The 144,179-nt window shown below is 38.1% G+C and overlaps 2 protein-coding genes across 5 annotated transcripts; one reads left to right on the forward strand and one right to left on the reverse strand.

Moving 5' to 3' along the window:
• Nucleotides 1-2,830: 2,830 nt before the first annotated feature.
• ZDHHC17 (zDHHC palmitoyltransferase 17) lies at nt 2,831-107,816 on the forward strand. Of its 4 annotated transcripts, none has more exons than XM_020993449.2 (18): nt 2,842-3,002; nt 39,287-39,307; nt 39,838-39,941; nt 43,253-43,375; nt 47,861-47,938; nt 48,512-48,656; nt 54,332-54,396; nt 55,082-55,244; nt 62,784-62,909; nt 69,822-69,964; nt 72,898-72,998; nt 79,930-80,054; nt 93,835-93,897; nt 96,744-96,837; nt 97,774-97,857; nt 99,430-99,587; nt 102,403-102,497; nt 104,791-107,816. In XM_020993449.2, the coding sequence occupies exons 1-18, from the start codon at nt 2,910-2,912 to the stop codon at nt 104,927-104,929; spliced, it is 1,920 nt and encodes a 639-aa protein (XP_020849108.1). In that variant the 5' UTR covers nt 2,842-2,909; the 3' UTR covers nt 104,930-107,816. The 4 variants fall into 4 exon arrangements, with proteins under 4 accessions (XP_020849110.1, XP_020849108.1, XP_020849109.1 ...); XM_078146371.1 differs by lacking the exon at nt 39,287-39,307 and adding an exon at nt 14,615-14,728 and having other exon boundaries at nt 2,944-3,002; XM_020993450.2 differs by lacking the exon at nt 39,287-39,307 and having other exon boundaries at nt 2,843-3,002.
• Nucleotides 107,817-111,114: 3,298 nt separating this feature from the next.
• Nucleotides 111,115-139,548, reverse strand: CSRP2 (cysteine and glycine rich protein 2). Its single transcript, XM_020993471.1, has 6 exons — nt 139,440-139,548; nt 127,860-127,976; nt 119,613-119,781; nt 114,136-114,265; nt 112,309-112,402; nt 111,115-111,481 (listed from the first exon to the last, which is right to left on the reverse strand). The coding sequence occupies exons 2-6, from the start codon at nt 127,969-127,971 to the stop codon at nt 111,405-111,407; spliced, it is 582 nt and encodes a 193-aa protein (XP_020849130.1). The 5' UTR covers nt 127,972-127,976; nt 139,440-139,548; the 3' UTR covers nt 111,115-111,404.
• Nucleotides 139,549-144,179: the final 4,631 nt, after the last annotated feature.

A 144,179-nucleotide genomic window follows, 5' to 3' on the forward strand; every position in this document is an offset into this window, starting at 1 on the left:
GAGTAGGAATGCAAAGACATTACTGAAATTCTGACATTATTAGGATCATTTAAGAGAAAGCGGCAGTTTCAACAATTTTCTGTCATTATATTAACAATTTTCTGTCAAACAGAAGGGAGTGAACCCCAAATGTCACCATCCTGGGGTAAAGGCTCACTTTACCTGGGCCTAAACTTGTTTCTCCCACTTCCTCCAAATATGTCACTTTCTTTCATTTGTTCTCTCTCTCACCTATTGCTATTTTCACCTATCTCCTCTTGTGTAAAAGCTAGAACTTCCAAGTTGGAAGGGATCACCTAGTTCATGGTATCATTGATCAAAGCCTAAGGGGACTTTAAGGGTTAAATAGTCCAGTGGTATCAAACTCAAATAGAAAGTGCGGGAAAGAATTAAACTGCACAAAAAGATCCCTGTGAGCAGCATTTGGGCTTAATTTTAAATTATAATATTATCTATGTTTTATTGCTTTTTAAAAAAATCTTGTTAAAGATTTTCTAATTATATTTTAATCTGGTTCCTGGCAGGGAACCACATGTGGCCCTTCATCTATGTGCTTGACAGCTCTGCCCTGGTCTAATGCCTTCCTTCCATATATGAGGAAACAGTAAACTCGACTCTCTATTTCCCCTCAAATCCAAGAAAAGTGTGTCCAGCAATATGGCTAGCTAGTAATAGAAATAAGTCTAGAACTCAAAATCTCTTGGGTTCTACTCCAGTGGGGACCCTAGATACTCAGTGCCTTCTTTCTCTCCAGCTTTCATTCCTGATCTATCCTACTTGGGTTTTTATTTCTTCCCTCTCAACTCCTCTACCCACAAAATCAATAAAGGAATGAATAATAGTAAGTAAAAAGCTGTTAAAATAAAAATGGACTATGAAAATCATATCTTACCACGTTTACATTTGCCTAAGAGTAGAAGTTCACAAAGTTTAATTCTGTCTGGTTTGACTGATCATTCAATAAATGTTTATTAAGCACCTACTATGTGCCAGGCACTGTGGTAAGCACAGGGGATACAAAAAAAGGGCAAAAGTCTCTGCCTTCAAAGAGCTTACAATCTAATGGATTAGTAACATAAATTATAAAAAGCATCAAAGTTGAAACAAGGTTGAGGCAAAGGAAGTATTAGCTTCAGGAATATAAAGCTAAGGGCACAGAAAATAAATGAAACATCTACTATCCCCGTAAGCACATTATCTCATTAGGATGTGGGGGAAGCCACAAGTTTATATTCTTTACTTGGCAAAATTAGCTATGTACAGGGTTGTTTCCTATTAGTTAGGCACTAATTAGGTGGTAGATTGAATAGAGTGCTGGGCCTGGAGACAGGAAGACCTGAGTTCAAATTCTGCCTCAGATATTTATTAACTGTGTGACCTGGGCAAGTCATTTAACCCTGTTTGCCTCAGTTTCCTTGTCTATAAAATGAGCTGGAAAAGGAAATGGCAGACCACTCCTGTATTTTCGCCCAGAAAACCCCAAACGGGGTCATGAAGAGTCCAACACAACTGAAAAGACAGAACAATAACAAAGAATTATTAATAGGCTAAAGATGTGCAGGATTAATTTGAGAAGTATGGAAGCATAGGGGCTAGACAGCCTGCCATGAAGTTAGGAAGTTTTTAGCCCAACTCTAATAAATCCTAGCTGGATAAGTCACTCTTGAACTTAGGAAAACTTGGTTTTAAGTTCTATTCTGATAAATCCTATCTGTGTAAGTGGCTCGGTGCCCCCAGAGAGCAGATATTTATGGATGGAGGGAATTTCCATATTGTGAATTCCCTACACCCATGAAATCACTGTTACAAGTTTTTTTTTATTTTTTTAAGCAAGTTGATATGCTTTTAATAGGAGTATTAACAAAAATGTCCCATTAGTACCCGGTCAACAACCACTTTTGAAATCCTTAAATCCCTTTTTCGGTGCCCTGGGAGATTTTATCTTAAGTCCACTGCAGCTCTAATTCCATTTAAGGCTTATGGTTTCAGTTTTGCGATCACTTCCTCGGTTCTATTACAATGTAGCAGATGCAAAGTGCTGTTTTAGCTCAGGAAAGAAAGCTTTCTGGAATTAAATGTATTTCATGCACATGGTAACTGCAACACCAGTGGGGCAGGTGACCACCATTTCCTAGGCTTTTTCTAAACTTTTTTTCCTTTTCTTTTTTTGGCAGAACCGTCCTAGGCGGTGGTTCTTGGTCAGCTGCTAGGAAAGGCCTGAAGGTTTTGCTCCCCAGAGGAGGTTCCGACAATGTCACCTGCAGCCGGAAAACAGTCCCCATCCCAAGGCGCCTGAGCCGGCAGCAGCGTTAGCTGGCTGCAGAGCGCTGGGGGGTCGCCCGGGGCACCCAACCAGCTGGAGGGTGACCTCTACATCCCCCGGCTTCCGATGCCCTCAGGGCGGGACGGTCAAGGTCGGCGCTGCTAGTTTTCTAGGTCAAAGTCATTCTCTCTGGCTGCATCCCCGCCCCTGCGGGGCTACGGGCGGGGCAATTTGGCGTAGCCTGCGGGCGCCCAAATCCTACAGGGCACACCTAGATAGAGAGACAGACCGACCCACACGAGCGCACACACACGCACAAATGCAAACACACCCTCCGGCGCAGTGCAGCACCAGCCCGCACGCCCGAACTCCTAGCCCCGGGAACTGAGCAAGAAGAGAAGGCGGGGGGAAGGGGGTGAAAACTACCGCTCCGCACCGCGACGCATGCGTAGAGCGCGGGAAGCCCTCCGCGCCAGGCAAGGCTAAGGGGCACGTCACGCAGGGGGGCGGGAGAGGGGGGAGGACGGGGGAAGGGAGCGAAGGGGGCGCAAGGCAGGCGCGCGGCGTCCTCGGAGGCTCGCGCGCGCTCTACCCCCGGCCCGGCGCGCCTCGCGCGCCCCGCGAGGGTGAAACGCTTTCTCCCGGCATGCAGCGGGGGGAGGGATTTAACACCAAGATGGCGGACAGCCCGGATGAGTACGAGAAAGAAGCGGGCTGTGTCCCCATTCTCCATCCCGAGGTGAGGAGCCGCACCGAAGCGGGGGGTTGGGGAAGGGGGGGGCCCGGGCCCATCTCCCCCGTAGCCTCTCCCTTCCTCGGGCCTGTCTCTTCCCGGGCACTGTGTGAGCGGATGTGTGCGGCGGGGCGCTGGTCCTGGAGGAGGAGGAGGAGGCGGAGGAAGGAGGGGGAGGCCCGGGCGGGGGTGGGGAGGGAGGAGAAGGAGGCGGGAGGGGGCGGCTCGGACTGACGGGGGGGGGCCAGCTGGGGAGGGGACCCCTGGGGAGAGGCGGGGAAGGGGAGGGGGAGAAATAGGGGAGGGGGGCGGGCCTGCTGTTGACAGCGGTGGCAGCTGAAGCCCCTTGGGGAGGGAGGGGGAGGAAGAGGAGGAAGAAGAAGAAGAGGCAGAAGCTGCGCCTCCGGCGCTGGCTTTTTCTCTCCAGGCAGAATGACAGCCAGACTCTCGGGGAGCGGGGGGGAGGGGGAGGGAGCATCATCAGCTTCGCAGGATCCTTCCTTCCCCCCTTTGGACCGATTATTCTCCATCCATTAGGTAGGGAGGCGTAAATGAGTCAAGTCAACAAGCACTTATTGAGCGCCTGGCGCTGGAGGTACAAAGAAAGGCAGCAACACCGTCTCAGGGGCAGCAAGCATTTGTTAAGCGCCTACTATGTGCAAAATGTTGGGGGCACAAAGACAAAAATAGCTTCCCTGCCCTCAAGGTCAACATACATTTATTAGGAGCCTGGGCACTGCTGTATGCTAAGGGCTAAGTGTACAAACAAGGGCTGAAAAAGCACCCTTCTAGCCCTCAGGCCTAACAGGCATTTATTAAGGGTCTGTTGTCTGTCTGGAACTGTACTAAGAGGGAGTGAGGTCTAAAGAGGCAAGGAAAACTACAACAGTTCCTGCCTTGGAGGAGCTTTTGAAAACTTGGGGGATTGGCTTCCTGAGCTTGAGAAAGCACCCTTTTTAGGAGACCTGCCACATGTTCTCAGATCTTCTTCGTCCTGGGAGTGAGCTAGTCCCACACTTTCCCCTTAAGCCAACACTCTGTACTTGTTTACTTCTGAGTTTTGTAGCTGAGCTGATCTTTAGTTATCAGTAACAACAGTGATAAGTGGCATTCGTATAGCCTTGAAGGTTTACAGAGCATTTGCCATAGATTGTCTAATTTTTGGTCCTCATACCAAACCAGTGAGGTGTAACGACATTGGTAACAATTATAGCTTTCATCTACATTGAATTTTGGGGCAGCTAGGTGGTACAGTAGATAGAGTGCCAGTCCTGAAGTGAGGAAGACTATCTTCTTAAGTTCAAATCTGGTCTCAGACACTTACTAGCTGTGTGACCGTGGGCTTAACCCTCTTTGCTTCAGTTTCCTTATCTGTGAGAGGACATGGCACACTCCAGAATCTCTGCCAAGAAAGCCCCAAATGGGGTCACAGAGAGTTGGACGCCACTAAAAATCACTCCACGTCCTATGTAGAACTTTTAAGATTTGCAAAACACTTTAATATTTATTTCATTTGATCCCCGCAGCTACCCTATGATAAAATAATAATAGCTGGCATTTATATGAGGCTTTTAGGTTTGTAAAACTTTTGACATATCTTGGTAGAGACTTATTAGTAAGCTGGACTGTTTTGGGGGGAAAGGGAGCAACTGCAGGTAAAGTGTCTGTGTTTTATTGTCTGAAAAAACTTTAAAATCTGAGGATTTTTATATTACAATAATTTCATTGGTCTTTAGATTTTGGTCTGTGGAATCTTCCATTCTAGTCTAGTTCTGCAAATATTAAAAGCCTACTGTGTGTGGAATGCCCATGCTAGGTAGGTTCTGAGGATGCTGCTCTCATGCCCAAAGAGCTTCTGTTCTAGTCAATTAAATTAAACAAGCATTTATATATGCTAAGCACTGGGAAAGAAGGATAAACCTTAAGTTGAGTTAAATGTTTGTTTAGGGCTATTATCTATATGGTATTATCTCCTGGTGTAGAAACCTGCTCCTGTACAGATTGACAACTTATTTGCAATTGACAGTCTTTAAGAGATGCCTAAAGCTCTGAGCAGTTAAGTAATTTGCTTTGTCACATATGCCTCAGTGGTGAGACTTGTATGCAGGCCTTCCTGGCTCAAAGGCTAGCCCAAGCTGCCATATTCACACACATTCAAGTTGTATTCTAGTAGAATGCACACTCTTGGGCTGCTTCATCCCCCCCCCCCCCCCGCCCCATTAAATCATTAGAGATTATTACTGTGCTTTGCATGTAGTAGGTGCTTTAACAAGTGTTTGGAGTTTGATGTCAGACAAGGATGGCTTGTTCTTTGTGAACAAATGGAAAATGATAGTAGAAATTTATATCATGCTTTAAGCTTTGCAAAATATTTTAAATAATCGTATTTGATTCTGGCCACACCCTGGTGAGACAGGTACTACAAATAGTATTCTCATTTTACAAATAAAGAAACTGAGTCTCAGGTTAAATGACTTACGTTGTTAGTGGGATTTGAACTCATCACTTATGACTCCAAGTGCAGCATTCTTTTCAATTAATGTTATAATTTAATGTTTAAAGTTTTCAAATAGTGACTATAGTTCTTTATTAGAAGATGGTCTTTCAACATTTCCTTGTGTTCTTTAAAAAAAAAAGCTTGCTAATAAATCATGGAAAAGCCAGTAGATTCTGTGTATCTGAATTTAGGTAGGCATTTGACAGTCTTTTGTAATATTGTTGTAGACAAGAATCAGAAATGGGCACCAGAAGATAGTATTATTGGGTGGATTCATAGCTGGTAAAATAGCTTTCGTCAAAATAGTGATCAATAGATGTCAAGGCAGAGGGAAAGCTCTGTTGCTGTAAATGGGACTTTTTCTTGGGTCCTGCCTTGGTGAGCATTTTGTCAGTGACTTGGAAGACATAGGAGACATGCTGATCAAACTTTCAGTTCCCGTAGCTGGTAGGGATAGCTAATATGTTGGATGACAGAATCTGTATTCAAAAAACTATCAGGAAGATGAAACAAGGCTATACTGAACCAGACTGATTCATGCAACAAGGATTTATTGCCTACCACGTGCCAGGGCATACAAAGTCAAAAAACGTTCCTTGCCTTCAGGGAGCTTCCATTTTATGGAAGGGAAACATTTGTAGAAAATTAAATTAAAAATAAATGCGAAGTATTGTCTGGCGAGAGGACACTGGCAAAAGTGGGCATCAGGATTAACTTGTAGCATTGGGTAATGTTTGATTTGAGCTTTGAAAGAAGCTAGGAGTTCTGAGGTAGAAGTGGAGAGGGAGCTTGTCATTGTCATTAGTCCTTCATTTTCATAGAGGACCAGTGACATCACTGGTGATATCAGTCTTCACTTGCACAGAATTGGATTTAGGAGTCTGACATGGCTGAATAAAACAACGGAAGGGAGCCCATTACACTCATCAGGTTCCCCTCAAATACACTTGTGACCCTGAGCGAGTCATTTAACCTCTCTATACTTGAGGTTTTTTCCCTGTAAAATGAGGTGATTGGACTTGAGGCCTCTAAGGTTCCTCCCAGCTCTAAGATTCTTATTCTTATCCTATGTGAGTTTGTATTTGAATCCTGAAAGCAAGAGGGATGCTTGAAGCGGGGCTGACTTGTGTTATAAGAATATAAATTTGGCAAATATGTGGAGAATGAATTGAAGAAGGGCTGCTTGTGGAAACAGGCAGCCTAATTAGGAGGATTTTGCAGTAGTCCAGGTAAGAGGTCATTGGGGCCCAAACCAGGCTTCGTGAGTGGAGAGAAGGAGATGGATGTGAGATACAATGTGAAATTAGAATCGATAAGACTTGTCAACTGTTTGGTTGTGATTGGAGAGAGGAAGGGAAAGGTGAAAGATGACATTGACATCTTCCATGGAGATGAGGACATAAGGATGAGGGGGACAATTTAGGGCATGTAATGTGTTCTGGTTTTGGACATGTTTATTTTGAGATCCAGTTGGAGATGCCTAAATGACAGCTGGTTATATAAGACTGAAATGCAGGAGAGAGATGGTTTGGATATATAAATATGAGAGTGTTTTGCATAGAGATGATAGTTGAACCCAATGGATCTGATAAGATCACCAGTAGAGAATGTAGAGAGAGAAAAGAGATAAATGTAAGGGACTGCATTTAGGTTTCCCAAGGCTGTAGTGCAAGTACAAGATGGGGGAGGACTGGTTAGACAATAACAGTTTGTGTGTAGGGAAAAAACCTGAAAGATTTTAGTTGATGGCAGGATGAGGCGAAATCAGTATGAGTCAGGTTGGATTAGAAGAACTATAGTGTTCAGAGCAAGGGAGATAACAATTGACTTCTGAACTGATCACACCATACCAGGAAACATATAGCATTTAACTTCAAAGTGCCTCCCTAGCAAACAGGGCTATGTCTACAGATATTCAGTCATTATATTGTTCTGTGGGAATCATTAAAACAAAACAAACAAACCTCTGGATTTATCCAGGTTTAGCCTGGATAATTATCATTTGTACCGAGGGGCAGTCTCTAGTGGAGCTGATAGAGAGTTGGCCTTCGAATGAAGACTTAATCCAGGTTTAAGTCTTGCCTCTGACATGTACTGGTTGTGTGACCTTGGGGAAGCCCCTTTACTTCTTTGTTAGAGGGATTTTCCTCACTTGAAATCATAAGTTTGGTCCCAAAAAATAGATCATGGATAGAGAACTGCATGGGTCCTTAGAGGCCATATAGTTCAACCCCCTCATTTTACAGAGGAGGAAACAGAGGCCCAGAGAGATTAAGGCATTTGGCCAAGGATACACAGGTAGTGACGGGCAAGATTTGAATCCGGGCCCTATGACTTCAATGCTAGTGCTCTTTTCCTCTGTGATAATTACATAATTTTAATTGCTTCTTTAATTGTAGGTAGCATTGTTCTCTCAACTTTACAAGTTAGGAAACTGAGGCTCAGAGCAGTTGTCACTTACCCACACAAGAAATAAGCAGGTGTCAAAGTTGTGACTCAGAAGTAGAATCTGACTACAGAGTCATCACAGCTGTCTTACTAAAGCACAGAGGCCCAAAGGATAAGCTTAATAGGATAGAATTGTCTTAAACTATTTGAGGGGCTGTCATGTGGAAGAGGAATGAGACCTGTTCTAGACTATGAACTCAGTGTCCGGACTGCATTTTATCTAAACTTTCTAGCTCTTCCTAGCACACAATTCTCTGCTTACATTAAGTACTTAAGAAGTTGGTTGAATTCTCTGTGCTTTAATAGATGAGCTTGGCACATTCAGTGAGGAGAACACTTGGATTTGAGTCCCTGCTTTGTCATTTACTAGCTGTGTGATCCTGATAGACCTCCTTCAATTCCACAGTGATAATAATATGACTTCTTTGGGCCTCAGTTTCTTCATCTATAAAAATGGATTTGGAGCTAGGAATTGGGTTCAGATCCTAGCTCTGCCATTTACTACCTCAGTGATGACCTTGGTCAAGTAACTTCCTGCCAGTCTCAGTTCTTAACTATAAAATGAGAGGAGTGAACTAGATATCCTCTAAAGATCCTTCCAGCTCTAAATCTGTAACTACTGTAGTTTGAGCTCAAGATAATCAATTAGCCCTTTAATTGTCTAAGAGTTACTAAAGAAAATGAGAGCCTGGACATGAAGTACGAAGAGATGATAGTTGAACCCATCCAATCTGATAAAATCAGCAGTAGAGAATAATATAGAGAGACTAGAGATAAATGTAAGATGGAGCATTAGTTAAAGCTTGGCATGTGTCTTGTGTTCCTGTTTGGCTTACACAGGTTTGTTGATGAGTTAAAAAGGTCAAGGATAGCTAACTATAAAGTACTTTACTCCATAAAATCTAATCACTGTTATAGAGATGACATTTCCTCATGGCCCTTCTAACATATTCCGTCAGGAGGAGGCATGGGTGGATGCTTTCCTCCTTGTTGCCATTCAGCAATCTCTCTTCCTTCAAAGTTCATTTCATCAGTTTAAGCCACCCCATCCAGATCTTTGTTGCACTTGTCCTGTGATCCTCAGATCATTCTCGTTTTTTTCTGAAGGAGTTTAGTAACAAACTTAGTCTTTCTTTCCACCTTATCTCTTTCCCTCATACTTGAGAACCTGAAGGTGCACATTTTTATGGTACTCAGTATCTTAGTAGTTGTCTTAATTTTCAGGGAAGAAAAACACTATAATATACATGCCTGTTTGAGAAAAAATTTAATAATTTTCATGATACTATGAAAAAGTAGCTTTAAATATTTGTCTTAAAATGTAAGAGAATAATAATATTATAATAGCATCTAACATTTATATAGTGCTTACTATGTAAATGGATAAATATACAGACCAGCTAGATCAGTACTAGACCAGTACTCAAAAGTTACCAATAAAAGTTGTTCTTAAAACTTATGCATTTTAAGAAATAGTTTTCCTTCTTTTCTCCCTCCCTCCTACCAGCTTACATCCTAAGTAGCTGAGAGTTGTGGAGTTGTGATAGTTGTACTAGACTGTGAAGGACTGTCTGAAACAGCTAAGTTAGTCTCTAATATAATTTTGTTTGAGAAACAAATCTAGACCGACCAGGGAGATGTCGTATCTTTTTATGAACATTTACTTTTCTCTGAATCTGTATAGATTTACTTTTTTTTCCTTTGTATTCACTTATCTGTGAACATATTGTGTCCCCAGTAGTTAATATAAGTTCCTTGAAGTTAGGAACTGTGGCACTTTTATAATTGTATCCTTAGTGCCCAGAATGGTATGTGTAGTAGGAGCTTAAATTGTAGTAGACTTGTTGATTGATAGACTGATTGAGTTCTTGGAGGTTGTGCCAATGGAGTTAGAATCTCTGGCAGCTCCTACTAAGCTGGAACAGTTTCAGTTACAAAACCAATGATGGATTATAAGTCTGTTGTCCAAGGAACAGTATACGTACCTCTAGAGAGGCTTGTTACCAGATTAAATGTGAGTGGCATTTTCTCTTTACTAATTTATAGAGAAAATATATTGGAAAATATTACAGACCCTTGAAATATTGAAATATGGGTTTAGTTACCATCTCTACACAGACAACTTCTGTGTTTGTATATCCAGTTCTGGTATCTCTCTTGAGTTTCAGCTTCACATCCCTAACTGCTTATAGGACATTTGAAATGGATATGCCACTCAACAGGTTACAACAGAACTCAATTTCTTTTCCCTAACCCTGGCCTCTTCCAAACTTCCTACCCAGCTTTGCTGCCTTGGAGTCATTTTCATCTCACTCTCCCTCATCCCACACACCAAGTTAGTTACAATGTCTTGTAAGTTTATATATCTTGCGTCCCTCCCCTTCTCTCTGCACACATGATTGACATCCTCATAAACACTCTCCTGGCCTATCACATTAGCCTTCCAAATGGTATCTCTACTCAAATCTCTCTGCTTCTCTAATCTATCTTTCACACAGATGCCAAAGTGATTTTTTCTGAAGCATACATCTGACTATCAACTCATACCCTGTGGCTCCCTATTACCTCTTACTATTAACTCTGATTTACATTTAAAGCTCTTTACAGATTGACTCCAGTTTTCTTTTCCAGCTTTGTTACATATTACTTGTCTGAGTTAGAGCCGATCAGGATTTCTCTATGTTACCCACAAACAACATTCCAACTTTTGTCTCCCTTCTTACAGGCAGTCCCCTCTTCTTGGAATGTTCTTCCTCTTCACCTCTGCCTCTTAGAATCCTTACTTTCCTTTAAGGCTCATTTCAAAAGCAGCTTCATACATGAGGCCTTTCCTGATAGTCCCAACTTCTGATGCATAAAAGTTCATGAGTCGAAGAAGGGCCTTCAGAGGGCATCTAAACCAGTCTCCTTATTTCATAAAAGAGGGGGAATCTGAAGCTCAAAGGAACTAATTGACTTGCTTAGGTCACTTAGGTGGTAAGCATCAATAATGGGATTTAAATTTTAGTCCTCTAATACCATAGCCAACTCTTTGCCCTGTACTGTTGTATATTAAAAATGTATTTATTTTGTATAGAAACAATGTGGTATATTGGCCAAAAAGTCGCCTTCAGGTGGGAAGACCTGGGTTCAATACCCACTTCTAACAAATAATAGTGGTATGATGCTGGGCAAATCACTTAATCTTTTAGTGCTCCACACAGCTCTGACAAATGTAAGCTGTAGATTGGGGCAGATCTGTATTGGGAGAGAGTTTCCTTAATGGAAGTTCTCTATACCAGTGAAATGACAGGTCATTTCCTTTTTTTTTTCTTATATATATATATATATATAATTTATTTATTTTTAGTTTTCAACATTTACTTCCACAAGATTTTGAGTTCCATATTTCCACCCCAACTTGCCCCTCCCCCCACCCCAAGATGGCATGCATTCTGAATACCCCTTCGCCTAGTCTATCTTCCCTTCTGTCTCTCCCCACCCTTTTGTTATCCCCTTCCCCTTCTATTTTCCTGTAGGACAGGATAGATTTCTGTACCTCATTTCCTGTATTTCTTATTTCCCAGTTGGATGTGGAAACATTTTTTTTTAAAACATGTGTTTTTAAAACTTTGGGTTCCAAATTTTCTCCCTTCCTCCCACCCCACCCATCCTCATTGAAAGGCAAGCAAGTCAATGCAAGCCATACAAGTGCAGTTATGCAAAACACTTCCATAGTAGACATGTTGTGAAAAACTAACTCTATTTCCCTTAATCCTATCCTGCCCCCCTGTTTCCCCTCCACTGTAAGAACCTTTTCTTGTCTTTTTTTGTGCAAGATAATGTACCCCATTCTACCTCTCCTTTTCTCCTTCTCCTGGTATAATCCTCTCTCACCCTTTAATTTTATTCTCCAGATATCACCCCTTCATCTTCAACTCACCCTGTGCCCTCTATGTCTGTCTGTCTGTCTGTCTATCTATCTATCTATCTATCTATCTATCTATCTATCTATCTACCTGCCTTTTTCCCCTCCCACTACCCTAATACTGACAAAGGTCTCATGAGTTATAAATACCATCTTTCCGTGCAGGAATGTAAACAGTTCAGCCTGAATAAGTCTCTTATGATTTCTCTTTACTGTTTACCTCTTCATGTTCCTCTTGAGTCTTGTATTTGAAAGTCAAATTTTCTATTCAGCTCTGGTCTTTTCATCAAGAATGCTTAAAAGTCCTCTATTTCACTGAATGACCATTTTTTCCCCTGGAGGTTTACGCTCAGTTTTGCTGGGTAGGTGATTCTTGGTTGTAATCCTATCTCCTTTGCCCTCCGGAATATTATATTCCATGCCCTCTGGTCCCTTACTGTAGAAGCTGCTAAATCTTGTGTTATCATGATTGTGTTTCCACCATACTTGAATTGTTTCTTTCTGGCTGTTTGCAATATTTTCTCCTTGACCCAGGTCATTTTCTATACACATATTCACACATGGGCTACTATGGTAGAAAGTAAGCTCCTTGAGGGCTTTGACCAGGGATGGGGAATCTGTGGGCCTCAAGGCCATATTTGGCCTTCTAGGTCCTTGAGTTTAGCCTTTTGACTGAGTCTAAGTTCTACAGAATAAATCCTTTTATTAAGGGGATTTATTCTGTGAAGTTTGGATTCAATAGTCAAAGGCCTGAATGTGAGGACTTAGACGGCTACATGTGCATATAAGATATGTTCAAAGTAGACAGAGAGTAATTTCAGCAGGAAGGCATTAGTAATGTAGGAAGCTAGATAAAGTCTGGTAGAAAGTAGGATTTGAGTTAAATCTTGAGGGAAGCTTTGAAGTCAGAAGGGTGGGACAGCCAGGCATGGAGTCAGGAAATGAAGTGTGGAATAGTAAGTAGGCTTGTTTAGCTTGATAATACAGTTCTTCATGGAGGAGAGTAAAGTTCAAGAGCGCTGGAAAGATAGGAAGGCACTGTGTTGTGAAGAACTTTAAATGGCCAATCAGAGAAATTCATATTTGGTCCTGGAGGTAGCAGAAAGCCCCTGGAATTTATTTATTGAGTAGAGAAGTGGCATGCTCAGATATGTACTTTGGCAGCTAAATGGAATATGGATTGGATTAAGGACATGACACTAACCAGAAGACTTGAAGTAGTCCAGGAAGAGGTGATGAGAACCTACCCCATGGCTGTGTGAGCCAAGAGAAGGGGATGAACAGTAGAGATGTTTTGAGAATAGAAATGATAAGATTTGACAACAGATTGGTTATGTGGGATGACAGAGTCAGGGGTGACACTGAGGCAGTAAACTTGGGTGACCTCCAGGAAGATGATGGTGCCCTAAACACCAGTAAGAAATTTGGGAAAGGGAGAGGATTTGAGGGAAAAGATAGTGTGCTCTGTTTAGGACATGTGGGGTTTGAGATGCCAGTGGGACCTTCTATTTGAGATGTCCAAAAGGCATAAGATGATGTGGGAATGTAGTTCAGGAGAGATATTATGGCTGAGTGTCTTACTATGTATCATTCTGAAAGTGAAAGTTGCTGTTGACATCACCAACAAAGGGGTTCTTACTCTTTTTTGCCTTGTAGATTACTTAGGCAGTCTAGTGAAACCTATGGACTCCATTTCAGACTAATATTTTTAAACGCATAAAATAAATGAGATTACAAAGGAAGGAAGCCATTTATATTGAAGTAAACACAAGTTCACTGACAGTAGGTTTGGAACCCCTAGTATAGGGGGAGGAGAGGTGATGGCCCAGGACAAAGCCTTGAGGGACACTGACATTTTGTGAGCATGACTTGAATCCAGCAAAGAAGATAAAGAAGGTGTAGTCAGACAGATAGATAGAGAACCAGAAGAGAGCGATATCTTAAACCTAGGGAGAAGAAAATATCCAGGAAGAAAGGGTGATCAGAAGTTGCAGAAAGGTCAGGAAGGGTGAGAATCAAGAAGAGGTCATTAGATTTGACAGTTAAGACATTATTGGTGACTTTGGAGAATGCTGAGGAGGTCTTGGAGAGGATGTAAAATACAGGAAGTGGAGGCACCTAGTGTAGATGATCTCAAGGAGTTTAGCTGAGGAGACAATTAAAGAATGATAACTAGTTGGCATAGTAGAATCAAACAAGGGTGCTCTCTTTCTCTCTCCCTCTCCCTCTCTCTTTCTTTCTCTCTTTCTCTCTTATTAATAGGGGAGAGTAGGCATCAGGAAAGGAGCCAGTGTAGATTAGGGGAAGCCTGAAGATTAGAGGGAGAGAGGCGGGGATGGTAGTGGAGGTAAAATGCTGACTAAGATAGGAGGGGATGGGGTCGAGGGTTTATGTAGAGGAATTGGTAAGGAGAAGGGATACTGTTTTATCAGAGATAGGAATGAAGGAGGAAAGAGTGTCAAGATGACGGAATGAAGTGGGATGAAAATGAGAGAAGAGGGAGCTCTGATCAGATGACTCCCGTTTTCAGTGAAGTGTGAGGGGAAGTTCCCAGATAAGAGAATGGGGATGGCGGGAGATGTGGAGAAGAGGTTTGAGAAGGGAATAAAATGCTTGACTAGTCCCTGTGGTGAGTGCACTGTCTCCTTGGTTAGTGAGATGTGAAAGGATTGCCATGCAACAGTGAAGACCTAGTTCACACACAAGTCATAAACTTGTAGTTGACCTGTTTAGCACAGTCTCATGATTTTTTCCTGCTCCTTTCAGCACATGAACAACAGCAAATGAGGCAAATGGTGGAAGAAATGATCCTGGGTTGGGATTCAGCAAGGAGTGATCATCATGGTGAAGAACTTAGGGGTGGAGGAAAAGGAGGTCTTGGTGAGCATAAAAAGCAGTATTAGGGGTCTGATTATAAGGCATATGGAGAAATGGAATGTTACAGTAGTATGATCAGATACAAGAATTTTTGAGTTTATGAACATGGAAGTAGACCAGTTGTGATGGTAAGATCAAGGGTGTCATCATCCCTGTGTGTAGCTACCTATAGGTGGAGTGGAAGGCACTTGATCTGAGCTTTGAAGCAAGCCAGGCATTCTTTGAGGGGGAAGTGAGGAGGAGGAGGAGGAGGAAGAGGAAAAGGAAGAGGCATAGAAGGTATGGGATGTCACGGGAGGAGAACTGTAGTAAACAGGTCAGTTTAATGTGGCTGGAGTTGTAGGGTACATGAAAAATGTGAAACGAGTCTGGAAAGGAAGGTTGGTGCCAGTTGGTCTCTGACTTTAGAAGCCAAGAGTTTCCTTCTTACCCTCAAAGAAAAGAAGAGCCACTGGAACTGCTAGAGAAAAGAAGCAACATGGTCAGACCTCTTCAGGAAAAGAAATTTGGCAGTTTTCTGGTGGATGGATTGTAAAAGGGAGAGAATAGAGGCAACAGGGAGAGATTTGGAGTAGACCAGTTAAGAGATGATAAGGGCATGATTTGAGGTAGGTGGTAGTTTTCTGAGTAGAATGAATGAAATAGATGTGAGAATACATTACGGAGGTAAAATCAGTACATTTTGGCAAGTGTTTGGATGTGGGGGATAAGAGTCAGGGATGATTCCACAGTTGTGAAGCTGAGTAACTGGAAAGATGGTGCTCTTGAGAGAGAAGTGGGGGGAAGGTTTGGGGAAAAGATAAAGAGTTATCAGTTACAATTATCTCCCCCACTTCTGTCCTTCCCCTAGGGCAGCTAGGTGGTCTAGAGTGCTGGGCCTGGAGTCAGGAAGACTTTTCTTCCTGAGTTGAAATCTAGGCTCACGACACTAATTGTATGACCCTGGGCACGTCACTCAACCCTGTTTGCCTCAGTTTCCTGATCTGTAAAATGAGCTGAAGAAGGAAATTACAAACCACTGCATTATCTTTGCCAAGAGAACCCCAAATGGAGTCACAAAAAGTTAGACAGCAAAATTATCTCCTACTGACAAGATTGTACTAAGGAAGATGCAGAAAGAGAGCAGAGCAGAACAGGTTTCTTTGTTTTGTTATTTATAATCACAGTAAATTTGGCTCTGTAGTTTTAGGAAATAATTCTTAGTGTTAATAATCATCTCAATAAATAATTTCCTTTTAAGTCAGAGTACATGCCCTACAGCAGTACTGTGGTAAAATGATAGAAAACCAAGGGCTGTGGTTACTGGGGACTTTAATGTTATGAGCATAGTAAAATGATAAATACCTTGTATTATTATTTAAATGTTTTACTTCTGTAAATCTTGCTTTTCCCCCAGCTAGATAATAAGATTCTTGAAGCTTCTCTGTATTCATAAGCCACCACCTTAGTTGTGGCCCAGGTCTTTTCTTGCCTGGAATATTGCAATAGTCTTCTTGTTGGTCTTCATGTCTCAAGTCTCTCTCTACTCTAATCCATCCTTCTATGGGATCTAGCTGTGGGAGTGATTTTCCTAAGGGGCAACTCTGACCCGTGTTCAATAATATAATAGCTTGCAGATGTCCATGGTTGCTGTTTTGATCGAAGAAGCTCTCTTGCTGAACTGGCATCATTTAATTGCAAAGAGGATGTTGGAGAAAGAGACCTGATTCTAGTCTCAATAAATTTGGTTCATCTTGGTTGTGTGACCTTGGCTTTACTGCCTGGTTTTGACTCTGCCATTATCATTCTCATCCTCCCCAGGATTAGTTCCTTACTGGGAAACTTAGCATCATAGATAACTTCAGCTTTGGTACTCACATGTCATCATTCAACTGGAAGGCAGAACAGAAAACTCTAACCAGAGCCTCCCTTTAAAGAGAACCCAGAACTTCAGCCAACTCTTCATTTCCCATCCGTTGCACTGCTTTGGTTTTGACTCTTATCCTTTCCCTGAGCTGGGTACCCTCTGCATCTCCCCTCCTCACCCTTTCCAGCTTCCTTTTGTGTGTTTTCTTTCTCCTATAGATGCAGCATTATCTGGTGGGCCACCAAGCTGCTTATAGTAAATTCCAGTGGCTCCCAGTTAACCTCCAAGATCAAATATAAAGTTACCTGGCATTTAAAGATCTTAACAACCTGACCCCTTTCTTATTTTCAGTTTTCTTACATTTTAATGCCCTCTCCACACTCTAAAATCTAGCCACATTGGCCTTGCATGTATCTTTTATATACCTAGGGTCAAAGAAAACATTAATGCAGTGCTCTGTGTTTTAGACAAATAATTGTCAATAATTTAACATTATGCTAAATCCAAGCCATTTCTAAGAGAGAGAAATGTCCAAACTGGCATAATCTTTCCTCCCTTTCCCCCATGCCGGTGGACATATCCTTCTACCCCAAGACAATTTGAAGTAACAATTTTTAGTAATTTTGAACAAGGAAAATGTCATAATCAGTTGAAATACAGTTTGAGCCCAATATTCCCTTCTTAATTCCTTCTTGGACCATTCCTCTCAAGATCTAGTTAGGTCTCCTCTCTCTGATCAATAGGACAGTCCTTTCTTTTATGAATATAAGAAAAGGTCACTTCCCTTGGGTGAGTCACTGGTTAATAGCGTCATGGGATAAGGAAGGCTGGGTAGACTCTGAACTAGACAGCTGTGTTTGTTGTTTCCCTTAATTAATCTATTTAAAAGGCTGGCCTTAGCTTTTGTTCTACCCACTTTCCTAAAGAGTGAGAAGTCAAAGAATTTCAGGCTGGAGAAAATATTCTTAATATTAAAATTTGAACTAAAAAAGCTTTGAATATGCTTCCACACTAGTTTTTTTATGTTTGTCTCCTTCAATTAAAGTATGAGCTTCTTGAGGACAGGTGCTCTTTTTGTCTCTTTGTATATTCAGTGCTTAGCGTAGTGCCAGGCACATGGCAAGTGCTTGTTGCCTATGTAATTTGACAGTACTACCTTGGCATAAAGTACTAGGGCACTAGGTATGCAGTAGGATGGTTAGTAGATACTTAATGAAGTGATGATGCCATGAAAGCTTAGGCCAGTTGACTTTCAGCAAATCACCATCTGTGAGAAGTTTTGTTCTTATTTCAGACTTGGCAGTAATTACTACCAACTAATTTAGTATCACAAATGCTCTCTTCTGTTTTTTTTTTTAATTTTAATTTATTTTTTAATTTTATTTATTTTTTGTTTTTTTTTCTTCTGTTAATACAGGTTAAATTTCACTACCGCAGACATGATGACAGTGAAGGATCTTATTAAAGATATTTCATTCTGTGTATGCGTAGAGACTGCCTTAGACACAATGCTCAAAGTTACAAATTCTGCTTTTGGAATTTAAAATTTGGAACCACTCATTCTTCTAATCACAGTATTCTACATTAGGAAGAAAAAAAAAGACCTGAGAGCGAGTTGTTTGCATTACAAAACAAGGCAAGCACAGATGAGCTATGTATGAGTTTACTCTTCTTTTGGCCTGCTGTCCTTTTAGCTCATGACCCTAATTAATCTCACTTCCTTCTCCCTTCCAAGATTCTAACAGTCAAAATCAAACTCAGACTTCCAAACCATTCACCAAGGGAAAATAATTCAGTTGGGAGAAAAGTGTATGCAGAGTAATATTCCCTTCTGTCCAAGGGCTCAGAGTATTTTTCATTTGCTGATTAACTAGAGAGTCTGAGAATAAATTCCTGGCAGATGGAGACATTTCTAGTGCTGTACTCCTTTGAACAAAATTCCATTACTGAAAGCAAGGGCAGTTTCTGTGTAAATTTACTGTATGCCAAATATGAACGTAATATTAAAATACAGGGAAAAGGTGCGAAGTAGCTAAGAATGCTGAAGACCAAAGTGGGTGTCTCAATTGTCATTTGACATCTTGGAGCTTTAGTTTCCTTATTTATAAAATAATGATAATTTTTCATTATAAGGATAAAATAAGAAAATTACATGGAAATACACTTACTTAAACTTCTGCAACCTTTCAGAAAATATTCAGACTACTCCACAGTACTAATTTTAATTCAACAATATGCAGATTTTTCTCATGAAATTTGTTAAATTGAGTATAGTTGATATAAACGTGAGTTATTAATATTGCCACCCATCTGGCCCCTATCAAAAGTGTGTCTTCTGCTGTCCTACCCATCAGAAGATTAGCTCCCTGGAGCAGAGACTACCTACACTTTTTGTATCGCTGTACTTAGCTTTATGCCTCGTGCTTTGTAAGCATTTAAATGCTTATTGATTGATTAATTTTGGAGCTAGAAGAGATATCAGAAAGCATCTTATAAGCACCCCTGACTATTCTTTCAAATGGAGGCACTAAAAAGGACTTTTAGTTAAATAAATCCGGAAAACATATTGGAAGCCCCTGGCAGTGAAGCAGAATATCCATGTATTGGTGTTAACGAGACTTGATTAAATTAGACTTTCCTTCTTTTATTCTCTTTATGGTGAAAGGAATTCTTAAGCAAATAGCCAAATGAGATGACTTGTTTAGCTACTTTTCAAGTTATATCCATTTACATGCAGAAAAATGAAGCAATCTATCTGGATGTGATCATTTTTAGAGGTAGCTATGTGTTTGTAGCAGTAGATAGAGCAGCAGGCCTGGAGTCAGGAAGATCTGAGTTAAAAAACAACCTCAGACACTTCTGTGTGACCCTGTTTGCCTCAGTTTATAACACTTACTTTCTAGGATTGTTGTCAGGGTCAAATGAGATAATTGTAAAGCACTCAGCACAGTGCCTGGCACTTAATATGCTCTATGTAAATATTAGATACTATTATTATTATTCCACTAGTCCTTTCTTATTTCCATGGCTAAATCTTCCACCTGTATCCTTAATTTTATCCAGTTCTCTGTCTCACAGGATTATAAAATAATAGAGTTGGAATGGACCTTAGAAGTTATCTAGGCCATTCCCTTCTCATTGTATAGATGAGCAAACTGAGGCCCAGAGAAGTGAAATGACTAACCTAAAATCATCAAATAGCAAGTGGCAGAACCGGGATTTGAACCTAGCTCCTGTCTCCAAATCTGTCATTCCATGATTCCACTGAATTATGTTTCCTTGTTCATTAAGCTATCTACCCTTTCTTGCATCAATCTTTCCCTTTCATATTTATAAAACTTTTTCTGCTTTTAAATTTGTTCTCCTGGGTCATTTTCCTGTGTTAAGGAAGTTGCTTAGTTCTTCATTATACTGACCCCATTCCCTCATTCTTCTTCCTGAAGCATTTCAATCAGAATCCTAAGAGTTGGAAGGGTCACCTAGCCCAATACCCACCCCATTCATGAATTCCTTTTATGTTTTCCACAGTGGTCATCTAGACTGCTAGAACATTGCCATAATCTAGAAACTAGAATCTAGAATCAGGAAACTCATTGCTTCATGAGGCAGTCCACTTCCTTTGAGGATAGTTCTAATTATTAGAAGTTGTTTTTGTTTTTACCAAAATCTGTTTTGTTGTACCTTCTACTCCATGGTCTTAATTTTGTTTTATGGAGCTAGATGCAACCCAGAATCGTAGCCTTTTGATTTAGAGGAATTCTGTTTCTTTTATCTGACATATTATCTGTCTCACCTGGCCTTTTCTCTTCTACTCATTTGATAATTGTGTGTTCTGAGTCTTTGAGTTATTGATAACAAATTTGGAGTTATTTGTAGCATGCACAGTGACCACACCATGGTAAACCATCTTGGCAGAAGGGCTAAATCAGGTTGAGGGTAACTGATGGCCCACAGAGCTGTTGGTGACTTTAAGTATGGAAAGACTTCCCCTGGCAGAATGGGCTGATGAGAACAATTTGTTCCAATAGCCATAAAGGGGGCTGAAGCAAGTGCTGTGGAGTGCTAGAACTTGGTCACATACCTAAGACACCAAGGTCATCCACTGCATCCTGGGCCCTTGCCAGTCATCTTGACTTTTGTCTTGCCCCTGGACTTTGATGACTCTGGGAAAGAGTGAGGCTGATGACTTTGTGCACCTTTGCCTCACTTAAATCCAATTCATGCACAAGTTAAGACATCACCCTGTGATGTCATTGGTCCTCTTTGAAAATAAAGGGTAAACAACGGCAAATTTGGAACAAGGCTTTCTTTGATTTGAAAGGGATGTGTTAACCTCCTGGGTCTGTGGTCATTCAGTCCATTTGAAATTCCCCTGAGTTATCCAGCTTATTTCTCTATCTTATTTCTTATTTATTTGTTTGTTTGTTTTTTGGTTAGGCAATGGGGTTAAGTGACTTGCCCAGGGTCACACAGCTAGTAAGCGTTATGTGTCTGAGGTCTGATTTGGATTCAGGTCCTCCTGAATCCAGGACTGGTGCTCTATCCACTGTGCCAGCTAGCTGCCCCCTCCCTCTTATTTCTAAGGGTGACAAAATGCCTTGCTGAAATTTAGGTATATGGTATCTCAGCATTGCCCTGACTTTACCAGTTGCCTTCAATTTACATATTCCCTAAGGTTCTTGCCTTAGCAAGAGTCTTAGTCTTTTCTCTGAGCTTTCTTTCTGATAGTCTCATCCATTCCCATAACATAAATACACCTTTGTGGATGAGTCCCAAATTTGCATCCATTTCATCCTTTCCTTTGAGCCCCTCGATCATTCATAGCTGTTTACTAGCTGTCTCTACCTGAATACCCACTGGTACCTCAAAATCAAACATTGAAGTTATCATCTCTGCTAAACCATCTCCTGTTGCTGTGTTCATTTCCTGTATTTCCACCCTGGCCATCGCACTATATCTGCTCCTGCATACTATCCAGACCACCAGACTACCAGAGACCATACCCTAGGGACTTAATCCATTCACCTTTGGAACTCCCACCCTGGCCACAGCTCTGTTCTGGATTGATGAGTGCAAGAACATAAACTCACATGGATGGCCTTGTATATCTCTTAGACCCCAACCATGATTTACATTCCTTCTTGGCTGTCTTTCTTGCTCCTTTCTTGCCATATGCCCTACTATTTCCCCTTCTTTCTCTCTATTATCATAAGCAAATCTGTACTGCCTTTGCTACTGGAAAGGGTGTGTTGGTTAATTGCTGTTTTTCCACTGTTCATCCCTTTGACTCCCTCTCTTCTGATGTATTGTCTCCCATATTAGAATACAGGCTTTTTGAAGGCTACAGTTTACTTCCTTATGACCTTTGGTTTAGACTATTATACTGGCTTCCTACTATTGCCTGCTGATCTAAACTTCTTATTTAGCCTGGCATTCAAAGCCTTCTTCATTGTGCCCCCAAACTTCCTTTTTTGCCTTATGCCATACTGCTTCCTTTCAAATACCTTACTCTTAGCCAAACACTACTATTTTCTTCTCCTAGAAGAGGAGGCACAGCATTCGATGCTATTCCTTTTGGCAAATTCATCCTAGCCTGTGTTCTTATATTATGATCATAGGTTTAGAAATAAAGGCCAACTTGTATGACCCCCTCATTTTGTTGGAGAGGAAACAGGCCCAGAGAGGTTAAGTGATTTGTCTATGTTCATATAGCTAGTAACTTTTTGTGGCAGAAGTTGAGGTTGAGCCTATGCCTTCCTAACTAATCAGTTCAGTGTCCTGCCTACTATACCACAGTGGCTCTCTTTGTCTACTGATGGTAACTTAGATTTATATAATGCTTTTTATAAAGGTCTGCAAAGTGCTTTCCTCATAGCCCTTTTAGGCTTGGCCTGTGATTTTATTTGCGTAGAATTTACCAAAGTACATGAGGTCTTCTTTTAGGGCTTGTGACATTTTGTGAGTATCAAAGCAAAACTCAGACCATGCATCCATTGTCTCTCTTTCTTGCTGTGTTACTATCTCCTATATTTATCATACATTTCCTGGATCTCTTCTGCATAGATCATCATTGGTATTATTCTGCTTACATAAGCATATATGTCTTGAATATGTCTCCCTTTTGAGTTATGCACAATTGCAATATTCTGTGTTTTGTAGCCTTATGGATAAACTCACGTGTTTTTTAGTATATGATAGTGAATAGTTTTAAGATTATTGAAAAGCCCATATCCCAAATATAGTCCAACTTCTATGATTTTCAGTTTTGAGGTTAGCTTGTTTGTGTATCTTGCCTTGTCAGTATATGTATCTGCACTGCTGGGCTGACTCAATGGACTGCTCATGTAAACTATATTTCCTAATCTGGGCCATTGGCATTCTTATTAGTTCAGTTTTTCCTGTGTTGATTGTTAGATATGACTCTTGAGTGGTTTGGGGATCTCATTCAAAAGGCTCTTAAAGTACTTGGGGAGCCTCAACATCTGTTGGGAAAAACTTCATTCTTTTGGGTTGTGCAATCTATGAAACAAAGAAATTATGAAATAGGAAATGAAAGGTGCAAAAAAAGGTACTATGTGAAGTCTGATAGGGTAAAAAAGATGGTGATTGCTAACTTGTATGATCAGAAAGGGTGTAAAAGAAGAACAGTTGTATTAAGCTTTAAAATATGAGTTATAATGAATGGGTTATTAGCAGATTGGAAATGAAGAGTAGGTTTACATGAAGTCATAAAAGATACTTGACCTTTGGTTTAGATTTGATGTGGAGGCTAGTGAAACAGGGAAGGGAGAGATATACACTGGAGGAAAAAAGTAGAGTCAAAGAAGAAAGAGATTTCTCTTTTTAATGGACTTTACCTATGGTTTGTGGTTTGTGTTTAATTACTGCCCGTTAGGCTCACTAAAGCCCCTGTAGGATATATTTACATTTCAGTGGGAACTAGAGAAATAATGTTTTCCTTTTTTTCTTAGGATAAGTAATTTTGAGGCATTTGTTGATAGCCTGGAAAAAAATCCTTTTTCAATCATACTGCAATAAATTCTCCTCTACATAACCAGTAGAACAAATACTTTTTTTAACCACTTGGCCATATAACAAGTCACTCTGATGGAAAAACCAATGAAAGTCCAGAAGGAAAAGATAACGAAACATACCTCCTCCCTCGTGATATAGAGATGAGGATTACTAGGACAGAATATTATATGCATTTTCACAGGTAGTTTCTGGATTTCTGTTTTGTTTTGTTTTTCTTTTATTACTCAAGAGGACAGAATATTATATGCCTTTTCACAGATAGTCTGAATTTCTGTTTTGTTTTGTTTTTCTTTTATTACTCAAGAGGACAGAATATTATATGCCTTTTCACAGGTAGTTTCTGGATTTCTGTTTTGTTTTGTTTTGTTTTTCTTTTATTATTCAAGAGGCAGCATTTCTGCTGTCTTAGTGGCTGGAAAAGACCAGACTTCAAGTCATGGCGCTCACTGGCTGTGTGACTGAGCAAGTCACTTAACCTCTCTGGGCCTTAGGCACTCTTTTAAGACTGTGTTGCTGAGATGGTGATGACCTGCTTTCGTAGATGAAATTTTCTCTTCCAGGAATTCCCTATACCAACAGAATCAAAGGTCCTTCTCTCCTTTTGTCACAAGAGAGGAATCAAACTGAAGGGATAGCATGGATGAGAAGTGACTGTGATAATAGACAAAAAGCATCAATAAAATGTGTTTTAAAATACAGTAGTTTTTCTACTTGTTTCTTCTCTAGTTTTCAAATTACCTACTAAAAAAAGCCATACTCCTCATCCTAGATCATTCAGTAATTATATTATTACTTATTATATAACTATGATATGTATAATAATAATAATAGATAATTTTAAAACGTGAATGAGAGTTTGAATGAAGGGAAGAAGCTCTAGACTCGGAGCCTGATAGCCTGGGCTGCCTCTGAGCTCTCATACTTACTACTAGCTGGGTTAGTCACAGCTTCTGTGAGCCTCTATTACTACATCTGTAAACTCTGAGGAGTTGGACTATCACTAAGATTCTGATTAATTTTTCCACTTGCTAAGTAATTACATCCTCATACGTCATGAATTTTGGTAGTTTGGGGTTTGACTTGTAATTTAAAATAGTAATTTCTGCTTTCTTTCAAGGGCCAGTAAATGGGAGGGCTGGGGATCTGTTACTAGAAGTGTACACTTGTCTCCTGATAGCTAGCATTTGGGTATCTTTAGAAAACGACATTCCTGGGATATGTAGGAGTTACCAGGCCACTTAATGCCCAATTATGGGCTAATGCTATACTTGAGTAAATAATATAGATATTTGAAGTGTCTTTGTGACATATGATATTTTTATTCTCCAGAAAAAAATTAATTTACAAGTGAGCATCTTGCTTTTCTGACTTAAGAAGCATTCTAGCTTCTCAACCCTGTTCTCTTCCCCATACTATACGCTTTTTCCCATCTACAATTTCCATATTATTCATTTTGCTCTGTCCTTCCTTACCCTTCTCCTAGAGCATTTATTAAATAGGGTACCACCTTTGCTTCTTGCATTTTATTTATAAAACACTAGGAAGGCAATTATACTTATTTCTTTTGTATCATTCCCCAGTAGTTAATTCAACGAACATTTATTTAGTGCTTGCTGGTATTAAATTCTAGGGATACAAAGGAAAAAAAAACCTACAGTCCCGTCCATCAAGGAATTTACATTCTACTAAGAGGATAAAATGTGGATGCAGATAAGTAAATAAAATATAATTTGGAGAGGAAGAGAATACTAAATAAGGAGATGTAAATTTTTTGTAGGAGATCAAACAACTGAGCTGAGAAAAGAGGAGATGAGGAGGTATTGAAGTCCAGGCATAGATGGCTTAATATAGCACCCAGCATTGTTGGGTATAGTAGCACTTGGTATAATTAAGCATTTAATGAATATTTTATCATAATAGTTGAGCTATAGAAATTGTAGAAATGTTTGCATTCCTTTGCTTTTTATTTTTAAGGTTAGGGATAGAAACTGGACCTGTGATTCTTTCCTTTTTTTTAACAGACTTTAAAACTACAGTAAAACATTTAATTTCAAAATAAATGATTTCTCAGACTGTTCATGAATATACTAGTACATAATTAAAAAAAATTTTTTTCTTCAATTTTCTTCATTTTTTTTTTGCCAAGGTAAAATCCTAAGTGTGCATAAAATTAAATTGACAGCCTAATTAAATTAGAACCCATTTTTGAAGAGCCGCTGAAAAACATTAAGGAAGTAGTACTTCCCTTTTCCCACTTCTGGCCAGTATTGCTGTCTGAGCTATATAAGAAGTGGGTAAGGATGTTGAAGCTTTGGTAATTGTCAACCCTCTTCCTTACTTTCTTCATCCTTTTTCTCTGCCATTTTCCTCACATATCTGAGCTACAGTAAGGATAATGGCAGCAATAAGAATCCCTGCCTGGTTCCTGGTGATAGATGGATGCTACAACGTTTCTTTTGATTTTATCATAACAGTAACACAGACATACAAAAGGGAAGAACAAAGTATTAGACAAGCATACACTTCTAGTAACAGATCCCCAACCCTCCCGTCTTCCCTACTTTAAAAATGCTTGAATACCATACATTCTATAATTCAATTCAAATTAATTTTATTTTGAAAATTTTATTAAAACTCTGAAAACTACTATACATGCCACAGAACAAGTTTGGAAACCCCTTTCCTTTTACTGGTTACTATCTTTGTTTCTGTACTGCTATCATCTAGCAGTTAGAACTGTCATTCTAGGAGATAACATCTTCTATTGAGGTACCATTGCCACAAATATTCTAATCAGAACTTTGCTGCTGATTTAATCCATAACATTCTGTCTATTTAGGATTATAAATTTAGAGATAGAAAGGACCCTAAAGGTCATCTCTACCTCCCTCATTTTACAAATATTCAACTGTGGCCCAAAGGAGTGAGACATTTTAAGAACCAGGGTTCAGTATCAGAATGAGATGAAGAAAAGAAGAGGGACGCTAGTGAAATTTGACCATTTCAGTTATAAGAATTATGAAGAAAGTTAGTGCCAAAACAAATTGTAATGCACAAATGTAAGGGAACATAGCTATAATTTTTTTTATGCTTATACCTTTTTTTAAATTAATATTTAATTTTATTCTGAACACCAAATATCAGATGAAATAGTATTTATAGAAAGCACTTAGCACAGTGCCTGGCACATGGTAGGTGCTACAGAAATGTTTATTTACTTCCTTTCTCCTTACAATGGCATATTTCTGTCCTATAAAAATGCAACAAATATGAAGAATTCAGAGAAGCATGGGGAAATTCATGAACTGATATATAGAGTGAAGTAAGAAGAAACAATAATGGTAGTATGTACAATGACTAAACAATGTTAATGGAAAGAACAAAAAAAACCCTGTGCTATGTAATTATAATGACTAAGCTTGCCCCTGAAAATGAGTTGAAAATTAATGTACATCCTTTCCTTTTTCGTAGAATGAGGGACTGTTGGTATAGAATAGTATTGTATGTACTGTTTGCTATGGCTGATGTGTTGGTTTTGCTGAATTACTTTTATTTTTCTCTTTGTTACATTACTGGGTAGTAGAGGGGAGAACTGTATGCTCAGAGATGAACATGGTATAAAAAACGAAAAGTGTCAAAAATAAGAAGAGGGGACAGCTGGGTGGTGCAGTGGATAGAGCACCGGCCCTGAAGTCAGGAGGACCTGAGTTCAAATCCGACCTCAGACCAAACACCTTACACACTAGCTGTGTGACCCTGGGCAAGTCACTTAACCCCAATTGTCTAAAAACAGACAAACAAAAATAAGAAGAAAAAAGATGAGGTCAGACTGGCTGGTGAGATTATTTCAGAAGGCTGCCTGAGAGAGCTCTGAGAAATTCAGAGATTCATAGCCCTGGACTTTGTACTCACTCTAGAATTGGGAGGGGGTTGAAGCATTTCTTATGGAGTTGGAGTGTAGGAAGAAGGTGGTTTATCAGATTAAATAAGGAGGTGGGGTGCTTTTATTTTGTAGCATTAGTAAGTAGAGGTGCTCTTAGGGCTCTAGTTACCTCTATTCCCTTTCTCTGGGATCCTCTTCTGGTGGAACTGCTATAGAAGAGAGTTAGTGAGCCAGGCACCTTTCTCCAGTGGAAAAGCCAAAGCAGCAACTGAATGCGTTTTTATGATTACTCAGGACTTATCTTACATCTATTTGTGATGATATAGGAAGGCAATTTAGGTTTTTGCTTGGTGGTTTGAGAGAGATAGGAATGGATAGATGACCAGAAGCTTGTAGAATGTCCTCAACTATAAATTGAGGAGATTGGGAACAATAGCTGCTTTCTTCATTTTTCCTGGGGAAGTTGGTCAAGACTAGGGGAGAAATAAAAAAAAAAATCAAAAACAAAGCTGGCTTGTCCATTTTTCCTGGTGACTGTGTGGTAGTTAGCGGTAGTCTGAGGTTGGCTGCTTTGGAAGGTCCCCTTCACTAAACGGAGTCTGGATGACAGCTTGTCAGTGTGTTGTACTGGGGATCCTTTTTCCGATATAGGTTGAAGTAGATGGCCACCAAAGTCTCTTCTAATTCTTAAGTTCTGTGACTAACGTTGTATTTATTGCTGATAACTATGTTCTTTTCTCCATGACATAGAGTAACTTGAATGCCTTAACGATGTATGCATTTGGTGCAATTTTTATTCTCCGAGTAGCCTCACTAAAGGAGCAATTGCTTATACTTCCACCATAACTCAGACCTAGTAATCCTTACAGGCCAAATGTTACATGAACACCATGCAGAGGCACAAGCTGCTTCATCTTGATGTAATCAGTGAATTGTCATTGGAAAAAGGAAGTGTCTGGAGTCCCTCACCTGGGAATCCCTCTTCCATTTGTAATTTTCCCTGGGTTTCCCCCATGACAGTGGCAGACATCTTTGGCAGACAGATATCTCCTTGTTTTATGGCTTGTTTGATATTAATAATCAAAGGGTCAGTGAACAAAGCTGTCTCTGTTTGGCCTTTCAACAAGTCTTTAACATTGGCAGCACCTTAGTGGAGAACTTTTAAGGCTCTATTTTGTTCTATCAAATCAAAATTTTTTTTAAGTAGCCAGTAAACATGAAATCTTGTGTTCGCTACACCTTTCAGTCAGTTACTTGGGGGAAAAAAGCCCTCATGTAATTTTTTAAGAAACTGAAGTTATGATTTCCATGTAAACTAGGGAACTTCTAGTGATGAAAATCCCTTGACCAATGCATATTGACTGTTGTTCTGTGTCTTATCTTACAGACCAGATAACTTGCCAAGGTCAAAAGGCCAATATATGTGAGAGGCTGGACTTGAACGAACCAGGTCTTACCCTGACTAAGGTGGTTTTTGTAACCATCATACAACTCGAGCTCTGAGGTTTTGCCTCATACTTGCAAATTGGCAAAAATTAAAATAGCTAATGGGCAATGTTATTTGGAAAAAAGTTTTCTTGTTCCTTTTTAATATTTTCAAGGATACCCTATTGTATAAATTCTCATAAAGTTTAAAAAATATTAAGATATGACTGACATTCCCAGATATAACCTCTCATGGAACAAAAGGCAGTTGAGCAAAAAGTATGTCCCATATTTTGCTCCTTACCCACCTTTGGGTAAGAGAAGATATTTTTTATTATCTCTTCTCCAGGTTTAAGGTCATTGCAGTTATTCAGTTAGACTTCCTTTTATTGTTATTGTCATTTATGTTGTAATCAGTGTATATATTGTTTTGGTTCCTCTTACTTCATTGAGCATTAGTCACATTACCATGTTAATCTGAATTCCTCACATTTGTCAGCACATAATAATACCCCATTGCTTTCACGTGCCACAGTTTGCCCATTTCCTAGTTGATCGACATTTTTCCAGTTCTTTTGGTACCGTAAGACAAAGTGCTGCTGTTAAAAATATTTTGGTGCAGGCCTTCACCTCTGGTGAAGGTAAGACCTGGTTCGTTCAAGTCCAGCCTCTCACACATTGGCTTTGTGACCTTGCCAAGTTTTCTGGTCTGTAAGATAAGTCGCAGAACAGTAGTCAGTATTCACTTGGTCTACTGGTTGGTCTCACTGACATAATTCTTTTCCTGCTGCAGTCCATCCTTCACTCTGCTGTCAAAGTGATTACTTTTGGTTTATTCAGTTCAACTAAATCAACATTTAAGGCACAGGCACTGTGCTAGGTGCTGGGGATATAATTAAGAAAAAGAAAGACTGTTCCTGCCCTCAAGGAGCTTACAATCTAATGGGAGTGGACAACATACAAAAGGAAGCTGGAGTCCCAGACTCCAGGGGGTACTTGACTGTTGTTCAGTGGAGTTGAAACCAAGCAGAGCTTCAGGTGGAAAGTGAAATGAGCTGTAAAGTCCAATCCTGCTCTCTATAAAGGAATGCTTTGGGAGGAATTTACTGCTCCACCCTCCATGTCTGACTGTGTCACTTCTATCCAGTAAACTCCAGGGGCTTCTGGATCACAGATAAAATACTTAATTTGACATTCAAAGCCCTCTATGACCGGCCCCCCACCCACTTCAATCTTATATATACGCAGTCTTCTTATACCATATACATATACCACCCCATATACATCATCTGTGATTTAGTGACAGTGGGTTCCTTGCCACTTGAACAAGTCACTCCATCTCCCAACTCTGGGAGACTCCTGACTCCCAGTTTTCACTGGCTGTCCTCCATGCCTGAAATACTCTCCTTCCTTTTCTCCACCTCTCCTGGCTTCCTTCCAGTTTTAGCTAAAATCCCATCATCTACAGGAAGCCTTTCTTAGTCTCCCATAACATAATTCTGGTGCCTTCCCTTTGTTTTTTATTTACAATTTATCCTGTATATATCTTGTTTGTACTTGTGTTTGCATATTGTCTTACATTAGACTTTCGGCTCTTTGAGAGTAGGGACTATTTTTTGCCTTTCTTTGTATCCCCAGTTGTTAGCATAATGCCTGGCCTATAGTAGGCACTTAATAAGTCTTTCTTAACTGACACACTGCTGATATATGGGAGCTTTCTGTCCTTCATCTCTTTTGGGGGAATGTATGCAGTGATATACTGGCAGATGTTTAACAATGGGCAAAATATATACTCTCTGGAAAAATATATACAGAACATACTTTTAAGTTTAATTTGCATTATCAGTGTTTTCTATGTCACTTTTTTCAATAGTGTTTTTTTTCCAATTACATGTAAAGATAGTTTTTCAACATTCATTTTTTTATAAGATTTTGAGTTCCATATTTTTTCTCCCATCGCTCTTCTCTAAGATGGCAAGCAATCTTACCTGCTATGTCATTTTCTTAATACTAGATAGTCTACAAGCAATAAATCAAGTCCTGATTTGTAGTTTGTGATTTCTGAGGTGCAAATGCTCACACTGAAAATTTAACAAGCCAGTGTGTGCTCCAGCACACCCTAGGCATATGTGCAGTGAGATTGCTGGATCAGAGTGGGAACAGAACAGTTCAAGATCAGTTGTCTTGAATTACATTTTTTTTTTCAAGAATTGTTGGACCGGTTCACAGGTCCTCCAGTCATGTGTTAGTGTTGTCTGTAGTTGCCCACATCTTTGCTACAAGTTTCCTCTTTTTTTAGTGGTAAGGAGCATTCTCATAAAGATTTTATATGTGAGAGTAGGCATACATATAAATTGGTAGTTATTGTTACCCTCTTGATCTTTTTCAGTAGTAAAAATATATGAGCTCTTCCTGTCTTTCATATATTGAGAACTGATACCTCAGCTTCCTCCAAATTTTCACCTCCAGTATAAACTTCCTTTATGGAGTTTATGCCATTCTAGGCATAATCTAACTGCTCTTTCCATCTTTGTTTTCTTTGGTGCCATTTCTACTTTTCCATGCTTCATATCAGTGATTATAATGTTGAGAGACCAAATGCAGTGGCGTCACTCTAATAGCTAGAGGAAATGGTATGTTGTAGAGATGTTGATGTAGCTTTTCCCATTTGGGGTCTTTTTGTTATTCCTGCAATTTTGTTTTGTTTTTCCTTTAATGCTTTAGGAATAATCTCTTTTAATTAGGTTGCATACCAAGGTTTCTATAACTGCTTTCCCAGTATTTCACAATAAGATTTTGTACATGAGTTTATGTTCTAAACTGGTATTGCCATTTGGCCTTGATTTTTATTTTTATTGTCACAAGTCAGCGGTGTACCTGCACTGAGAGTTGATTCAAGAATAATTCCAAATCAGTTACCATTTAATTCCTATCAGTTAAGATACAGTTACTTTCATTTTTTATGCTGTTACTCAATGTTCACCTTCTACTGCGCCTTCTGGATTCTTGCTTAAAAGATACTTTACGTATAAGTGTGTAGTCTTTTAGCTTATTTCAGTTCTTGATGCTGAGCCATATATTTTAATGTTTTATTAATGATTTTATTCACTTGCTTCTTGATAGCACTCCCATACATATTCCTGTAACAAAGAAGTGTGGTCAAGCACAGTGACTGTGTTCTATTTGAGAGTATGTGCCTCATTTCGTACCTGTAGTCTGCTACCTCTCTGTTCAGGGGGAAAAAAAAAAACATTTTATCATTAGTCCTCTGGAGTTAAGATTTGATTCTGTACATTCCTTATATTTGTGGTTTCCAATATATAATACTATATTCATTTGACAGCTTCTGTCATTTCCCCAATCAGTAGGCACCCACTGTATACAGTTTTTTCCCCACAACAAAAGGTACAGCCTGAATATTTTGGTGTGTTTGAGAGCTTTCCCTTTCCTTGTGACCTCCTGGTAACATATGCCCAGAGGTGGGATTCAGTAGGCTTTTATTATATAAAGATAAAACAGAATAGTTCCTGCTTAAGCACCTTACAGTCTACTAAGGGGAAACAACTTATTCCCAGATAAGTACATTATAGTAATTTTGATAGGAGTGGGGCTGACTAGGAAAGGAAGCTACCAACTGGGGGTAGCGTCGAGGAAAACCTCTTAAAAGAAGTAGCTTTACAGCTGAACCTTGAAGGGAGCTAGGCATCCCAAGATGAAGGGGAGGAGGGAGAGTCTTTCAGGCAACTTGTGCAAAGGCATAAAGGTAGGAGATCAAATGTTAAGGACAAGAACTAGCTACTAGACCAGCTTGGCTGAATCATAGAATGAATGAGAGAGAGTAACATGAAGTCCAATTACAGAGGCAAGAGCCAGATTCAGAAGTGCTTTGAATGCCACGGTAATTTCTATCTTATCTTAAAGCAGTGGTTCTTAACCTTTTTGTGTGTCATGGATCCCGGTGGAAGTTTGGTAAAGCATAGGATAAATTGTTTTTTTAGTACAGTGTGTAGTATTTATCATATAGGCTTTCTTTTTTTCCACTAATCCAGAATTGACAGACAAATCGTCCTCTTCCCCCAACAAATAATTTTGAACATTTGATTTGTGTAGTAGAACTCCATATTTCTTTCTTTCAGTGGTCATCATTCAACAATTAACGAAGGGTCCATTTCAAAGTAAATAGACAAAATTATCTCTCTAGTTCTTCATTATGGACCAAAACTCATATGTAGCTTCTATATATTCCATTTCTAGGCCCTTACCTCTTTCTGATGGCATTCAGTTAAGACTGTGCAAGTATCATGGCTTTCAAATGCTACATTTGGATAATATTTTAAATGCATAAAATGAAATTAATAGGATTATAAAATGAACCAATTATATTGAAATACAATTGTCAAAATATTAAACAAGTGCGCGGATTCCAGGTTAAGAATCACTGTCTTATGTGGTGTTTTTTTTTGTCTTTGTATTCCCATTGCCTAGCAGAGTGCCTGTTGTGTAGTAAGTGCTTACTCATTGCTTCTTGTTAAATGATTGATTGATCATTTGGCACGAGTACAACAATAGAGACTGAGCAGTAGCCTCCAGACTCCAAGAGAGTCAAAAAACCCCACCAGTTTCAGGGGGAAAAAACCAGTTTGAAGAGAATGTCTAGGAAAAGGGGAGGGTCAGCAGTGTCTAATGGCAACTGAGAAAAAGATGTCAGTTTGGCAATTAAGAGATTATTGGTAGCTTTAGTGTCTAGAAGGGAGAGGTCAAAGGCAAGGAGACCTGTTAGGAAGCTGTTGCTTCCAGACCAGGTTCAACTATTCTGTTAGAGAGGGCCTACTAGAGTAGTAGTCAACTGAGAGGAGGGAAGAAATCTTTTGGAAGAGATGTGGAGGTAGAATTGGCAACTGATTGGATATGGGATGGGAGAAGCGAAAGAATCCAGGATGATTTAAGATGTTAAACCTGGATGACTGGAAGGAGGGTGGAGGGGTGAGAGGAGGCAATGAGTTTGTTTTGGACATAATGAATTTCAGGTGCCTACAGAGCGTCCAGCCGAAGGTGTTCAAGAAGTTGGTGGAACAAGGCATAGAGATGGTAGTTGGAACCATGAAATCCAGTAAGATCACTGTGAGAATGTTGAGAAAAAAGAGCCCAAGACTCAATCCTGGGATATACTTATTTGTACTATAATGTTCTGTTACATGTCTGAGGTCATATTTTAACTCAGGTCCTCCTGACTGCAGGGCCAGTGCTGTATCCACTGCGCCACCTAGCTGCACCGATAGTCTCTTTCTAGGTTTTTGTGACACTGCTGTCTCCTGTTTCTCTTGCTACCTGTCTAATTGCTCCTTTGCTGGACTTTCATCCAGGCTATACTTGCCAAGGGGGGTGTCCCTCTAGGTCCTCTCCTGGGACCTCTCCTCTGTATTATTTCAGCTCTCTTCTCTTTTTCTTTCTGTTATTTTCCTTGGTGAATTCATCAGCTCCACCAGATTCAGTTGATGTCTCAATGCATTCTCAGATCTTTGTCCACATCTGATTTCTCTCCTGACCTCCATTCTTGAAACTTCACTTGCCTATTGGACATCTCAGACTGGACGTCCTGTAGACATTTTATACCTAGCACATCCACTGCTGAACTTATTATATTTCCCCCCCAATCCTTTTCCTGATGTTCTTGTTATTGTCTAGGGTACCACCATTCTCCTAGTCACTCAAACTCAAAACCTAGAGAATTGTGCTTAACTCCTCACTCACCCTCCCTCCCCCATCCAGTCAGTGTCTAGACTATTGCAGTATCCTCCTGTTTATTTCCCTGCCTCAAGTCTCTCAGCGTTGCTTTCTGTCTTTCACTCGGTTGTCAGATTGGCATTCCTTAAGCCTGGGTCTGACCTTGTCACCTCCCCTCCTTCACATTCATTAAACTTCAGTGGCTCCCTATTACTTCCAGAATCAAATATAAAATTCTCTCTTGGGCATTCAGAGTCTTCTACTTTACCCTGACAACACACCTCACTCCTCAGTCCAGTGATTGACCTCCTGGCTGTTCCTGACACAAGACACTCCATTGCCTTACTCAGAAGCATTTTTCTCTGGCTGTCTTCCATGCCTGGTATCTGTTCCTCCTTACCTCTGCCTCCTGGTTTTCTTCAAGTGTCAGCTAGAGACTAGCCTCCTACAAGAAGGCTTTTCCAGCCCCTGTTAATGCTAGGGCCTATCCTCTGAGATTATCTCAAATTTATCCTGTTATACAGCCTGTTTGTACACAGTGGCTTGATTGTTGTCTCTCCCTCTGGCCTGTGAGCTCCTTGAGGACAGGAATCTTTTTTGTTTTTGTGTGAGAGTGCTTTTTTCTGCATTCGCAGTGCTTACTCAGTGCCTGACACATTAGGTACTTTAAAGAGGATGGTGATTGACTTTCCAGCCTTATTATGCAAACCTCCCCTCCACAGACTCTGTAGTCCAGCCTAACAGACCTTCTTACTGGCCTGGCACGGGGTGTTCCTTCTCTCTTTTCTGGGCCTCCTCTACTTGTTAGTGGCTCAAGTTTCCTTCATGTATTGGCTTAGATGCTACTCTTAATTGAAGCCTTTCCTAATCCCCTCCAGCCATTAATGTCTCCCCTACAAAATTACTTTGTCTATATTTTGTATATGTATGTTATCTACTTAGAAAATTAGGTTATCCTTCCCACCCCTTCTACTTTGAGGGCATTTAGGAATGCGTGGGTGTGTCTATTTTTTCTTGGGACCAGTGTTGAATTTTGCTGTTTTTGTTTATTTTTATTAATTTGGTGGTTCTGAGGTAGCACCTCATGGTTATTTTAGCTTGCAGTTTTTTATTAGGAAGTGGAGCGTATTTTGTATATATACTTATAATTAATTTCCCCTTTTGTGAATTATTTTCCTTTTCAATTTTGAACTGGTCAGATTGGATATTCTTATATATTGTGAATTCTGGATACCAAACTTATCAGTCTATTCACTATAAAGATTTTTCCCCCCTACCTTTTATTTTTTTCTTGCTTACATTGTATTTTTGACATACAATTAAATTTTTTTATGTACAATAAAAAATCCATTTTTAGTAATTTCACTTTCCTCAATAGGTAAAAATTTCATAACATAGAACCATCAATCTAGAATGGGAAAAATTGTAGAAATCTTCTAGTCTAGTCATCCTTATTTTACGGATGAGGAAACAAGCCTACCTCAAGTGCAGTGATTTGCCCAACATCACACAGGTAACTAGTAAGTGGCAGAGTCAGGATTTTGGTGATACCAAATTTACATTGCACCACAAACCATGCTGCCTTTGTATTTTTAAAATTTTTTTTTTATTTTAAACTGAACTTAATAAAACAAGCATTTTCATAAAATAGTAGAATGGAAAAAAAGATGATTGTATATGAAACTGCAAATCTATTATGTACAACTTGCTATTTTTAAAATATGTAATAGTTATCAGGTAAATTTCTTTTTTTCTTTTTCCTTTTTTTCTCCTCCCAAACCCCACCTCTTGTCCTAGAGATGGGCTACCATTAGATACTAATATGTATGTGTGTGTGTGTGTGTGTGTGTGTGTATGTATGTAAAACTATTCTATACATACTCCTGTTTATCAGTTCTTTCTCTAAATGCAGATAGCATCTTCCTTCATGTATCCTTTGTAATTAATTTGGGTGTTTATAATAGTCAAAATGACTTGCTCATCGTTGTTCTCTTATTTCTCTCAACTGTCTGCTCTTCATGATTTGTGCACGTCTGTCCATGTTTTTCTAAGATCGTTGGGCTCATCATTTCTTATAGCACATGTTGGAAATAACCTCTGATGCCCAAATAGGCACACAGACTCAGGATGAGTGAAGCAGTGAAATGCCTTTCCTATGGGTGTGAAACCTACAGAAGCAAGAGCAATCCTTATATCCTATTCCAGGCCACAAGTCTCTCCTAGCTGACTTTCATTGGTAGCAGGCAGCCCAGGTCACAGACTTCCCGAATGCCCGCCACATGTCCCCTTGGAACAGTATCCCCTTGGTGTATTTCCCCTTCCTTCTTCATACATAGAATGGCGTCTTAACCCCACCACACAGTGGAGAAGCTAGTATCCATGACACTCTAAGTAAAGCTTAACCTTTGTCCTACTTCCAGCCTCTTTAATCAGACAACCAGTTTCACCCAATTTTAGCTGGTTCTTCAAGCTCCTGACCCAGAGTTAACTTTTCTTTCAGTTTCCTTATATGGAAGTACTTCGCACAACATAGTGCTACAGTCATACATCACATTCTCCAATTGATGGGTATCCCCACAATTTTGCCACTACAAAGAGGGTTGTATATAAATATTTTAGAACATATAGGTTCTTTTCCTTTTTCTGTGATCACCTTGGAAAGCAGACCTAGTAGTGGTATTGCTGGGACAAAGGGTATATAATAACTCTTTGGGCATAATTCCATAATGCTCTGCAAAATGGTTGGGTCAGTTTGCAGTTCCCACCGATAGTGAATGTGTCCCAATTTTTCCACATCCACTCCAACATTTGTTGCTTTCCTCTTCAATCATTTTAGCCAGTCTGATAGGTATAAAATGATATCTCAAGATTGTTTTAATTTGCATTTCTTTAATCAGTAATGGTTTAGAGCATTTTTTCATGACTATAAACTTTTGTATTTTAATTTTTGTATTTTAATTCAATTGAATAATCCATCGATAAAAAATCTCTATTAAGTGTTTATTATGTGCCAAGCTATACCAAGTACTGGGGATATGTATGTCCTTTGAAATTTTGAGTATAAGAAGCTGCTTGTGCTGAGGGCATGAATGGGAAATGTACTTGGGTGAGAAGCATTTGTTAGAACAAAGAGCCAGGCATAAAAACAGGGCTGTGGCAAAAATAAATGATAATGTAAGGCCATGGTTATCAATAAGGTTTATTTATTGGAAACTTTCCATGGTAGGGCCTTGACTATCGCATATCCCCTTTGTCAAGGCTATTTATGATTTTTTTTTAAATGAAAGACTTGCTTGCATTGTATAATAATTTGACAAGTAGCCTTTAGAATTTGCAAAGGTCTTTACATAAATTACTGTCTGTGTGGTACTATTATCTCTTTACAGCTGGTGGGAACTGAGGTATGGATAGTTTAAATGGCTTCTCATAGTGACACAGCTGGAGGTAGAATATGAACCTAAATCTTCCAGATTCAGAAGTTCTGAAAATCCCTTCCAGCTTTAGACTGTGATTCTCCAACTTCTCTGGTGAGAAGGTTTAAGTTCAAATTCAAACTTTGCCATGTCACCTTTGTGATTATAGACAATTCCTTTCATTTCTCTTGCAGTGTACATATTTGTAAGAGGAAGGGGCAGGAGTAGTTGACATCGAGGTTCCTTCTGTGTCTAAAATCCTGTGATTTTAATTGAAGTAGATCTAATTGGATGTTTGTGTGTGGTGCCATCTGCTGGTAAAATGAGTTAATTATCTTTGGAAAAGAGTAAATATGGTAGATAAGTTTTTCCTTTTATGGGTTATTTTCAAAGGCTTATGCTTGTCTCCTCAGGTCTTGTTTGTGTGTCTAGTACTTCTCTCTCTCCTATAATCTTTTCTATATCCCCTTTTTCCTTATCATTAACAGCTATTTCCTTTTCTGAGAAATCCAAATATAATCAGATGTAATTATTTTGAGAAATACCCTAGCCTAACACGACTTAAGCTTCTTTTAAAATTATCGAGCTTGTTTTTAAATATGGACTGCTTGCTTGATTGATATATAGTATATTAGAAGAAAATTTGGAATTACTGTGTGTCATAAGGAACAAGTCAGCTTTGTATGTAGGGCAGTCTAAATTTGTCTAACCTCCCTTAAATATTTTGACTTATCCATATACTATAGATTAATCTCATATTATTTCTTTCATTATACTCCATATTCTTTCCCTTCTTTCTCATATTCTTCCTACTCGCCTTTGCCTTTTGAAACTGCATCTAAGAGGTATTTTTATTTCCTCACCCATTAACCTGTTAAGCAGCTTGTCAACTTCAGGAAAATCCTTTTATATTAGTTTTAGTTTACATACTACAGCATAGAAAATCTTAGAATATAGGGTTGGCAGTTCTTAGATATTATGTAATCTGGGCCCCACATTTTTACAGAAATTATGGCCTACATAGTAGATTAAAATGACTTCTCCAGCACTTCACAAGCTTTTAGCATGTGTGGGTCTAGGACCCAAATAGTGGGTGGAGTTGTTAGATACCAGTCTTGGCTTAACAGGGAGTTTAGTTTCTAGTGATTCAGTTTACACGTATCATATGTAGGTGCTTATATTCCATACTGCAGAGTTTCAAGAATTTGATTTCATTAATATTCTCTGTTTTACAGCTGGGGGAAACTGAGGTACAGGTAAGTTTAAATAGCTTCCTCATGGTGACACAGCTAGAGCCATATATGTACCCAAGCTTTCCAGTTGCAAAAGTTCTGAAAATCCCCTCTAGCTCTAACTCTATGACTTACTAATCTCTCTAGTGAAAAGATTTAGTTTTAAATCCAAGCTCTGCCACTAACCTTCGTCATCACAATGTAGACTGCAGCCCTCTTATGCTGAATAGATTGGCTCCCTGAGTTGCTGTGGCTAAAAAAAAGTGTACTTGTTGCTATTCGGCATTGTAGTGAAGAGCCTATCTCTACTTAACTAGGTTTTCTTTAGATGACAGACATCACTAGTATTGACTCTATTCCTATTTTAGTTTGCAGGAAGTAGGCCTGTTGCTATATGCCTTTCCTCAAAGAACTCCAAATGGTGGTAGAACAAATAGCTACTATTTCACAGGCATTTTTCATATATTTAAAAAGCATCCTTAGTAAGTTAATTCCATTTGAATAAGTAACTTTTCCATTTTAAACTTCAGATACTATATGATTCTTTTTCACAGGAAATCAAGCCTCAGAGCCATTATAACCATGGATATGGTGAACCTCTTGGACGCAAAAGCCACATTGATGATTATAGCACGTGGGACATAGTCAAAGCTACACAGTAAGTGTTTATTTACTGTTTTGATTTGTAGGATTATAAGTCCTTGAGCTTGTAAATAGCTTAAAACTTATAATTTGGCAAATTAATGAATACATATTCCCTTTTATAGGTATACAGAATTTAAGCATAGTTTCTTCTTAAGTCCTAGTCTTTCTACTTTAACAAAACAAAGAACTGATAGGACTTAATTGAACAAATTATTTGGGATTCCAAAAGAATAGTTTGGTATTTCTTTCTGTTTCCCTCTTTATCTTTTAGTGGGATCTAGGAAACCCTTTGTATGATGTATTAAGTGTTGTGACTTTCAGATATGTGAAATTTTAGGTAAAGAACGATGTCATCATCTCATTAAGCATTTTTAAGTGCAAGAAAAATTCGCCTTGACAGAAAGCATCCAGAGGAAGGCAGCCATAATGCTAAAGGCCTTGAGATCTTGTTATACGAGGATTGATTGAAGGAACTTGATGGTGATGTTTAAGGGCACATGATAGTTGTCTTCAAGAAAAAGCTCACATCCTATATTGGTTGTTATAATTCAGCAAAGCTTTTGACAAAGTCTCTTGATGCTATGCTTGTGAGTAAGATGGAGACATATTGGTTGGATGATATGAGTTGGGCAGACATAGAATTTAATGATGTAATGGGGTCATTATCTTGGAGAAAGGTGTCTAGTGGAGTAACCTATGGCTTTGTTCTGTTTAACATCATTATTAATGAAGGCATAGATGGCATGCCTGCCAAATTTACAAATGACAACAAGCTTGGAAGGTATAGCTAATCTGAATGATAGTTTTGATCTAATTAGATGACATATGAGAATAATAAATAATATGACATGGAAGCCAAAAAAGCTCTCAGCTACATTCATAAAGGCATAATATTCTGAATGAAAGAGAGAATGATTTTGCTATATTGTGCCCTGGTCAGGCCTCTTCTAGAATACCATGTTCAGTTGTGGGTACTGTATTTTAGGAAAACATAGACAAGCTGGAGCATTTCCAGAAGAAGGTAGCCAGGATGTTGAGAAGACTGGAAAACATGCCATACAAGGAATGATGTGTTTATATTGTAAGTAATAGAGAACCATTAATTTTTGAGTAGTGAACTCACAGTCAGAATTCTGCTCTAGGTAGCTTACTTAGCTGTGTGAAGGATGAATTAAACAAATAACAAAAGAGACTGAAGACAAAGAGATGGATTAAGAGGGCTATTAAAAATATATTCATACAGGCCTGAACTAGATTTGTGATAGTAAACATAAAGAAATAGGTAAGAGATAGAAGAAAGATTGTTGAGATAAAAGTGAGAGGACTTGGCAATTGATTGGTTGTGGGTAGGCAGAGTGAGGGTTAAAGTTTAAAAAAATGACTGGGGTTTTGATTTTAGGTGACTGGATGTCATCACCCATAGAAATTGGGAAGTTGAAAAGCTTGGAGGAGGAGCAGAGATGATGAATTCAGTTCTGGACATAGTGATTTTGAGATGCTAGCAGGATGTCCACAGCCTGTGTGTCTGTCAGGCAATTGTAAAGGTCGGACTGGATGTCAGGGGAGAAATTAAGACTGGAGATACAAATTTGAGAGCCACCTGTATAGACTTGGTATCAGCTCCTAAAGGAAGTCTATAGAGAGAAGAAAAGATGGTTTTACAGCCTTGGTGGACACTCTTAAGGAGCCAGTAGAGAAACTAGACAAGAAGCCTAGAGAGGGTACTAAGGAACAATCAGATGGTAGGAGGAAGCCTAGAGAGGAGAAAATATTAAGAGAAAAGAATAGTCATCAGTGTCATGTTCTACACAAAAGTAAAAGAGATTAAATAGGAACTGAGAAAGAGTCTTGTATATTGTCATACACACCAATCTTAAATGGTGGTGAGGAGTGATAGTAAGCCAGCAAGTAGGGAACACTGATAAAGTGGAAAGGAGTAGATAGTGTGAGACTTAATTTTTGATCATGCATTTTGTTTTTGATTTTACTCTGTAAGTGATTTTATTCTGTAATCATATTCTGCATTCCAAGTAGCAAAGCTAAATGTCTTCTCTATCCTGTGTGAGGAAGCTTATGCGTCCAAAAGTTCAGTCACTTTCTGAAGTTAGATACCAAAGATTTATGCTTTCCCACAGTTACTGTTAGTTAAAGAAAAACTCTGTTCTCAATACTCTCATAAAACATTATTTCAGCATTTCCTACAAGGTTTGTGTGTTTTCCTTGAGAAGCTGAACTAATTGACCTTGTCCCATGTTTCAGAAAGGTGGTCTTATGTCATCCTCTAGTCACCAGTAAGTCCACGTACCTGAGTCTCTGTTGGTGATCGAGATCCATAAAATTCACAAAAGCATTCTTTAGAGACAGAAGTGGGCTTCATCCAAGTGGGCTATGCCTACTTTCTTTGATGTAACCAATTATGATTCCCCAACCCCATAACCAATGATGTAATTTTTATTCTGTTCTGTGTTTATAAAAATAAGTTTCATCTTCAGTTCTGGGTCTTAGGCAGAAATGAAGCAAGCTATTGACCTTTTATTATCAGGTTGCATTCCCCTGGTAAGGAATGATATGTTGCCCAGAGAAACTTGCCTCAGTTTACCTTTTTGTTAGATTTCACGTACTATAATAGGCGTTTCCTTAAGGAAGTGAGTGCCTAATTTTTGACTCTGAAACAACATAAGGTTAAGATTTTTGAGTATTGTCTTGATTTATCTTTGTCTGAGAAAACATTCTATACTATATTATGCACAATTTACTTACACGTAGTTTTGTCTAATTTCTGTTTAAATACAATACTTATTTTTAGTGTAGGATAACATCAGTGTTTCCCGTTGTCTGTTAAATTTTAGAGTATGATTTTGATAGAACAGTAGTATGGACTAATAACTTTTTAGCTTACTTATTGATATTTTTACATATCATTACTATAAATTTGCCTACTTTTTATGGAAGTAGTAAATGTTATGAATATATTTGCGGAGTTGCTGGTTAGTAAAGCAGAAAAGTTTTACTGTGCCAACCTTTTCCTTATGACTCTTTGTGATTAGTAATTAGCAGCTAAGAGTTTATGATTTCATTATAGTCTAATTATTTTTACCCTAGGAAATGAGTTATTATATGTGAAGCATTTCATGTTGTATTATGCATATGAATTTCTAAAAGTAAAAAATTTTTCTAAGAGGTCCAGCATAATGGCTAATAGCAATTTCTTTATCTTTTTTTAAATGCCTACATTATTTTCTTCTTTTTAGCTTTAAATTTCTCCTGAGATATTAATAACATATCTCCATTGTCATTGTCACCATTGTCATCTTTTTCTTTAAGATATGGAATATATGAACGCTGCAGAGAGTTGGTGGAAGCAGGTTATGATGTGAGGCAACCAGACAAAGAAAATGTCACACTTCTCCATTGGGCTGCCATAAATAACAGGATAGACCTAGTAAAGTATGTGTTTTTGATATTTATGAATATTGTTTGGTTTTATTTTATTTTATTGTTTTGGTTGGTTTTATTTTAGCTGTGACTTTCTTAGTATATTTCATTTTCCTCTGGCCTTATCTTCGTGAAGAGTTCAAATCAAATCATGTAAGCAGTTGTGATTTTAAAATTCTTATTTAGTATTTTCTTTTTCATGAGGAACTTACTAATTAACAAACACAAACATTGAAAAAACAAAGAAGAAAAGATTATATAAGAACAATTTTAATTTTACCTCAGATTTTAAAAATTGTTTTTAATATGAAATGAGTCTAATCATCAGACAAAGGTAAGTATATTGTATACATATACAAAAATAGTGCTATCCTCTCATTAGACTGCTTATAAAGCTGGTTTAATCATTGCTTGTTGTTAACTCTAGTGCTTTTTGATTATTTGGCCCTCTAATTGGTTTAATCTATTTTATGCTCATAGGGCATGAAAATACTGATTATATAACTTACTGATAAAAATAATAATAATTTGGCAACCTGAGTGCTGCTGAATCCCTTTTTTGTTGTTGGAGGAGAGAGGGTTTCTAGTACCCTGTTTAGGGCTAATGTAGCTAGCATGCAAAGCTGTTATACTTACAATGTGGAAATTTCTGAAGGAGTCATCTGCTGCTGGCGTCTCTTGCTTCCCATGTAGAGAGGGTTTGTTCTGGGATAAGCAAGACTGCATTTTAAGGGGACTGGACATGGAAGAAGAGAGAGAGAGAAAGAGAGAGAGAGAGAGAGAGAGAGAGAGAGAGAGAGAGAGAGAGAGAGAGAGAATGAGAATGAGTGTGTGACTGACTTCATTCTAAAGCCACGTGGAAATCTTATTTGAAGTATCCACCACTGAGTACATTTTCTGGCGCTTTCTGTCTTCAGTAGTAAGGGTAATACAGTTGGTTGACTTGTGGTTGCTTATTGGTGCTTGCCAGATATTGCTTAGGAAAAAAAAGCTACTTCTTTCAAGGTAGGATTTAGGCTTGGAAAGGGAAGTTAGCTATTATCTAATCCTACCTTCTCATTTTTCAGATAAGGAAACTAAGAACCCCATGTGGGAAGGGACTTGCCTAAGTTTACATTTAGTAATAAGTAGGTGAATCAGGGATTTGTACTCAGGTCCTCCAACTCCAAATGTAGTGCTTTTTCTACTGTTCACCATTGACTTTGCCAGCCAGACTTCAGCATAATTATTGCTTGGCTTATAGTTCTGTGTTAAAACTTTATCATCCAGAAAATGTATAATTGGAAAAGGAGGCAAACTGGTCACAGAACAAGAATGAGGGATAATAGTGGAACAGCTTCAGTGCTGCATGGTATCCACAGTGTTGAGTGTAGGCCTTCATTGTGTTGATCCTGTGGTGGATTTATTGAAGAATGGATAAATGAAAAAGTACTTATTAAGCACTTATTATGTGCCATACACTGAACTAATACCTGGAGATACTAGTAGAAAAAGCAAGGAGTTCCAGCTCTCTAGGAGAGAAGACTGTTAGATTTGGCAATTCAGAGATCATTATTGACTTATTAGAAAGCGTTTTGTTGAAGGATGAAGTCAGAAGCCAGACTTTAGAGATTTTAGAAGAGTGGGAAAAAGCACTGATCATAGAGAGCTTCCCCAAGTTGTTGAGCTGTGAACGAGAGGCGAGAAATAGAATAATAGCTATAGGGATAGTTGGATCAAGTAAAGATTGTTAAGGATTGTGGAGGTATGGGCATGTTGTAGTACCAAAGAAGGAGTCAGTAGATAAAGAGACTGAAGATTAATGAAAGTAGAAGTGACAGAAGAACAGTCTTCTTGAGAAGATGAGATGGAACAGGGTCAAGAGTATATGTCAGGAGTTTGCCTTGATAAAAAGAATTTCATGTGAAACAGATAAAGGAGATGGTGGGGGAAGGCTTCTGAACAATATGAGTTGAAGAGGAGGGTTGATGAGGAAGCTCTTGGCAAATAGTCTCTATTTTTTCAGCTTATTGGGGCCCAAGTTCTCATTTGAGAGAGTCATGAGAGGGAGAGCCAAGGGACTTTTGGAGAGGGAAAAAGCTTGGAAAAAACCACTGCAGAAAGTGGGATAGACAGTTGATCAGGGAGGTGTAAAAGGATTGCCTTGCCTTAGAGAGAACCAGTTGAGGTTAAGTAACATAAATTTGTGGTAGACCCAGCCATCATGGTTTTGTGATTTTCTCCAACTTTATGAATAAACAAGACATGAATAAGACAAAAGGCAGTCTAGGGTGGGAGTAATCTAAGTCTTGACAGGAAAAGAATGTCAGTAGAGTAAGGGGCAGGGGCTACTATAGAGTTAAACATCAAATAGTCAAGATGGAAAAGGGAGTAGAGATAGCCAGTGCAGGGCTGGTATCCTGGGAACCAACTGAGACAATGAGAATGAAGAACAGGATTAGGGTAAAGCAAAGGGAAAAGGGAAATGAGAAAAGATTGTAATCAGATAAAAGAATTTCAGAGCTCATGACCTGAGAGTAGAAAACACATGGCTAATGTCAAGAACTAGCGTGTGACAGTCTCTATGCTGGCCAACATGGGGTGGAGTGGTAGGTCATGGAAAATGAGTAAATTAAGGCAGTGGGAAGTTAGGATGTTTGAGATTATCAGATATGTACATTTGAAGTCCCTTTGTATGAAGGCCAGAGTTGGGGAGGAAAGACTGTGAAATAGTCTCTGAACTCATTGAGGAAGGGAGAGTTTCCAGGAAGTAGGTAATTGACATCTACCAGTATCTTGATTGGGTGATATAAATCAGCTGCATGATGTTTAACAAGTAAACACACAGGTAATACCGTTTGTTGGGCAGGAGAACACAGGAAGACTCTTAACACTAACAGGTGTTCTAGCACAGGTTCACTTTTGATCTGGTCAGACAGGAAGACAGCTTCAGAGTAAATAAGCTTACTTTATTCTAGTCTAATCTTTTCAAAAGGGTTGCTGATAATGGGAGCTCCAACTCCTATAGCATTCCCTAATCACACTTCTCACAGGGGCAGGCGAGAACGGGTAGGAGCTACTAGTCCTGTTGGTCCCCTAAAGCCTCAATGGGGTCTGTTTGAGGCAAACATAGTTTCCCCCCAAGCCTTGATGGGGGCCAATCAAGGCAGGTACATGAACTATGCATTACCCAAATCCCAAAATGGGTTCCCCACTCACTGACCAGTGTCTGTTTGATTTATAGGGCAACAGACAAAGAAGGCATATTACCAACAATTATCTCACAGGTTAACTTTAGCAGTAAGGTCATGACCTAGCACAGCGCACATGTACATTTTGTTACCCCTATATCTCTACTGTGACTGCTCGGTAGAGGTTGTTTTCAACCATAATTCGTGGAAAATATTATCTAGGATCCTGGAATTGTTATCTAAAAAGGAATAACAAAGTCCTCCTTACACACAGTATTCCCCTTACTTACAAATGACCATCAGAGTAAGAGAGGTTACTAATGGTGGTAAAGGGGAGAAAGAGTCAGGAAGTGTCAAGGAGGGGGCAGCCAGCACCCACTGCCATCACCATTGAGGCTGGGAAGGATGGTTGTGAGAGAAAGTACAACCAGTGCTGATAAGGATGGTCGGGGAGGCTGTTGCATGGAGGGAGCCAGGTCACAGTGAGGGAATGAAAAAGAAAAAGATTTAAGGTGAAAGCAAGTTTGTTAACTCAGTTATTCCTGAGGGCATGGTAGAAGGGTGGGGGATGGTGAGTAGAAAGTTATGAGGGCCAGGTTGAGAGGAACAGGAACAAGAGAGCAGGCAGTGGGAGGGTGGGGCTTGAGGTTTGTACAATAACAACTGTGGGCTTGAGGATCACTGGCATGGGAAAGTTATGACAGGTGGTTTGCTAATCATTGAGGAATGAGTTCAAACAGACTGTCATCATCCCCAGGGGTCTAGACACCTGGTATGGAGGTAGGCTAGGCTAGAGTAAGCTTTGAGTTTAAAAGAAGCTGACTTCACCAAATAGAGGTTCTTGTCAAAGACTCTGCAGTAATTGGCCCAGGATAGAGTCACCCTAGGCCCCAGGCAGTCATGTGTAGGTGGAAAGCTGGAGGAATTGTAGTTTAACCATATTAGGGGTTTAACGGTAGTGGAGGTGGCGGGGGAGAGAATGATCTGGGAGGGCATAAAATGGCTGATCCAAGCAAGGATCTTAATTAATACTTTGTTGCTTTTCTCTTCCTTTTTTTGACTTTTTTGTAATACTGAGTTCTTTCATGAACTTCTTCTAGTGATCAAAATGATCTGTTATATCTAGTACAGATTGTAGTGATAAGTTATTGGTTTAAATTTGTTAGGTAACTATCAAAAAAATCCCTTATATATCATAAAAACTTCAAGCATAGAAACATAGTGTCTGGAATAAAACTTTCTTTGCTTTATCTTCCATATAATTTCAAAATTTTTATGTGGTTATAATTGTAATAAAGTTGCTAAATTCTTTTTTTTTTCTTCATAGATATTACATATCGAAAGGTGCTATTGTGGATCAACTAGGAGGAGACCTAAATTCAACTCCACTCCATTGGGCCACAAGGTTTAAAATTAGTTTTGGATTTTTTATTTGTTTATTTCTTGGTTTATAACTGAGCAGTTGTGTTCAGAGGTGTTAGACCAAATTATTAGGAAAATTCGTATACTAGTACATACAGATTTTATATATGAATGAATTTCTGTCTTTTATTGTCTGCTTTGAAAGCCCATCTCTCTTTTTTTTCCCCTTAATTGCCCCATGGAGAATTGCACATTCTACTTATACAGCTGGCTTATTTTTTTCCATTTTTAAAAAATGGGAAATTCACTGTTCAGTTTTCCGTTCTTGTATGCAAGGTGAGCATTTAATTAATAATAATTAGTCCACCCTAAGTGTCAACTGTTAATCTCGATTTAGAAATACTTCACTTTATTTAAGAAAATTATCATTATCCTGAATGAAGTAATTAGCTGAGTTTTACAAATTTACAAATTCATGAATGTGTGCTGATCAATATTTAAATAAAAAAAATCTAGTTTTGTATTCAGTATTTTCAATGATTATAGTGATTGACAGTTCTGCTGTCTAGTTCAGAAGAGCTTGTTATTCCTTGGTGTTCATTCTTTTTTGTTTTAGACAGGGACATTTGTCAATGGTTGTACAGCTTATGAAATATGGTGCAGATCCTTCATTAATTGATGGAGAAGGATGTAGCTGTATTCACCTGGCTGCCCAGTTTGGACACACTTCTATTGTTGCTTATCTGATCGCAAAAGGACAGGTAAAAATACTTTGTTGTTGTTGTTCAGTCATTTCAGTCGTGTCCAACTCTTCACGACCCCATTTGGGGTTTTCTTGGCAAAGATACTGGAGTGCATTGCCATTTCCTTCTGCAGCTTATTTTATAGATGAGGAAGTGAGGTAAACAGACTTGCCCAGCATCACACAGCTAGATGGATTTCAGGCTGGATTTGAACTCAGTTCTTCCTGATGCCAGGCCTGGTACTCTATCCACTATGCCACCTACCTGCTCACTTACATTATATTTTTATTAAATATTTTAAAATAATTCAATTTTTATGCCTGACACCATTATGGAGATCTGTGGTGAGTACCATCTGGGCTAGTAATTGATGTTTACCTGAGAATATTAAAAAAAACCCTAAAACTTTATTGGATCAAAGATTCAGCCTTTGAAAAAAGTACCAAATATATGTGTTTTTGGATGTAGACATACGTGTACCTACCTGTAAAGTATTCCATTCTTTCATCTTACAAGCTTTTCCAGTGCCTTATTGTAGAAGTGACACTGTTCTCAAAGTCTTTGCCAGCAAAACTCTCACTAGTTGTTAATGGTCTCTCCTCCCTAAATTATCTTGCATTTACTTATATATGTACATCTTTTATTCTACCAGTTGTATGGTACCTACTTGAGGGCAACGATGATATCATTTTTGCCCTTTTTAATCCCTAATTCATAATTGTGCCTTGTAAGTGCTTAGTAATTGTTTGTTGAATTGAATTGAGTAGTTTTGAGATCAAAACTATCTTATTACCAAAAGAAGTAATTTAATTAATGGTACACTATTAATTGGTAAGCATTATTGCTTAGCTTAAAGATTTATTCCAGGGATGGGGAACTTGTGGTCTCGAGGTCACATGTGGCCTTCTAGGTCCTTGGGTGCAGCCTTTTGACTGAGTCCAGGTTTTACAGAACAAGTCTTTTTTTTTTTTTGTTAAGGGGATTTGTTGTGGAAAGTTTGGATTAGTCAAAGGGCTGCCCTTAAGGACCTAGAGGGCCACATGTGTCCTTTAATTTAGTCTGATATAATAATATTATATTGCTACATGTCATGATATTGCTGTTTTGTATTGCAATATAATATAATGCTGTATTTTTCAGAATTTTAAAAGACATTGACAATATCAAGAAAAAAATGTTGAATATTTTATGTGAAAAGGTTACAAATTAAACAGATTGCTCAAGGAAGTAATGATTTAGCTATTCCTACTCTATCTTTGACTCCCAGGTTGTCATAATTTTAGTAAACATTAATTTTGTTTGCAAGTAGTTTTTAACACTAGTTTCTAATGTTATGGGTCAGGCTATTCCTTTAACTAGGAGTGATAACACTATCAAATATAACCCTTTAAATACTAAAAAATAATAACTGACCTTTGGGGCAGGGCTTTTCTTCTTATGTAAAAGAGACTGTCAAGAATAAATTGATAACACCTTTATTGTTGAATTCATTTCAACTAACATTAAATGTCTGCTGAGTTCTGAGCTTCCTGCTAGATGTTGGGATAAAGCATTCTCAGTTGTGTTTCTAGACAGATTTCTTTAAAAAGTAGGTTATCTTTTTATGCAAATGTAAAATCTTAATGATTTCATGGGAAAACAAACCATTATTTCAAAAACAAAATTTGAATCTTGAAAAGAAAAGCCAACAAGGTATTTGCTAGTACCAAGAGAACTGTTAAAGGAGCCCTTCGAATTCAAAGAGTGGTGATTGGTAATAACTTTTTGTGATTCATACAGTGCAGTGGAAATGCAGGGGAATGAAAGAGCACAGCTATGATTAAAGCTCTTGTAGAAACCCTTGGTTTTCTCATCTCTCTTACTTACCTAGGTTCTGAGCTCTCCCTCAAAGTCTTCTGTTTCATTCTTCTTTTCTTTCTCTCCCTCTGCCTTTAAAACAAATACAGACAGAGTGGATTGTCTTGCAGCAGTACACACCCTGAAAGTTAACAAGTGAAAGGGCCTGTCTGCTAAGTGCTGGCTAAGGAGGTTGCTGCAGTCTAATGTAAAGAACACTGTCTGAAGGGGTTAGACTTGTGGGTTCTGGTGCAGGTTCTGCCAGTTACTGGTTGCATGACATGAGCAAATTGTTTAACCTCTCCTAGCTCATTTTTCTTATTTGTAAAGTGAAGATAGTAATCCTTAACCTTCCTGCTTCACATGGTTGTTGTGAGGAGCCTCAGAGGTAATAATTCTAAAAGCACCTTGGACACTTCACAATGATCTTTTAGTTATTAGGTTGCAAAGGATAACAGAAAATGAGTCATGAGCAATAAAAGGAAAAAAAAGCTCATCTGAGTAGGGAGAAAGTAAGAGATTTATAGCTTCCTTTGGTAAGGCTGTTTTGCCAGGCTGAAAGGAATTGAATCCTCAGCTACTGAAATAAGTGGGAGAGGTGACTGCTGAGCTGCTGCCAGTGATCTGTGAAAAATTCTGGAGAACTAGGGTGGTAGCATAAAAGTGGAGAGGGGCAAATGTATTCATTTTCAAAATGAACAGAACAGTTTAAACTAGAAACCAGTGGGCTTGATTTCAGTTACTGGCAAAATTCTAGTATGTATTGTAAAAGTTTCTAGAGGTTAGTGAACTTCTATTGAAGAAACTGATGATTACAAAGAGCCACCTTGATTTCATTAGAGACAGGTTATGCCAGATTAACTTGCTATCCTTTTTTGACAGGGTAAGTCAGTTGGCTAACCAGAGAAGTAGTATACATATGCTTTACCTAGGTTTTAGCTGATGATCTGAAGAAGTCTTTAATGTTCTTCTTAGTGGCAAGGTATAGATGAATGCTAGATGATAGGGTAAATGACAGAGGAGTCAGAGCTGGTTGGATGGCCTGATTCGAAAGTAAACATTAATGGTCTATATCAACTTGGAAGGAGGTCTCCAATGGAGTGTCTGTCCCAGGGATCTTTGCTTGGCTCTGTGCTATTTAATGTATTATAAATGACTTTCTTGAAGTCATAGATGACATTTGTCAAATTTGTGGATGACATAAAGCTAGAAGAGCTAGCTAGCTAGTACATTGGATAACTGAGTCAGGATCCAAAAAGGTATTATATATTCGAGGTATTATATATTTGTTGTCTTCCCCCATTAGTTCATAGTATTTTTGAGGGCAGGGACTGTCTTTTGCCTCTTTTTGTATCCCCAAGACTTAGCACAGTGCCTGGCACTTAGTAGACACTTAATAAATATTTTTTGATTAATTGATGGATAGACATAAACATTGGATTGTGTCTAGTAATATTAAACTTAAGAGGGACAAATAAATTGGAAGTCTTACACTTCGTTTAAAAAAATCACTTTTGTAGCTATGTGGGAAGCGTAGCTAGATAAGTATCTCTGAAAAAGAACTGAAGATTTTATTGGCCTGCCTTCCTATGTGCTCTTCTATGGTGCAACCATACCTGAACTATTTTGTTCCAAATATTAAGAAAGAAAATCAGCTGAAGAGCACCCAGATGATAAATTAGGACCTTGAGGTGATACGAGGTGAGGATTGGTTGAAGGAAGTGGAATTGTTTAGCTCGAAGATTGATAAGGGGATGTTATGACTGTATCCAAGCGTATGGAAAGCTGTTACATAGAAGGGGGGAGATAGGATTGTTTTTATCCCAAAGGACAGATGTAAAAGCAAAATAGCAGTGGGGAAATGTACAACTTTAGGCTTCATGTAAGGAAAAACTTCCTAACATTTATAGCCATCCAAAAGTGCAATGTTAGTGCAGCTAAAATAAGGAAAGAAGTGAGTAAATGGGCAAAAATATTTACAGCAAGTTATTCTGATAAAAGTCTCATTTATGTGAGTGTGTGTGTATGAGTGTGTGGTGTGTGTGTGTGTATGTATACAGAGAGAGAGAGAACAAGTTGAAATTTATAAGACAAAGGAGAGCCATTTCCCATTTGATAAATGGTCAGAGGATGTAAATAGACAAATTTCAGAAGGAGAAATATGAACTATTAGTAATCATATAAAAATACTCTAAATCACTGTGAGTTAAAACAACTCTAAGGTATCACTTTATACCTATTAGATTGGCAAAAATGACCAAAAAGGGAAAATGATCAATGCTGGAAGTGCTGTAGGAGGACAAGTGCATTAATGATCTGTTGGTGGCTTTGTGAACTGGTCCAGTCATTCTGGAAAGCAATTTAGAAACTATTCTGTAAAAGCTATTAAATCACTCATACTCTTTGATCTAGTGGTGCTACTACTAGATCTGTATCCCAGAGAGATCAAAGAAAGAAGAAAGCAACCCTTATGAACAAAAGTATTTATAGCAGCTCTTTTTGTGGTGGCAAAGAATTGGAAACTGAGGAAGTGCCCATCAGTTGGGGAATGGCCGAACAAGTTGTGGTGTATGAATGTTATTAACTGTTGTACTATAAGAAATAATGAAGGTCGTGGTTCAGAAAAACCTGTGAAGACTTGTATGAAGTTAAACAGAGTGAAGTGAGAAGAACCAGAACAGTTTTACAAAATAAAAACAATATTGCAAAAGCAAACAACTTTGGAAGACTTAGGAACTCTGATCACAGAGGATTCATAAAAACTCATTCTACTCACCTGCTGATAGGGAGGTGATGCCTCAGTGCAAATGGAAACTTTTTTTGGGGGGTGGGGGTCATATTCAATGTGGGAATTTGCTTTTCTTGAGTATACCTGTTTGTAGCAGGAGTTTTGTTTTTCTTTTCTCATGGTAGGGGTGGGGCAGGGAGAAAGAGAATTCAGATCTTTGTTAAAATTGCTGTGTGTGGGTGTGGGTACTCGCAAGCTTGCTCTCTTTTGTTAGAATTAGGAATCAGTCTTATGATAATATGAACTTTGGTTTCAGTATGTTTGGTACCAACTTTTTAAAACCCAAGGTAGAGAAAGAAATTTCACTTACATCTTTCACTTCTCTATAATTGACAGGTTCAAGTTATACATTTTCTTTTTGACAATAACCTTCTTAAATTTGAAAACCAATTGGTTCCCCTCTTCCAACTGCCCAAAAGATTCTGTATTGACATTTTATTTGTTTCTAATTCAACCTTTTAGGCTTTATGTTGAAAAGAGGGTCGTATCTTTTATGTGAAATTAACTGTCAGGTATATTTTGTCATTTATAGTTTTGTAGATTGAAAGCATTTTTTAACATTAAATTTACACGTTAAGTAAATTAATCATATTACTGTTATTAAAGCAGCTTTTTCTAACTATTCATAGTGTAGATGATTTAAAAGAGAAAATATATTGTGCTCTTACTATAGTCAAAGAGTAGGCTTTCTACTCAGCTTCTTAAAATGCCTTAGAACAGTCATCAGTCATGAAGCAGTAGATGTAATAAGTAAACTTGAGACTTGAATTACCTGAAAATAATCCTGGTTCTCAAATAGGTAATAATCATTAAAAAGTTAAAAACTTCAAAAGAAATCAATTAATACCTTAAAGGGGAGAACTAAAAAAGCATATGTTGATAAAATAATTAAGAAATTTAGTGAGGCAAAGTAGTTAATTCAGCTGTTTAAGTAACAGCAATGGAACAATTTACACTTATTAGTTACCTGGACTAAACTACCTTCTGTTATGTAGGTTTGAACATTGACATAATTCCCCAAGTAAATTTAGCATATTTTTAGTACCTGACTTCTTTTTCTCTTTATTAGGATGTAGATATGATGGATCAGAATGGAATGACCCCTTTAATGTGGGCAGCTTACAGGACACATAGGTATGTGCTCCTTGTAAAATATTTGTTCAAACCACTGTCAGGAGTTTTGTATAATGGATAATACTTGTAAAATTTAGTGAAGGGAAAGTAGACTCCAAGGGCCTTGAAGGCAGGGATTGTCTTCCTCATCTTTCATGCTCTTAGAGCCTTTACCGGTGCTTTGCACACACAGTAGTTACTCAGTAAAAATCTGTGGAATTTTAAATTATTTTTAAAAAATTAATTACTTTCCCTCACTAAATTGTATAAATACCATATTATGCCTGAATTTAATATATGTTAAGATTCTTTAATATTTTAAAAGGGAATGGTTTTCACATTGTTCCACGCGTTACTAATTATAGTACTTTTCAACCCTTTTCATATTTTTCAGAAAAAAGAAATGACAAATTATCTTTTTAAAAAAAAATCTTTGTCTTTGCATGTGACTTGGGGAATCTAATGTTTTACTATTATTTATTGTTTTAGTTCTTAAAAATACTGGCCCTTAAATAAGAAATGGAAAGTTTTTATGAAACTATGAACTTTTCTGTCCTAAAGAACTATTGATTCAGTTGATGTTGCTCATCCTTAGTACTTAAGGCACAGTGTTCAGAGCAAGGCGGAATTGTGGCCAAAAGCCCTTTACCTAACATTTACGTCTTAATGTCTATATTTCAATTACAGTTTTGTTTTTTCCCCCCAGTGTGGATCCAACTCGATTGCTTTTAACATTTAATGTTTCAGTTAATCTGGGTGACAAATATCACAAAAACACTGCGCTACATTGGGCGGTACTAGCAGGAAATACTACAGTCATTAGTCTTCTTCTGGATGCTGGAGCTAATGTCGATGGCCAGAATATCAAGGTAAAAGTACTTTAAAAATATTTGAGAATATGAAAAATGCACGGTTAAGTGCTTCAAAGACATGTGGATTTTGAAGTTTTAATGAGCGTATTATCAGTAATCTTGAAGTTTACTTTCATTATTTGAAGTATTGAAATCATTTTCATACTTTGGTTATGTTTATTAGTTCACTGAGCTCTCATTAAGAATATTAAATAATTTTTCTTTTTGATTGATTAAATAAAAGTTTCTTTGAGAATTCTAATTGCTCTTTGTGGGTCAGCTCCAAGAGAGATAAAGAATAGGATTTAGAAGACCTCATTTTGTATGTAAATGGGGAAGAGATTATGTTGCTATTCTTATATTTGGATTAATCATAGTTCATCTTTATAGCTGCTAATAGTTATTCCTGAATACACTAAACTTCTCCAGTTACATTTGTGAAGTTTCTTCAAATTTTAAATCATAACATCTTCTATTAATAATTTATATTCATAAATAGCTGTTCTAAGTGAAAAATATTCCCTATTTTTTTGGTCTACTTCCTAGGTTATTTTCTGAATCACATTTTTTAAATTTCTAAGTGATTTATTAGAAAACAAATATCATCTAGTTTGAGTCATTTAAAGAAAACTCCATTAAACTAAAATAGCAAATCAGAAAGTAGGTCATCATCTGCTGGATCAGGGTATCTTTAATGTTCCCATGCAGTGTGCTTATCTGCTTGCTGTTCATTGATTTTAAGAAAAGGACAACAAAAAATTTGTGAATGATAATTGATTTTAGAAATGTGTAAGTATAAAGTCACTGTTGTCATTTCAAATAACTAACTTTAATTCTATTAAGTGGCTGATACTTAATCTAATTATAATATAAGAAACTAATGCATTGAAATAATTTTGTATATTTAGTCTTATGATTTTAGGGAGTGTATTCTCGGTGAATGTAGTAAAATAAATAGATGAACAAAATAGCTTCATTCTTAAAAAAAATCAGCGTGAACAGAATCATATTTTGACATTATAGCAATTTTCTTTCTCCATATTCCTTTTGGAAAAAAACTCAGTTGTAAGGGTTTGAGTAGAAATTGAGTTAGGAGCCAGAAACATTCATTTGTATTAACGCATACCTATCTGGATTTACATTCTATTTGGTCGAAGATGTAAAATGAAGTTTTTGGTACTAAATAATGCGATAATTTGGGATTTTTATGAGTTTTAGATATATGGGTCATAAATTACAGTTGAAATATGCCCTAACAGTGCTTTTGTCTAAATTTTATAGCTTTGCTGTATAGCATATTTAAATATGGTATTTAAAATATTTAATGAATGTTTACTGTGACTGTCATATAGTGCTCATTCCAAATCCTTCCTTTTTTATGTCTTTGCAGGTGTTATGCAAAATGGAGTAAAAGTAGATTTTTTTTATTAGTTGGAGATGATAGATATAACTTTTTGATCACCTTTTGTTGCAGTTTAGTTGCTTTTGAGTCCTCAGTAAAAAATCTTGTTGAATAAATAATCTGACAATAGCTTCTAAATTACCCTCTCTTAATTCCTATAATGTTGAAAACTAATAAAATTTTGGGACAGTGGCCATACCCTGAAGAAAATTGCCTTATGGAAGTTTCTCAATAAACTCCTTAAAATGTTATATATATAACCAAACTCCTTATTTGAATGTTGTCAAACTCCCTTGTAATATTCACTATAAGTCCATTTGCTGAAAACCAGACTAGTAATCCTTGCCTCTTGTTCCATTTAGCTCAGCTCTGTGTTCTCTTCTTGCATTCTGTCCCTCACTCTCTTTCTTTGTCTTTTCTAACCTACCTCTTCATTTTCTTGTGCCTCTGTTCATGTAACATCTGCAGTCTAAAGGCCAGCTCAGCTCCAATACTCACTTTGACTCAGCATAATCTTCAGTGGCTAGTTCCTAGGGCCATTCCGTCTACTAGCCCTGCTTCAGGGTCGTAGTATCTTAAGCTCCATGTGTCTGTTCAGTCGTTTTTCAGTGTTGTCAGACTCTTCATGAGACCATTTGGGATTTTCTTGGCAAACATACTGGAGTGGTTTGTCATTTCCTTCTCTAGCTCATTTTACAGATGAAGAAACTGAGACAAACAGGGTTAGGTGACTTGTCCAGAGTCACACAGCTAGTAAGTGTCTAAGAGGAGTCTTCCTGACTTTGGAACCAGTGCTCTTTCTACTGTGCCACCTCGCTGTCCCCTTAAGCTCCCTACCTCTAACTGAATTGCTGAATCCTTTACCTCCCCAGGCCTTCCCAGAGCTATCTTACTGTTCCCATTCCTTTTTCCCTGTAATCTTTTTACCTAAATTAAAGTCTTGGTAGAACCAGTTGATCTTAAGCTGAGTGTAATTGTAAATTCCAAAGCCCTTGTGAAATTTTGCCTCATTGATAGAATTCATAACTTAGTCCTTCATTTGTATTTCTTAAATCCTGTAAGAACATTGATAAAGCTGTTGAAATAAAATAAAGAAATCTTACCCAATCTTCTTTGCAAATGGACTTTCTTGGTGACAGGAAGACTTACATTTTGCTTATTTAAAGAATAGCTACACATGAAACTTCCAAGATAAATATTCTTGTACTTTTATAAGAATAGATTATGCTTTGTCTCATAAATATAGGCTACCTAGAGGTATCCTTGTTTTCTCTCACTGCCACTTAGAACTGGCAGAAAAATCTTGCAAATTTTAGGAAAAGAAATAAGTAAAACATAGTAATATGTTATATAATTATCCCTTGTTAACCCAACTTAATCAGCAAAAGTTCATAATTATAGTTAGTTCAAATCAGTAAGCACAGTACCTAGTATGTTCAGAGTACCCTACTAGACTGTGACAGAAATTCCAGATTTAGATAAAACACTGTTCCTGATTTCATGCTATAAAACTTAGTAAGTCAGCATATTACTTGAAGACTCAAAGTTTTAAAATTTTGAGACCCTCTCCACGGCTATTTTCCATAGTTCAGAGCTCTTTAGAGTTTGTATTAATTATATGGCATTGAAATTTTAGTATTTGAGTTTTTAGAATAGGTAAAGTGATATTTTAATTAGATATTTGTACTTGTAGAAGATAGAAGAATTCTGTGCTTACTTGGTTAAATATATTTCTTGTCAAAATGATATGATAAAGGGAAGGGAGGCTCACGTTGAGTTAAGATGAGGAAGGTAGAATCTTATATAAAGTTTTGTAAAATGTCATAAATGACATAAAATAGTGAGATCCTCTCCAGCTGTGTTCTTGGCATCACCAGAGAGTTACTTCTTTTTTTGGGGGGGAGGGTGAGGCATTTGGGGTTAAGTGACTTGCCCAGGGTCACACAGCTAGTGATTGTCAAGTGTCTGAGGCTGGATTTGAACTCAGGTCCTCCTGACTCCAAAGCCAGAGCTCTGTCTACTACGCCATCTAGCTGCCTCCAGAGATCTACTTCTAAAGAGACTATGACCCATGGATGTATTTTAAAATTTTATGTAACTAAGTGGAAAATAAGGTTGGATACTAGTGAGATCTCATTACAACACAAAGTGAAAGTATTTAGATTTGCACACAACAGGCATATTGACTATAATTCAGTTCTAGTAAAGCAAAAGAATTATTATTCAGTTTTGAAATTCAAACTCCCAATGATTTTCTAGGCAGTTTTCAGAAACGTATCAGTTTTCATAGATAGACATCTATAAAACTGTAGAACTTTGCTACAGACGTGATAGAACCGGAATGTTAAGTGATGGACATTTGGTCAATTTCTTCATTCTCTTTGTCAGCTTTTGGGGATATATTTTAGCAGATGAGAGAAGCAAGAATGGAGACAAGATAGTAGTGTGATATAGCATAAATAAAACATCACTTATATATTCTTGAATATACCTTTTTGTGAAAGGCCTATATATTCAAGTTTCAAGATGTATTTAAAATAGAGATTTAATAAACTGGGGTAACGTAGTTTACATATATTTCCAACACTTTTGATTCTTGCCATCCATGTTCTACACACATTTAAAAAGTAGTGTTTTTATTAAGTGTTACCATTTCACACCACAATTAAGAGTTTACTATTTGCTTGGCAAGACACTGGGGATAAAAAGATAAAATTAAAATCGTGCCTACCCTCAGGGAATTTATTATTCTGATTATTCTACACCAGTGAAAGTACTGTAACCTAAAAAGTGATACACTTCTAATCTCCCTCCTTTTTAGTTCAGTTATGCCAATTTCCCTTACTATACTCTGATCAGGGTCTATGCTCAATGAAGACAAAATTTTATACCATTATTTAGCTGAATAACTCTTACCATGCCATTTAGTAGGCGTGCCTTAGTGTTGCTTTATTTTCTAAAAGTTTGAAATACTAAGGCAACCGCCAAACCTTTGGAGGAAAAATTCTTTGGTGTAGATTTTCCTGTTCCTTCTTTTATGTTGGAGAGAAAAAGTTGATTTTTTTTTTTTGTTAGAATTTCTATACCTTTCTGCACATCACCAGTATAAGATCTTGATGTTTCTACCTGGAAGCTGCCATTTCTGACATGACTCGATGTAAATCACAGATTTTTAATTTCAGTTCATTGGAAATATATATTAATCAAAGGAATCCTGCTGACTTTGGAGGGGGGTATCTGTCTCTTAAGAATTTAGAATTATGAATCTTTTTTCCAGCATAGGTCTTAGAAGAGTTAGGATGGCAAGACAGGAAATTATTTGAGTCTATATAAAGTAAGTCTTATTTGAGGGATGCTACCACCTAAGTTTTTAAGTTACAAAGATTTTGATTGGTAACCTTGCATTATTTTAAGATGTATTTTAAGGCTATTTTTCTTATAGAAATGGCATTAATGAATCTAAGTTCATAGACTCATAAACCGTTACAGTTAGGAGGCATTTTTAAGGTTATATAGTTCAGCCCTCTTATCTATAGATGATGAAACTGAGACCCTAAGAAAGGAAGTAACTTGTCTAAAGAGCCAGGATTCGAACCTGGTCTCTTCCCTTCTGTCCTCTCTCTTTATATCTTCCTCAGAATTATCAAGATATCAGTTTGAGATTTTTTGTGCTTCTATCTGGATATAAATGTCAGTGTTCTTTTCATAGTATTTCCAAGTAAAACACAGCTTAAGTCTTATGAAAGTTTCTTTCTCTTTTCCAGTTGTTGCATAAGGAGATTTTCCTGTAAATAATCAATAACATATGTAAAGAATTGACAGCTTTTTTTCAGTCTTTGTGAAAAGACAAAATAATGGTAGAAAGTACAAATAGCAGATCTCTATATCAAAATAAAGAGGAAACAAACTTTTATTATGTGACAGGCATTGTACTAAGCATTTTACACATATTATCTCATTGGAAATAATATTTTGAAGGCTGTTATCATTGAGTAGATAGCTTGTTTGTAGTACTGGTTTAAGGTAGTTGTTTTAAAGTTGTAGTGTTTAGTTTGAGTATTTCAGATTAGAACAGTTCTCATATAATTCTCAAATGATTATTTAGGATAGGCTAAATTCTTAGCTTAATGAAATACAAACATCATATGACCTATACTGTAATCTCAGCATATGGGATCCCAGTATATGGCTTGGTTTCATTTTAGAAATTTTAGAGCCATTTTTACAGGGTTTGAGAGCGAGCTCAAGCAAGTCACTGCTTTTACTCTGCGGAGTCATTTTCCATTTTAGAAATTTTAGAAAAACATATTGTCCCCTAAGTAATTCAACCCTATGAATTGATATATAGGATTTTAGCTTTTGTTTTGATTTTTTCAAATTTTCATTTAGGAGCTCTTTATTACATATACTACCTTTTTAAGGAATAAAGTTTTTTTTTAATAAAAAATTACTGATCTATCTCTGTTAATATTATGATCAAATCTTGATGTGGTTTCTTGGGATGAAATAAGAAACCATTTTCAGAAAAGTTTCCATTACATTTTAAGTTCCTGACCTAGAAGGTCACCAAAGGAAAATTTTCCCTTGGTTTGAGAATGAAATTCAATCTTAAGCTAAAGTTCAAGTGATCCACTAGCGTAGTCATAATGTTTGTCAGGCCAAAACTATCAAAAGGATATTTTATACTACTGTTGTATAATATTATATAACCTCCATGTCAATTTTTTTTTCCTACTGATGCATGGAGTGATTAACTATATACACGAATTCAGATCCCTGGTTTCAATATAACTATCAACATTTTGAGTTGTTCATTCATACTTCCAGCGGAATATAAAGAATACACTAAAATAGTCAGATAATTAGAAGATTAGTTGAAAGATTTCTTAAAGCTCCCTCAATTTTTTTATCTAGGCAATCCTTAGGTGTCACATGGCCCTCTAGTGGAAGGGATGCTCAGCTGGACCCCGAGACAACTGCAGGATATTCTCTGGGAGTTGTTCCCCCAAAGGGATTGCTTTTACACAGGTAATTTTTATAGTTTGGATTAATTAGCTGGTGTTAAATTTAGTATTTTTTGAATAGGTAAGGTATTTCAAATTAAGGATCAACTTGTATTTGTACAGGATTGCACTAGATTAGCCTGTACCCTCTGTGTTGTGACACCTTTTTTTTTTAATTAAAAGGTTTTTTTCTTGTAAAAAAAATTAGGTTTTATCCCTCACAAAAATAAAAGGTCCATAAAAAGTTAGTAAAATGCCCTTAGAATTGCATATAATTTTAGTGTTTTTCCCTTTGATTTTTGAAAGACAGTCGCAGTAGTTTTCTTGAGGAAATATGAATTTATGAGAAAGGATTTTAAAAATTTTCTTTTTGTGTTTGAAGAAATTTAAGTGGGAAATTTTGACTCATTCAAGCCTCTGACTATTTTATAAAAAGAAGTACTTTGATAGGAAAGGGTAAAAGAGATAATACAGTTAAAATTGGAATGATGACTTGTTTTCTCATTTCCTTTGCACCATATCAGTGTAGAGTTCTTCATGTGTCAGGGTAAAATCAAAATTATGGACTTTTCTAGAAGACCAAAGGGATTTGTTCTGGTCAAGAATGCCAACCCAACCTATGGTAAGATGAGTTAGGGATTGACTAATAATGTTATTTCTCTGTTCTTTTTCTTCTTCAGTTTCTTCTTAGAGCTCTTGAAATCACTGTGATGAAATTGAGAGAGGTTTAGTATGACAGAACATTGTTTTGTAGTAGTTGTTCCTTCTCATGACCTTCTTCAAGATTGTGACATAAATGGGGAATAAACATAGATTAAAATACCTATGATCCAGCAAGTATTAATATACCTACTTTTTGATTTGCACTCTAATTCAGAATGTGATCAAAGATGGAATTTTGTAGATTAATTATTGTTTTGAATACATTTTTCTCATTCTTAGGAAAGAATTAATAATAAATATCTTATATCAATGAAATAATTTAAAATCTAACCAAAATAACTATTGTATCTGATGCCAAAGTAAGAATTAAAGTGATACTTTGTTTTCTCTATTTATATAACTTTGTTTTTTCTACTTATGGATAGGATGGAATGTAATAAATGCTACTTTTTATTTCTAATGTGAAGTTCTGTTTCTGTCATCCATCAGGGAGAATCACCACTTGATTTGGCAAAACAAAGAAAAAATGTTTGGATGATCAATCATTTACAAGAGGCAAGACAGGCAAAAGGGTATGACAATCCGTCTTTCCTCAAAAAGCTAAAGGCTGATAAGGTAAAACTCATTACTGGATCTATGTTAGCCTTTCCTTTTTTAATTTCAGATTCGTTATTCTGTATTTCTAATACAAGAATGATCCATTTTTAAATCCTAACATTATAATGAATTAGGGTGCCTAGCAAAGCTTTGTAGGACAGGTTTTTTGTTGACTGACTTGTATAATGATCAAGAGGGTCATCAGTTTTGTTTTGTTTCATTTTCTGAAATTCAGTAAGCTATTAATAAAAGTTGATTAATTGATTCAGTTGATCTTGGGATGTTGTAGAGATACGAAAATCCTTCCTGACTACCTACAGGTGCTATTTCTGTTGTAAACTACAAAAAATTGTAATTCTTTTCAGTCCTTTACCTTTGTTGTCTTCTGTTAGCTCCTTCCTCTTCCGCCCTAATGATAGCATTTTGCCAATTAGTTGATGTTGAAAATTGCAGCACTGTTGTAATTGAAATTTGGATTTTTAGTTACATAAAAGTGGCTGCATTGCCTGATAGTAATCTGTAATGTAAAAAGACAAATCTGCAGAAAACTACGTAGTGCCTACTGTGTGTCAGGCACTTTGCCAAACACTTTACAATTATTCTGTGGTTTAATCCTCACAACTACCCTGGGAGGCAGGTGCTATTATTACCTCCATTTTACAGATGGAAAAACTGAGGCAAACAGAGGTTAAGTGACTTGCCTAGGGTCACACAGCTAGTATCTGAGACAGGATTTGAACTCAGGTCTTCCTGACTCCAGGCCCTTCCTGACTATCCATTTACCATCTAGTAGCCCCTTCGCAAGAAATCATTCCATCTTGTAGGACTGGTTGGACTATATTATTTTTAAGGACCTTTAAAATTCTAATCATAATAACTCACATTTGCATTGAAATTCAGTGCTTATAAATAACTTCACTCACAAAATCCCTGTTAGGTGAGTAGTACAGTTACTCTTGATTTCTTTTGCTGATAAAGAAAGAGACCGTCAGAAGTTAATTAACTTTCATATCCTCAGCCACCTTTTAAAGGTCTCGGAATTCAGATCCGTTCTCTTGACTCCAAAGTCCTGTGCACAGATTCACTGGGCCAAGCTGCCTCTCAGTGATTCTGAAGAAATCAAAATTAACTCAGTAAGTGTTTGTTCTGTGCAGAGCACTATTCTAGGTGCACAAGGTGATACAGAGAGTATCATTTATGCTTCCTGCCCTCAAGGACTTTATGTTCAGATTGGAGAGAAACAAAGTGTAAACACATGAAAAATACTTTCTCAGATTCTCAAGGGGTCTTTGAGACCATCATTGTGAGCATTCTCTTCTCTGACAGTCTCTCTTTAGTAGATGATCTTTTAGAAGTTCAGTGCCTGAAAATGTCTCCTCCTACATCTTCCCTGATGCGCTTCTCCTTCTTAGGTTGTATGTATTGAAGCAACAGGGAAAGATTAAATAATGGTAACCTAATCACATAGTTCAAAACAATAGTAGAAGAGCTATCACAAGGCAGGAAATTCATGATTAATTTCCAAATGAATTTTTCAGACAATGATTGACTGAGAAGAATCACAGAATCTTAGAAAGAAGCATTGTAGCGGTCCACTCTTGTCTAGCTCTTAAAGTCCAAAGGAGGAAGATAGCACTTTAATGTGGGGGTCAACAGGGAAGGCATTGTAGAGGAGGTGTGGTGTCATCTGGTTTATGAAAGATGGGTCACATTTCAATATGTCCAAGAGGAAGGTGGAGGGCATTTCAATGAGTGTAACAGAATGAATAGCTCGGAGGTACAAGGCTACAAAGTATAGTCCTCAATAATGTTTTACATTTCTAGAATTTCAGAACTTCTTGGCCAGAAGCTAGCCTTTTAACTGAATCCTTGAGTAATATCAGCCTGGAAGGAATAATATCTGGTGAAATTGGAAAATCTTTGGGCTTTTTTTTTATATGGCAATTGTTTTACATGGCTTAAATAACAAAGCAGTTTATTCCAAAATGAAGATAGCTTAAATTAGACAATTTTTTGAAATAAGTTAAAAAATCATTAAATCCAGGATAGCAGTTCCTGAATGGCTGCTTGCATACCCTAAATTACAATGAACAATAGTTATCAGATTTGATTTGGAATCTTTTGTGATTCTTTTCCTCTTTTCCAATCAGTTGCTAATACTATTAATTCTTTAAAAAATCTCTGTCTTGTCATCCTTTCTCTGTAAAGTGGAGATTTCCTTCTGCTACAACACTAGTTTAGGCCCCTGTATCCTCTCATCCTGTGCTATAAGAGCAGTCTCTTAAGTAATCTTTCTATACTCCCATAACTTCTCCTTCATCCATTGCATCCAACATTCTATTGCCAAATGAATTGTACATTTCTAATGATGTGACTCCTCTAGATATATTTTTATTTGTCAGTGTTTTCCTTAAGATGTGATGGCCAGAATTGGACACAATACTTGTAGATATGATCCGAGCAACACAGAGGAATGTAAAAGCATTTGTTAAGTGCCTGCTGTGTGCCAAGCATTAGCTAGGTGCTGTGAATATAAAAACAAAGTAGTCTATGCCCTTAAGTAGGATTTCACTTTTTCCCCCCCAATGTATCTTTATATAGCACGAGATATTTTTCTGGAGCCAAATAACTCTGTTGATAGTTATGAAAGAAGCTGACTAAAATTTGCCCTCATCTTTTTTTACATGAACTGACACCAAGTTGGGGCTCTCTCACTGTATACTTCTGTAGTTGATTCTTATTAACCTAACTACGGTTTACCTTTTTTTCCTGGTAAATTTAATATTACGCACTTCAGGCCTTCATTCTACTCTGTCAAGATAAATTTGAATCTTGATTTCTTTTTATTACATTAGCTGTCCCTCCTGATTTCATGCCTTCTGCAATTCTGATAAGCATGCATTTTTTGTTTTCTTTCAAGTTGTCAATAAAAGTATTCAATAGGACAGGCTTGTATCATTCCATTTAGAGACATACCTTTTGGTTGTACCAATCTTTTTATCAACACTTTTTTGATAAAGTTGCTCCAGACTGTATGGTGATCTAGCCTATCATCTTATCCACAGTGCTGTCATGATAGAGTTCATCAGATTTCTTACTGAAATGTAGTTGTACTTTATCTGTTGCATTCTTCATTTGTACTAATCAAACAGCACAACAAAGAAAATGAAGTTAATTTGGAATGATTTTTTCTTTAGCGAATTCCTGTTGCCTGCTATTGATAACTGTATTCTCATAATCTCTCTCTAATGCTCACAATCTTTTTAAATATTCTCTACTGAAATTTTGCTGGGGATCTGCTACAGACCTCCTAATCTATAGTTTCTGGAATCTCTCCTTTAGAAAACTAAGAAAACATTTGCTTAGCTCCAGTTTCTTGGGGCTTTTGTTTTCTGATTTCTTTTACTGACATTGCTTCTGTGGAACACATTTGTCATTTCTTTTGACACTGAAATTTGGGCTTGGAGACTTTTAAGTAAATTGAAATGGCTAGATGTCATCTAGCTAGCTTTTTATTTTACTTATCTTAGTCTTCAGTGTTTTCCATGTGGTGTTTGGACTATTCTTTTTATTTACAAAGGACATTATGCTTGCTGGAGAAGACAGAAGCAAAGTTGAATATGAGTAACTGACTTCTCTCTATTCTGTATTACCATTACATTATTTCCCCTAGGCCTTTTGTATTCTTCTTAGTCTAAGAATAGTTTTAAAGACTTTTGGGGTAATCTTTAGCATTTTCCTCTATTGATTTATTCTGTACTGCAGCCCAGATACTGTTCTTACTGAGGCCATGATACCCTGTTTTTATTCTTAAATTGAATCATAAAATGCCATATAGTGATGTTATGTTTATTGCCAGGTTGTCTTTAACTCCCTTTCTACCACCCTTCCCTCAAATAAGGGAATATTTTCATGATGCTTCCTTCTTCCAACAGCCTGAGCTGTTCACTGAGTAGATTAGACAGTTTTTCTTTTGTTATAAGGGAGGGGTTCATTGGGGTGGGGGAAATTGGGAAATAACAAGAGATGTCAATTAAACTTTTAAAGTAAACAGGGCAGTTTTATCTGCCACTCTAGGGTAACATTTAGTGAATGTTTTTTTTCTTAATAATAGTATTGCTTTGAGGAAGCCCCTTAATCTTTGTGCTTTTATTTCTTTTAAAGCATATGGGTTTTTGCATTGTTATTTTAACATGAAAATCATATTGTATAATAAGATTTAAAACTATCTTATAAATTCAGAATGTTTCATTAGGTCATAAATTTTTTATTGTAGCTGCAATTATAACTAAATTTGTGGTTATGTGATGAAAGAAAGCCATTCTAAACTAATGAAATGGCATGAGAAAAGCCATGTATGTAGAAAAATATAATGCAGTTGAAATTATTTTAAGTCATCTGGTTTGGATGGAATATAGGGCAGATATGGGAACTGGTTTGTTTAATGCTTTGAATACCCTTTTAACACTTACATTCTTCCCCATCTTCTTACAGTAAAAATTTCCCTAAATTTACTACTGAGCCTTCCTTCTCTTAACCTGTTCTCTCAGAAACTTCATTCGTGCTCACAGCTCCAACTACCACCTGTATGTATGTAACTCCCAGATGTATATTTCCAGCCCTGACCTCCCTTCTTAGTTACAGACTTGTTATCTCTAACAGCCTACTGACTATTTCTGCCTGACTGGGCTCTATATACCTCAGACTCAGCATGTCCAAAGTCAAGTGTAACTTCTTTGTCTCCCTAAACAAGATCTTCTTTTTGTCTTCATTATTTCTGTTACTGGTACCTCCCAGGCTTTTACATTGGAAAACTTTCTGTTATTTTTTGATCGGCCTCTCTCCTTTGCCATTTGCATCCAATCCATTACCAAGTCCTTTTGTTCTTGCCTGTGCAACATCTCTCCCATTTTCGTCCACTGTTTTCTGTTCTTCTTGCTATCATACTAGCATGGGGCTTACTTACCACCTGCTTAGAAACTTAAATTAAACGTACAGTTTTCCCTGTTTCTTGGTATATTTTGGATGGCAGAAGTCTTGCTTTATACCACTGCCAAACTATCTTGTGCCTAAATTTGGTCATGTCATTCTTCTATTCACAAATATGCAAGTGGCTCCCTATGATCTACCAAGTAATTGTGTTCAGACTCCTTTGTCTGGCACTCAGAGACCTCCAAAATCGGATTCAACCCTATCTTTATGTCTTTATCTACTACTCCCCTCCATCCAAATTGGACTGCTCTCTATCCTCTGAATGAATTCTGTGCCTTTCCACTGCCATGCTTTTGTTCATGTGATTTTCTGTCTACTTCTTAAATTCCTAGCCAACCTCAAATGTTGCATTCGCCATTGAACTTCTTCTGATTTCTTCTTTTTCATTTTTGTGAGTAGTGGCCTTCCCCCAATACCTCACGTAGCACTTTTATTTTGCACCCATTAAAGCACTAAGTAATATTGCATACTATTTTATCTGTGTGTATGATTCCTCCAAAGATACTGAGCTCCATGGGAGCAGTCATATCTTTATTTAAACTCTTATTTCTGCCAGCACCTAGCACACTGTTATCCACACGGTAGGTGACTGGCATATGATCATTGAGTTTTGGAGTTAATAGGTAGACAAGGAGGTGTCAGAGATGCAGCATGTTTTGATTTTTAGCAAGGGGGTTAACTGTCATAATGTCTTTATGAACAAGATGGTGAAATATGGTTCATATGATCATTATTAAATGGTTTTCTAGGTCATTGAACAAGAATGTTGAGCTATTAACTGTTAGCATGCAAGTCTTCTTACTGTTTTTTTTTGTAGTAGTCTGTCAGTGAATAGGGGTTTATGTATAATCATAAATAAAATGTAAAATTAGGAATTTTGTTAAGAAATGAAAGCTTATAGGAGGTACTTGACTTAAAAGGATGTTATGTGGAAAAGACTTTGGAGTTTTAGGTGACAGTAAGCTCAGCATGGGCCAGTAGTGTGATGCAGCTGTTAATGTGGGCTTTGGAGACCCTATCATAAGAGGAATTAAAGATATTTGTTTAATCCTAGAGGAGAGGGAAGGGAGAGGTGATTGCAGTCTTCAGATATTTCAAGGATTGTTTCTCATTTGGAAGTGAGGTTAGACTTCCTTTGTGTTTTTCCACAAGGTGGCGTGATCAGCAGGGATGCTCAGTAGGTGAAAGTGACAGGGAAACACTTTCTGCCATCCAATGGTAGAAGAGGCTACTTCATGCGGTAATTAATTAGTACCTTATCACTGGGAGTTGTCCAACAGAAATTGGAAAACAAAAGCTAAAAGACAGCAGCAGAAGGTGGAACTAGATGACCTCCAAGGTCTCTTCAGATTTTGACTGCTTTAAAATTGTCTTCTGTTTAATGTCCAGATGTGTTATTTAAAAATAAAAGCATAGTTTATGTTGCTGTATCTTTAAGTTTTAAGGTTTGTCTGTGTCTGTCAGAATCTCTCCATTACCAGAAAGGAATAGAAGCAATTCTTATGCTCCCCCTGCTCTTCTGAGAGGCAGTACTGTTTAGTGGGTAGGGGGCTGGAGGTGGAGTCAGGAAGACTGCCTCAGATACGTACTAGCTATGTGACCCTGGCTAAATTATTTAACCTCTCCATGCCTCACTTTCCTTATCTATAAAATGAGAGGGTTGGCCTTGACAGCCTCAAAGGTCCCTTCAAGTTCCCAATTTATGATCCTGTCATTTTTAGTTTGTTTAGAAATGAACAATTTGGCACAATGCTTGTATCCCGGAGCATGCTTCAGGAGACAAGAAGAAAACCAAACCCAAAGAACAACACCTTTCTTCCCTGTTCATCACCTCTTTGATACACAAGTTTTGCTTTTCTTTTTGTCAGGTATTAATGTTCCAACACTAAATGTGCGGAAAAATGCAAAAATTGATAACACATATTTGTTTCTGTGCAGGAATTTCGGCAGAAGGTAATGCTAGGAACTCCTTTCCTAGTTATATGGCTGGTTGGGTTTATAGCAGACCTAGATATTGATTCTTGGCTCATTAAAGGGCTAATGTATGGTGGTGTTTGGGCTATGGTCCAGTTTCTTTCAAAGTAAGTGTTGTTTTAAACTATGTAATATAGCTATAAATGAAGGGATATTAATTTTCTCTCAGGAAAAAAGTCATTTTTTATAAAACTGTCATTCCATTATTTAGAAAAAATTAAAAAGCAAATTTAAGAACTTTGATTAAACGAACACATATTTTCTGTAGTATTTTAAGCAGTATTTTATCTTTGGATATTTTAATACTTCTGTCATCAGTGGTCTCATCATTGTGCATGCTGTCTATAGCCTTACAAGGATTAACAAGGAAGTTTTTGTCAGTGAGTGAGAAGACCACATTCATACTTAATGCCAAATTGTGTATGTATGTGTGTATGTGTATATGCATATACTTATATATATGTGTGTATATATATACACACATATATATGCATATACTTATATATATGTGTGTATATATATACACATATACATATATAAATGTGCTTTTATACACTCACCACAAGCACATATGTACACACACATGCACCCACATACTTTGGTATTAAATATATGTACATATCTGTACATAAACACATATATACATGTACATACACATACATGTATAAGATTTGGAACATTGCAGTTGAAAAGAGTTTAGGGTTTGGGCTGTTTTAAGTGGATTTCTTTAGTACAAAATAATTTGTTATCCATTTTTATAATACAAATAAATTCCTCATTTTTCACAAATAAATGATATGCCCTTTTAGAGCTTAAAGTGGAGCCATGTTTGCCTATTTGGTACCAGGTTCTCCAGTCACATTTTGGGAGGAAAAAACAAAATTGGTAAAAGCACTGGCTTTAGGCAAAATAGTGAAGGCAGCCAACTCTCACTTACCTCTTGTCCTGCTCCCCTGTCTGCTTTCCCCGTTCCTCTGCCCTCTTTAACAAAGGGGACTCAGATGGATTTCTCAGGAGTCCGTTGCCCATTGCCTTTCACTTCTATATCCCATCCACATCTATGCTTCAGTGACTCTTCATTGTGTTCTTCCTTCTCCTGGGAAAATTTCCCTCCTTCAGTGCCCTGCTAAAATCTGAAGAGGAAGATATCTAGTAAAGCAATTCAAATTATTTTAGGTGTGCATGCTGGTAACAGCTTATTACTTTGTTAGCTCTCAAGATATTTGGGGTTTAGGGAGCAGGCTCGATAATTTGAATTTTAATAAAAGAAACAACTCAAAATGAACTGTAATTGTAACATTTACAGTGGTTGAGAGAAAGATATTATGACAGTGACCCCTCTCTCTGCTTAGCCCATGCAAAAGGGTGACTATGATTAGATCACTAGCACCTAAGGTTAACAATTACAGTAAGAACATTAGTTAGATTGGCCAAAGCCCTTTACAAATATTACCTCATTTCATCCTTACAACAGCCTTGAGAGTTTGCGGAATAAGGAAACTGAGGGAAATAGAAAGTAAGTGGTTTGCCTAGGGTTATACAGCTAGCAGAGGTTTGAAATAAGATTTGAATTCAGGTCTTGACTCCACATCAGATTTCATACTGGTTGCGTTGTACCTTCTAGTTTGATGACTTCTACTTGACTTTTAAAAAATCATTTAGTAAGATCTTTTATTTGGGACTGCAGTACTAACACCAAGCAACTGTCATTAAGCACCTATTAGGAATAAATTTTAAATTAAGAGCTCATCTTTTTAAAATAACTTTAAATACACCTAGGGTTTTTGGGGTCTTTTCTACAAGGTAGTCTTTACCTCCTTCATATGAAAGGCCATCCTTATTATTTCATTAAAGAACAATATGTATATTTGAGGTGAAAAAAAGTTGAATGCTGAGGTGAAAATTAGTGTTGGTAGGTTTTTTTAAGTCTTAAAAAAAAGATTTGGGATTGCAATAGTACAGTGGAAAGAACACTAAATTTGGCGTCAGAGAACTGGGATTCATATCCACTCAGTACCATCTGACTTTAGGCAAATCCCTTATCCTACCTGGGCCTCAGTTTCTAAAACAATAAAAATAAGTGGGTTGGACTTGGGTAAACTCTAAGGCTCCCCTTTCTAGCTTTAAATCTGTGGTCCTGTGATCCTAATTTTATATATGTGTACAAACACATGTGTTTACTAAAATGCTGCATTAATTTTACTCTTTTAAGTGCATTTACTTAGTACTGAAGTGACTGATTCATTCCGCTTGAAGTGATGTACCTAAGTTCTAACATTAGACAGAGAAACAAACCTATCACAGAGTAAAATCTGAAAGTCACTCTTGACTATGTAGCAGAAAATTTTGTGTGTGTGTGTGTGTATACACATCAGTGTTCAGTCAATAATCAATGGTATGTTAATTTGCATACAAAAGTGAATTGTTTATCCAGAGTGATTGGGGAATCTAATATTTTGGTTTGATTATTCTAGTTGAAGAAATGTGATTTCTTTTTTTTTATGTACAGCATCAATTTTCTTACAATTAAAAAATATTAAACATGTTTGGAATAGATGGTCCCAAAGGCACGATAGGACCTTGGATAGAATGGAATTGTCATTTTGATTATCATTTATCATTGTGTGTTATACTTCAAGGATTTGTGCTTTTTAAATTGCTGTTTGTTTTCTGTCTATCATAACCAGTTTGCAACTTAGTAAATGGTTTTTCAAAGTTATATTGGCTGAAGAAATGAATCATTCTGTGACCCCCCTGATAATTATATTCAGTGAGGCTGGTCCTGGGCTTACACTTTAAAGCTCTACCATAATCTGGAACCCAGGGTCATCTGCATGTCACAATGAGGCACCGCTAACAGGCTTTAGAGGAAGAGTCATTGTATATTACTACTACTATTTTTAAAATCCTAGTTATTTGGATTCTGGTTAAATGGTTTACTGTATATCAAGTATGTCTAATTTTTATATTTTATTCAAAGATAAGTAAATTATCATAATGGCATATTAAGTTCAAACTAAATAAAATTTGTGTTTTACAGATCGTTTTTTGATCACTCAATGCACAGTGCATTGCCACTTGGAATATATTTGGCAACCAAATTCTGGATGTATGTGACGTGGTTCTTCTGGTTTTGGAATGATATCCTTTCTGTCAGAAAGTTGATAGCATCAGCACTTTTCATTAGTTATTTAATAATAGAATTAAAATATAATTAATGGAATTCCATAACAACAAAAACTTATGAGGAGAAAGTACTTAGGTAGGAAATACATCCATAGCAGTTGCTTTTTAATGCCTTTATTGTCTTTAAAAGTACTTTGTAAGTATAATTTTATTATTTTAATATGATTACTTTTATTACATTTCTCTTCTAGAAAATAGAAACTTAATGATTTGTATGTTATATCCTCCCCCCCTTTTTTTGGGGGGCGGTTTCAGACCTGTGTAGAACCTCCGCTCTGTACAGACTCTCTGTACTTACTCAAGTCTAGCTTATCTTGTAAGAGTATTGCTGGGGGAAGCAAGAAAAGAAGTGAGTTGGCCTTGATCACAGAACTAGAATGTGAGAGAAGCAGGCCTCGAGCTCAAGTCTTCCTGATTTCAAGACTGACCTTCTGTCCACCTTGGCATTCCGCTTCTGATTAGGCCCTTTATTTGCCGAAAAGTTTATTCAGTCTGTCTTTAGCTTTGTGACACGAACCAGAGTTGCTTTATGAAAGGCATATATATGCTGTGCTGTAATTATGTAGCATATGTTTAACTAGAAGCATATGTAATAATCAACAAGTATTCATTAAATACTCACTATGTGCCAAGTCCTGGGGATACAAAGAAAAAACTAAAACAGCTCTTGCCCTCAAGGAGCTTACATTCTGATGGGGGGGGGAGGTGACGACAAATATGAATCAGTACATGCAAGATAAATACCAAGTAAATGAAAAGTGGCCTTAGAGGAAAAGTCCTCAGCAACTAGGGGGCCCAGGAAGCCCTTCTTGGAGAAGATGGTACTTGAACTGAGTCTGAAAGGAATCCAAGGATTATTAAGTTCCTAACACAGTAATTAATGAAGTTATTTGGTCTTTAGGTTTTTTTTAATAGCCCCTGTTTTCATGAAAATGAGAAAGAGCTGAAAAGATCTAAAGCATGTTGTTTTGTAATGACCTTTATACACAAAGATGATAGTGCTGATCTGTTATATTGTAGAGGGTGGGTAGTTCTGGTACAGTGAAAACAGGATCACAACTTTTCTCTTCCTCACCTGTCTTGGGGAGAGAAAAGAATAGCTAACCCAGATGCCTGGTAAGTTATTTGTAACTTGGCTAATTGTAGTTGTTGTTATTTCTTGTTTTTTAAACCAGAGCCTGCCTAAATTAGGACAATGGCAAGTAAAAGCCTTTGTCATTCTGGTGGTGTTCTGGTGATGTCAGTCAGCATTGCCATCAGTTTGTATGTATCTGAGAGGGTGCTGCTTAAAGGACATTACAGTTGTGATTATGATCCCTCCACAGTGTGTTCTCACAACCAGGGATGCTTCCATGATACCTGGAGGAGACCCAATGGACCCCAGATATTTAAGGGCAGCCCCCAATGACTTGTGACTTCAAGTCTAGATTTGACATTTTCTTGTGGACACTATTTAGACTACTAATTCTTCTAAAACCCTACTTAAAATATTAGTAAGAAGAAGTGTAAATGTCAGACATGTTAGTAATAGAGAAAAGCCTTAAAGCTGAACCTTGTTTATTAAGTACCACCATCCTTTCTAGGATATGCTGGTGTTCTACAAAATTCAAAGAAAAGATGTGGTCTTTCCCCTTTTAATGATTGGTACTGGCTGAATGGCACTTTGTACTAAAAACTGATCTGACTCTTATTTGTGGCAGATTTTATTATGTTATTCTTGCAATATATTGAGAAATGCAATTGTCAGTATTCATCACATTGAAGTAAAAATACATACATCAGAGGAATTAGAACAACCTAGAATTTTGACCTTTGTTATGTCCTTCATCATCATTCATGATTTTTAGCATCTAATTAGATTTTTAAAAAATCAGCAAGATAATTTAGACTCAGTATTTTAGTAAAATCACAAATTTCATAAATGTTTACTAAATTTTTTCAAAAACTTCAGTATAGAAAAGTATGCAAAATTAATTTTATATACTTAGTGATTTAATTTTAAGACTGGGTCTCTCTTTCTGACCTGGACTGGAAGTGCAGCAGCCACTTTTGGGCTCAATCCTGCTGATCAGTGCTAAACCTTTGACATCTTGTGTTTCTGACCTGCAGTAGTTTGCCCCCTCCTCGGGCAGGCCATTAGCCTTCTGCTCCTGGGGAGAGAGCGGGGTTATTGTCATGTTGGAGCTAGAATTAGTTAAGCTCAGAACTCCTGAGTTCAAGCAGTTCACTGGGCTTCGCCTGCCCAAGCATCAGGGATTACAGGCATGTACCACCTCATCCAACTATAAAATACGTTTTTAATGGTCTAGAATTGTGGTGACATTGATCACTATTACAAACATTGTTTAATTGTTATCAAGTACTCTGTGTGTGAAATAGTTACTTTGATGTGATCTTTTGGCAAAATCGCCCAGTCTTATTTGGGCTTGGGGAACTGTACTCATTCTGTTTTTGAAGCATGAAGCAAAGAGTTGGAACAAGAACTTAAAATTCTTCTATTTAGACAGCTTTATATGCTTACATTTCAGCAAAGCACAGTTCCTCTTTTTGCTTTTGTAGTTTAAGTAAGGTGATACCTGGTGAAATTCCTCCATGTGGCAGTTTTCACTACCTCATTCTGGTCATATATTATACTTGGACGTAAAAACTGCCCCTCAAGGAATCATTATACATTAGAATTGTCTTGCCTGGAACATTTGGTATAACTAAAACAGATATGCTTATTTTCATTACCTCATCTACTTAAAATTTGCTTTTTTAAGTAGTGACCTGACCCCTGAAGTGACTTCAGTAGACTGGAGGTATTTCATTGCAGCATAACATTCCGTTGCCTAAATTGGACACTGAATTTTATACTGAAAGGGGGAAAGTTTGTATCTTCTTAAAATAATTCTTTGTTGCCCGGTGGATGAATTATTTTTCAGCCCTAATTGGGGAAGAGGAAGAATACTGTTAAATCAGCAAATAATGAAAACATCATTCTAGGCAAAAGTTTAACTTTTCTCTATTATGAAATCTTTTACTGGACAGTTCCATACAATGCTGGGCCTGGAGTCGGGAAGATCTGGGTTCAAATATGCCCACAGACATTTGCTAGCAGTGTGACCCTGGGCAAGTCATTTAACTTCTGTTTGTCTCAGTTTCCTCAACTGTAAAATGGGGATAATAAGAGCACTTACTTTCCTGGGTTTGTTAGGATATAACGAGATAGTATTTGTAAAGTGCTAAGAACACTGCCTGGCACATAGCAAGTATTATGTAAATGTTAGCTATTGTTAGAAGTAGTAGTGGTGGTTAAGTAGATGAATTTGAATTTCTCTCCTTTCTTTGAAGAAAAAATAATAAACAATTATAAATACAGAGAAGTTAAATAGCAAGAAGATCCAGGTCCAGGAAATTCAGCACAGTTTGGTTGTAAAACACGACAGAATATTCCTGGGGTTTATGAATTAAGATATACTTTTTAAAAATACTACTCTTGTAAATCTTGGTAAGTTAATATTTCTTTTATGTGATTGTTCATTTATATTTTTGCTTTAAGTTTTACACAATGGGGTATGCTTTAAAATGTATACTAAGGTTGGTTCTAACGTTTCTGTCGTCAATTTGAATGGAAAGGATTGTGCACAACTTAGCCAAGTAGGTAACAAAATTCAGATTCATCAATATTTCAATTTTAGATAAAATGTACATAATGTAAACTTTGAAGGCCTTGATATTTTTGTTCAAAAAATTTTCTCCTTACTGTTCCCAGACTCATAAGTTTTACACATTTGTAGATTGCGGTGTCCTAAAGAATGCGTAGCTGTCATTTTTCTGTTTTGTCACAAACTTGTTATTTTTGAATTTCTTTATTAACTTAGAACATCGAATTGGAGAATTAGATACATTATTAATTTATGCTTACTAAATTTTTAATCACCTTTATCTACAGATATAATTGACTCTTAACAATTAGTTTTAGAATCTTTGTAGTTTTTACATACTTGAATACATGTTTGATGATCTTCTTGGAGGAGAATACTTGCAGTTTCACACCATTAACAGAATTTTAAATTCTAGATCCCTAAGTAAAAATAGAAGAGTTCCATTGAATTTCTTTACTATAATATAGGCATGTCTCCAGCCTTCATGTCACATATTGGCCATGATGCTGTTGTTACCTAGGATATAGCCTGTATATTAACGAGAATGATGAGTCTCCTGAAGTGATTGCATTGTTTGAATCCACACGTACTCTTCCATTGAGTTAGAACTAGTTACCATATTTTGCACAGCTATAACTTCAAATAGTGTGAATCTGAATGCATGTGACCTCTTCATGGTATTCGTTATTCACACCACTTGTGACATAGCTTTGAAGTAATCTGAGGAAATAGGAGGTGATATACATAAGGAAAGTAGGGAAGAGCTTGCAAATAAGCCATAGAAGGAGCAAATTAGAAAGAAGCATGAAATTTATTAGGTTTTAAAACTGTGGAAAGAAAAGGGGACAGTAGCTGCCTTAGGTCATCCTTCTTTTCTGTTGCTTTTTCTACCCTCCCCATACAGATCAGAACCACATAAATAATCAGATCATCCCAGATTAGACTAAATATGAAAAGGGGGCACTAACTATAGTAGATCTTTTCTGCTGTGCACTATGTAACTGGGTGTTTAATCAATACTTCTAGATTCTAAGTTGTTAGACCTGAATGGAACTTCTAGAAATCAAGTGTATCCCCTCTTATAGAAAACGTTTAATCATAACATCTTTTGTTCTATACTACAAATGACTACTACCACCACCACCACCACCATGTATATCAATTTACCAAACATTCTCACAGTGACAATCACGTTTGTTCTTCCATCTTGTCAACCATACTTTACAAAAAGGCTGCTGTTTTAAAGGAATAAGTCAGAACCTATATTACATATATTCCAGGGTGAGGTTCAGTGTGCTCACCTCTTCATCTTCAGAAATATATAAACATAAATCCATCTGTGTTAATTATCAGTGGCAGTTATTCCATAATGGACTAAACAATGAATTTTGAATCACAGGGCCTATGTTGGTCCTTGACTTACTATTAAGTAACTGGGTAGCTTTGGATAAATAACCAACTGTCTACTTGCTCCAGCTTTCCCATCAGCAAAATAAGATTAATTATAATTGCACCATGTACTTTACTGGCTGGTATTGAGAAAAGTGTTTTGTAAGCCATAAAGCTTTATATGAATGTCCGTTACTGCTGTTTAATATTTGAATAAGAGAGAATCGCATGGCATTGTGTATAGACAGCTGGCCTTGTCCTGCCTGTGACTCATAATAGTTAGGTGATTCTAGGTACTCTCAATGCCCCAGGTAATTCTAAGACTGTAAGTTGCAGATCAGTTGCTAGTCTGAATTGGTTGAGGGAGTACTGATACTTTTAAATTCCCTTGCACTAAAGAAATCAATGAAAAATTGATTTTTTTGAAAAAAATTTTTTATTAGACTAATGAAATGTAGACCTCTCTACCCCCAATTTTTAATTGTACCCATTTTTCTTGCCACTTTTTGGGGAAACCACATATGGCAATTGCTATAAATAACTTAAGACTTTTACTAGTTTTTAAATACTTTTCCTTTTGAGTTATTGATTTCCATCCAGAAATGGTATTTTAATTTGTACCAAGTGAATGCTATAGGGTTCTTAACTAAGACTTTTATTTAAAAAACAGCTTTGTTTCCTGCTTAATGTCATTCACAATATATGACTGTCTACACATAAAAATGCCTAACTACAAAATTGAGAGCAGAAATCTTAGATAATACTTCTAACCCATGTAAAAAGCTTAGAAATGGTTTTTATGAGAATTCCAGATGTTTTGGGTTTCAATAACATGTTAATGCTCTCACAGTGTGTTTTTGCTTCCATCTGAATATGTTTAAACAATTAAAAGTTAAACCCAACATCCATACTTTCATTCTTAAATTTTTTTTAAATGAATAGGGTTGGGGTTTTTTTTGGAATTTTAAAATGTAAAATGATGTATAAATATCCCATATACTTTAACTGGGTGAAAAAATAAGTTTTTGTAAATATTAGTGAACATGAAAATATCTTTTAAGCTGACAGATATTTCTAGTTAAAAATGAAAGCCAAATGTGCGTCTTAGATGTGAGCATATAAGAAGAGGGGTTATTATCTGTTAAGAATATTTGAGAGCTGCTAGAAGATTTCTTCTGTGCCTGTCTATTGAAATTTTAGGCCATTTCATTTAGGAAATGCTTCAAGACTGTTAAATAAAATTTGGATTATTTTAAAATAGTTGTAGTGTGGATGCTGTTCTTATTTTTAGAACATAATAACAATAATAGTAATAACTGGCATTTATAAGATCCTTTAAGGTTTGTAAAGCACTTTAAATTTTATCTTTACAGCACCCTCAGAGGTAGAAGCTATGATTATCCCTGTTTTACAAATGAGGGAACTGAGCCAAATAAAGTTTATGTCTCACAGCATGTAAGGGTCTGAAGTAGAATTTGAACTTAGATCTTCCTGATCGTAGCAGTGTGCTGCTTAACTGCTTTGGGGCAAAATACAGTCTTTGGAAGTTAAGAAGCCAGGTGTTTTACTTTTACACTTTTTATGGGACATGCATCTTTAAATTGATGTGAAGAATTAACTTACCTATTACAACTTAGTTGAAAACTTACAAAATATGTGAGATAAAGATTTAATATATCCTTTGTAATATTATATTGTGATTTTCAGGTTGCAAGGTTACAATGATTGTCATTCAACCAGTCTTTCTCTTTAACTTTCTAGATTTTTGAAAAATGAATCCTTTGAGGGAAAAAAAAAAGGAACCCTCAGTTATTGTTGTCTGTTTCTTTAGATTCCTTAACTTTAGGCACATCTCAACTTTTTATTCATTCACCTTCCATTCCTTGCCAATAGTGTTGCACTTTTCTACAATTTTGGAAAATCTTGGAAATCAGACCCAGGAATTATTAAAGCTACAGAAGAGCAGAAGAAAAAGGTAACAGGAGATGAACCAATTTGCTTTTTAAAATTATGTACAATTTAACTACCAAATTCCTGTCGATATTCATAGCCAGCATGAAAATATAATGGCAAATAGTTATATCATGAAATATTGCAATTAAACTGGGATAATGTATCCTTTTGGGGGGTTTAAAAATTATTGATATGTTTTGTTCATCATCTTCTAAATGTATTATATATAAATATAGAAAGAGAAAAGGGGGAAAAGTTCAATAAAAATAACCAGCACATCAACTGGAGCAGATAGTATTTGCAGTGTTCTACACCCATAATCCCCTCACCCCTGCAAAGAATGGAGGGAGGCAGATTTTGTCCTTTCTTTGGGACTATGCTTGATTGTTGAAATTACACGAAAATCTGTTTTGTATTGCTTTTGTTCTTTTTATTTATATTTTAACAGTGTGTCTGTTGTTTCTCTGGTTCTGCTTCATTTTGTATCAGCTCATATAAGTCTTCTCATGATTTTTTATATTCTTCTTATTTATCATTTGGTAAAGGACATTACTATTCTTTTGCTATTCTTTGGTAGTCATCTACCACAGTTTGCTCAGCCGTTCTTCAATACATGGGCATCTGCTTGTACTGTATGCTTATTATAATGTTAATTTAAACAGAGTAATGACTCTCTGGGTTTCTATGCTTTGGGTAAGCAGTAAATGTAATTATTCTTTTTAATGAGGCCATTAGTTCAAGTTAAGGACGTAGCATTTTATTGTCATATATATAAAACTGAAACTTATAGACATACATTTTAACTTTAAGAAGAAAAGATTTTTAAAAGTTTTTTTTTCTGACTTTGTGGAATTTTTCCCCAATTATATTTTCATCAAAATTTCTGTCAACATAAGGGTTTTCTTTTAAAAAGTAATAGAAATGTTGTATAATAGAAATAAAATTCATTATTAATAAAATGGCTATTCATTAAAAGTCCATGTATAACCAGTCAGGAAACATTTTTGAAGTGCCTACTTTGTGCCTTGGAACAGGATAAAAACACAAAAGAAATAATCCTTACCATTAAGCAGCAACTCTCGTTTGGGAAAACAACATGAATATGGATAGATATTTATATACACCAAAATAGATACATGGTGACTTTGGACAGAAGACAACTGGAGGAGTGAGGAAAAGTTTCGTGTAGAAGGTGGCCCCCAGGGTGAGCCTTGAAAGAAGTTTGGTATCCTAAAGGGGGAAGCAAGAAAGGAAGGAATTCCAAGTGTCAGAGATAGCCAGTATAAAAGCTTGGAGGCTTTTTTGGAATGTCACCTGTGAGGAATAGTGAGAAATTCTGCCTCCTTGTTTGGGCCATGGCATGCATAAAATATAAGTATTATACACTTGTAATGCATAATAAGCCTGGAAAGATAGGTTGGGGCTAGGTTATAAAGGACTTTCAGTGCATAAAAGAATAGTTTATATTTGATCCTAGAGGTAAAAGAGAGCCACTGGAATTCAGTGTATAGAGAAGTGACGTGGTCCAGTCTGCATTAGAAAGATCACTTTCATGTGTGAAGGATGGAGGAGAGAGACTTGATATTGAGAGAGCCAGTTAGAAGGCCATTACAACAGTCTGGGAGAGAGCTGAACTAGAATAGTGTCTTATGTGAGTGGAGATAAGAGGAATGAATGCATGCATGAATGAATACCTGAGTCCAGTGAATGAAGCATTTATTAAGCACTTACAATGTGTAAAACACTGTGCCAACTGCTAGGGATAACAAATAGAAAAGTAAATCATTCCCTGTTCTCAAGGACCTCATATTCTAATGGGGGTAACAATATATATGTAAAGTTTCAGTGCCAAGTCAGATGGAAAGGTCATATAGTCCTTAGGAAGCAGCAGTAAAGCTAATGATAATGTCTCTTCTTTAATATCATTTCCACTGATAAAATGATAACAATTTCTGAAGTTGAATCATTTGACAGTGCCAAGGATAGTTTCAAGAGGAGATGTGGTAGAAGTGACAAGATTTGGTAACTCATTGGACATGTGGGGTGAAATAGAGTGAGAAGTTAAGGATGACATCAAGATTGTAAATCTAGGTGACTGGAAAGATGGTGGTGCCCTCAACAGAAATAGGGAAGGCTTTGTGTTTGTTTTAAAGTGGAGAGCAGTGGATGATACTAAATTTTATTTTTGATGTGTTGAGTTTCTGGTGTCAATGGGACATTTAGTTCAAATGTCCACCAGCTGATTGTTGTTGCAGGAATTGAAGCTGGGGAGATAGGCTTGGGCTGGATATGTGGATCTCATAGACATCAGCATAAAGATGATAATTAAATCCATGTAATATGATGACATCACCAAGGATGGAATGTGAAGAAAGAAAGGGATCCAGGAGAGAGCTTAAGCGTACACCCGCATTTGGGGGGGGGTGCTATGTAAATAATGATAACTTAGTAAATATATAAATATCTTGGAAATGTGACCCTTATCAGAGAAACTTGCTGCAAAATTTTTCCCAGTTGCCTACTTCCCTCCTAATTTTAACAACTTTATGTGGTTTGTGCAAAAACTTGTAAATTTTATATGATCATAGCTGTTCATTTTATTTTCACGTAATCTTTGCTATCTCTTGTTGGGTCAGTTAACTCTTCCTATATCCATAGATCAGAAAGGTAATTTTATACTTGCTCCTTTAATTTGCTTATGATGTCACCTTTTTTATCTACTTCATGTATCCATTTGGAGTCTCCCTCTCCCACCTTCCATCTCCTCTCTCCCTCCCTATTCTTTCCTCTTCCATCCTTTCCCTTAACTCTATACTTCCACTCTTTTTCCTTTTTCGCTCTCCTCTCTTTTCCTCCCTTCTGATTTCTCTCTCTCTCTCTCTCTCTCTCTCTCTCTCTCTTTCTCTCTCTTTCCTCCCTTTTCTTCCTCCTCCCTCCTCTCTTTTTCTACTATTAAATTAATAAGTGCTACTTCCCCTATGCAAAAGATTGATGGTGACAAGAACTTTCTTTTCAGAGTCTTAGGTAAATAGTGGCTGTGGTGTTGACAGATTTCATTTCTATAGGTCTACAGAATGATAATTGTACTTTACTTTTTTTTAATAAAATATTACTTGTGAAGAAGTTAACTTTAAAGAAAAGAGATAGAGTTCTGATCCAAAAATACCCTGCATACTCTGCCAGCTTTTTACTTACACCCATTGCTCCAGCATACCAGCCAAAAAGACAGTATTGCTAGGTCAGAGATCTCTGAATGAATATGAGTGTAGGAAAAGAGACATTGGTGTTCCCATGACTTCTGGGCTGTCTCCATGAAGGTTGTAATAGTGGAAGTTCCCCTTGTCTGGCACATAAATCCCAGAAAGGTCATATCCTTGTACATGTGATATATATTAGGGGGATATTTTGTTGCTAGCATTTGTTACTATACCATCCTTGAGTAAATTCCTTAGTCAAAAGTAATATCTCTTGCCTGATTAAATAGAAGTACGGGAACTATAGTCATATATACTACTATTGCTACTGCTGCTGCTGCTGCTGCTTCTACTGCTACACTAGTATATTCTATAGTATCAAGTACAGCCCCACAGATAGGGTTATCCTTAGAAGCCAAGGTAACAAACATCATCCGGAAATATTGTGTAAAACTTGTATAAGTATAAATGATGGAGTAGTCCTACAACATTTAAAATAAATTTTATAAGAAGTTTACTTCCTTTTCTTGATTATTTAAGTATCGTCCAAATCAGTATTGCATTTTGCTGTAATACAGTAATACCCTTAGAGGATACTGAGCCACATAAGGTTATTTGACTGAACAGTGGCCCTAGTCTGTTATGTATTTTCGGCATTTTCATGTGCTTTGTATGGATTTTATTCCTTTTCCCTCACAGTCAGCTTTCAGTTTTTACTGCTGGTAGTTTATTCTTCTCTAGCAATCCAAACTTCTCCCCTGCTTTCTAGTTTTCTACTTTTAATCTAATGTGGACTGGGAAACCAGATAAACTAAACTTGTTACAGTTTGTAGAAAATGAACATTGAATGAGGAGCTTAATGGTTGTCCTTTGAATAAAATTTATGAGCTTTAGAGCACTGACTTTCTGCATCCAGTTGAGTAGCCCAAACCCTTGATTCTTGGTACTTAACTGTTTTTGGAAGTTAAAACTTTGAGACAAGAAACTTCAAGAAACAACTGCAACTCATAGCATGTATAGCATTCTACATCCAGAGTCCTCTCCCTTTTTGCTGAGGGGGTGTTTCATCATCTTTTCTTTAGAGCCAAGATTAGTCATTACAATTAATCCTAGTTGGGCTACTTTTCATTATTTTCAGTTACGTTTTTGTATTGTGCATATTGGTCTCCTGATTCTGCTTAATTCTTTCTATATCAGTTCATAAAAGTCTTCCCATTTTTGTCTGAATTCCTTAGGGCACAATAATATTCAACTAATTATACTCATATACTACTATTTGTTCAGCTATTCCCCAATTGATAGTTCCTTTTTTATTTCTACTTTTTTCCTCTCACAAAGTGTTATCATTAATATTTTGGTAAACATAGAGCCTTTCTTACTCTCTTTGACTTTAGGGCATATGCATGATAGTGGGATCACTGGAGCAGAGAATATGAACAATGTAGTCCCCTTTGCTGCCATAATTCCAAATTGTTTTCCAGAATGATTAGATAAACTTATAGCTTCACTAGCAGTGTATCAATGTGTCTTATCTTCCTGAAGCTTCTGTAACATTGACTCTTATCATCTTTGCCATTTTGTTCGGTATAAAGTTGAGCCTCAGTTGTTCAAATTTGCTTTTCTGTAATTTTCAGTGATTTGAAACATTTCATATGGCCATTGATAGTTTACAATTCTTCTTTTGAAAATTGTTCATATTGTTTTACCACTGATGTGTTGAGGAATGGCCCTTTGTCTTACCAGAGATAGTAGAGGAATAGATTTTTATCCCATTTGACAATTTCTCTTGTTATAGCTGCTTTGATTTGTTCATGCACAAGCTTTTCCTCTGTCCCTGACTTGATTAAGAATCTTCCTGCTGGCCATAATTGTGAAAATTACTTCCTTTCATTTTATCTAAATATTTTTATGTTCTTTTATATTTATATCCATTTGGAGGTTATTGTGGCAATTGATTGAAGATGCTGATCTAAAACTTAATTTCTGCCAAATTGATTTCCAGTTTTCCTAGCAGCTTTGTCCATCTAATAGGAAGTCCTTTTCCTGGTAATTTGTGTTCTTCATCTTATCAAACATTGGACTAATATTTTTAGTTATTTCTGAGTCTTAAAATAGTCTGTTCCAGTGTTCTATTTTATATATTTTCAACCAGTAACATAGCTTAGATTATTAAGTTTTATGATACAGTTTTTAGAAGCAAGGTTGAATCATTTGTAGAGGATTAACTTTAGAGTCAGGAAGCCTCTGACCAACAAAATTGTATCTCAGTACCTAATGTGTCTCTCCAAGAGTAAACATTGCAGGCGAGTTGTGTTCTATGTTGGTGGAGGCAATGTACGCATCCAGAGCTCACCATGCCAATGAAACCACACTTGTAGACAATTGTGAAGAATTGATCTCTTTAAAACACATACTGCATATGTGTATAAATATAAAATAATGCTCTTCTTTTGTTCCACCAAATGCATTTCATGTTTGTGGTCACTCTTTTTTTTTTAATTTTAAAAAATTTTTAACATATGTTTTTAAAACTTTGGGTTATAAATTTTCTCCCTTCCTCTCTCCCCACCCACCCTCATTGAAAAGGCAGGCATCTCAATACATGTTATAGATGTGTAGTCATGCAAAACACTTCCATAGTAGTGCTGTTGTGAAAAACTAATTATATTTCCCTTCATCCTATCCTAACCCCCATTTATTCTATTCTCTCTTTTGACCCTGTCCCTCCTCAGAAGTGTTTGCTTTTGATTATCCCCTCCCTCAGTCTGCCCTCCCCTCTATTAACCCTCTGCTCTCTTGTCCCTTCCGCCCCTTATTTTCCTGTAAGGGAAGATAGATTTCCATATCCCATTGTGTATGTTATTCCCTCCTTAAGCCAGATCCTGTGAGAATAAGATTGACTCATTCCCTCTCACCATCCCCCATTTCCCCTCCACTGTAAAAGCCTTTTCTTGTCTGTTTCGGGTGAGATAAGATAATTTACCCCATTCTCCTTCTCCCAGTAAAATCCTCTCTCACCCCTTAATTTTATTTTCCAAATATCATCCCTTCATCTTCAGCTCACCCTATGCCCTCTATCTATGTATACATACATATAATTTTTTTCCCCTCCCACTACCCTAATACTAACAAAGGATTCATGAGTTACAAATAGCATCTTTCCCTGCAGGAATGTAAACAGTTCAGCCTTAATAAGTCTCTTATGATTTCTCTTTAATGTTTACCTCTTCCATGTTTCACTTGAGTCTTGTATTTGAAAGTCAAATTTTATATTCACCTCTGGTCTTTTCCTCAGGAATGCTTGAAAGTCCCCTATTTCAATGAATAACCATTTTTTATCCTGGAGGATTATACTCAGTTTTGCTGGGTAGGTGATTCTTGGTTGTAGTCTTATCTCCTTTGCCCTCCGGAATATTATATTCCATGCCCTGCGGTTCCTTAATGTAGAAGCTGCTAAATCTTGTGTTATCCTGATTGTGTTTCCACAATACTTGAATTGTTTCTTTCTGGCTGCTTGCAATATTTTCTCCTTGACCTGGGAATTCTGGAATTTGGCTACAATATTCCTAGGAGTTTTTCTTTGGGGATCTCTTTCAAGAGGTGATCGGTGGATTCTTTGAATTTCTATTTTGCCATCTGGTTCTAGAATATCAGGGCGGTTTTCCTTGATAATTTCTGGAAAGATGATGTCTAGGCTCTTTTTTTGATCATGGCTTTCAGATAGTCCAGTAATTTCATGGGTTGAAAAGTCTGGAAACCGCCACAGCTGCCCATGATTCAGTCCTCTGAGGCCTACTCCAGGTTCACTGAGGCCTGCTGGCCCACGCCAAACTGTGCTCCTCTCCCCACCTGGCGCTATGTACCTTTCCGATCAACCATCCAGGTTGTCTTGGTCTGGAAATTTGTTTCACTCTGTCTTTTTGTGGGTTCTGCTGCTTTAGAATTTGTTTAGAGCCATTTTTTATAGGTATTTGGAGGGGTTTGGGGAGAGCTCAAGCAAGTCACTGGTTTCACTCCATCATCTTGGTGGCCCCCTCCTTGTGGTCACTCTTAACAAAAGAAAGCAAACTGTTTTCATCCAAATGGCAGGCATTCAGTAAGGAATGACAAAAGTGTGGCTAACATATCTTTCCTTCTCTGTAGAGGTAGATTTCGACGATTATATGTACTGTCAGACGTGATCATTATGTTGTTTGATTTTTCCTCTCTTAAATCTTAGGAGAAAAAGGAGGGCTGTGTGTAGAAATAATGATGTCAAAACAGGAAGTATTGCTAAAAAGATTAAAAAAAAATTTAAAAGAAAGTTTGGTTAAAAAGTGAATTTTACCTTCATTTTTCACTAATGTTACAAATATTTTCTGGTAATTAGAATTTTTAAAATTTCATCTTCTGCTTCTTTAGATGCTTTGTTATTTTAAGCAGGGGATAGATTGTTGGACCTGGTGTTAGGATGACCTGAGTTCGTATCTAGCCTCAGAACTTACAACATGTATGATATGACACTGAGCAAGTAATTTAACCACTGTCTGCCTCAGTTTCTTCTGCTGTAAAGTGGTGACAATTATGGCATCTACTTCCCAGGTTGTTGTAAGGATCAAATGAGATAATATTTGTAAAACACTTAATACAGTGTCTAGCAGGTGCTTGATAAATACTTGCTCCTTCCCCCTTTCCTTATTCCTTAACCTTCAGTGGATTTGCAACAATACTTATTGCTTTAGTAAACAATTACTACATTGTTTTGTGTATAAATAAAAATGTTAATAAAATTAGCTTATCAAAGTGCTGCAAGAAGAAAACCCATTTTATTAAAATTTAGAATATCTGTAAAAAGTTTATTCTGTATATTGATACAAGCCTAGGAGAAGCTGCAGTTGACAGAGAATTGTGTTTTGTGGGGCAAGTGGGCTTTTAAATATGGGCCACTTCCCACCAGTATTTCTAGGGGGCAGTTTGTTATGTTTCGGGGGAAGAAATAGAAAGATGACCTAAATTGCTTATCTTATGTTGGCTTTAGGGGGCGGTCCAAGACAGTGTGAGCTTACCTTATTCTTTAGCATGTGCAAGAACAGTTAGGGTAAATGAAAAGGAAACGGAGTTAGCCAAAACTGCCCATTTACATTGAAAGGTAGGCCTATATTTTTTTTCTTTCTCTTTATTCCTTTTGAAGGCAATCGGGTTAAGAGACTTGCCCAGGGTCGCACAGGTATTTGAGGCTGGATTTGAACTCAGGTCCTCCTGACTCCAGGACCAGCCCTCTACTGCAGCACTTAGTTGTCCCAACCTATTATTTTATGGCCTTACTAATTTCAAGAAAAGAAGAATTCAAAAACCCTGCTCCGCCACCACACTAGTACCATAGTTGTATATGTGTTTATACAGTTATGTAGTATGTTTTAAAGATAGTAACTCTTTTCTTTGGTCTACACATGTGGTTTCACTGGCATGTTGAGCCCCGGATGTGTACATTGCCTCTACCAAAGTAGACCACAACTCTTCTGCAGTGTTTAGTCTTGGAGAGACACTAAAGAGACTCACATGGTCACACAATTTTATTGGTCAGAGGCAGAACCTGAATTCAGGTCTACCTGATTCCAAAGCTTATCCTCTACAAACTATTCAACTTTGCCTCTTAAAACTATGTTACAAAACTGCAATAAACAAAACTATGGTATTGGTTGAAAATAGAAAAATAGACTCAGAAATAACTAAATTTATCAGTCCAGTGTTTGATAAAATGAAGAGCACAAATTACAAATTACCAGGGGAAGAGCTCGCTTTTGTATAAGACTGCTGGGAAAACTAGAAACCAGTTTAGCAGAAATTAAAGTTTAGATCAGTTTTTGATACTCTTTAGACTTGTGGTGCTGAGTTGCATGTTCTTTGTAAAAAACACTGAGTAATAATTTGACTTTGTCTGCAAGGTGCAAGCAGTTCTGTACTTCTAGGCAGTGGATTTCCAGTTTGTATTTGTGCTTCAGTACTTCAACTGATTTTAGTCATGTCAATTCACTGCATTTAATAAATTTTGCAACTTAGGCAACATTGTGGCATTACATAAATTAACTTCAGTCAGTCTGCTTCCTGTTGTACCCCTCTGTTTCTTAGCCTTAGCCTGGCCCCATGGTTTATCCCCCCAGTCTTTCATGGTTCATTTCTTTGAAGACTTTTGGCTTTTGGTGTTGACTCAGTGCTGGCAAAGTATGTGTAGTGGGGTGGGGGTAGGGGGCAGTCATTGTTCAAGAAGCAGATGAGGGGAAAGAAGGGATAGCAGGGCTCGTGTGAACAAAATATTAGTAGAGGAGGATGCAGAGAAGTCCAGGGAAAATGATATTAGATTATGAAATAAGCCTAGAGGCACGTCCAAAGCAAGTATTTCAAATACTCTAAAGACTAAAATTATATTTTGATGCATAGTGTAGCAAAAAGGCTGTAGATCTGGGAGATGGATGATCTCGATTTTAGAGTTAATTTTGACATGAATCATTGGTGATGTTAGGCAATTTATTTTGCCTCTCTAAGCTTCAATTTCCTCATATGAAAAATAAGGGAATTGGATTTAGGTAATCTATAATATCCCTGTAAACCCTCATTCTTGTGACTTAGTATCCACATAAGTGTATAGCCTCACAAGGAGACTACTTTGAAAGACAGCATTCATTTGGATATATAAATTCTGTAGCAGTGCTATAGAAATGGTTGCAGTCCGCTATTCTAAGGCAGAGTACATGGCATGTGTTAAAAATGGACAGTCATGTGATTCTGTAGATTTAAGACAAAATTTAGCATCAAGAGATTGAGTTCAATTCAGCACTTATTAAACATATACTTATATGCAAGTCATTGTTCTAGCCGCTTGAGACACAAAGACTGAAAATAATGAGTCCTTTTCAAGTAGCTCACATTTGGGGAAAGATAGAACATGTACACAAAGTATATACAAAGTACTAGAAAGCTAAAGCTTGAGACTTTAATGCTGAAAAGCAACAGAATGGCAAGTAATCACAGGAAGAAAAAGTCAGGAGGCTAACACTGTTGGCTTTTCAAGAAAGAAAAAAACATAAGAGTGACTAACAATTTAACCTCTAAATCCCCACTCTTTGTTGTTTAGTTGTGTCCAACTCTTCATGACCCTGTGAACTCCATCCCACCAATACTGTTGTCCATGGGGTTTTCTTCACAGAGGTACTAGAGTACTAGAGTGGTTTGCCATTTCCTTCTCCACTAGATTGAGGTAAACAGAGGTTAACTGACTTTCCCAGGGTCACACAGCTGGTAAGTGTCTGAGGCCAAATTTGAATTCAGGTCTTCCTAACTCCTGGCCCAGTGTTCTATCCACTGACCCACCTAGCCACTTCCATCCCTATGCTAGCACAGGGTTATTTGTAATAGGAAAAAGAAGGTAGTAAAACATACCTTAAAATGTTTCTCTAAAGGCCATCATTTGTCCCTGTATTCAAAGACACCTATGAAAACCTCCCCAAACAAACCCTGAATTTCATGACCCAACAAAGTGGTTTCTTTACCTTCTGATTGGTAAAAATAAAAATAAGTTAAAACAATCTGAAATAAGAGGCACAGTTTGTACTATCTTATGTTGAATCCAAATTTATTCATTTGGCTACTATATTAATCTATTTTTTAAAACCCAGTTTGCTTCATAAGGCTTTTTATTTGACAGCATCCAAAGAGATAACAGGTTAGAACAATGAGCCAAATCTAATGAAATTAAATGTAATAGGGATACGCATAAAGTTTTGTACTTTTGTTAAAAAATTGTATAAATACAGAGTGGGGAAAGATAGTTAGATAATTCTTTGTAACAGAGTTCGCCCTCAAAAAGAATCTGCAGTGTCATGTGGCAGGTAAAGAAGCTGGTCTTAGGCTGGACTAACAGAAATGTGGGGGTCAGAACAAAGGACGTTGGGGTCTTGCCTGCTCTGCCCTGGCCAGCCCACATCTAGGCTATTGGTTTTAGTGCAGAGGGCCATAGTGGAGGAAGGATTTTGACAAATTGTAGTGCATCTCAAAAACTGAGAGGACTGAAAACTATGCCATGAAAGAATTGGGAATAAACTTTTAGAGAGGATGTCATAGCAGTCCTGAATTTTTTGAAGAGCTGTCATATGGCGGTGGAATTAGACTTTATTTTTTGGGTCCCGAGTGTAGAACTAGGAACAATGATTGTAAGCTACAGTGGTAACAGATTTTGGTTCAATATAAGGAAAACTTTGCTAACATTATAAAGAGAACAAACATTCCAAAAGGAGAGGTGGACTCCCGTTACTAAGAGAGTTGTCTTCAAGTTAAGAAATACTAGATGAACACATTGTGCTTCTGTAGTCTGCATAATGGTAAATCCTCTTTACCCTGTTCATTTGGCCTCAAAATATAGCAAAATCCTATTTTTCCTTCATCTTGCTGAGCTTAGTTTCTCCTCCCATTGCTTAGTTTCCTATTTTCTAAACTTTACAGCTTTAGCACACATATATATGCATATATGTATACACACACATATATATGTGTGTGTGTGTGTGTGTGTGTATGCATATATAATTTATTAAAGCTGGTGTTTACAGTTATTCCTTCAGTGAAACGGTGATCTTACTGGCATGGTACTCCCTGCAGAGCTATAGATTATAACCCATCTGTAGTTTTTTAATCCATCTCTGAAGTGGTCATGTATATTCAATTGGCACTATTTGGAGCTATAATTATATAATGTATGGTAATTAATTCCAGACCAGTGAAATATACAGAATTTTAATAAGAAGAACTACTTTGGGGGGATTCACACACAGTTTATACTAATTGGGATCTGGCAGTATTCCCATAAATCCTCTGGAGGGAGATTCACTCAGAAGTGTTGGGGGCTTTCTCTAGGACTCTTAAAATTATGAGGGTACCAGGTCAGCATTATTAATTTATCCCTCATTCTCTAAACATGTCTAGCCTACCTCCTTTTATGCCACTTCATACATATCTTTTATGCCACTCCTTGTGTACAATTCTGACTTGGTCATATACTGCAGCCTGCTACATCCATCATGTATCTCTTCTCTAGTCTTGGGAAGACTTGCAATTTTGATTCTTTGAGATTGTGATATTCCATGATCTGCAGGCGTATATTAGCACATTAAAAATATTGGTGGTAATAAGGTGATTTTTTTTTTGTTTCAGAAAAAAAGCTTAGGGTCATCATACACATTATGTGGTTTTGTAATCACTTTTTTAAAAACGTGTGTATCAGACCCTTGCTAAGGAATGTTAGTGGCCCACTATTGTTTCAACTGCAACACTAGACTCAGCTTACGTCACTTTGAGTTACCTTGAGCGGACCCTAACATTTCAACACCTTTTCAAGGAATAAGGACTGCCTTTATCATATATAAATGCTACGTTTTGTTCAAGTACCTCAAGTTGTTAAGAGTTTTTATCGCCCTAAGTAATTCCTTTTATGTATAAATATATATTACTAGATCTTTTATATACATGTACATATATATACACAAATATGTATATCACTAGATCTTTTGCTTTAAGTTATAACTGAGATAATATACGTGAAAGCACTTTGAAAACTGTAAATCACTACATAAATGATATTATTAGTGGATAGAGACTGTATCTGTCATTTCATTGATAAAAGGACCTTCCCAGGTAAGGAAACTTCCTCTAGCAGTGCAGGTTGGCACCTTCTCTACAACTTGAGATCTTAGAAAGTTGCCTGAAGCACTGAAAGGTTCAGTGATCTTCCCAGAATTTCAGAAGTGGAACTTGAACTGGTTCTTCCCTGAAGGCAGTTGTCCACTCCACCAGGCTGCTTTTCATTTCTTACTGTTGGTCCATCAATAAGCTAACATTTATTAAGTACCTGCTGTGTGCCAGGAACCCTGCTAAGCGCAGGGGATACAAAGGAAGGCAAAAAATTGTCCTTACTCTTAAGGGACAACACCCAAACTAAGTATATACAGGATAAAGAGGGAATGTGCTCAGATTAAGGAGGACTGGGGTCAGTTTGCCCTGCTCTATTTTCATACATTTGTGAACTGGTTAATCACACATAGGGCTGAAGTCTGGGCAAGAAAATGGTAAAATGACTGATCTATATGGCAATAGAACCTACAACAGGCCTACACAACATATGGCCTGGCCCGCCAAAGGATTTCTGGAGGCCTATGAAAAATGTAGGGTTGCCACTGGCACACTCACCTGTTTGTCATGTGATCTGCAGCAACCACTTTCATTTTGTCTCTGGTCTAACCTATCTGCAGCCCGAAGAAGTTTACAAAGTTGTGCAGTTCTGACCTACAACCTTGGCCTCCCTTTAATCATCTGAGCTTCATTGAAACTCTTTAGCAACATTGAGTTCTACACAGAGCAGATGAGAGCCTGTTGACACATTTTGCAGGTTTATTATGCATGTTATGTTTTAATGTTCTTTTAAATGGTTCAGGTAGCCAAGAAATGAACTTTTGAGAATTTTAATAAGGTGAACAGAAAAGAAAGCATTCTTTTTTACATACATAAAAGTATTCAATTTTTACTATATCCTGTTTACATATAATGCTAATTTTTTCCCTTTTTTTCCCTTTTCTCCCTCTAAAGACAATAGTTGAACTTGCGGAGACAGGAAGTCTGGACCTCAGTATATTCTGCAGTACCTGTTTGGTAGTATTCTCTCTCTATTTTTCATCTAAAATGTAACGTAGTATGATGAATATGGAAGCATTTTAGAATGAGATTTGAGTTACAGTAAAAAAAAAATTATGTTGTGGTTTTTTTTTTCCCAACGTGCTATTTCTTTTTCAAGTCTAGTAGTAAATCAGTCACAGATTGAATGGATAACTTTGGCAATAACATTTTCCCAGAATGGATTAGATTTGGATGGCATTTGCTTTAACTGATCAATGCAATTTCCATCATTCTGTCATTAATATAAATCACCATCCAGAATCCATGTCTGGTTAAGCTGTTCAGTTCATTCAATTTTGTTCCTTAGTATAAATAAGAAAATATGTTGTTAACTGTCTATCTGTATTAATTTGACCAAGCTATACAGCTTTTTAAATGGAAGTATTATTTTCTCATGTTTTAACTATTTGATTCTTATCCCATCAAATTTGTGTTTAAAGTCCCATATTACATATGACTCAACTAATCCATTTGGTTCTGTGCATTAATCTGAAAATATCTTCAGTTTTTATGTTCAACATATGTTGTTAAGATTCTTTTGGATTTCCTGACATGCTTACAAAAGGTTTTTGTAGACATGCTCATTTCCTCTCTGATTGTACATTTAACAAAAACTACAATTTAAAAGATTGTCCTTTTTCCCTCAAAATTTACAACCACCCTTTCTTGTGTGCTTTTCAGTGGAAATATTGTTCTGTCCACAAAACAAGGAACATTTTGCCAACACAGTTCCCATATGAACAAATTATTTATACAGTTTTTAAACGTGAATAACTTTTAGAAAAAACATACGGATTTAGTGGCAAGAATGATGATACCTTTTGTTGGTCATTAAATAGTATGAACTCATTATCTTTAATAAGTTAGTGAACTCCATAGCAGAATTAAGAGCTCACCATAATAATGGCAGAAATGTTCATTTATTACTTGTTCAAAGCCTTCTTCTCCTTAAAGTTTCATCTCTTTCAAGAAACCTCCTGAGAACTCTCCCCATCTACATCATTTCTTTCTTGGGATGCCCATAGCATTTCATTTGTAACTCTTCTGTAGCACTTTTGTCTCACTGGTGTTGTGGTTGTTTATGCATAGGTTTTATCCTTTCAGCTTATTAATCTTTTTAGCTTTTTAATCTTTGAATTTTGGGAAATTAGGATTTTGTGATATAAATTTACAGTGTTTCTTTTTTGTTGTTGTTTTTGTCAGCTAGAAATCTTGGCATCAGAGATGTAGTCATAAAAGTAATTTTTTTCATATTTGTATTTTTCCAGAGTAAAAAAATAAATAAGGACAGAGAAGGTGTTTTCCCCATTATAGCCCCCACAGTACCTAGCACAGTGTCTTCTGTGGGTGCCCAAAAATGTCTGTAGACTTTAAAAGACAAAAAGTTTTCCTGAAAAGTATTTAGATTAAGGTTTTATTTTTTAAAAAATCATATTTTAGGAACAAAAACTCTCTGCATTGGATTTTTTAAAAAGCAGATTTATCTATTTTATACATTTATATTCTTACATCCAATTTTGCCTTAGAGCACTTCCTTGAAAGGAAAAAAATTCTTTAGCGTTTACAAAGGTTTTTTTGCTTGTTTTTTATTTTACTTTTTACTCTTAGTAGGTAATAGTCTTCTGTGGATGGCTAAACTTAGGTTTTGCTACTACTTGAAACTCTGTAACTCAATGCAATGGATCTCAAACTTACTGAGTCCACTGATTCATTTGGCAGTGCTGCTTTACAGACGGCCTACCTCACTCATTCTTGCCACAGCAAAATAATTTTAAAATTGCACCCAAATTAATGATATTTATCAGTACTTTTGATCAAACACTAGCGAGAAGTATCATAAGTAAAATTTGTTTCTGGCATACATTAGGAGTAAACATTGTCGTATTATAAGTATTGATACGACCAGAGACCAGCCTTTTCAGAACGTGAGTGACTCATGTACATTCTTTAACATTGTTTTTCATGATGGTTTCTTATTGCCAATGTCCTTAGGAGTACTCTCAGTTTCATATAGTTTCAAATAGTTTACTAAATAATAGAACATTTCTTTCCTTGCCTATTGAGATCTGAGTCCAAGTTTTTAATTTTTTTCCCCATAAGTCATTAATGTTCAAAGCTTCTCTAAAACCTGAGCATTTTTCCTCTGCTTCCTTAGGTATTTGGGAACTTCTGCAGAAGAAATGCTGCTTCTTAGGCTCAGGTCTTGAGAGAGCAAGTAATAAGAAACTGATATGTAAAACATTTTCTTTCTAAGATTTGTTACTTTAGAGAAGATGTTTAGATTTTTAGTGACTTGGACTTATAAATTCTTTTTTGTATCTCATAGGTTTTTTCTTCATTCTTTTTATTAAAGCGTAAACTAATGTGTCCACTTTAAAAAAAAAGTGAAAACAGATTTCACTGCTAGCTTTCATCAAGAAACAGTTCACAAATTTGGTATGTTTTTATCTTTCAGAAGTTTGAAAGATGTGGATAAATTGTAAATCAGTTACAGTGGCAAACAGTTTCCCTTCAGTTGAGCAACTGTGTTCAGAGCACTGTGCCAGGTTTTAGGGGAGATAAAAAGTTTAGATGAGTTGGAACCTGATGTCCTTAGCTGACATTATCTTTTTTTGTTTTTTGGTTTGAGGAAATTAGTTGTGATACCAAGTTCCAGTGGTTTTCTTTTGTTTTATCAGCTAAAAATCTTGGCATCAGAGACATAGTCATAAAATTAATTTTTTATCTGTATTTTTTCAGAGTAAATAAAATAAGTTGTTTAGCTTTTCATTTTTCTTAGCTACTGGGCTTATAATTCTTCTTTAAAATATGCCTTTTAACAGATACGGAAGCCAGTGAGGTCCAAACATTGTGGTGTATGCAATCGATGTATAGCAAAATTTGATCATCATTGCCCTTGGGTGGGTAATTGTGTAGGTAAGCGTGTTGGTAATTGTTTAAACATGTTGCCCGTTTTAATTCAATGAGCATTTGAAGAGAAGTATTAGAATAGGAGCTACCCAAGTTTCTTGGAGATCATTTACTCCAGCCTCCTCCTTTATTAACAGATAAACTGAGCTGCTGGGCACTGCCCTTATCCATTGTCCCCTCCCTTCCCCCAGCCATGCAGGAACCCTTTTCCTGGTTGTCCTGCCTAAGGCGTCTTAGTTGGGAGAGAAATCATTAGGCGGAGAGGTTGGAAAGTCAGTGCTCAAGAAGAATCTTTTTTGGGGGGAAAATTCAGACATTGCTGTAGCCCCCATATGATGCCTGAATTCTCATTATTTTATACTATTACCCAATAATGAGACTGCAAAGAATGAAAATACAATGTTTATTGAAAGAATAATATACTTGGAGCATGAAAAGATTAAAAGAAATAAATTTCTTACGTCTCTAGTATGTGACAGTCAGATTGGAGGAAGATTGATCAAGTATTGTCAGGAGAGATGGCCACCAGAAGAGAGAAAGCAAACGAAGAAGAAAATCGATGGTGATAATAGGGAACATGGTATCCAGGAAAGGCACAGATATGGAAAGAGACACTTTTGGAAAATTAACTAATGAATTTCTGTTTAAGTACTGTTAATTAACTTACCTCTCTCCCCTCTCCCCAAAGAGTAAGAGAGAATCTTTAGAGTGTTTTTTCTTTGCTTCATTAGGAATATTTTTCCAGCATGAATGTGCTTTGAGAGCCTTCAGGTCATTGTTTGTTTTCAAAAATATTATTGTAACATAGCATGACAATTTCAGTGGTTGTTCTGAACCATCTCCATTTTGTATTATATGCCAAGAAAATTTATCCATCTCTTGGTTGATGTTTGAATTTTCTCTTAGGGGTAGAAATTGAATGCTTCTTGTGTTACTCCCTAGGAGCAGGCAACCATCGCTATTTCATGGGCTATTTGTTCTTCTTGCTCTTTATGATCTGCTGGATGATTTATGGTTGTATTTCTTGTGAGTATAAATATTGTCTTACTTTCTTAAAAGTTAAATTTCCAAGTACTTGCTTAGGTACTATTAGATTGTATGTCCATATTATTAAACAGTATGTTCATTGCTAATGTTCATGCACCATATCTGTTTGAAGGTTTCAGCATGACATAAATAAAATAAAGTTTATATTTTTTAAGCCTCAGAAATCATGAAATGAACGATATAGTTTGTATTGCGTGGTAGTTGCTAAAGCAACAAAAAAGTGACCAATTGTTACTTTTTTAAAAAAAGAGTTATTAGAACTACCCTTTAAATGTAATTATGACTAAGCTTAGTCCCAGAGAAGAGTTGAGAAAATGCATCTCCCTCCATGGGCATGGACTATCTTAAATGTTGTTAGATATGGTTGATACGATGGTTGATTTTGCTGAACTCTTCACTCCTCCACCCACCATATTTTACAAGTAGTGACTTATTGGGTGGAGGCAGAATATATTTGGAAATAACAACCAAAAGCATCAATAGAAGAAGATAAAACAAGGAAATACTCTTTGATGTGACAGAATTTATAAAAACTTCCAGGTAAACTTCTGACATTTTTCATTATCCTTAGTGAAAAAAATATTTTGTAGAGGTAAGAGGTAAATAGGATATTTATAAATCCTGAAATGTAATTGAAAATGAGGCATGGGTTTTTCTAAGGTATTTTAAGATTTATTAGCATAAAAGTACTTTTTTAGCATCAGTTTTAGTTCATCTAACAGTTGCGATATCATAACGGAAATGTCAGAAGGATGGGTCATTACTTTCTGAAAATCATTTGAAAGAGGCTTAAGTGAAAAAGTCAGTTATTGGGGCAGCTAGGTGGTGCAGTGGATAGAGCACCGGCCCTGAAGTCAGGAGGACCTGAGTTCAAATGCGGCCTCAGACCAAACACTTGACACTTACTGGCTGTGTAACCGTAGGCAAGCCGCTTAACCCCAATTGCCTTTAAAAAAAAAAAAAAGGAAGTCAGTTATGATACTTCAGAGTGGTAGATATCAAAATTTGACAGGAATTGGCATAGAAAGATGTGTTTCTGCAAGTTTTGAAAAAATCTGTACAAGGCAATTTCCTAATTTTTTCCTCCCCTCCCCCCACTGCCCCAAACAATTAAGTAGCATCTTCTAGGTAAGATAGACACACAGTCCCAATATATAGTCCAAGAAGTTGTAACAGCTTTACTGAGAAGTAGCTGTCATAATGAGAAAGTGAAAGTCTCTCCTCTCCTCTGTACAGTGAGCTAATAGGCTCCTAAGCAAGTCTGAAGCATTTATGGATTATCGAAAGAAAATATAATTGCAAACTTTTCCCAAGCTTTTGCATGTATGCAGCTTAGATCAAAATGATCATTAGATGACAAAGAGGAATAACTTATCAATTTTAAGTGGCTTCTGGTCTTTAGTTATAATTTTGATACTTTTTCCATGAATATATCAAACTTTTTTATTAGTAATAGACATGTGTTGTTTACAAAAAATGTCAGTAAAAAACCTTTTTTAATAGTATCTTCAGCACAGTGCCCAGCACCTTCTACTTCTGCTTCGGTTACAGATTGGGGCATCCACTGTGAGACTACTTACACGAAGGATGGATTTTGGACATACGTTACTCAGATTGCCACATGTTCACCTTGGATGTTTTGGATGTTTCTGAACAGTATTTTTCACTTCATGTGGGTAGCCGTATTACTCATGTGTCAGATGTATCAGGTATGAGAAAACCATTCACTGTGATTCAGTGCTGTGCTGCTTGGAAATTACTTTAAGATTACTGTAGTCATCCAATAATTCATCTTTAAATACTTAGGGTTTACAAAACTTTTTCCACACCACAATCTCATAAGTGAGGAATGAACGCAGGAATGCACATCTATTAAGTGCTTAGCATTTGCAGAGCATTCCACTAGGGTTAGGGATTCAGATAGAGAAGCAAGCCTGTCCATTTCAGGAATTCACATTTTGATAGAACAGAAAGTCCATCTATTGTTGCCCCGCTCGTTACAGATAAGGCAACTGAGCCTTAAAGAGATAGAGATTAAGTGGCTGGCCAATATGGAGAAACCACTGAATGTCCAAGCGAGAATTCAAACCCAGATCTGCTAACTTTATTATTCGTCACCCATTCCACATTATACTTGCTTTTCTGCCATGTTTCTTAATAGACTTAAACGCCTCTTGCCAACCCTATCCTGTACTTGCCCTGGATCAACCTCATTTTCTTCCTCTTTTTAATAATGCCCCAGGTTATTAATTGTGTTTAAATTATATTTAGAAAGAAACACATTTATTTGCCTGTCTGATTCTTTTAAATCCATTTGAAGAAAAAACCATGAAGCTGGATTGTTTGTATTTTTAATATTACTTACTTTATATTGCATTTATTTTATTCAGTCACTAGTAGTAAAGAATCATTTATCTCCAAATGTAATATGAGATGGTAGTGAAATTTGCATCATCTAAATATAGGTTAACATCACATTCAATGGAATGAGAAGTTTCATTATTAAAAATGACTAGATAGGGGGCAGCTAGGTGGTACAGTGGATAGAGCACCAACCTTGGAGTCAGGAGAACCTGAGTTCAAATCCAGCCTCAGACACTTGACACTTACTAGCTGTATGACCCTGGATAAGTCATTTAACCCCATTGCCTAGCAAAACCAAAACAAAACAAGACAAAAATGACTAGATAAACTCCTGTGAATAGTTTTAATTTGAAAAATTTCTGTATAGGTATAAATGCTTTACTTTTTTTCTTGCCTCTTTGACTCAAGAAGTTACCTATACCTTGATGACAGATTTTTAGAAATGATTATCTCTTCTCTCATCTTTTTAAGGTTCTTTTTATCTCTAAGATTTGTTTTCCTATTAAACTTTAAAGGCAAAAACTATATTTTTTCTCCCTCTTATATTGTATAATATTTACGTAATAGGTACTTAATACATGTTTGAATGAATTAATAAAGAAAACAAACTTTAACATTGTCCTGGGTGGTAATTACATAGATTCAGATATGAATTGCTTGGGTTTACTCTACCTATTGCTTGATAACTAGATTGTTTTCTTGAGGTAGCATTCTAGTGGAGTGAGAAGTCTCACAGTTTGACACCCGTAGGTCGTGTCTACCTGGCACTACCACAGCCGGTGGAGATGTAAAAAGCCGAGGGAAGGAACTCAGTGGAGATATAGAATTCTAGATTAAGAGTTTGGGGGACTTCAGGGGTCATCTAGTCTAGCCCCCCTCATTTTACATATGAAGTCAAAGAAGTAAAATAGCTTGCCCAAGATCACATAGGTAAGAAGTAGGAGAGTAAGGATTGGAATCCAGGTCCTCTGACTCCAGAGCCAGAGCACCTGCTCCACTGTATCATTTTCCTCCTATCTAAATGATTGTTTTAATCCAAATCAACCAGAATTTTATCATGATCAGTCATGATTTTATCATGATATATAGGAACATAGATTTATAGCTAGAAGAAACCTTATAGGACAACCAAAAGCAAATAAATTTAAATAGATTTTTTTCCTCTTGTCTTTATCATCTTGGATATTAATCTATTAAAGTATTTTCTAATTGTCCTCCTTGCCTCGCTTAAGTATTTCCCCCCTCCAATCTTTCCTATACTTAGCTGCTAAAATGATATTTTTTTAAGCATCAGTAATATAGTATATTATTATACTGATCTCCAGCAAACTTCTTGTGTGTGTCAAGTTCTTTTCCTCCATACCCCTCTGAATTTCCATGTACACATCATTTTCATTTATTTGTTTGCCCTTCATATATCAAAAGTCACTGATCGAAGTTTTATGGATGAAAAGAAGGGCCAGAATACCAGTTATTCATTCTCCAGTCACTTAGTGTCTCCTCCCTGACCCCATTGTCTTCCCTGGCAGGTGAAGAGTCTGATGCCCTCTTTCTTTTTTTTTTCTTCCCGTTTTTGTGAATCTTTTTTTTTTAGTTTTCACATTAGTCGTGTTGTAAAGAAGGATTAGAACCAATGGGAGGAACCACAAGAAAGAAGAAACACACCAAAAAAAAGAGAGCAAATGGTCTGCTTTGATCTGCATTGTGACTCCATAGTTCTTTTTCTGGATGTGGATAGCATAAAATGATATTCTTAAAGCACAGATTTGACTGTATTACTTCTGTACTTAGGCCATTTGACATGAGTTCTCTCTTTTCCCCGTACTCTTCATCTCAAAATCCCACATCATGCTCCCAGCTCTTTCTCTCTTTCCCATTGGTCTCAAATAAAAAGGTTACCCTTCTTCTTGTAAAGGCCAGCCCCTGTAAATGTCCACTTTATCCTCTCCTCTCCCAACTTTTCCAGTAGATTGCAACCAAAATCATCTCCCCATGTCTCTAAATCTTCAAACTCTCTTAGACTGTTTAGCTTTTGTGTCTCCTGCATCTAATCCAGTGCCTCCCTCTTATTCATTAAGCACGTAAGAAATGTTGTTTATTGATCAAAAGTTTATTTAAATGTCCAGATGAATTAATAATTTAATTTTTTCTTTCTCATAGATATCATGTTTAGGTATTACTACAAATGAAAGGATGAATGCCAGAAGATATAAGCACTTTAAAGTTACAACAACATCTATCGAAAGCCCATTCAAGTAAGCAAATATTAATGTATTTTATTTGTTTTCCTTTATTTTGTAAGATTTTTTTTTACTGTTTAGCAGATTTCCTATAGATAATTCAGATAATTTAGCATCTAGGAATTTATGTCTGAAGCTAAGTTGTAAATTGTAACGTTGGAAATTTGCTTTTCCTTGGGAATACTTCTTTTTGCCCATGGTATTGTAGTCTAAAATTTCTTGCAGAAATATTACTAGTATTCTGGGTAAATTTTCCCTTAGAATTAATTGCATTTAATGTAATGGTGCCTGATGGCAGAAGTAAATTCAAATTTTATGATCCTGTCAATGACATATTTTGATGTCTGAATAGAAGTGAATGACTTCCATTGTGTCCTTGAGTGTTAGAGTGGGCTCTTTGCATTCAGATCCACTTTGTTACATTCTTTATCTTCATCTTCCTTTAAACAAAAACTAAAAGCAGACCTAAGAAAAGAAAACTGAAAAAGAATAATACTTCTCTCCTGGGGAGAACTAATTGTGGAAATAAACCAACCTCTTTTGCAGAGTTATAATTGAGAGCTTGAACTTCCATATTCTTGTCCCTCTTACTATTTGTTTATTTTCATTGTTTTTTTTAACTATCTGCCAGGTGCATGTTTGTGCATATTTTGTCTTATACGTTTTACCTAAGTTTTGGAGAAATTTATTTCCTTCAGTTGCTAAAATCTTGGTGATTTTTTTTGTCATTTATTTTTTGGGATTTTTTTCCAGACCAATCATTGAATAACCTGGGAAAGCTGTTATGCAGCTGTTTTTGAAATAGCACTTGACACAATCTAACTATTAAAGAAACGTATATTAAAACCATTTATGGCATTTTTATGTGCCTGTTAAACTAGTAAAACTAAGAAAAATGATAAAATTGAATTTTATAAGTGAGTAAACAGATTGACTGACTCGTTGATTTTGTCTTTGTGAATAGCAGTCGGGTAACGTTTAGCAGCTGAGTGTTACAGTAGATAGAGCACTGAGCCTGGAGTCAGGAAGACCTGAGTTCAAATCTGGCCTCAGACACTTTCTAAGTGTGTGACAATGGGCAAGTAACAACCCTGTTTGCCTCAGTTTCCTCATCTTTAAAATGAGTAGAAAAGGGAAGTGGCAAACCACCTTAGTAGCTTTGCCAAGAAATCCTAAATGGAGTCTTGAAGAGTTGAACACAACTGAAACAACTAAACAACAAAAAACATTTAACAGTATAACAACAAATTGTCCATTTTGGTTGACCCAGTTTAGTGGTTGCTTTTTTTTGTTTGTTTATTTTTTGGCGAGGCAGTTGGGGTTAAGTGACTTGCCCAGGGTCACACAGCTAGTAAGTGTCAAGTGTCTGATCTGAGACTGGATTTGAACTCATGTCCTCCTGACTCCAGGGCCGATGCCCTATCCATTGTGCCACCTAGCTGCCCCGTGGTGGTTGCTTTTTGATAGACTAGCTCTCCAAAGAAAGAAGGAAAAATTAAAAAAAAATTACCTAATAGTTGGCAGTTATAAAACCCTATTTTATATGCTGTACCTTTCTCACTTGATTCTTACCAGTCTTGTGGGATAGCTGGTAAAAACAAAATTCTTCTTTTACAGCTAAGGAAGTTGAGCCTTAGTTTAAATGATTTGTTCAGTGTCACACATGTAGAAAAGGGCTCCAACCTAGGCCTTCTGATCCTAAATCCAACTGCCCTTTCCATTGTACCCCATTGCCTCCCAGAATGGTACGTAGCTACATGCCCTACATTTTGAGAGGAACTGAAAGACCTGCCTGAAAATCTTTTACTTACCTAGAGGAATTCTCTTTCACCAGTAGATCTGTCTTTGAAAAGTTACCGTCACTAGCTGTTGAGAGGAAGGAAATTTGTTTTAATAGCTACAACACAGATACATTTTAAAAATTGATAGCTTTTATTTTTAATAACCTTCATTTCCAAAGTTACCTCTTCCTCCCCTCCCCAGAGAACCATCCATTGTAGCAAATTTTTTCAAAGATAGGGGGAAAAAAAGAGAAAGTAATTTGGCAAAACTAACCAACACATCCCCCAGATCTGTAGTGTATGTATGCCGTGTTACATGCCCCCAGTCTATATCTCTCCCCCTCATCTTCTCCCAGTTTCTCTCTTCTTTGGGCCCATGCTTGGTCATTGTGATTATGCAGTGTTCCATTTCATCTGACAATAGCCATCTTAAAGTTGCAAAGATGCTTAACAATAGATAAAGCAGTGGTTTGGGCTCCTGCAGTGGAGTATTACACTAATGGATATTTTGTGCTTTTGTTACCTAGCCATGGATGTCTCAGAAACGTTATAGACTTCTTTGAATTCCGATGCTGTGGCCTCTTTCGTCCTGTCATCGTGGACTGGACTAGACAGTATACGATAGAGTACGACCAAATTTCAGGATCTGGCTACCAGCTCGTGTAGCACCCCCTTTAACCTGTGAGCGAGTCTTCTCTGAGTGACGCCTGGAAATCTTGTCTGTCTGTTTCTCTCACTCGAATCCACACCCTTCGAACAATAGCATGCTCTGTGTAGGGCTAACCCTGAATCTTACAGCACCTTCTCTTCGTCGCTTTATTATTAAAAGCAAGCGTGGACAGAACACACTGCCACTGCTGAAAAAGAAGGAGAAAGACCATCAGCAGGACAGGTCTCGTCTTCATGTGGGATTTCACCGCGTCCTCACCTCTTTGGTTTTCATTCTGGTAATACTCTACACAAGAAGTACCACTTGATTAAAAAGTTGGCGGACGCTACACAGATCAGAAATACTCAATTCAAGTGAAGTTAAGATTTGTAGTAAAATACTATATTTGATGATGCAGGTTGATGTTAATAACATTGTATTTAGTTGTAGTGCTGGGGTCTTAATTCACTTGAGTATTATGTACATTGAAAAATGTACATTGGAAGACTATGATGAAAATCATGTCATTTTATTTGGGATCCACTGTAAGACTGCTATTGAAGAGTGAATGGCACAAGAAAATAATGTTCACAAGAAACGTGCTGCATATGGTTTATTCCTATCAGCTGATATAGGCTGATCTATTTATAGTACAGTGAAATAATTGTAAACACTTTTTTCTGAGGTTGTCTGGTCTGATAATACCTTGCATGAGTAGAGTAAGTCAGTTTCCTTTGTTTAAGCTTAAAAGCCCTTTTACACAGTGCATGATATGCCTCTGAATGTGTATGTTAGAAGATATGAGCCAATGAACAATAAATTGGAATTTAATTTGATATGTTGAATATCATGGCAACAGTTTTCAAAATTATGTTACCTGAACACTGGAGATAGTCCAAATACAAGAACACGTGCAACCCCCCCAAAAACCACCACCACCACCAACAAAACAAAGGAAAGGAAAGGGGGCATTTTCAAGGAAAACCATATAAGTAGAGTCAAAGAAGTGAGTGAAAAAGCTCAGTGACCTAAAGAAATGGCTTTCTTTCCTTTCAGTTTCATGTTGCAATATAAATTGTAAGCATAATAATGAAATTTAGCAAAAAGGAGATGATCCCTGCAGATAGCATATGTGAATAATAGTGATTCATTCTGGTAACGATGGCTTGTCAGCAAGTGGAAGTTAGCCCCTAAATATAACTAAATGTTCACAAATTGAATATGTTTTTAAGAAAATTTCAAGCTATCTGAAAGAATTTCAGAAAGGCTTTTTACTGTTCGATGTGATGCACTGATCATTTTTGGTTACAGCATTTCATTATACTCACGGTGAACTTTAATTCACTGCTTTCTTAACTATTGTTTACAGAGCGAGACTTGGTTGAGTCCTCTTAAGTGCTGTAGCAAACTAGTGGTTCGAGAAACCTGTGAGAAGAAACGGGGGAGGGGTGGGAGGGAGGGGAGGCTGATAACAGATCCTAGACCCGTGTAAAGAATGTGTATCTGTATATAAATAATTTATCAAATAGTTTTCTCTTTGTGAGTGTGTGTGGTAGTATATTTAAAATTGCTCATTTCATTTTATCCAACCAAAAAGAATAGGAAAATATCTAATGAGCTTCTAGTGATGTTCAGTATTGCTGTGAATAGGCATTATACCCCACAAGTTCACTGCATGTCTTATGCTTGGTGAAATTAGCATTTCCTGTAATACAGAAATTACAGGTATTAAAGCAATCTAGTGGTATCCCCGCCCCTTGCCTTAGTAAGAGGAGCAGTGAAATTGTAAATAGTTAATGTTCAGTATTTGCAAGTACCATTTTTTTTCTCTAGCTGTTTCTTTTATCACAAGACACACAGAAAAAATGCAACTTTAAAACCTGAAAGTTTTAATATTGGAAAATTGACATCTATATTTTATTTTTAGAAAGGGAAGAGATGTGTAGAGGGGTGGCAACAGAGCTGTACTGTTTTGTCATAGAAGGTCAAACAACTGGTGAATTTTAAAAATGTCTCTGCTATTTTTAATTATTCATTGGGGGGAAACCTCAGATAATTTTTTTAATTCAAAAGTTATTTATAAAATGCTAGAATTTATTATTTTAACTTTTTATATTTTGAGTCAATTCGCATAACGACTCAGTTGCAATTTTTACATTTTTATCAATGGTTGAGAAACAATGTATAAATGTAAGTGGTTTGACCAAATTTGGATGAGTATTGTTACCATGGCCTTTCTCTGTGGTGCAATATTCTTTCTATATGTTTAAAAAAAAAATAAAAAGACTAGATGAGCTTGTCTTTCAGAATAATAGAAATGTCCATTGAATTCACAAGTACTTAGAAAAATATTCTGGATTTAGGGCAAATGCTGATATTTATCTTTCATCTCACAGTACAGTGAGATCTCTAATCCTGAAGTGGTCAGAAGGCCAAGAGCCAACTATGCAGCAGTGTACCGTCCATATAATCATTTTAGGGGCCTTATTTGTAGGGAACCCACTTACCCACTTCAAAAATTTTGTGTGAAGTTGATCCAGACCAAGAATAGTTCAGATCAGCTGCACTGGACACATTTTAAGTAAGTAGGAATTTAAGTCAGTCTCAGCCCTGAATGTGTATCATTTCTTTGAAGGTTTTTATGTTCTTGTGCCCACTCAAGCTAATTTGAAATACTGAAGTGCACAATACTGCATCACTACATCTTAGCTATGGATATTTTGGTTTTATATTTTGTTTATTTATAACTGTGCCAAGTATTATTTTACTACTGTCAGGACCTTGTGTTACATTGTGGAATAAAAACCCTGTAAAATGTTTAATAAATTAGCTCTCCTTACATAAATTAAATCTGTCAGATTTTTGTAAATTATTAATCAAAATAAATATTGACTATTAAATATATGTTTAGCTTGTGATTTCATTATCCCTCCTACCCGCAAAAGATTCAAGATGGTTTCTTTGGCCAAGCAAAGTGAAAGGACTAATGTATGAAATTCTCATGTTCATGAATTTATAAAGCTGATGATGAATTTGTACGTGAGGAATTTTGAATTGCTGTTATTATCCAGGCAACCATTGGGTTCCTTCCATGAGCCATTCAGGGCCCCTGATTTTCCAACCTAAGTCTCAGTAATTAAGCTCTGGTTCAAATGCATAGCTTTCTCCAAATGTGATAAAGGCTTATCTTTTGTTTCTTGGGAAGGTATACACGCCTTCCCCCCCCCCCCAAAAAAAAAAGGCATCTTGAGTCAGTAGGATCCTGGTAGAAACAGTGAAAGTAGGTATCCAAGCAAAGCTTTTTAATGATGATGGAACCTGGCATGTTTTCAGTTTGAAGTGTTCAAGTGCCTCCTATGTGCCAGGCCCTGAGGTTACAAAAAAGAGACAAAAGACAGTCCTCACCCCCAAGGAATTTTATATGTCATACAAATGTAAACAAACAAGCTATATACAAAATAAATAGGAAACAACAGGAAAGCCACTAGAATTAAGAGGGGTTGGGGAAGGATTCCTTAGAAGGTGGTATTTTAGTTGGTACCTGAAGGAAGCTAGGGAGCTCAGTATTTGGAGCGGAGAAGAAAAACCATTCCAAGCATGGAGGACAGCTATAGGGTGGACAGGATACCCAGAGCTAAGAAATGGAATTTCTTGTTCATGGATCAGCCAGGAGGCCAGTGTTATTGAATCAAAGAGTATGCATTGAGCATGCAAGGTTTAAGAAGTGTAAGAAGAGGGGGGCAGCTTGGTGGCGCAGTGGGTAGAATACTGGCCCTAGAGTCAGGAGAACCTGAGTTCAAATCAGAGTTCAAGTCTGGCCTCAGACCAGACACTTGACACGAGCTGTGTGACCCTGGGCAAGTCACTTAACCCCAATTACCAAACAAAACCTCCGCCCCCCCAAAAAAAAGGTGTAAGAAGACTGGAAAGAGGTAGGAGATGAGGTTATGAAGGGCTTTGCATGCCAAAGCATTTTGTATTTACTCCTACAGGCAATAGGAAGCCACTGGAATAGCAGGTGACGTGATGAGACCTGCGTTTGAGGAAAATCACTGGTGATTTAACGGAGAATGTATTGGAGTAGGGAGAGACGTGAGGCAGGCAAATCCACTAGCAAGCTATCTCAAGGGTCTCTAAGCAGCAGGTAGAGGAGGTCCAGCTTTCCCAGCCATGCAGGCTAGGTTCAAACAGTGCAATAAGCTTGTCACCCAATTCCCATGACTGAATGAAGTTTTCTCACCAGACACAAATTGGACTAGACCCATATTTGAATGGAAAGGAAATTAAACTAGCTCCAGAACTGACTCACAAGATATCAGTGTGATTCACTCAATTCCCACTACCACTTGCTGTCCTAATCCTCTCGATTCTCTCACCTAAGTTTTAACCTTTAGCTAGACAGATTCAGCTCTAAGAAACTTCCATGAAACATATACCATTCCCTGCAAGTATTCTATTTCCACATTCAAGAACTCCCAAATTTATCTGATTTTTTTTTCATTCTCTATGCCTTACTACTCCTATTCTTTGTCACTATGACCTCCAGTCTCTCTTCCCTTCAGGACTTTCACGGGCCATCAACCCCTGCTCTGGCCACACACTCCTCTCTTCGCAGTCTCAATGTCTTGGTGAACCAGTTCAATTCTATGATCTGCTCTTGATTCTATTGGTCCTGAGTTGTCTTAGAGGGTCATCAAGCTCCGTCCTGTATGTTATCATCACTCACGTGCTTCACTACTACTTAGTGTTGCTGGAAAAACACTAAAGGACGACTAGGTCCACAACAAATTTCTATCTGGACCCTCACTCTAGAAAGACAATCCTACCCTCTCTTCTATCATCTCACATCCCTCTGACATCATCTCCCTGTATCTGATCCTCTCTAATCTCTGGTCCTCAGTAAGACCAACCCCCTACAAGTACCCTTAATCTTGTCCCCTTCTGTCATCTCTCATGGATTGCTGCCAATATTCATTCTCACCCTACCTACACTGCCATAAAAACACCCATCTCCTTATCCTTAACTATCACAAAATCCTACCAGCCCCACTAGCTATCTTTTTTCCTCCCTTTCTCAGCCAAATTCCTAGAGGAGAAAAATCCAGTCAGTGCCTTACATTCCCTCTACTCTCATTCTCTTCTAAACCCTCTGGAATCTGTCTTCTATCCTCAAAATTAAAATAAATATTCAAATGAAATTGACCTTTCCAGACTTATCAATCAATGGTGTCTTAACTGCCAAATCCAGTGTCCTTTCCTCAGTCCTCTTCCTTCTTATCTTCTCTGCCACTTTTCACACTGTTAAATCTTCTCATCCATGATACACTCTCTCAGGGTTTTCATTGACCCTGTTCTTCTGGTTCTCTTCCAACTTATCTAACTTTTCATTTTTTGGTGGATTTTCATCAACAAATATGGCTGTGACTCTGCGTTGGCCCTCTTCTTTCCCTTGGCAATCTCATCAGCTATCACAAATTTGATGTCCTTTGTGGAGGACTCCCAACATCTATAAACCCAGGCCTTCTCTCTCTCTCAAGACCCAAGTCTCACATTACCAACTTGGTACTGGACACATTGAACCAGATGTCCTATCAAGACCTCAAACTCAACCTGTCATACAGAATTATCTTTTCCACAAATCCAATGCCTCTTCCAAACTTCCCAGTGACTATGTTGGATATCACCATCCTTCTTGCCCCTTCCTTTCTTCTTACACATGAAATCATGGTCTAGCCATTCTGTTCCACTTGCATTCCTAACATTCCTCTGTGTCCCATCTCTGTGACTTTTTACTGTCTTCTGTCCTCAAATTGCTCTTCATCCTCACATCTGCATCTTAGCATCTCTGTCTTCAGGACTCAGCTCAATGGCCACCTTCTACAGGTCTTTTCTCGTTTCCTCCACTGCTACTGCTTTCCCTTTTGGGGGGTTACTTTGTATATTCCACATGTTGCTTTGTACAAACTTATATGTGTCCATGTTATCTCTCTCATCCAAGTCCGTAAGGCCTCTTGAAATGTAAGAACCCCTAGATTAAGATGATCTCTAAATTTTCTTTCTAACTTTAAACTCTATGATCTTCAGAATCACATTGGGCCTACTGGACTCATTTTGATAATGGGGAAGCATGGGGTGGGGACAGTTGCCATTTCCCTCCCAGAATTATAGCAAATCTTTTGGAAAAAAAAAATACAACTGAAGATCAGAAGCAATAAGAAACTTTATTTAATTAGCAAAATGTTCTTTAAAAAAAAGCTAATCAAACATTATGTAGTTAAAATCGGAGTAAATACATACTAAAGCAGACTCAGAAAGCAATGCTTTCTTCCTACAAGTTAGTGTCTCCAAATACATAGTAACAAACAGTACATATCCATGCTGGTACTGTTGGTATAGTTTTCACAGTAGTTTACTATTAAGAGATTCTCTGTGCCTTGATAGAAGTCTCAGTGCGTGGCGCTGTGGTTCTCATGGTCTTAGACATCTTAGCCTTTACTGTGCATGGACAAGGGCTCCTGCTCCCTGACCATAACCAAAACCCTTTGGTCCAAAGTTCTTTGCATAGCAACCTATGGGAAACATAGTAACTAAGAATAAATCCATCAAACTTTGTTAGGGATTTTTTTGTTGTTGTTTAACTTCCCCACCCCAAGACTCCCAAGTGTGTCAAATTACATAAGAATTCCAATTATACTTTACCTGCCTAACTGTCCAAGACCGCGAAATATACAATGTAGTGAATGCCTACCCCCAAACAAATCAATGTGTATTTATCAGAATTTCACTTCTGGCATTAGAGAGTATGACAGGTAAAGTGGGAAACCACACACACACACACACACACACACACACACACACACGTACATATAGGTATATATGTGTGTATACATGTGCACACGTATGTAGATACACATGTATATATGGGTATAAAATACATAGAACATAACACATAATTATATAACACTACAATTTCACAATTATATAATTACATGTATAATCATAACATAATATATAATTATACTTATAATTACATATACAATATATAATTATGTACACACACACATATATATTCAAACTGTTTAAAACTTGAAATAGGAAGAAATAGCCATCTTGAGGTAGATGAGTTTATCTACCACAAGGCTCTTTGGGTATATGTTTTCATAAGACTTATTCTGTAACCTACCCCACATTCTTAAAATGTCACCCCTAACCATTTATGAATGATCATATCTGGAAGTACTGAGGCCAGGTTCATTTTTCCACTGCATTCTAGCAGACAAACAAATATTGTGTCCCATAATTTTTCAGTTGCAGGGAGAACCTGTGTGGAGCATTTATCTGAGTAACAGTAATTAATTAGTTAATAAGCAAGTAGTTAAATGTTCAGTCTTTTTACCTTTGCAATAGATTTCCCCTTCTTTCTCTGTCAGAGTCGTTGACTCAAGGCTCTTTCCACACTTGGCACATCGGAAACAATTTTTGTGCCAAGGCTAAAACAGACAAAAAAGTTAGTTACCTATACGTGAAGCTTGCAGCACTGGATATAACTATGCATTCTGTGAGAGAAGACTCTGGGGTCAGATACCAGCTCTGCCAATACTGTGACTTGTGAGAAGTCACGTAACCTCAAATCAGTTTACAATCCATAAAATGGGTATGATAACACTTGGACTACTTATTTCACAGGTGGTTGTGAGAATTAAATTGAAATGTGACAATTTTAAATACATGAAAAATATAAATATGAGTTACAAGAAATGGGTCTGCAGTGTTAAAAGGGCTAAAATGAAGCAGATTATTGCTGTCCTTTCTTTCTTTGCTCTAGGCTCTGAAGGAAAGATGCTTTGCCAAGGCCAACTGCTCTACTGGAATTGGCCAGTGCAGGCCCTTCTCTATCACATGGGAGCTTGGCTAGTTACTCATTCCTACTCTCTTACCCAAAATTTCTCTCTACAAATATGGTTGACTCTGCCATCCCCTTAAGCTCACCTCATAATCTTCTCTTCCTCTTTCACTGCCCAACTCCTAGAGCCAGATTCTTGCCTGTTTCCTTTCACTTGCCTCACCACCTATTCAGTTCTCAACCTTTTTAACAGCCTGCAGGATGTATATTGTGCAGGCCTGCTTTTGAATCTGGCCAGTATTTTGCTGGGACTATTCTCCTGATCTCTTTACTACTAAATCCAATTGCTTCTTCTCAGTCCTCCTCCTCCTCCTCTCTACATAGTCTGACTTCATCAATCATTCCATCCCTCTAGATCAGAGGTTAACTCTGTGCGTATGTGGGGGGGGGGCCTGGACCACTGTGGCAGCTGAATGAAGTCTGTGCTCTTTGTTTCAGAATAATGTTTTTAAATCCACAAGATAAAATACATGGGATTATAAGGGAAACCAATTATAGTGAAATGTAGTTAATAAAATTAAAAAAAAAAACCAACTTGACCTTATGTTAAGAACTCCAGTGCTAGATATTCTCTCTTCCCTTGATTTCCATGACATTATTCTAATCTCATCCTCTTCCCACCTTTTCTCATTACAACTCATGTTTTCTTAGTTCAACTTCAGTTGGTTCACCATCAACCTCCCATCCCTTAAAATTGGGTGTCCCCCAAAGCTCAGTACTAGGCTCTATCCTCTTCTCTCCCCACAGTATTCCTTAGTGATCTCACTGTTTCAATGAATTCAATAATCATCTCTATGCAAATACTCCACAGTCACCTATCCCCAATGTTTCCTCCAACAGACAGCTAGGTGACACCTCAGAGTATGGGTCCTGGGGTCAAGAAGACTTGATTCCAGTCTACTTTAGAGACTTTCTAGCTATGTGAACAACTTACTTAAGCTTTTTCAGCCTCAATTTCTTCATCTGCAAAAATGGAGAAAATAGTAGCATTGACTACACAGGGTTGTTATGAGGCTCAAATGAGATACCATATTGCACTCTGCAAACCTTAAGGTGCTATATAAATGCCAGCTATAATAACACAGTTTAATAAATGAATTATGATGATGTCATCTCCAACTGCCTAAAAGATATTCCTTCCTTCCTTCCTGTCTTTTTTTCTGCAATCAGGGTTAAATGACTTGCCCAGGGTCACTCAGCTAGTAAGTATCTGAGGCCAGCCTAGAAGAAATTTCCCCATAGCTATCCCAGTAGCATCTCAAATCAGCACGTTCAAAAATCTTCACCGAAAAAGTAGGTGAATTCGACAGAGTATCTTACCTTTCCCGCTCCTATTACTTTCTCTGCAGCATACACAGAATCCCCACATCTGGAACACTTCTCAGCTCCTCCAAATTTCTGAGCAAATTTGGAAGTATTTGGATTTGTTGTGGGCCTGTGAGGCTGCACACTTACAGGAGAAAAGAGGGAGGGAAAAATCAGGTCAGATTTCCCAAAAGGCACCATAAGAACTATGCAAAGAAAGTGATTAAAGTGTGCCTACTCTTCAACTCAAATATTTCATTGTTAGGTGGATACCCCAAGGAAGTCAATTACAAAAAGAATATATAGGCTACAATATTTAGAGCAGCAGTTTTTTCTTTTTGGAGCAAAGAACTGAAACAAAGTAGATGTTCATTAATTAGGGAATGAAACAAATTGTGGTACATGAATGGGATTGAATATTACTATGCCTTAAGACACAATTACTACGATCAACACAGAAAAGTATGAAAAGACAGAAACTTGCAGAAAGATCTGAACTCATGCAAATGAAGTAGGCAGAACTTGGAAAATATTCATAATCACTACAACAATGTAAATGGAAATTTTGAACAATAACAAAACAATAGAAACTAACTACTACGAAGGAATAATGCCCAAGTTTGGTCCCAAAGAAGAAATATGAGCAGGCACTCCCTTGCCTTTTTAGCAAAAATCAGGGATCATGTGTAAGAAACTCTGCCTACAATGCCAGACCACTTAATGTGCTGGTTTTGCTGAACTGTGTTTTTTTTTTTTTGATTAATTCTCCATTGTAAAGGATGGATGTCTAGGAAGGGATATGTTGTAGGGATACGTAGCTGATATAAAAAGAAAGATAAGAATAAAACTATTTTTTTAAAAAGTACACTAAAAGCCTAATGAGTGGGAAGTATCCAATTACGAGCTATGTTGTTTGGTTATTTCATTCATGTCTGACTCTTCATTACCCCACCTGGGGCTTTCTTGGCCAAGATATTGCAGTGGTTTGCCATTTCCTTCTTCAGCTTCTTTTACAGATGAGGAACTGAGGCAAACAGAGTTAAGTGACTTGCCCAGGGTCACACAGTAAGGATCTGAGGTCACATTTGAATTCAGGTCTTCCTGACTCCAGGCCCAACACTTTATTCAGTGTACTACTGTTAAAGCATAGCATTATGAGCTTCAAGTCCACAGACCTGGAAGAACTAGTTAGAGACAGTTTTATTGGACAGTCTGTAAACTGATACAAAAAGAACAGGAAATCTGGAAAACATCTTGTAAATTCACTAGGAAAGCCATAAATTGTACCCTACTCTTTTCCCCCCTCCTTAATTTATTACTTTAAAAAAAACCATTCCTTTCTTTTTAAATTTTGAGGTCCAGATTTTCTCCCTCCCTACCACCTCTCCCCACCTGCTGAGAAGGCAAACAATATGATATCAATTATACATGTGAAATCATGCAAAGCATATTTCTATATTAGTCATATCACAAAAAAAAGCAAGAAAATTATATTTCAGTTTGCACTCAGAGTTCATCAGCTCTCTCTCTGGAGGTAGACAGCATTTTTTCATCATGAGTTCTTTGGAACTGTCTTGGATCATCGTACTCATCAGAGTAGCCAAGTCTTTCAAACAGTGCCTACTCTTCACTCTAAAGTCCATACTTCCAAAGTCAAAGCCAGAAAGAAAGGTGCCACATATACAAAAGTATTTATATATACTTTACATGGTAGCAAAGAACTGGAAGGAAAGTTGGTGCCCACTGATTGGGGAATGGCTAAACAAACTGTGGCATATGATTATCAGAGAATATTAACATGCTATAAGAAATAATATAACAAATTCAGATAAACTAGGGAAGATTTCAATAAAGTAATTCAGAACAAAGTGCATACACAGAAATAAGATCATAACTTAGACAATGACAAAAGTAACATAAAAGAAAACAACAGTGAAAGATTTCAGAAGTCCAATCAATGCAATGACTGATTGCGATTCTTTTAAAAGACTGCCCCCCCCAGTTCTTGGTAAGAGGTGGAAGACTATGGGAGCAAAATACCACAGACCTTTCCAGACATGACCAACATGTTGGTTTGTTTTGCTTAACCACACTTCTGTGTCCTGAGGGTTTTACTGCATTTGGCAAGGGGCAGCTAGAGATGGTGCAGTGGAAAGAGTGCCCAGCCTAGAGCTAAAAAAACTCATCTTTTTGAGTTCAAATCTGGCCTCAGGCACTTACTAGCTGTATGACCCATGGCAAGTCACGTAACCCTGTTTGCCTCAGTTCCTCATCTATAAAATGAGGGCGAGAAGAAAATGACAAATTATTCCAGCCAAGAAAACCGCAAACGGGGTCACCAAGAGTGAGACACGATGAAAATGAGTGAACAAAGTGACATCAAAATTTAAAAAAATATGAATGACATTTGTAGAAAATGTAAACGAAGAAATCTGTTATTTAAACCTTAAAGTCAGTCTTTTCTATAAACTAGTGCTAGGCTTCAAAGTCCAAGGCCAGTGACAATATCTATTTTTTTTAGCTTGTTGCAAATAACCTTGTATCCTGTGCACACTTACAATTAACTTCAAAAGGAAGGATAAGGAGGAGTCCCTATCAATATGAGCAGTTCCGCTTGCAGTTTTGGAAACAAAACAAATGGTTCAAGAAGAAGACATTGTTGCATTGTTTGTCATCTTGGCATCCCCTAAGATAGTGCCTTAACTTTTGTTTTATTTGTAAATATTTATTTTTTACACTGGATCACTTTACAAATGATAAGGGCATTAAAAAAAAAAAGGTCTCCCTCTAATTCTTCACATCTGATTTCCAGGGATTGCTGCAAACAATGAAAGCAAATTTAAGCCACTCAGGAAACTTCTAACACTTGTAAAAAACCATTTCCTTAGAGTCAGCAAAAATAGGATCCATATGGTGGGGAATGCAAATAAAGGGCACAGGGTTTGGGACAGAATAATCTATTAAAGATTCAAAGAGAAAAAACTTAGCCCATGGTTCTTGAAGCTTGAGGATTCTTATTCCCCTTTGAAAGTGTGCTAGGCAGCTTGACTAACATGAGTTTAGAACATAATTTATTTCCAAGCAAATGTTTGTTTTGGAATTTAGTAGCTAAAAGATAGACTAATTGTTAATCATCTAGTTTTAAATTAGACAAAGCTTATATAGTTTTCATGCCTATTTCCCTCATATAAAACCTCCCAACACCCCAGGGAATTCTCTTAGAAAATATCATTTGTTTAAGTTATGCACTGGCAGAGGGATTTTCCACAGCTGGGAGCTCCCCCACACTTATAAAATCTCAGCAACCAAAACAACAAACAAAAATAACTTAGAACACTGGCCTGATTCTACCTCAGAGAAATTCCCAGTTTCACATACAATCCCCTCCATATAAGTGGTACCACTTGTATATGGAAACGGCTTGGTTGATTTGTTTTGCTCTTTGTTTTTCAGTTCAGAATAAAAATCTGCAAAGGATGGGCAGGCCTGGATTGCCTTCCATCTGCCCTGGTGGAGTGAGGAGCCCTGAGCAGTGCTGCTGTGTTTCTACCACCACTAGTAAGTCACTAACTAGTCTGAATGAAAATGGTTTGGTTTTCATTTTGAATGATGAATTAAACAAACAATCCAACTACCTCAGCTGATCATAGTAGTAGTCTAGATCAGGGCTTCTTAAACTTTTTTCCACTCAGTACCCCTTTTCCCATTTTGGCAGCATTTTTTGGTGTTGTGTGGCCTGAGGGCATGTGCAGTGCAAAGTATATATGCCATATGTTCAGAACCAAGGCTACAATGAAGCTGCTCAATGCAACATGGGCAAGCACTGCCAGAAACACCTCGGATTCATTATGTATTTCATTTTTAATTCATTTTTGGTCGCTGCACATTCAGAAACCTTTTACTGTTGCCAAATTTTTCATGATCCCATATGGCGTCTCTACCCACAGTTTAAGAAGAGCTGGTCTAGACAAGGAAAGGGAACCCAAAAGAAGGGGAGGACATGATCCCTACCCTACAGGGCCTTCTAGGCCATACTCAACAGTTGTGAAATAACAATGATAATGGACAAATCCAGGAATGAGGGGTATTGAAGGAAGATGCCAAGAAGTGCTGCTAAAACCTAGAGAAAAGAATGCAATGTGAACGGGGCAACTTTCAGGAAAAGTTCCTGGGTAAAGAAAGTCTTGAGTAGGAAGAGTATTAAGAAATGGTTGAGCTGTGTCTCTTCAGGAGAGGGAAGGGCATGCTAGGAGCAAAGAAAGAGAGGCAGGTGTTTGGGTGACAGTGGGAAGACAGGTCTGACTAGAACAAAAGGTCCATCTGAGGGATGGGTTAGCTTTGGTTAGATAAGCAAGAAAGGGCCAGACTGTGGTAGGCCTTGGAAGCCTTAGGCCATAAGAGCCAACCCTTTCCTGTGAAGTATTGGGGTTTTGTTTTTTTGTTTTGTTTTGTTTTAAAAAGGTGGGTAATATTTCTGAGAGTAGGGCCAGAATTCAACTAACTAAAAGGCAAATAGAATTTATACAGCCAAACATAATCTGCACCCAAAAGGAAAAGGAAAACTTAGCAAAGAGATGAAATGACTAGGTTATAAAGCAGAAAAGGATTCAGGTGCCATAGCATACAATGAAATGGGTGAGTGGGATGGTTAGTAAAACAACCCCTAGGTCTAACTAATACTAGAAATATGTATGCATCCCATAGAGAAACTGTAGGAATCCATATGCTCTTCAAGGCTTATGGTACCCTTGGTGGAGAGGCAGCTAGGTGGTACAAAAATGGTCAAAGTATTGAGCTTGGAGTCAGAAAGACCTGGGTTCAAATCCTGCCTCAGGCACTTACTAGCTGTGAGCCTGGGCAAGTCACTTAACCCTCTTTGCCACAGTTTCCTCATCTGTAAAATGAGCTGGAGAAGGACATGGCAAACCACTCCAGTGTCTTTGCCAAGAAAACCCCAAATGGGGTCACCTAGAGTCAGACCTGACTGAAATGACTGAACAACAACAACATGTACGCTGTAACCATAGCCATGCTGGCCTACTTGCTGTCCCTCCCCCATGATGCTCCATCTCCCAATACATTTGCATTGGCTGTCATCCAAGTTTGGAATGCTTTTCCTGTCCCCACCTCCACCTCTTGGAATCCTTATTCTCCTTTAAGGTTCATCTAAAGTGCTACCATCTACGTGAAGCTTCCCCCGATTTCCCCCAGCTCCTCGTGCATTTTCTTTCAAAACTCTCTTGAATTCATCTTGTATAATTAGAACATAAGCTCCTTGAGGGTGGAGGCTGATTTTGCTTTTTCTTTGTATCCCCAGTGCCTAGCACATAATAAACATTTAATAAATCCTTTCGATTGAATGCCTAGAGAGGTTAACTGCAAATAACTAACAAATACAGAAGTTTTTAAAATGTGTGAAACTCTTCAATGCTTATTTATTGACCATCCATTTTCTGAACCCATTTCTGAAGACAACACAACTTTCCACTTACTTCTCAGGCTTGATGCCCAGCCTCTCTCCTCTGTCCATGTTAAGCGTGCCCGCTCCTTGGCCATAGCCATACCCTTTGGGTCCGTACTTCTTCCCATAGCACGATTTGCAGTAGACCTCATCATCATGAATTGCCACAGTTGTGCTGTCTAAATTTTTCCTGCAAACCACTGGAGAGGAAAAAATGAGACTTGAAAAAATGTCCCACAGGGGCTCATTTTTCTTAGAACAATGACAGTATACACAATTAGCTACAAATGTCAAAAGGCACTCTTCCTCTCGTGCTGCTAATTCACTGTATGCTGTCCCAAAGCCAGAGAACAGCAGCAGAGCTGGTAAGTTGCATTTAGCTCTAGAAATAAAAGACATGGCTCTATTCTACTCTGGGGCTTTTGGAGATCTGATGTTAAATCATGGAAATTCAGAATTCACTTAAAATAGCCTTAGACTTTAACCAGACCTACCAATTTTGGAGTTCCAAGATATCAAATAGTTAGAAACATAGCCTGCCTTCACATATTGTGACTGCTTCTCACCTCTCTATACCCTTATTCCACAAGCCTCTCCCAGAACGGTCTAGTGGAAGACATGTTGTACCTAGAGGGAAGAGAGATCTGTGTTTGCATCCTGCCTTAGACACTAGCTAGCTCTATTACTATGGTCAAGACACTTCATTGAGGTTCACAGGAACCTCAACTGTCTTACTTCTAAAATGGGGATATCAAAAGCACCTCCTCTTCAGAGTACTGTTGTGAGAATCAAGTGAGATAATGAATGTAAACAGCTCTGCATATCTAAAAGTGACATGAAGCTCAGCTGTTGCGTGTATGTGTGTATCTAGACACCTATGATTACATCAGTACAGGAAACTCTTGGTGAAGGGCTTCCCTTGGAAATACCACTCTTTACTCTTTAACTTATAGTCTTGGAGCAGGGGTTCTAAATCTTTGTTTGTGTCCTGGCCCCCTTGAGTGCAGCCTCTGGATACCTTCTCAAAGTAATGTTTTCAAATACATAAAATAAAATATATAGGATTACAAAGGAAACCAAAGATACTGAAATTATAGTTGTCATCATTTTTTCTTGTTGTTTAAAGTTCAGTGATCCCAGGTTAGGAACCCCTTGGTTAAAGAATTGTTTCGGGTACCCGAATGGCTAAGTGACTTGCCCAAGGCACATAGTTATTATAATATGTCTTAGAAGTAAGACTTCAACCAAAATCTCCCTGGTTCCAAAAACAGGCTACAATCCATTTCAGCACACTCACCTTTATAATAATAATCTTTATCTTATGAATGGTAAAATCACAGCTTGGCATGAACCAAAAGGATTAAGAGCTTTCTCTATCCCCTAGCCTGTCCTACCTCTCCCCCAAACCATTACTAGAATTAGAATTCCACTGTTTTGAAATATGAAAAAAAAAAACCTTTGCCTCCCTTCCAGCTTCTACCAGAACTGATTATAATTCCAAATCATCAAGGAGAATGAGCCCCCAGCTGACATCTGGAAGACCACAATCCATATTTGACTTTTACACTCACCAGTGGTGTGACTTCATGTCTCTGGGCCTATTTCTTATCTATAAAATGACAGGGTTGGATGAGCTGGTCTCTAAGGTCCTTTCCAATTCTACTAGTCTCCCCCTTAGTTAAGCCTATATTAAATTTCTTCTTGTAGTAGCACAGGATGGAAACTGCTGTGATTGGTTCCTTACCACAGACATCTGTATCCCTTACACAAAAGCAGCATATCTTTCTCCCACTATTATTACACTTTCAAAAGCTTAAATTGAGTTTGAGAAAGAGGTACTGGAAACTCAGTGGGGCCACAACATGGCAACAGAAAAATCTCTATCGACCAAAATATCAATTTAGTGGAAAAACGCTTCTACTCATGACCCATCCTGGTAGAGCTGAAATTAAATTACAGTAGACGGGCAGCTTCCATCATTTGCAAGCTAAAGAGTTTAGAAATTATTTTGGTGGAAGAATTAAATGGTGTTCTCTGTTTTTTGGCAGCCTGTACCTTAGATAGAAACATATCACTTACAAATGGGCGGCTCGTGTATAAAATGAAATATGGTTAACTGCCCAAGGACAAAGGGAAAAAACCAAGCAAACCTGGTTCAAAGTTTAATAATGTTGCCTTAAAGTTCAATGGCTGATAGTGTTTACTGAACTGAATTGATATAACATAAGAGAAGGGGCTGTAGCCTATCTTCGGCATCACAAATTATTGGATAAAAATAGCAATGAATAATATCTGTCTTTTAAAATGCTAAGCTTTTTATTTTGCTCCAGTCTAGTGATTTCATCAGTGTAGGGAACTCCAAGTATGGAAAATCCCTCCCACCAGGCAGCTCTTTTAATTCAGATACAACTTAAATGTCTCAGAGCTGCCCAAGGACCCTGATAGGTTGAGCCCTGCCCATTGTCATCAGGTGAATATCTGTTAGAGATAGGATTTGAAACCAGGTGTCAGCCCTCCATCCATGGCCATGGAAGGCTTGTGTAATACAGTGGAAAGAGCATTTGATTTTTGATTCAGAAGTCCTCTGTTTGAATCCTAGCCCTGTTATTTGCTATCTTGTGATTTCGGGGAAGTCGCTTATCTTTTCTGGGTCTCAGTACTTCCTTATCTATAAAATGAGAGGGTTGGCGCATATCCTTTCTAGGCCTAAGGGAGTGTATAATCTTATGGTGCCTTTTACTGTGTCAGCTACGGACAGCTGAATCAGCTAGGTGGTCAGTGGAGAGAGATCACTGGACCTAGAGTCAGGAAGACCCAATATCAAACCTGGGCTCAGACACTTATTAGCTGTGTGACCCAGGGCAAGTTCATTAGCTTTCTGCCTTAGTTCCCTCATCTGTAAAATGTGGATGATAATAATAACACCTACTCCCCAGGGTTGTTGGGAGGATCCAATGAAATAATATTTGCAAAATGCTTTGCAAGCCTTAAAACTGCATATAAAGGTTTATTGTTATTAGAGGAAGCTGGGTGGTGCAGTGGATAGAGCACTGAGCCTGAAGTCAGAAAGATCTGCACTCAAATGTGGCCTCAGATGCTTGCTTACTACCTGTGTGACTTAGGCAAGTCACTTAACCTCTGCATGCCTCAATTTCCTCATCTTGTAAAATGAGCTGGAGAAGGAAATGGCAAACCACTCCAATATCTTTGCCAAGAAAACCCCACGTGAAAGATTATGGAGTTATGAAGAGTCAAACGACCAACAAACTGAAGTAGTAGTAGTAGTAGTAGTAGTAGTAGTAGTAGTAGTAGTAGTAGTAGTAGTAGTAGTAGTAGTAGTAGTAGTAGTAGTAGTAGGTAGTAGTAGTAGTAGTAGTAGTAGCAGTAGCAGTAGTAGTAGCAGCAGCACTTGACAGAAGAAGGACCGGAATGCAGGTTTTCCTCACTTTGAGGCCAGCTCACTACCCACTGGACCATGCTTCCTCTTGCTATAGTCTCTTGAGAACAGAACTGTATCTTGTTTCATCTTTGTATTTTTAGTTTGCCACACATAATAGGTATTTAAGAAATCCATGAATTTTTTTCTTTCAAAAGGATAGCTAAATCTAATCTGCAGAGAGAACTTGCAGCTATAACAGAGAGATAGGCAGCAGTGAGAATGTTCTGTAAGACCAGGTCATTCAATCTTACAGTGCCCAAAGCAGTGAATCTAGAAAAGCTTCCAGATAATCCAGTGAGCTGGGGCGGCTCAGGGAGAGTGTTACAATAAGCCCTTGAAAGAGTAGCTTAAGAATCATGAGGTTAAAGAAACCAGCTAAGTCTTGATTTCAACCCTTTTTTGTGGAAAATGTCTCTAATATCTGTTTGCTGTCTTTTCCTTATTTCCCTTACTAACTAAATACACCAGAATAAGTGCACTTTTTTTCACTAAAGAAAAAAGATCCTTGAAATTGGATCAAATCTTTACTGACTTCAGGAATATAAAACTTTATTTTAAACAAATAAGACATTTCTTTGTCTCCCCTTTAAAAATGCAGTAAAACTACTGTTTAATTGAAAGTTAGAATTAATTGAGATTTTTATCCCTGGGACCTCTGATATTATTGGTATGGGGCACCTCCTGGTGGGAAAATTACCTCTACCCACTTCAGACTGGCACCTTTTCTGGAAACATATTATGAGTCAGAGGCAGGACCTGAACCCAGATCTTCCTGACTCCAAAGCTTGCTCTCTGTTCTCACCACACCATACCTCCAATCAATTAATAAATTAATAAACATTTCTTAGGCACCTGCTGTGCGCCAGACCTCTGTGAAACGCTGGAGATAAAAAAGGGTCACAAGACAGCCCCTGATCTCAAGGAGCTTACAGTCTAATGGAAAGACAACATACAAAGGAAAATATACAAAGCAATCATATACAGGACTGAAAGGAAATAATTAACAAAGGGAAGGCACTGGAATTAAGAGGGGTTGGCTTCCTGTAGAAGGTGATTTTTAATTGGGACTTAAAGAGAGTCAGAGAGGTCAGTAGTTGGAACAGAGGAGAGAGAACATTCCCAGGATGAGGATGGCCAGACAGAAGAAAGGTGAACATCTAGTCTACTGATTCTCTCATTAATCTTTATTATCTTCATGGTATACAGGAAAATTATTGTACAGTTTGTTCATAAATATCTGCTACCATGCTGGTTTGGGAGTAGACAAGTTAAGATTGCCACCCCACACTGGTATGGCACCCATTTTTCAAAATATGAGCATCCTTCAAGGCTCAGCTCAAAGGGCACTTCCTACATGAAGACTTCTCCAATGTCCCCAGTTACTGCTTTCTTACTCATATTATGCTGTATTTACTTATCAATGTACATGTTGTATCCTCCAGGAGAAAGTAAGCTCCTTGAGGGCAGGGACTGTTCCATTTTTGCCCTTACAATCTTAGCACTAAGCATGGGCCTCACTCATAAGTGGGCACTTAAAGGCTTGATGCATTGAAGCAGATAACACAAGTTACTGTTATACAGTATATTAAGGGCAGGATCAGAATTAGAACTCAGGCCCCAACACATAGTCTAGCCCTAACACTAATACCATTCAATGTGATAAGAGAGAACTCTACAGTTTAAGTTACAAAGATTAAGACTTAAAGCAATTGGAATATTTCTCCATCAGGTCTCTATTCAGTCCATCCGTTACTCAAGGGTCAAAGTGATCTTTCTAAAGCTCTGGTCTGACACTCCTCTACTCTCAAAACTCTAGTGGTACCCTAGTACCTCCAAGATCAAACAAAATCCTCCTTCTGGTGTTCAAGCCCTTTACCACCTGGATTCTTTCTTCTTTTGTAGTTTTCTTACACCTTACACCCCACCCCATACAAAGGTACACTTGCTTTTCCTCATAAAGCTGCCTTCTCCTGACTTCAAGCATTTCCATTGGCTATTTATCCCTCATGCCTGGAATGCTCTCCCTCCTAGCTTTCCTGTCTTCCTTTAAGTCTCAGCAAAAATCCCACCTTCTACAGGAAGCCTTTCCTGATCTCTTTCAATTCTAGTGCCTTCCCCCTGTGGACATTCTCCAGTTTATCCTGAATAGCGACTAGATGGTTCAGCGGATAGAGCACTAGCCCTAGAACCAGGAAGACATGAATTTGAATCCAGCCTCAGACACTTACTAGCTGTTTGACCCTGGACAAGTCACTTGACCCTGTTTGCCTCAGTTTCCTCATCTGTAAAATGAGCTGGAGAAAGCAATGGCAAACCACTCCAGTGTCCTTGCCAAGAAAACCCCTGGATAGCATTGGTGGGTCATGGTCCACAGGGTCACAAAGAGTCAGACAGGACTACCCCACTGAACAACAGTAATATGGAATACTATAAACAGCCCATGCGCTATTGAGAGTCAGTACAGAACAGTGGGTAGAAAGCTGCCCTTGGTCCCAGGAAGGCTTGAGTTTCAATCCTGTCTCTGACACATCCCAGCTATGTGACCCTGAATAAGTCACTTCTCTTCTTGGTGCTCTCAACATCTAAGACTATAAGTTACAGAGAAGGTGCCACCCTCCCTCACTTGGGGAAGCTCCCTATGTTGATGAAATCCCCAGTCCAGCCCTTATCTCAAAGCCTGCCCATGCGCCATAGCCCCTACAAGACTATGGGGGCCACAGGGAAAAGAGCACCGGTGTCCTTCATCTCTGCATCTCTTCCTGTGCTTAGCCTGGTAAGCTGCCAGCAGCTGAGTCTTGTTTATTGAATTGGTCACAGGAGATAAGGAAGCCTGGTACTTCCCATTAGGTACTCACCACTCCCCGTGTCTGGCAGAACTTACAGAAGTACCCAAACACTATGATATCTTAAGGGATGAAAACATCTTTGGCTTTGTGTGCTGTATAATCCGTGTGTGTGTGTGTGTGTGTGTGTGTGTGTGTGTGTGTGTATGTATGTGAGTGACAGAGAGACAGAGAAAGAGAGAGATGCAAGAGATAAAAGAAAAAAAGGGGGGAGAGGGAGAAGAGGTTGAGAGAGACAGAGAGAGAGAGAAGGGGGAGAGAAAGATAGAAGAAAGAGACACAGAAAGAAAAGGGGTAGAGAAAGAGACAAAGGGAAAAAAATGGGGGGAGGGGAGATGGAGAGGGGAGAGGCATAGACAGTGCAGTGTGTGTGTGTGTGTGTGTGTGTGTGTGTGTGTGTGTGTTTCCCTCTCCAAGAGTTCAAGAGGCTCCTATTGGATACTGTAGAGGTAGTCTTGATTTATCATAGCCTTGTGCCAGCAGAGGGCACAAGCTCTTGTATATCCTATCAAGCTACAAAACGCTTCAAGGATAGGACTGTGGACAGACTATTATGTTGATCTTAGAGATCACCAAGTAAATGGTGACAGACCACTGGCCTGGGAGTCAGGAAGACCCAAATTCAAATATCACCTCAGACACTCTTAGTAGCTGTCTGACCCTGGACAAGTCATTTAACTTTGTCTGCCTCAGCTTCCTCATCTCTAAAATGGGTATCATAATAGCACCTACCTCTCAGAGTTGTTATAGGGCTCAAACAAAGAGGGGGAAAAAGAATTGTTAAAAATATTACATAGTTTGATGGAGTAGAAAGAGTCACCAGATTGAGTCAGAGGATCTGGGTTCAAATGCTGACTGTCAATACTAGGGTGGCCATGAGCAGGTTGCTTAATTTTGAGGGAGAACTAAATGGTCTTTATAGTCTCTTTCAGCTTGAAATGTAGGCTCCTACCCATGCAACCTTGGGTAAGTTTGCTTTACCCCCTCTGGACTTCAGCTACCTCTCCTGTAAAGCAGGAGATTAAGCTGGATAGGAGACACCTACCACTCCTTCCGCTCTGTCCAGCAGGAAGAACATTGGATTTGAGGTTTAAGAACAAAGGTTCAAAACTTGGCTCTACTTTTACTACCTATGTGATCCTGGGTGGGGGTGTCCTGGGCAGGTCTTTAGCCCTACCTCTACCCTTCCTTGTTTACTAAATAAGGCAGTTGAACTAGTTGACTTCATAGGTCATTTCTGGCTCAAAGTCTAGGTCTATGATCTCAGGAGAATGTCTGTAACCTGAAGGGCGAGAGCTCTGAAAGCCAGGAAATCATACCCCGTTCAGGTATTCATTGAAGTAAGCTGAACAAGAGGGGAAAGGAAAAGGATCTGTGATTTCATTGTAAGTTAAGGAAGTTGAGATTTTATTACCAGTTGAGGAAGCTCCCTCCAGCAACACAATCGGTCAGTAAGTCAGTCAACAGTGTTATTTAAAGAGCTTTATTATATGCTAGGCATAGGGCTAAGTGCTGGGATACAAAGAAAGACAAAAATACTGTTCTTGCCCTCAAGAAGCTTCCATTCTAGCAGGGGAGACAGCAGTCAAAAAACTCTGTGTGTGTGCGTGTGTGTGAGACAGAGAGAGAGAGATAGAGGGGGGGAGAGGGAGGGGGAGAGGGAGAGAGAGAGAGAGAGAGACAGAGAGAGAGAGAGAGAGAGAGAGAGAGAGAGAGAGAGAGAGAGAGAGACAGACAGACAGACAGACAGACAGACAGACAGACAGACAGACAGACAGAGACAGACATGTAGATGTAGAAAATGCAGACAACACAAATAAATGGAAGGGCCATTTCAGAGGGAAGGCAGGATGGGAAAGGCCTCCTGAAGAAGATAGGATCTGAGCTGGGGTGGGATTCAAAGTCAGGAAGAACTGAATTCAAAGCCTTCACACTCTAACTCACTATAGCGCCAGACCCCTAACAGATAAGGCTACAACAGGGAAAGGTCACTTACTGCACAGAAAGCAGCATCTGTGGAAGCTTCTTCCGTCACACTGCACCTCTTCAGCGTGGTACACAGTCCTTGCACAAGCCCCACATTTGTTGCCACCTCCCCAGTTAGGCATTTTGACTGCAGAGGAAAAAAAAAAAAGAACATCTCTGGAAGATCTTGGCAGTCAGTATTAACCAAAATGCAGAAATGTAACAGTAACCTCAAATAATAGACGGTAACTAGAGATTTAACTTTGTTTAGAAAGTCTTACCACCCTTCAAAATAACCTCATCTTTTCTCATCCAAGGCTGCCGGGTCATTTCAGAGGATTTTGGTTTGTTATACAAGACTTTCTCCACGACAAAGGATTTTGTTTGGTGGAACAGTCCAGGCCTCCAGGCACAAAACTCCAACTGCTCCCCAGGAATTCATTCCTGGCCAAGGAAGGTGGGGGGGGGTTGGAGTAGAGGCCATCCAGCCCTCAAGCTAAAACTTGAGAATCAGTGGGCTTGTTGGGGGAAAGAGTTTTGGGTTAGGTTTAATTACTTGTGACAGAGCCAAATTCATACCATTTAGCGGGAAAACTCTATGCTATACACTTCATAGGGTAAGCAGAGACTATCACACTGTCCTTCAAAAGCCTGCTTTCTATTTGTTAGCTCAAGATTTAAGGTAATTGTACCATCAAGGGTTATAGCTGTGACTAGTCCATTTGCATGTGCAAAGGTTTTACTGTAACTACAATAAACACCCATCCAGATGGAGATAATTTAAGTTTTTATGCTTCACTAATCTGGGGTATTTTTCCCCGGTGGTGCCAACAGTAGGGCTTTGTCCCTTTCCTAAGGCCTGTCAGTGTGAGTGCACAGAGTCCAGAATTCACTTCACAGCATCATAAACCATTTTGGGAGCAGGTCAGGATGGTTCTTGAACAAAAGCCTGAAGTCACTAGGAGGCTGGAAGCCCAGATCCTCAGCTACCTTTGCATGAACCAACATTCATGATCCTCCCTTCCCACATGTCTTACTCAGGCAGAATGAAAAGGGCCTATTTCTTAACAATCAGAATCCAAACATACAGACTCGTACATCTTAGATAATATAGTAAGTCGTGCTTGCTTATAAACACAACAATCTGTTTTTGAAAACAAAATGAAAAGCCAATTCTTCCCTTAAAAATCAGCTCCAGTACAGTCAAAAGAGAAGCCAGTCTGTTTCTTGTTTGTTTGATTGTTTAACTATCTGTTTGACATATTTGCTTTTGGCATTACTTCAATACTCAGCTCAGATCCCACCGTCTTCAAGAGGCCCTTCTTCGTCTCTTCCTCTCCCAACCATCATCACACCAATAGCTGCTTCCCTCTGAGATTACCTCCCATTTACAAGGTATATCCTGTACCCACGGGGTCATTTGCATGTTGCCTGCCCTATTAAAATATGAGCTCCTTGAGGGCAGGGAACTTGCTCTGGCCTTTCTTCATATCCTCAGTGCCTGGAATATATTAAGTGCTTAATAAATGAGTGATTGTTTTCTGCTGATTGATTGCCTGACTGGCAGGTGCCTACAGAGACCTATTTATTATGTCACCAATTTAAAAGGCTGCTTCATCCCTACAGAAAAAGAGCCCATAAATCCTGGACTTCTTAACCTTCTCATCTGTTATGTCCCCCTTTGGCATTCTGGTGAAGGTTATGGACCCCTTTCTGAGAATAATCCTTTTAAATCCATAAAATAAAAATGTAAGGTTACAGAGGAAACCCTTTACAAAGGAAACCAATTATACTGAAATATAATTGTGTGTATGTGTGTATGTGTACCCTTAGACATATATGCATAAAGTTCACAGACCCCCAGCTTTAAAGAGGTTTCTTAACAGCTCTTTCGCTAGGTGGGACTACATCAGATGTCAGTGCTACTAACAGAAATGAAAGAAGAGTCTTCTATCCCAGATAATACAGTCAGTGAACTTCAGTCCCACTATTCTGACTGGTTAAGATGAACTCAACATGATCTATAGCCATTCTCACGACACATAATGGTACGCATTAGCTTTAAGGTCAGGCTTCTCCTGGGAAAGGATCATCAAATTAGTCCAGGAAGTTGAATTCAAATTACAACATTCCCTTCCTGCTTAAACAATCCAGTTAGATTTGATATTTGCCAATGGTGTTCATTCCTAGGTTGGCATTTTTCATACTTATCCATGAGTAATTTTAATATAGAAGCAGGACCAAATAGCTGATTTTCAGGATTCAGAAACAGCTACCATTCCCCTGTTACACAAGTGACAATATGCCAATATCTAAAAACATGAAGTTAACATTGACATGAAGTTCAATCTGAAAGTTTTATTTATTCTTTCGGTACTATTAATCACTTTTACTTTTCCCGTAAGACAGGTGCTCTATTGTTGAAACTTGGAATGAAACTCGATCCTGATTGTAAATGGCAAGATACAAAGAATGCTTGGGCTTTTCAGCCTGCACCGGGAACGCTACAGCTATTTAGTTAGGTGCATAATCCATGATTGTAATCAGGTGTTCAGTCCTGAAGGCTTCAAGGTCACCCCTACCCTTGAACACCCTTTGGCTGACTGAGCTCTGCCAACAATTGCTAGAATTCCTGAAGTTCATTCAGTAGGCAGACCTTCAGGTGAGTAGGTATATACATCCAAAAGACTTGCAGAAAAGGCACACTTAGAAATGGATGGAAAATCCCAACAATTAAGAGTGGCTTCCAAAGTTTTATCTGCTTACCCAGACATCTCTCAGCAGAGAGCCTTGAAAGAATGCCAAAGGTGCCCTGGAGTACAATGGATAGAGTGCTGACCTGGAATTTAAATCTGACCTCTGACACTTACCAGATTTGTGACCTTGGGCAAGTCATTTCTATTTGCCTGGGTTTCCTCATCTATAAGTGAGGATAATATCACCTACCCTTCCCAGAGTTGCTGTGAGCATAAAATAATAATTATAAAGGGTTTTCAAACCTTACATGCTGGCTTTAAAAAAAATCATTATCATTATCATACAGAAAAATGATCTGAATTTTTTTTTAAAATACAATTTCTCTTAGGAATATCCCGCTTCTAAAATATACATCAAGTAAGTAGTCAGACTTTCAGAGAGTGAGACCTGATCAGATTAGCCATTGCATAAAAAGCACAGCTTGGGATTTGTTTGATCATTGAGTTTAGAGGTAGAAAGAATATCTCAGGGGATCATTTAGTTCATCTCCTAGAGGCATTTTATTCCCAGAAAACGAAATTATTCATGATCGCAGCCCTAGAGTCTGAAGGGACCTCAGACGCCATCTAGTCTAAATTCCCCATTTTTCAGATGACGTTCAGGTATGATAACAGAGTCATTGCTCTTTCCACTGTCCCATATATCTCCCCCTTGGCTGGTCACCACAGAGCTAAGCTAGGATTCAAACCCACAGGCTTTGAATCCAAATCCAATATTTTTTTCCACTAGTCAGTCACTCAACAAGCATTGATTAGGCTCTTACTATGCATCAGGCACTGTGCTAAGACCTGGGGATACAAAGAAAGGTAAAAAACGGTCCCTGCTTGTAAGAAACTTACATTCTAAGGGGAGACATGTAAACAACTGCAAAGGTTGTAAACTTTTAAAGTTGTAAAGGTTGTAAAGGAGGTAAACAGGGTTAAGTGAGTTGTGCAAGATCACACAGCGAGTAAGCGCCTAAAGCCAAATTTGAACTTAGGTTCTCCTGACTCAAGGACCAGTGCTCTATCCACTGTACCACCTAGTTGCTCCCATAATAATAAGGTGTTTTAATTTATAACACAAAAAAACCCATATAAACAAAAGCTCTTTGGGGGTGTCCTTAATAATGCATTTGAGTGTAAAGAGGTCTTGAAGTCAAAAAGTTTGGGAACCACTGATGTAGTCCAGTCTCTTCATTTTAGGGTTGTGAAAACCAAAGTCCAGACCAGTGCGTGATTTGCTCAAGGTCATATGTGGTAATATATGACAGAAAAAGGATTTTAACTCAAGCAGATCCTCTGACTGCAAATTCAGCATTTTTTCCAATGTATCTTGCTGCCTCCCTTGTCAGGTTATTTAGCTAAGACCACAAAGCTAATAAGTAGAACTCAGGCCTTCTGAGGACATCCCACAGTGCCTCCAAGCAAAGTGGATAAAGGCAGTAAAAAAAAAAAAGAGGCCTAGTTGGCCAGTCTCAAATTCAAATGAACTTTAATAGAATTTTATTTTAACCCACATGAAAAAAGTGCGACCTTTTTTCCATGTATGGCAGGGACTCTATCTTCAGGAGTCAAAGTCAATCAAACAAGGTAAAGTTCAGTACTCTGGACCCTTTGGACTCGGTAACAGTCAGTACACCCATCTACCAGCTCTCTGGCATTCCTGGCCTTGCTCCACAGTGCAAAAGTCAAGATTCCATTTTTCATACAAGTGTTTGGCCTTGCTACTCCACCACAGCTGACATCAATCATGGCAAAAATGGATTCTCACTCAACAAATCGGGTACACATTCCTTTCTCAAATCCTTGTGCATTAATTTACAGAATGGCAAGGAAGGAAAGAAATAAAAACTCACTTTATATGCATCTTAGAAAGTAGCCCAAGTACAAGAATATTTCCACTTTCTGTGCCTGGCCTTTTGTTTTCAATATCTAAAACTGCCAATTTAGTTGGGGGAATCTGTCACCACGAGAAGTCATCAAATTTCAAAAGGCTTAATTTATTTCCGAACACCCATGTGTATTTTATCCAGTATGGGTTTGCTTAAGAATCCACCCAGAATTCAAGGGAAGAAAGACCCAAAGACTTGTGGGGGGTGGAGAAATTTTTTATGAATTATAAAGCCTGAATACGACTTTCCTAACGGCGAAGTTACCAAAATGTTATATCATCCTCTCACTACAAAACTCAGCTGCAAAGCACAAAATCACCACCTATCATATATATAGTTAGGCTAATGTCACTGACATGATTTAAAATCTGAGGGACCCAAATCTACTAAGTTCAACAGTACATTTGCCACTCCAAAACATAAAACACTGGGGTGATGATAAAGTATTTTCTGGAGAGGATCAAGCTTACAGACTAAACACCAAATGTTTCTGGAAGCTTTCCTTTTTTTCTCAATAGGAGATTAAGACTAAATTTAGTATTTTCTTGTAACCTTGACAGGATGAACTCTTCAATATAAGGTGGCTCCTTATCTTAGACTTCTTCATTTTTTAATGAAAAAATTGTTTTTCTCTTGTTTTTCAATCTTGATTTCCCACCCCTAATGAGGAAATAATTTCTTATAATACTGATTTTAAAAAAAAGGAAAAAAATCCCTTTTGCAAATAAAACCAACATTCATTGATACTGGAGGCAGCTATGACAGAGTGTATAAGGGAAATAGGCCTGGAGTCAGGAAGACCTGAATTCAAAATCCAGCGTCAGATACTTACTAGTTGTGTGACCCTGGGCAAGTCACTTATCCTCTGTCAGTCTTGTTTTCTCAACTGCAAAATGGGGGTGATAATAATAGTACCTACTTCACAGTGTTGTGAATACCAAATGAAGGGATATTTGCACAGTGCCTGGCATATAACAGGAACTTAACGAATGCTTGTCCCCTTCTCTTCCTTTTCATAACAGTATCTATTTGGACCCCTTCTTTCAAAAGAGTTCCATTTATTCACCAAATAAGCATCTAACTACCTACTCTGTGCTGTGTTAGAAAAAAAAAGCAAAATAATTCTTGCTCTCAGGAAGGTTTGTCCTACTGGAGCGGAAAACAACAGGTATACATAGAAGGCAATAATGTACGCAAAATAAACACCAAGTAATTTCAGGCTTTGGGAGAGAGGGGTCTAACAACTGGAGAAGGGGAGAAAGCCTCTGCTAGGTTGTTCCCCTAGAGTTGCGTCTTAAAGCTAGACAAGGATTAGTTGGAGAATAAAATCGTTAGGGTGACCACCAATCTAGACCTCAAGGTATCATTTTAAAGTAACTTTGAAATCAAGCTTGTTCTAGGGTACCCACTTCTGGACAGAGGTGCTAGATTCAAGTTCCGGAATAAAATATACATTTTTGGATAGGTCCAATGTGGGAATTTTTTCTGCTTAGTGATGCATATTTCTTCCAAAGGTTTTGTTTTTATTTCAAGTTGAGGGAGGGGGGCTGGAGGGAGAAAAGGCTTGCTAATTGAAAAATAAAGCAAAATTTTAAGTTAAACTCCTTCTACAAATACCCAAGGAAGACTCCTCTTCCCCACTACCTGCTCAAACTTCCATCTTCTAGGTATCATTATGGGGAAGGGAAAAAAAAAGAAAATTATTTAATTTGAAAGTTGGGACCAGAACTAGATTTTCAGGCTTAGCAAGGTTCTTCATCTACCTTCCTCACTCCTCTGTGTGCAGGTCAGCCCTTCTTGCATTCTTCCAACCCCCTCCCCACCCCCTAAACACCTCTAGGCTAATTCTTAGTTTCAGGTGCCTCCAAACTTTTGCACTAGGGTAGGAACAGGTGAACTCTACTTACCCCGGCCAGGTTCCTCTGCCCGATCTGGGCTTTTTCAGGAAAAAACCGAAGCGTTAGAATAGAACACCATCAGTTGTCTCCTCTTTCTCTAGACTCCCTCACTTGATGACCTCATTCTCTCTCATGGCTTCAATTATCACCCCTCGGCAGACAACGTCCAAATCTCCAAACCTAACCTCTCCCCAGGGCTCTAAGTGAGACATTTCTAAGTGATTGCCTGGCTTCTCAGTAGTCATCACCTCAGACTCAACACAGTCACAAAGGCAGTGATCATCTTCTCCTAAAAACTGCTGTTTCTCCAAACCTCCGCATTTCAGTTGATGGCAGCCCCATGCTCAGTCCCCCAAACCTTCACCCTGCCATATCTAAGTCTGGCTAATTCTCCAAGATGATAGGTTCCAACCTACCTTTTCAGCTCTATCATACACATATCTGTGCCCTTCTCATACTCTATATTCCAGCAAAACCAGCCTATCGTCTGGGTTGTCCCATCTCATCCCTGCCCCTCCAATTATGCCCCTTAGAACTCCAACCTCCATAATGGATCTTTTTTTGAATGCTCATATCACTCTGTTTGGACTTGTCTTTGAGTACTTACATTGCAACCTGTATTCTAATTATTTTAAACCAAAAATTATTCCGTGTACAAAGAAATGTGCTTATGGGAGACAAAAAAACAAAACAACCCCCCCCCAAATACTCCCTGCCCTCAAAGAGTTTACATTTTACTTATATTACTTGCAATGTCCTGTCCTGTCCCCCTAGCCCAACAGGGAATTTGCCTTGTTTCACCTCTGCTTCCCACTGTATACTAGCACAGTATACAGAAAGCCCAAAACTGTACTGCCTAAAACACTCTTCAAGTGGAGAAATACCTTCCTTCTCTCTGCTAATCCAAGCCTAACATCCCTCCAAAAGAGAGCTCACCTTTTCCTAGGATTAACCCCAACCTATTCCAATGTCTCCTCATATAGGCAGGAAGACCCGAGTTCAAATTCAGTCATGGACAGTTAGTTACTAGCTATATGATCCTGGGAAAGTCCGTTAACCTCTCCCACCTAAGCCTGCTTCAGTTTCCTCAACATAAAATTGGGATAATAATAATACCAAGTACTTCCCAGGGTTGTTGTCATCTGCATTTTGAACAGTATGTGGCACAAAGTAGATACTTAACAAACCACCTTCCCTCCCTTTCTTCCTTCCCTTTTCCCCCTCCAATCCATCCTTTCTTCTTTCCTCCCTCCTTCCAGTCTTTCCAGCCTTCCTCTGCACTGCAATTTACGGCACAGCCAAACATTGTCAGATCACAGTTCATTAGGTGACGTGGCTATATACTTTGGGTCAAACCAAACTCTAAAACCTAATTACAAACTGGGTACTAGCTGCCTAAATCCAGTGGCACAGAGGGTTCTTTCCGCTAAGTGTTTTGTACATATTGTTTCATTTGCCTCAATTCATAGCATGGTTTGGTGGAAAATGGGCTGGATTTGGAATCTGAGGGTCCAGATTCAAATCCTGTTCTTTTAACTTTGTATTTCTGTGATCTGGAGTTAAGTCAAGTAGTATTTATCAAGTGCCTACTATGTGCCAGGCACTGTACCAAGAGCCTGGGGATGCAAAGAAAGAGAAAACTACTCCTTGACCTCAAGGAGCTTACATTCTAAAGTGGGAGACAACATGCAAACAACTATTTAGAAACAAAATATATACAAGGATAAATTGGTGATATCTTAGAGGGAAAGGGCTAATATTAAGAGGGCAGCTAGGCAGTAGTAGTAGTAGTAGTAGTAGTAGTAGTAGTAGTAGTAGTAGTAGTAGTACTCATACTAGTAGATAGAGTGCTGGGCCTGGAGTCAAGACTACCTGAGTTCAAATCAGACCTCTCAGACACTTACTGGCTGTGTGACCCCGGACAAATCACCTAACCCTGTTTGCCTCAGTTTTCTCATCTATAAAATGAGCTGGAGAAGGAAATGGCAAACCACTCCAATATCTTTGCCAAGCAATCCCCAAAATGGAGCCCCAAGGAGTCAGACCAGGAAAGGTTTCTTTCAGAAGATGGAATTTTAGCTGAGACTTGAGGCCACTTAACATCTCTAAGGCCAGTTTTCTCATATATAAAAATAGGGGATTGGACTAGATGACTATTAAGGGGCCCTTCTAGACCTCTATAAGGACCCTGTGATGTGTTTGTTTCTCCTTTAATACTGATTCTTTTTTCCCCTCTTCCAAAACCATAGTGCCCACAATACACCATTCAGTTCCAAAGTAGCCACTTGGTACCCAGAAAATGCTTGTGAAAATGACTAATTTGTTCATTGCTTTTGCTGTTAGGATAAACCCAAGATCAAGCCCTGGTTCTGTGGAAATAATGCTGCATTTGGAAATAGCCCCTGGGCTTCACTGCTAGCTCTGGCTCTTGCTTTCTGTGTGACCTTGGACAACTCACTTAATATCTCCTGGCCTGTTTCCTCAATGGTGACATGAGGAGGTTGGACTAGAAGACCCGGCAAGCTTAAAACCTTCCAGGTAAGGATACTGAGGCCCAGAGATGGTAAGTAACTTGCCCAGGCTCCCATGGCTAGTAAGGATCAGAGGCAAGACTCTATCTTCCTTACTCTAAGTCCAGAATTCTATCTACTACAAGTGATGCTGTGTTTCAGACATACCAGATTCGGGTTTACACAGGACACTGTCCGAAGATGGTCTAGTTTATCCCTAGAGGTTTCCCAGGAAGTGTAGGCATGCTCTAAGGGAGGTCCTGGGATAGTTTCTCAGTCCCAGCCCTCCCAAACATCCCAGGAATCCACCGAAGAGAGCAGTCAGGGAAATGACTTAATGTCATTGGGAATTCGATCCAGGTGATACTAAACAGATTTTCCTTGGGGCTGATGGAGGCCCACAGAAGCCCTCGGTCTCCTTTCACAAGCCAAGTCTGGCAGAGAGCCAAACCTGTTGGATTGGGTTGGGTAGGATGGTGTTTGAGGGAAGTACAATTCAAATCACTATCTGGCTTCCTGTTGGAAAGTACCTATCTTTGTTGTGGTAGGATGCCGTGCCCTCTCCTAGAAATCAATTTGTTTTTGAGTTTTCGTTAGGACCTAACTCCAGTTAACATTCCCTTCTTAAGGAATCAAACAAGAAGTTTACTCTATCTGCTGGTGAAAATAGCTTGTTTTGGAAGGTTAAGTAATCAAGTGTATAAAAATAGCAACATAAGGTCGGTCAGTTAATAAGCACTCATTACCCAAGTCAAATGAAGTAAAATTCAAACCCATAATCCCAAATGGACAACCTCCTGGAGTGAACTCATGCTTTTTCCTTAGAGGTTGTACCTTGGTCTGCAATTCTGTGAGTTAGTTTAAGAAAACCCTCTCACCAAATGACTCTAAGGACATTTAGAACTCAGCTATGCTGAGGTCTTATCAAAGTTCTTAGCTCTGAATGAGTCAGATTTTTAAAACTGTTTCAGACACTAACCATTCTCTTTCCCCTTTGTAATATTCTCTCTGTCTCTTACACACACACACACACACACACACACACACACACACACACACACAGAGTCTGGTTTTCAACATTTAATGCTTATCACTCTGAAAAAATCAAAATGTTTTCCATTGATAGGCTCCAAATAAAATAGGTTAAAAATAATATTGAAGGCAGCCTGGCTGAGTGGATAAGAGAGCTAGTCAGAAACAGGAAAAAACTTGGGTTCAAATCTAGTGCCTGATACTGCTTAGCTGTGAGGTCCTAGACCAAGTCACTCAACCCCACTGGGTCTCAGACAATTTTCCTATGATTTATTTACTAAGTCATAGACAGGTGGGGGAATGGAATAACTTTCATTCCCAGAACCCTAGATTGCTTACAAAGTACATTAGAAACATCATCACTGCAATCGTGTGAGGCTCATAGGTAATACTATTATCATTCTCATTTTACAGATGAGAAAACTGAGGCTCGTTGAGGTAAACTAAAATTGGAAGCCCAAGGTCACCCAGCTAATGAGCTGTAGGGCCACGGTTTTTGGAGGCCAAATCCAATGCTCTGGCCACATTGTGAAGAAGGAAGAAAATTCATTCATTCAACAAATAAGTCTTCGAATTATAATGGCAGTCCCACGTCCCAGTAAGATTACGTAAGGAAAAAGCCACTTCTTTTTATTTTATCACAGTTACTTTCTGAGCTGTCAGAAGCTCAGGATCCAATAGCCCTCATTCGAAGTACCTGTGTTAGAAAACTCACCCAACCATACACAGCTGGCAATTCAGGGTTGTTACCACGACCCCAAGGCATCTAAAAAATTCCACAACGGCCTAATTAAATAGTTGCAGCACAGTTCTCCCCTCCCCCGCCCCCCACCCGCCCGCATTCACAGCGCAGCATCTGAGCCTGGAAGAGAAAAGGGTCCCATTTCACCGAGCCAGGCCCCATCCATGGCCACCATCGTCCCAGAAAAGACTCAGCATCTACCGGGTCTCTTGGGGGGGCGGGGGCGGAGACACCAGGCGAAACTGGGAATCTGGCGCCGAAAATGGAAAGGGGGGGAGGGGAAAGCCCAGGGGATTTTCCTAAATTCGCCCAGCCAGGATTAGCAATGCGATGCTCCAGTCCTTCCCCACCCCGCCCCACCACCCTACCCCGTACACATGCACTCCTCCGGTCCTCCCTTGCACATAAGACAAAACGAAGGGTTCCTTCCTAACCGGAGCAACTTATCCAGCGGGCAATTGTGGCTCTGCTGGGAGCGCTAGATGCTACAGGCAGGTGGGGGGGGGAGGGGGAGATTTGAAATGGAAGGCGGGGAAGAGGGGAGCCTAAGCTCTAAATGGGAGGGGGCAAGAGGACCCAAACACTTCGATCCAGGATGGCACGACCCGAGCGGGAAGGGGCAGCCAGAGAGTCTGAGGGTCTCGAGTAGAGCCCCTGCCTCTCCACCCCCCCGCGCCCGAGGGAGGGAGGCCAGAAGTCTGCGCCTCCCCCCAACCCCGCATCTTCCCTCCCCTCCCCTTCTTCCTCCAAGCCCGAAGAGGCTGCGGCGCCTCCCAGACACTCCTGGGGGACCACTTACTCCAGGCGCAAGCGGGAGCCGGGTTCACAGCCTGTTGGACCGGAGCAGGATCCAGCAACACTCCCAAGGGCAACAGCAAAGCCAAGCAGCGGAGCTAGCGGGCCGAGCCGGCTGCTGCGTTTTTAAAGGCTAGCCTAAGACGGGGCGGAGCTCCGACAGGAGGCCCGCCCCCACCTCCTGCGCCCCTCCCCCCGCCTGTCTCCCTCCCTCCGGCCGAAGTACCCTGCTGAGGTGTCCAGCCAGCACTGCTGGGACCCCCCCGACATTCCGCTACTGATTGCTACTAAGGAGCTGGGGGCGGGAGGGGCTGGGGACCTCACCGGGCACCCACTGACTCTGGTGGCAACTCCGTGACACTGAAACAAAGGACCCGATTCCCTCCACGCCTCCCCCACTCTTCTGTGGCTGCGGTGGAACGCGCATTCGGCCAAACCCCTCTCCCGGGGTCCGAGCCTGCAGTCAGGCTGATGTCAACCAGGAGACATCTTCCTGGTTGTTAGATATGCATCCATGAATTCATGCCAACGCCTTCCGATTCCCTCCCGGGCCCCCACCCCCATGCACGGGATGAGTGGAATTGCGAGAAATGATTGTGAACTGGAAAACAAAACAAAGGCAAACAAAAGCCGCACTTCCTTAGACACACACCATCCCATCCCAAGCGGCAGCTGGTTTTCCTTGTTGGGAAAAAAAAAGGGGAGGGGGTGACAAGAACGACCAAATCAAAAAATCCCTACGCGGCAGCATCGTCAGAACAGCCCCCAATACCCACGATTATCAGCAGCTCCCACTTCTGAAGAGGATGATGTAGTCTGGAAGGCTTTAATAGTAGAAAGATAGAACCAAAGCCGCTTTAAAAGCAAGCAAGATTAGTCTTTTCTTTCTTTCTTTCCCCCCCCCTCTCCAGCTTCTCCCACGGGGGAAACTTCATTGAGAAAAAATGTGTTTGGTTTTCCTCACAACCAAATATTTTAGGTCTGTTTTCCAGCTTCTGGGAATCCACAACCTCATGTTCTTGAAGAGAGACATTTCACATCTAGACTAAATATATGACATTATCAAACTCCTTCAGTCTGGGAGTGCTGTGTTTTCCCTCCATCAAACAGAGCTTCCTCCAGCCAAGACACGGTAATGCTGGGAAGGAGGAAGTTCAGGTTACCATCAGGGAATTCAAGAAGGTAGAATCATAACACTGTGCTTACAAAGCCCTTTACATAAGTTACTCCATTTGATCCTCACAATAGCCCTGTATTGAGCTGTAACTAGGGGTTGCTGGCAGAGTTTTGCTTCATGGGGGTTCTGCTGTCCTAGAGATGTACTCTTTGGTGCATCTCCAGGATGCAGCCTAAGAGAGGACGAAGGAGCAGGTTAAGGGGTTATGGGGAAAAAGAAGGGAAGGAAGTATAAGACTTTATCTTCTGCCAGGTTAGCCAGCCATTTGCCCTGCTTTCCAAACTCCCTTCTACTCTTAAAAGCTCTTGATTCTGCCTATAACCTTGTGAGATAATGTACCTGTTATTGTTCTCACTTTATAGGCGAGCAAACACTGGGGTTAAGTGACTTGCCCAAGGTCATAGTCTGACCGAATTTGGCTAACTTGCTGGGACCCTAGAATCATAAATCCTGATCTGGATAATAAAGGTAATCTTTTCCAACCTCTTTTCTTGACAGATGAGGAAATTGAGCCATAGAAAGGTGAAAGGAACTTGCTTGAGATTACATAAAAGTGGCAGAGCAAAGATTTGAACTTTGAAGCCCTTTCCAGAGGACTGGATCAGATTAGGGGAAGGGTGAAGTAGGAGACAAAACATAGAGGGGAGCCCACTGATTGGTCTGGGGTGGCCTTGGTATGTTGTAAAATACACTGGATCTAGACTAAGAAAGACCTAGGTTCAAATCCCAGCCCTGCAGCTTCCTACCTAGTGTAACTTTAGACTGATCACTTCATACCCTGTATCCAATTCCAGAATTATCTATGAAATAAATGCCTTACCAAAATAAAGCTTCCATTCTACTGGAGAGGGATACCAAGATAAGTAAACAAGCTAGTGGGGTGCTTACATTACTTGCACTGGGGGACACCACATGTAATAAGAGCCTCTGACATTTCTATAGGCTTTAAGGTTTGCAAATGACTTTACATATATTATCTCAGTTTATCTCCTCTTATTTAGACAGCTAAGAAAATATGAAGTAATGAGAGGACTTTGAGGGTAGAGAAAGTTTTAAGAATGGGGAGGTGAGATCAGGGAAGGCTCTAAAAAGGAAGGAAGATAAAGACTGTGAAAGAGCAGCACACCATCTAATTCAATCCCCTCATTTTATAGATGAAGGAATTGAGGTCCAGGAAGGTTGAACAACTTTTGCCCAGAGTCACACAAATGGTGAGCATGAGAGACAGGTATTGAGCTCCATCTTCTAACTCTAGAACTCTTTCTACTTTATTTTCTGTGACATTCTAGACATAGGAACAGTCTGCTGCTGAACTGAGGGTATACTTAAGTACTTAAAGGTACATTAAGTGTACATTGAAGAGTGTATACATTGTTGTTGTTCTTGTTTGTCCTTCATTTTCAAAGAGGACCATTGAACCAGGAAGGTGACACCATGACTTGAAAGTGAATTGGATTTAAGTGAGAGAGGGTCTTACAAAGTCACCAGCCTCACTTTCTCCTCTGGAGCCATCTGGCAAGATATAGATCAGGATGACTAGGGATGGCCCAGGATGCAATGGGAGACCTTGGCCCTTTTAAGCTAAGGTCTTTCCCAGGTCCCCAGTAGGGCAGCTGCACTACTCACAGAGTGTACATTAAATACTTAATGAGTGGTTGTTGCTTGTTGACTTTGTATTTTATCCTAGAGGCAATGGGGAGTCATGAAACACTCTTGAACAGAGATGTGGTTGGACTTGTAACCTCCAGATGTGTGGAGGATGGCTTGAAGAGAAGAGAAACTAAAAGATGTGAAAACAATTAGAGGAGGCTATTTGGAATAGCCTCTGCAAGGGATGCGGAGGTCATGAACTGGAATGGTGGTAATGTTGGAAGGGAAAAGGGAACATAATATGAAATGTCTTAGGGAAGTAGAATTGACAAGACTTGGCAACCAATTGGGTCCCTGAGTTTCCTTCACTCACTACCTCCTGGGATCACAGTTAAGAAGTTCTTTGTAAACCTTAAATGCACCAGGAGAATGTCAGCTGCTAATATTTTAGTATCCAGTCATTGAGGGGATTTGTTTTGCTTTGCTATGTACATTTGTTATAAGAAATTTGTTTTCCTTTTCTTTTTTCTCAATGGTGTGGGAGAAATAATAGATTTCTGTTCATTTTTTAAAATATAGATGAAGAGTGTTACAGCTATGAAAATTCTCATGTATTTTCAGATGTGGTTGTTGTATTATTTGTTTTTCTTTGTTAGACCTCTCTAGGTAAATGTTGGTAATGTAAAAACAAAACATCAATGATTTTTTTAAATAAAAGATAGTGGCTCAACTCCAATTGCCTCAAAAAACAAATAAACAAACAACTAGCTGTGTGACCCTGGATAAGTCACTTAACCCCAATTGCCTAAAAAAAATTTTTTTTAAGCAAGGCTAAGAACACTTACACTTATGAAGGTGGGAGGGGAAGAAAATTGAATCAGGAAATGGAGTGTTGTGTGTGAGGAACAGCAAAGAAGCCAGTGTCACTACAGAGTAGAAAATAGAGAATAGAGAGGAGTAAGATGTAAGAAGACTGGAAAGGTAGGAAGAGTCCAGCTTCTAAGGGCTTTGAAAGCCAGAAGGGGGATTTGATATTTTATCCTGTAGGTAATAGGGAGCCACTGGAGCTTACTGAAAAGTCATGTGACTGAACTGATGCGGAGTGAAGTGAGCAGCACCAGGAGAACACTGGACACAGTAATAGCAACATTGTGCAGTGACCGACTTTGATAGACTTAGCTCTTCTCAGCAATACAATGATCCAAGACAATTCCAAAAGACTCATGAAGGAAAATGCTATCCACATCCAGAGAAAGAATGATGGAGTCTGAATGCAGATCAAAGGATATTATTTTCACTTTTTTTTTGTTTTTTGTCTTTTCTTGTGGTTTTCTCCTTTTGTTCTGATTCTTTTTTCACAATACAACTAATGTAGAAATATGCTTAATATGATTGTACATGTATATCCTATATTGGATTGCATGCTGTCTTGGGGAGGAGAGAGGGAAGGGAGGGAGGGAGGAAAATTTGGAACTCATAATCTCACAAAAATGAATGTTGAAAACTATCTTTACATGTAATTGGAAAAAATTAAAATATTAAAAAAAAAAAAGAAAAGCCATGTGATGAGGTCAGACCTGTACTGTAGGAAGATCAGTTTGACAGCTGAGTAAGGAATGGATTGGAGTGGAGAGAGACTGGAGGCATTGAAGACCCACCAGCAGGCTGTTGTAGTACTCCAGCCATGAGATGATGAGGGTCTGCACCAAGATGGTGGCAGTGTCAGGGGAAAGAAGGGGGCATAGATGAGAGATATTATGCAAAGGTACAAATAACTAGACTTGTGAAGGGTGACAGGGAGTGAGGAGTCAAGAATGACACTTAGGTTGTAAACTAGGATGACTGAGAGGATACAGTAATAATAATGATAGCATTTATATGCTGCCTGAGATGTACCAGGCACCGTGCTAACCTTCACAATAACCCTGGGAGGTAGGTGTTATCATTACCCCCATTCGACAGTTGAGGATTCTGAGG

Source organism: Phascolarctos cinereus, unplaced genomic scaffold (assembly GCF_003287225.1).
Source record: "Phascolarctos cinereus isolate Bilbo 61053 unplaced genomic scaffold, phaCin_HiC Scaffold_1;HRSCAF=81, whole genome shotgun sequence".
NCBI lineage: Eukaryota > Metazoa > Chordata > Mammalia > Diprotodontia > Phascolarctidae > Phascolarctos > Phascolarctos cinereus.

Bases quoted from the DNA above. Each gene is read 5' to 3' on its own strand.
- CSRP2 (XM_020993471.1), bottom strand. From the start codon at position 127,971: ATGCCTAACTGGGGAGGTGGCAACAAATGTGGGGCTTGTGCAAGGACT. The intron at 112,403-114,135 runs GTAAGATACTCT...TGTCTGTTTTAG, and splicing joins AAGTAATAGGAGCGGGAAAG to CCTTGGCACAAAAATTGTTT. The intron at 111,482-112,308 runs GTAAAAAGACTG...TGTTTCCCATAG, and splicing joins AGGGGAAATCTATTGCAAAG to GTTGCTATGCAAAGAACTTT.
- ZDHHC17 (XM_020993449.2), top strand. From the start codon at position 2,910: ATGCAGCGGGGGGAGGGATTTAACACCAAGATGGCGGACAGCCCGGAT. The intron at 54,397-55,081 runs GTATGTGCTCCT...TTTTCCCCCCAG, and splicing joins GCAGCTTACAGGACACATAG to TGTGGATCCAACTCGATTGC. The intron at 72,999-79,929 runs ATATCCTTTCTG...AACTTTAGGCAC, and splicing joins GTTCTTCTGGTTTTGGAATG to ATCTCAACTTTTTATTCATT.